The following is a 144,179-nucleotide window of genomic DNA, read 5'->3' as shown; positions in this document are numbered from 1 at the left end:
TGAAAATGTCAGCTATAAAATACAGTTTTAAACCAAAAAACACTGCAATTCACGAGGTATAGCTAATTATAACTTGTGCCGCCACCATGCACTACTTATGACCTCACATATTATGTCACTCATGTCATGCTCAGTTCAATACCATAATTGATGTCATCACTGATGATATTGCAAATGATGCTACTGATGATATTAAATTAAAATTAAAAATAAACTTTTATACTTTCAATAAAAATGCAACATTATGTCAGATTAATTAAACATGCCCTTTACTTTAAACATTAAATGCTTGTGAGGGTGGATTTTTAAAACTTTGTTTAATAAATAACATTCATACATTTAATCAGTACAATATAATTAATAAATGATTTAATAAACATTTCATTTGATGAGCTAATATGCTGTAATTTTTTGTTTTATTTTTCTAGTAATCAGTTTACACTCATAAATTTAGTCATGGATGTCTCAACTTCTTGATATCAGTGGTTGAAGACAACTAAGACTACATTTAGTTTTCTAGTGTAGATTCTACACTACAAAATGGTGAATAACTGTTGCGAGCCATTCACCTGAACTCTAGGTGATTCCGATGGGGCACCAATATTCCCCGGATCCTCCTGAGGAGTGACTGAGGTAGTAATTTCTGAGCGACACCACACCCACAGTAGTCCTCAAGGGGGAGGGGATTTGGGGATAAACGAAGAGTGATACCAGCAGCTTGGGGTATCAGGAATTAAAGAGTTTTCAGGATGAACTTTCTTCTGAGGATGCACAGCAGCTTGGGATATCAAGTATTCATGAGTTTACAAAGATCAATTCCTGCAATGAACAGCTAAGGATTACCAACTGGTCCTGATGTTCTATAAAATAGCATACAACAGTGGTTCCCAACCTGTGGTCCGGGGAACTCTGAGGGTCTGCGAAGCATCCTCAGGGGGTCCACGACTGCTTAAAAAATTAAATAATATTAGCAGATTAGGTCCCCAGCTTTCAGTAATGACTCAGTGAGGAGTCCCTGGATTCCAATAAAGATTCAGGGGGTTCCCCGGGCTCCAGTAATGATAAAGTGGGGGTCCACAGAAGTCAAAAGGTTGGGCACCACTGGCATACAAGATATCAGATGTCGTAGCAGTTATGTTCATACTATGATTTACAAGCTATACTGATTCAGGGACGATCATGAAAACAATATATTACATCATAGGTTGCAAAGACCCCTGGAGATTGTCAACTTTAACATCACTATTCACAATATATAATTGTAAGAGTTTGAAAGTTCAATGGTCACAGAATGTATACTTATTTAAGCATTCATAACCCAAGAAATAGTTTCAATTGCTCTGCTCTGTTTGCACAGTTTGAAAGCACAATACTGAGTTCACAGTATCATCTTTCCAGTATTTAATGAAATACAGTACTTTTGGCAAAGTTCTAATGCAGCGTTGCTCAAGTGCTGGTATTTCTCATAACATGTACTCCTTGGCAAGTCTGATAACGTAGGGAGATAATCAAAAAACGCTGTTACCTTGTATCCATGGCTGTGCTAACGAATGACTCACTCAGAGTCTTTATACCTTTACTGAATGCTTTTTGAGTCCTTTTCTCAGTTTTTCTCTGGATTGTAGGAGAGTACCCTCTTTTTTGGCATAGTTACCGGCTTCTCTGCCTGGTGTCAGTGTGTTTGACTGTGTTTGCTGGGATCCTGCTAACCAGGACTGCAGTGATTATGCTTTCTCTCCCAAAACTCTGTATTTCATCCCACAATTGGCATACTGGTGCCCCCGTGTAAGCCCCTAGTATATGGTACCCAAGTACCCAGCGCATTGGAGTTCCAGGGGATCCCTATGAGTTGGAGCAGTTATTCTGCCACCCATTGGAAGCCCATGCAAAGGGTTCTGTAGACCTGTCATTGCAGTCTGCATGAACTGGGTGCATGCACCTGTTTTCATAATAGGTCACTGCACGAGGTCACTATAAGTCACCCCTATGGTAGGTCCTCTCAGCCTAGAGGGAAGGGTGCAGGTACCTGTGTGTGAGGGGCACCCCTGCACTAGCAGAGGTGCCCCAACAAACTCCACACCCTCTTTACTGGACTTTGTGAGTGCAGGACGCCATTTTACATGTGTACTGGACATAGGTCACCACCTATGTCTAGGTACATAACGGTAACTCCGAACCTAGGTATGTTTGGTATCAAACATGTTGGAATCATACCCCAATACTTTTGCACGTATTGGTTGTATGATTCCATGGTCTCTGGGGGCTCCTTAGAGGACCCCTAGTATTGCTTCCACAGCCTTCTGAGGTTTTTCAGAAGGCCCCAGCTGCTGCCACCTAGCAGCAAGTTTTCTGCCCTCCTGATGCTTGAGCAGCTCAAGCCCAGTAAGGCAGAACAAAGGATTTCCTTTGGGAGAGGGGTGTTACACCCTCTCTCTTTGGAAATAGGTGTTCCATGGCTTGGGAAGGGTAGCCTCCCCGAGCCACTGGTGTTCTTTGAAGGACACGTTGGTGCCCTCCATACATAAACGAGTCTACACCAGTGTAGGGACCCCCAGTCCCCGCTCTGTCATGAAAATTGACAATGGAAAGGGGAGTGACCACTCCCCTGTGTAGGAGGCTGGCCTGGTTTGCAGTGGGTACCTTGGGTACTTATACCTTATACCAGGTCCCGTATCCCTTATTAGTGAAATGTGGCAGTGTTCTAGCAGCTTAGGCTGATAGAAGTAGCTATAGCAGAGCAGCTTAGGCTGAACAAGGAGACATGCAAAGCTCCTGCAATACCACTTATAGTTACACAGTACTTATACACAAGTAAAGACAATACTCGGTGTTACCAGAAATAAAGGTATTTATTTGGGTGACACAGTACCAAAAATATCTTAGAGACAATACTCCTTCTGAAGGTAAGTATTATACACAATATATACACTAGACATAAAAATTAGACAAGTAAATAGTCATAGAACAATACAAACAGTAGGAAATCCTATATAATGCAATGGGAGAAAATAGGTCTACGGGCAACACAAACCACATACTAAGAAAGTGGAATGCGAATCACAAACTCCCCCCTAGACAAGTGTAGTGTGTGCAGAATCACTGGGAGAGTAAGAATACAGTAAAATTAAGTAAATTACCCCACCCCAGAGCCCAGAAAAGCAGGAGTAAAGTACTGCAAGTTTCCTTAGGACAAACTACACCTCGTTTTGGGGATTTTGCAGCAACCAACCAAGTCTGCAAAGAACAACTGCTGGATTATTGGACCTGAAGACCTGCAAAGGAAGGGGACCAAGTCCAGAAGTCGAAAGAAGTTCCAGGAAGGACAGGAGCACCTGCCAACCCAGAAGAGGGTGCAAATCAAGCGTCCTTGGTTAGTAGAAGACTGCAGAAATGCACCCTAGGAAGATGCCAGCGGGTTCCTGCATGATGCAAAAGATGTCCCACGGTGTGAAAATCGTTGCAGATGAGATTTCGTGTTGGAAGTCACCAACAAGCCTTGGCTATGACAAAAGTGCGTTTTGTGTCAAAATGGGGCTGGATGGACCCAGGAGGGACGTGGAGGCCTCAACTCTGTGTGAGGAGGAAGAAGGGTCTCTCAGCACTTTAGAGAGCCCTCAGGATGCCAGCCAGAACCCCCAGGAGCCGCAGAATCTGGGTACAAAGGAGGTGCAAAATGCAGTTGATGCAGCACAACAAAAGAAGGTCCCACGCCGCCGGAGAAAAATTCAGCGAGTTGAGCACCGCAGGATGGAGAGCTGGGGACCTGGGCCAGGCTATGCATGAAGGAATTTTGCAAAGAGTGCAGAGAGGCCTCAGGAGGTGAAGAAGATGCAGTACACAGGGGTACCATCGCTCTTGGGGAAGGCAAGGCCTTACCTCCTCCAAATTGCATCAGCAGGACCTCAGGACAGTCTATGTTGATGATGTCCACCCTCTGTGTCCTTAGGAGCATGCCCGTGGCTGTGAGAGGAGTCCAAGGGTACTGGTCGTCATCTTGTAAGGTGCCTGCTTGGAGCAGGGGAGAGAGTCCGTCACTCCACGGGAGATTTCTTTGGCCTTTCTGGTGCAGGATGAAGACAGGGAGTCCCCAGAGCATGCACACCATGGAAACTGTTGCAGTTGCTGACTTGGAGCTGAGGTTGCTGAAGAAAAGTGTCTCTTGTAGACACTTTGTTGCAGTTACAGCATTTCTTGGAGCAGGCTGAGGTTGATCCGAGGTCAGAGGAGTCTGAAGTTGTTGCAGAGGATTCCTGAAGGAAACATGCAAGCAGAATCTGAAGAGAACCCACAGGAGAGACCCTAAATAGCCCTGAGAGTGGGGATTGGCTACCTTATCAGGTATGGACCTATCAGGAGGGGTCTCTGATGTCACCTGCTAGCACTGGCACTCAGAGCCCTCCAGAGTGCCCCCACACCTTGGAAAGCAAGATGGCTGAAGTCTGGGACACACTGGAGGAGCTCTGGGCACCACCCCTGGGGTGGTGATGAACAGGGGAGTGGTCACTTCTAAAACTAAACTTCGCACTTGTATAGCGCACTTCTCACCCGTTAGGGTCTCAAGGTGCTGTACACATACCGCTGTGGAACCCCTCCTGGCTTTTCCCTGTGAAGTGCCCACACCTGGGCAACCCCCAGGGTGAAGCCAGGCATCCAAGCGCGGTCAGGGCCGTTGTGGAGATTAAGCATGTTATTGCCCAGAGTTACAGAGTGGGACCCATTAATTAGAGTAGGCACCGAGGCAAGAACTATCTGGTCCAAGGGAATTGAGCCCAAAACTCACCAAGGCGGGAATTGAACCCTGGTCCCGGGCCAGATCTCTGCATCAGGGTCTGCCGCTCTAACCATTGTGCCACACTTCTCCACTTTCCTTTCCTCACACTTAGCAACTTTGCACCTAACCTTCAGCAAGTGAAGGTTAGACATATAGGTGACTTAGAAGTTACATAGGTGCAGTGAAAATGGCTGTGAAATAGTGTGTGCACTATTTCACGCAGGATGCAATGGCAGTCCTGTGTAAGGGTTTGTCTGAACTCCCTATGGGTGGCAAAAGAAATGCTGCAGCCCATATGGATCTCCTGGAACCCCAATGCCCTGGGGACTTAGGTACCATATACTACGGACTTATAAGGGGGGTCCAGTGTGCCAAATGAAATTGGTAAATGAAGTCACTGGTCTACAGTGACAGATTTAAAAGCAGAGAGAGCAAAAGCACTGGGGTTCTGATTAGCAGAGCCTCAGTGACACAGTTAGGCACTACATAGGCATACATATTAGGCCACAAATTATGAGCACTGGGGTCCTGACCAGCAGGATCCCAGTGAGACAGGCAAAAACATATTGAAAAACAGGTAAAAATGGGGATAACATGCCAAGAAAGATGGTACTTTCATCCACCCCCTCCACCACCCCAAACGAGGGACTAGAAGGGTAACCTTGACTAGATAAGTCTTCATTGTCTAAGTGGAAATATGTGGAAAGTCTATCTGCATTGGAGTGGGTACTCTCATGTCTATGTTCCACTGTAAAGTCCATACCCTGTAGGGGAATGGACCACCTCCATAATTTAGGGTTTTCACCTTTCATTTGTTTAAGCCATAATAGAGGATTGTGGTCTGTCCGAACAATGAAGTGAGTCCCAAACAAGTAGGGTCTCAGCTTCTTCAGGGCCCAGACCACAGAAAAGGCCTCCCTATCTATGGCAGACCAACCCTTTTCTCTAGGGGTCAACCTCCTGCTGATAAAAGCAACAAGTTGATCCTGGCCCTCTGTGTTAAGTTGTGATAGTACAGCCCCTACCCCTAATTCAGAAGCATCTGTTTGGACAATGAACTGTTTGGAGTAGTTTGGGCTCTTCAAGACAGGTGCAGAGCACATGGCCCGCTTAAGCTCCTCAAAAGCTTTCTGACAGCTAGCTGTCCACAATACCTTTTTAGGCATTTTCTTACTGGTGAGGTCATTAAGAGGGGCAACAATGGAGCCATAGTTCTTAATGAACCTCCTGTAAAACCTAGTGAGACCTAAGAAGGCTCTAACCTGGGTCTGTGTAGTAGGGGGAGCCCAGTCCATAATGATCTGAATCTTTCCCTGTAGTGGTTCAATCTATTCTCCGCCTACCAGGTGGCCCAGATAAACCACTTTCCCCTGCCCTATCTAGCACTTTGAAGCCTTGATAGTTAGGTCTGCCTTTTGCAGGGCCTCCAAAACATTCCAGAGGTGGACCAGGTGGTCATCCCAGGTAGAGCTAAATACAGCAATATCATCTAAGTATGCTGCACTGAAAGCTTCCATACCTTGGGGACTGCATTCACCAGCCTCTGAAAAGTGGCAGGTGCATTGTTCAAACCAAAGGGCATAACAGTGAATTGATAATGTTCTCCTATGGTAGAAAATGCAGTTTTTGCTTTAGCATCCTCTGACAATTTGATCTACCAATACCCTGCAGTCAAATCAAAGGTGCTTAGATACTTGGCAGAAGCCAGTGTATCTATTAGCTCATCTGCCCTGGGTATAGGGTAAGCATCAGTTTTGGTTACAGTATAAAGACCCATATAGTCCACACAAAACCGCATTTCTCTCTTTCCTTCTTTGCTATGCGGTTTGGGGACAGGCACCATTGGGCTGGCCCAGGGGCTATCAGAGGGCTCAATAACTCCTAGATCCAACATATTCTGTACCTCTGTTTTAATGCAATCTCTGACATGGTCAGGCTGCCTGTAAATTTTACTATTAACAGGTAAACTGTCTCCAGTATCAATTGAATGTTCACACCAGGTAGTTGTACCAGGTATGAGAGAGAAGAGGTCAGAAAACTGTCCTAGGAGATTTTTGCAGTCCTCCCTCTGCTCAGCAGTGAGGCAGTCTGCAAGAACCACTCCTTCCACTAAGCCATCAGCTTCAGTATTGGAGAAGAGGTCAGGGAGAGGGTCACTCTCTTTCTCGTGCCCCTCATCTGTGGCCATGAGCAGGGTTAAGTCAGCCCTGTCATAGTAAGGCTTAAGGCGGTTGACAAGAGGCACCCTAGGGGGGCTTTTGGCAGTGTCCAGGTCCACCAGATAGGTGACCTCACCTTTCTTTTCCACAATGAGAAAGGGTCCACTCCATTTGTCCTGAGTGCTCTTGGGGCCACAGGCTCCAATACCCACACCTTCTGCCCTGGTTGGTACTCTGTCAGGACAGCCTTCTGGTCATGCCATTGCATTTGGAGCTTTTGGCTGGCCTGAAGGTTTTTAGTGGCCTTTTTCAAATTTATGTACTTAGCCATTCTAGATCTTAGGCCAAGTACATAGTCCACAATGTCTTGCTTTGGAGGTTTTAAAAGTTGTTCCCAACCCTCCTTAACAAGAGCAAGGGGACCCCTAACAGGGTGACCAAAGAGGAGTTCAAAGGGGCTGTAGACCACTCTTTTTTGGGGTACCTCCCTGTAGGTGAAAAAGGAGGCATGGCAAGAGGACATCCCATCTCCTTCTAAGTTTCTCAGAGAGTCCCATGATCATGTCTTTGAAAGTTTTTTTAAACCTCTCAACCAATCCATTTGTTTGTGGATGATAAGGGGTGGTGAACTTGTAGGTAACACCACACTCCTTTCACATTGCCTTGAGGTATGCAGACATAAAGTTACAACCTCTATCTGATATAACTTCCTTAGGGAAACCGACCCTGGAAAATATTCCCAGGAGGGACTTTGCCACTGCAGGTGCTGTAGTGGTCCTTAAGGGGATTAGCTTCTGGATACCTTGTGGCATGGTCCACTACCACAAGGATTAATCTATTGCCAGAAGCTGTTGGAGGGTCAAGGGGCCAACAATGTAAAACCCTACCCTCTCAAAGGGTACCCCAACCATTGGCAGTGGGATTAAAGGGGCCTTTGGGGTGCCACCAGTCTTGCCACTGGCTTGGCAGGTGACACCGGAGCGACAAAACTCCTTTGTGTCTTCTGACATATGGGGCCAGTGAAAATGTGGAAAAAGTCTGTCCCATATTTTACTCTGGCCTAAATGCCCAGCCAAGGGAATGTCATGAGCTAGAGTTAGGAGGAATTCCCTATACTGGAGGGGGATGACCAGTCTCCTGGTGGCACCAGGTTTAGGGTCCCTTGCTTCAGTATAGAGGAGAGTATTCACCCAGTAAACTCTGTTGCTGTCAATGACATCCCCATTTTGCTGTTTGACAGCTTGCTGTCTGAGACTCTCTAGTGTGGGACAGGTCTGCTGTGCCACATTCAGTTCCTCCCTGGCAGGCCCCCCTGCACCCAAAAGCTCAGCTGTGTCAGCTTCAAGCTCCTCTTGTGTAGGTTCTGCATAGGGAGAAGACTCCTCCTCATCGAAAGGGGAATCATCTGGAGAGGGAGGGATAGTGGACAAGGGTTTGCCCTTTCGATCCCTAGTTTTTGGGAGCACTTGGTCCATTGTTCCAGGATCCAAGTTTCTGTGCCCTCTTCGCTTCTTGGTCTGAGCCCTAGTAAGAGCAAAGATATGCCCAGGAATACCCAGCATTGCTGCATGGGTCTCAACTCCACCTCAGCCCAAGCTGAAGTCTCCAAATCATTTCCTAATAGACATTCTAAGGGTAGGTCAGTGGCTACCACAACTTTCTTTGGACCAGTAACCCCCCCACTTGAGATTCACAACAGCTGTGCGGTGGCTAACAGTGTTGTTATGGGCGTCTGTCACTGATGACCAAGTAGGTGTTGCTCAGGGGCAACCAGTTTCTCCATCACCATAGTGACAGTGGCACCTGTGTCCATGTAGGACTTAACCTGAACAGCATTTATTAGGGGTAGTTGCTTGTACTTACCCATATTAAGGGGGCAAGCAACTAAGGTGGCAAGGTCAATGCCACCATCAGAGACTAAAACAGCCTCAGTTGTCTCCCTAACTAAACCAACCCCCCACTATATTACCAATGGTGAGCCCAGCTACACCCTTTGACTGGCTATTAGTAGTGCTCTTCCCACCACCACTGCTATTACTAGGGCACTAGTGGAAGCAGTGGGGGTTGTGGTGGTGGGAGGTTTGATGTTTCTTTTTGGACAAGTGGAGTCACCTGCCCAATGACTTTTGGCTTTACAGAGATAACACCATGGCTTTTTCTGATTGTGAGAAGAGGATTTGGACCCCCCCCATCCCCAGAGGATGTTTGTGGGCCTGATCAAGACTCAGAAGATTTTTTATCTTTGTCCCCACCCTTGTCATGAGACTTACCATCCTTCTTCTTGCTGCCTTTGTCACCTCCTGGATGAGCTTTTCTGCTCAGCCTTGTTCTGCCCCATTTGTCTGCCTTCTTTCCCAATTCGTGGGGAGAGGTCAGATCTGAGTCCACAAGATACTGATGCAACAAATCAGACACACAATTGTTCAATATATGCTCTCTCAGAATCAAGTTATATAGGCTTTCATAGTTAGTCACCTTACTGACATTTAACCAACCTTCTAGGGCCTTCACTGAACAGTCTACAAAATCTGTCCAGTCCTGTGATGATTCCGTTCTGGTCTCTCTGAACTTTATCCTATATTGTTCAGTGGTTAAGCCCAGACCATCTAAGAGTGCACTTTTGAGAATATGGTAGTTATCTGCATCATCTTCTCTGACAGTTAGGAGTCTACCCCTCCCCTTGCCAGAGAAAGATAGCCACAGGATAGCAGTCCACTGGACTTGAGGGACCCTCTGAACTTTACAGGCCCTCTCAAGTACAGCAAACCACTTGTATATGTCATCTCCATCCTTGTAAGGATGGAGAACTTTATGCAGATTCCTAGAGACAAATGAGGGTTCCCTAACATTTGATTTTCTGAAACTGCTGCTGCCACCATGGGGAACTGACCCCAAACCCTGCTTTCGCTTTCGACAGCCAGGGATTGCCTGTCTAAGGCCAACTGTTGCTGTAATAGCCCCAGTCTGGCCTCCTCTAACCTCAGCTAGGGTTACACAAGTTAGGGAAAGATCAATTTCTACTCACTTCCGTCTCAGAGATGTCCGACACATCCAACCCTGAGGACAACACCCTAGATAGGGAACTCAGAAAGCTGAGGTTGGAGGAGACCAGACTGAGGCTGCAACAGCAACAGCAAAAGTTGCCTTAGATAGGGAATCCCTAGCTGTGAAAAGGGAAAGACAGGGGTTGGGGTTAGTTCCCCATGGTGGCAACAGCATTAACAGTTTCAGAAGTTATGAGGTCAGGGAGGACAGCATTAACTCCAGAAACTTACACAAGATTGTTCCCCCTTACAAAGTGAGGGATGATATCCAAAAGTGGATTGAAATGGCTCAAGAAGAATATGAGAAACATCAACAAGAGGTTGACAACCTTACCTAACGCATAGAAGAAGCTAATTGGGGAGAAATCACCACCAAAAACTATGCCATTCTTAACAGCATAATTGATCGTTATGAGGAAGACATTATTCAAAGAAAGAACCGTAAGTTCGGAAGGGACCTCAATGATTACCAACAAGGGAGAGTCTATACATTTAGCAAAAAGTATGACAACATTATGGATTCTAATCTCTCCTTGGACATACAAAGTTGTCCTGACACCATACCATCTTCAGAAATAAAATCCTCCGATGACTCTGAAAGATGCTCACCAATTAGACCCCAGGTAAATTTTTACGAGGAAGCAAGGCGATATCGCCTTGGAACTTTAAAAGATATTCGCGTAAAACCACCAGATACCTCAACGGAAGCACCGAGCACATCAGGTATACAAACGAGAGCTCGCAGCAAAATTACAAGACCCTGCAACCTGATGACCAATTAATAGTCAATCTCTCTGATCACGAGCTTTCTCAAACAGACCAATATACTCTGAACAGAGGCCTTTCCTTTTGTCCCACTAAGTTTTGGAACATCACTCAAACCGAAATTGACTTCTTTAAATTTATACATCAGCTCAAACTCAAATCTTTCTTTTCTACTACAACCCCCCTTTCCCCTTTACCACCTCCCTCACATAATTCCAGTGACTTTTCTGTTCAAGACTTAGAAGATATCAGCCTATTACGAAACCTGTCCAATACTGATGAACCAGATCTTCCACTTTCCTCAATAGCACAAGATTTAGAATTAGAAATTAACCAGAACCACCCTTCCGACTTACGACCTAAATCTACCTTTACTCCTATTCTTCAGGCTGGAAATTCTATTGATCTATTTTCAACAACCGTATTGAGAGACCTAGACAGAGAGTATAGACGCTACTGTGATAGACAGAAATACTTACCTTCTAACATTAATAGACATCAAGTGACAGCTCTCTCACAACTGAGAAAAAACTGTCAAATCATTATCAAAGAAGCCGACAAAGGTGGGAATATAGTCATACTCAATACCGATGACTATCTACAGGAAGCATATCGACAACTTCAGGATACGAATTGTAACAAAAACTCACTTATAATCCAACAGCTGAAATCCAACAAAGCTTCTCAGACCTTCTTGAGTATTGGCACTCTCGCCAAACCCTCTCAAGTAAAGAAAAAAGTGCTCTTTTTCTTCCGTTCCCCACCTTTCCCACTTTATACCTTCTAACCAAAATACACAAAAAAGGTCACCCACCCAAGGGCAGACCGATTATATCAGGTATTAACTCAATATGTTCTAAACTGAGTACCCTAATTGATCATGAACTACAACCCTTTATGACCAATTTACCATCATTTGTCAGAGATACTAAAGACATTTTACAGAAACTACAAAACATCAATTGGCGACCTGAATACTTTCTAGTCACCATTGACGCAGTCAGCCTTTACACATCTATCAAACATTGTGATGGCTTAGAAGCCATTAGAAAATGTCTTTCAACTAAATCAGTGAAATATATGACACACAGCTCAATGATTCTGGAAATGTTGAAATTTTGCTTAGAAAACAATTATTTTCTTTTTGACGGACATTTCTACTTGCAACTTCAAGGGACAGCAATGGGGGCAAAATTTGCACCTCAATATGCCTGCATCCTGATGGGTGCGGTTGAAAATTTCTGGCTTTGGAACGACAAAAATGAACACCTCTTACAACATATACTTTTTTGGGGACGTTTTATTGACGACATTTTGTTAATTTGGCAAGGTCAGAAAAATCTCCTCAACCAATTTTTACAGTCATCAGTACCTAACAGATGGGGAATCGACATCACGTATCAAATTTCTAACTCGGCAGTTGAATATCTTGACCTCTTGATTTTCATAGAAAATGACAAACTACAGACTAGGTTCTTTAGAAAAACGACAGCAGCAAACTCAATTCTCCATGCTACAAGTTGTCATCCACCTAGTACCATCCGGAACATCCCACAAGGCGAATATAGGAGAGCCAGAATGAATTGTACTAACTTACTAGATTATGAAACTACTTCTACTCAAATGACTGAGAGACTCACAGCCAGGGGATACAATCGGAAATTCCTGAATTTAACATAGGAAAAGCTGAGTAATACGGACCGTAATAAGATGGTTAACAAATCCCACCAGCCTAGAAAGAATTCAGTCATCCATTTCATAACAGAGTTTCACAATGGCCACCATCTTATCCGGAACCATTTGCGAAAACACTGGTATCTACTACAGAACAACTCTTCTATAAACAAATACATAACCAACTACTCTCAAATAGGCTTTTGACGAGCTCCCAACCTATGGGACAAATTATGCTCATCTTTCTTTCAAGCCAACCCCTCCAGGACATTTTTACCTTCAAAACCAAAAGGCTTCTATACTTGCAGTAAATGTTCTATTTGTAAATTGGGTCTCTCAAAATCCAAAATAATCACAATCAATGACCAACGTCACCATATCCATGACTTCATTAACTGTGAAAGTATCAATGTTGTGTACGTAGTATGGTGCCCCTGTCATCAAGCTTACATTGGCAGTACCACTCGCCCACTTAAAATAAGGATCCAAGAACATTACTGTAACATTCAGAAATTGGATGCCAGCGCACCTCTTGTGGAACATTTTAATGAATCTCATCGCCATGAACGCACTTTTACTTTCTGTGGCCTTCGACGTATTACATCATCTCCAAGGGGTGGTAATTTATCACCACGTTTGCGTCAGGAGGAAAGTCGTCTGATAATTCTGCATGACACAGTTAATCACGGACTCAATAAAGAACACGAGTGCCATTATTGGCTGATGTGAAGCCCCAGTTGGGCACTTTTACCAATAAGTTCTAAAATATAAGTGTCATGAAAGAAAATTCACTGTCCGATTCAAAGAACTTTATCAAGACTGATGTAGAACACTAATGTATGCCCATGTTTCTCTCGACTAATAGCTACTACTTGACTTGTGAATTGACCTTTATTTTATATAGACGTTATTCCCCTGCTTAATGTGTTATTTGGTGGTGGGGGGACATGTACCTCCAAGGTGTATATTGGAACACCACAAAGATTGTTTCGAACAAACATGTTCTTTATGGTACCTTTCATTTCAACATAACTTGGTTTCAAGATCTCCCTCTATCTCCATTAGAGGCCATATAGTCATTCTAATATTAGTAGTCTTGTTCCACATATTTATTGCATTTACTCTGCTTGGTGTAAAATATTTACATATTGTTTGCCTATTCCCCTGGATGCCGGTTATACCTTCATAAGATGGCTCCGCCCGCTCATAATATAAGATGGCGCCGTCTATTTCTATTTTTGTCATCGAGTTTTCACGGTGTTTCCAATACTTAGTCCTCTTTCAGTGTCCTCTCCTCACTAACAATATCGAGGTAGGACTAACACCAAATGCGTTACGAATAAAAGATCTCCCTTCGAGTCGCAGCGTCCCCCGAAATAAGGCGATGGACGCGAACGACGATTAACTTAGCTTCTCTGACACCCAAATAGGTGAGAACCTTGCCACTATTTGATAACTGTTTCTCTGCATGCCCTTGATACTTCAAGGACAGCTTTACGATCTTTTGGTTATTTGTACGCTTTTCATGATAAATACCACGCTCATGTCAGCCACTAAAAACGAGCACAGTAATTTCTCTGACTCTCCCAAGTAGACACACAATTCCTTCTACATTATTGCCTCTATATTCTTGATAAGTACATCACGGTGAGTCCTTGGTACTTTCAGGATAACCTTATATTCTAGAGATCACCTGTATTCATGATATAACATGTACTATGTTTTTTAATTAGTCACTGAAAACGAGCTCAGTAATATTTTTGTTTGCCTAATTGTGTTGATTTTTGTCTGTTCTAGACACTCTCAATTCAAAAATGTCATATGCCTATTCCATACACCTATTTACAGATTATCTGTTGAATCAGTGAATTCACAGCAGATAGCTTGAAGCAAAACATTGCTTATATAATATGGTATGTTACAATAACCTGTCATGCCTATGGCTATTATTTTCTTTCACGCTATTTATCCTTTGCACAGTACTAACCAGCACAACTATATAGTTCTCCCATGTTCATTTTAGATTCAGCGCCGGCACCGCTAATGTGAATATCCGCCTAACCTACTCATCCTCTTTCTCTTTTTCTTGGCTACAACCTTATTAATTCCTAGATTTAGAGGTCATGTCTCACATTTCTTAGTTCAATTTTTCTCAGCCTGGAGCATCAGTAATGGATGGACCTATGCCTCACCAATTAGGCTTTATTATCCCTACTCCTATAGATCACCAATCACTTGGGGTATTACTTCTCTTGGAGTTAAGAACAGTGAATGAGGTGCACGGTCCTCCTCATGTATCTTGGGTTCTCACTCTTCGGTGTTCTATCTCCACATTTCTTCTACTATTTTATGAGTACGACTCATGTTGCTTCTCTGTTACAGCCTTGAGAAAGCCCTGGCGTATACGCCATGTGTGGAAAACACGTGTTGGCTGAGTTTCTGCTTTACTTTGTGATCCAGCTATTTGTTTTATCACTTGTAGTTACCTACCTTCCAACAATAAAACTTGAATTGGGAAGAAAACTTTCTTTCTCGCTGCCCTTCTTCATGAACTGTACTGAATTCAATGCAATTGAATGCCCTAAAAAATCTATTCTAATAGTGGGACCTTACCATATACTAGTAGGATATCCAAAAGTGGTTTGCTGCACTTGAGAGGGACTGTAAGGTTCAAATGGTCCCTCAAAAGCAGGGGGCTGCTATACTTTGGTTGTCCTTCTCTGACAAAGGGAGGGACACACTCCTCACTGTTAGGGAGGAGGACTCAGAAAATTACAACATTCTAAAAAATGCACTCATTGATGGTTTTGGGCTCACCACAGAGTAATACAGAATTAAGTTCAGGGAAACCAAGAAATAATCTTCACAAGATTGGGTTGACTTTGTGGACTGTCCTGTTAAGGCTTTAGAAGGTTGGTTACATGGTAGTAAAGTGTCTGATTACCATGGTCTGTATAATCTGATTTTGAGAGAGCATACACTGAATAGTTGTGTGTCTGATTTGTTACACCAGTACCTAGTGGACTCAGGTCTGACCTCTCCCCAAGAATTGGGTAAGAACGCAGACAAATGGGTCAGAACAAGGGTGAGAAGAAAACCTCATACAAGGGGTGACAAAGAAAAGAAGAACGATGGTGACAAATCTCAGGAAAAGCATGGGGATAAAAATAAACATCAAGATCCTTCTTCAGGTCCACTACACTCCTCTGGGGGTAGGGATAAATCATCTTCCTCTTATTCAAACTCTACACACAATAAAAAGCCCTGGTGCTATGTGTGCAGAGATAAAGGCCATAGGCCAGGGGATGAGTCCTGCCTAGGTAAATCCTCTGAGCCTACCACCACTAATACATCCTCTTCAAACTATAGTGCCCCTAGCAGGAGTAGTAATAGTGGTGGGACTACTGGCAATAGTCAAACAAAAGGTGTAGTTGGGTTCATTTTTGGGTCCATTATAGAAACTGGGGTATTGGGCTTGCCACCTTGACTGCTTGTCCCCTTAACATGGACAAGTACAAGCAGCCAATTCTAATAAATGGTGTTGACACCCAGGCCTACAGGGACACAGGTGCCAGTATCACTTTGGTGACTGAAAACCTGGTATCACCAGTACAACACATCCTTTGACAGAAGTACCAGGTTACTGATGTCAATAACTCCACTCAGTCTCTCCCCTTTGCTGTAGTTCAACTTAGTTGGGGTGGAGTTACTGGCCCAAAGCAGGTGGTGGTATCGCCTAGCTTACCTGTAGACTGTCTCTTAGGTAATGACCTAGAGGCCTCAGGTTAGGCTGAGGTAGAGTTTAGGACCCATGCATCCATGCTGGGTATCCTTAAGGAATTGCTTTCTCTCATATCCAGTGAAATGAAAAAGCAAAGAAGAGAAGGAGCCCTGAAGCCTCAGGATCCTCCTCATCCCACAGGTAAAAAGGGTATCAAAGTAGTCCTTCCCCACCCTACCACTAAGGATACCATTCATGTGGTGGGAGAAACCTCTCCTGGGGTGGAACCTGTACCAAGGGAGCCCACAGCTGCCACAGCCAAACACCCAGGGGTAAAAGTCCCTCTCTGTGGAACCACTAAACCAGAAAAGCAAAACTGCACTGTTTTAGTAAATACAGAGCAACCCCCCAGCCCTCCTAGAGAAACTTTAGTGCAACAGCCCTGCACTACCTTTAAACACATAGGACAGCAGCCCAGCCCTTGTATGGAGCCTATAGGACAGCATCCCTGTCCTGCTCCAATCCAAGAGCAACAGCAACCCTGTTCTCTCTTTCAGCCATTTGGACAAACTTTTTGCCCATCTGTGGCCTTGCTGAGACAGCATCACTGTTTAGCATTCTCATCCTTAGGACAGCAGCCCTGCCTTAACATAGGATCAGTGGAACAGTCCCACTGCCCTACTTTAAACCTTACACATAGAGAATCTGAGAATATGACCCAAGGGTAGGTCGCTCCCCCTGCCGCTGCAGCTCCTCCAGGTTCCTGAGTTCCTGAGACCCACCTCAGAGTAAGTACCCCCCCCCTCCCAGCCCCTCGCTCTGCCCCGCGCTACTCACCCTCTCTCCTGCTCCTGCTTCTTTTCTTCTTTTCTTCTTCTCTGTTCTTCTGTTCTTCCTCCTCGCTCCTCGTCTGTAATCTTCTTCTGCACTCTTCTTTCCCCCGTCTTCACTCTTCTTCTCTTCTTCCTCATCTTCTTCTGTGGTCTTCTGCCCTCTGTTCTTCGTTTTCTGTATCTTCTTCTGTGTTCTTCTGTGTTCTTCCGGTCTTCCTTTCTTCTCTCCTTCCGGTCTTCTGATCTTCCTTTCTTCTGTTCTTCTGTTCTTCTGTTCTTCTGTTCTTCTGTTCTTCTTGTCTTCTGCCTTCGGCTCTTCTGCCTCCTCCGTCCTCTTCTCCCCGCGCCTGCCCTCCTGCTCCTGCCTCATCCCCCTCCCCCACTCGCATCCCCCTCTCTATCTCCCCTATCTAACCCGTTCACTATCTACCTCCCTCACTCCTCCTATCTACCTATCTCTCTATCCCACTATCTAACTCCCTCACTCTCCACCTCCTCCTATCTTCCTTTCTCTCTATCTATTTCCCTATCTATCGATTTCCCTATCTATCCATTTTCTCTATCTATTTCTCTATCGCTCCCCCCCCTCACCCCCTCTATTACCTATCTTCCTATCCTCTCACTCTACCTCTCACCCTCACCCACCTCTACAACCCCCCTCCCCTATCTTCCCAACCCTACTCCTATCTTTCTCCCTTATCTCCTAAACCTCCTAACACTCACCCCCTCCACCCTTAAACCCCCCTCCCCCAGCTCTTCTCACTCTACCTGTCCCCCCTCCCTCGCGCTTTCCCGCCGCGACCTCCTGCACGCCCCCGCCCCCCAGCTCCCATTCGCCCCCACCTGACCCCTCCCCCCCCTCCTACCTCATATGGCGGCCGCTGCGCGTCCGCGCCGCTGGTGCGCCGGAGGCGCGCCAGAGGCAAGCCCGTCTGCGCCCGTCCGCGCCTGTCCCGTGCCCAGCACCACGACCCCTGGTCCCAGCTCTCCCAACCCCCGCTGACCCGCTACGACCCCACCACCCTCCACGCCCTCAACCCAGGACGCCCCAACACTTGCTTCCAAGCTCACCCCAAACGCACCCATGGACCCTTCGCCTGCAACTCCTGCAAACGCACCTTCCACCACGCAACAACCACGACCACAAGCCCACGCGCCATCAACCACCTCAAGTGCATCCTAGTCAACGCTCGCTCCGTCCACAAACACGCCGTTGAACTCTGGGACCTCCTGGACTCCATAGCACCGGACGTCGCCTTTATCACGGAGACCTGGATGAACGCCTCCTCGGCCCCTGACATCGCCACTGCCATCCCCGAAGGCTTCAAGATCTCCAGAAAAGACCGCACCAACCAGGTAGGAGGAGGTATCGCCATCGTCTTCAAAGACTCCATCAGCGTCACCACCTCCACCGAAGACACCCCTCTCGCCGCTGAACACCTGCATTTTCAGATTCGCACCGATCCGAGGACCACCCTCAGAGGATCCCTCATCTACCGTCCTCCCGGGCCACGCGCCCCTTTCAGCGACGCCATCGCCGACTTCATCTCCCCGCACGCCCTCGCCTCGCCGGACTACATCCTCCTAGGTGACCTCAACTTCCATCTGGAACAAAACAACGACCCCAACACCACCACCCTGCTCGACAACCTCGCCAACCTCGGCCTCAAACAACTGGTGAACACCGCCACCCACATCGCCGGACACACGCTTGACCCCATCTTCTCCGCCAGCAAACACGTCTTCTTCAGCCACACCTCCGCCCTACACTGGACCGACCACAGCTGCGTCCACTTCACATTCCGACGCGAGACACGCCACCTCCGCACCCAACACATCCCTCGTCGACAGTGGAACAAGATCCCCGAAGAGCAACTCTTCTCAGCACTCGCCGCCAACCAACCCACCCTCACCACCGACCCCAACGATGCAGCCCTCAACCTCACAAACTGGATCTCCAACTGCACAGACATCCTTGCTCCCCTCAAACGCACGCATCGACAGACCAACACCAAAAAACCTTTCTGGTTCTCTGACACCCTCAAAGAATCAAAGAAAACTTGTTGCGCCCTTGAGAAAGCCTGGCGCAAGGACCGCACCGCTGACAACATGACCGCCCTCAAGAACGCTACCCGCGAACACCACCACCTGATCCGCGCTGCCAAAAGGAACTTCTTCACCGACAGACTGGACAAAAACAGCCACAATAGCAGAGAACTCTTCAGCATCGTCAAGGAGTTCTCCAACCCCAGCGCCAACGCCGTCACGCCCTCACAGGATTTGTGCGAATCCCTCGCCACTTTCTTTCATCGCAAGATCAGCGACCTCCACAACAGCTTCGGACACCAGACCCAACCAAACACCACCGAACCCGCATCCCCGCCCATCACCCTCAACAACTGGTCCCACATCAACACGGAAGAAACCAAATCCATCATGAACTCTATCCACTCCGGCGCCCCTTCGGACTCCTGCCCTGGACAAAGCCGACGACATCATCGCCCCGCACCTCCAGACCGTCATCAACTCTTCTTTTTCTTCTGCTACCTTCCCCGAATGCTGGAAACACGCCGAAGTCAACGCCCTACTAAAGAAACCTACGGCTGACCCGAGCGACCTGAAAAACTTCCGCCCCATCTCTCTTCTGCCTTTCCCAGCCAAAGTAATAGAGAAGACCGTCAACAAACAGCTGACCACCTTCCTGGAAGACAACAACCTGCTCGACCCCTCACAAACCGGATTCCGAACCAACCACAGCACTGAAACCGCCCTCATCTCAGTCACTGACGACATCAGAACCCTGATGGACAACGGTGAAACAGTCGCCCTCATGCTGCTCGACCTCTCGGCTGCCTTTGACACCGTCTGTCACCGCACCCTAATCACCCGCCTCCGCTCCACCGGAATCCAAGGCCAGGCCCTGGACTGGATCGCCTCCTTCCTCTCAAACCGTTCCCAAAGAGTTTACCTCCCTCCGTTTTGCTCAGAACCCACCGAGATCATCTGCGGCGTACCCAAAGGCTCATCACTCAGCCCGACACTCTTCAATGTCTACATGAGCCCCCTCGCCAACATCGTACGCAAGCACGACATCATCATCACCTCCTACGCCGACGACACCCAACTTATACTCTCCCTCACCAAGGACCCCGCCAGCGCCAAGACCAACCTACAAGAGGGTATGAAGGACGTCGCAGATTGGATGAGGCTCAGCCGCCTAAAGCTGAACTCTGAAAAAACTGAAGTCCTCATCCTCGGCAACACCCCGTCCGCCTGAGACGACTCCTGGTGGCCCGCGGCCCTCGGCACCGCACCGATCCCCACAGACCACGCCCGCAACCTCGGCTTCATCTTGGACCCTCTTCTCACCATGACCAAGCAAGTCAACGCCGTGTCCTCCGCCTGCTTCCTCACCCTCCGCATGCTCCGCAAGATCTTCCGCTGGATCCCCGCCGACACCAGAAAAACCGTGACCCACGCCCTCGTCACGAGCCGCCTGGACTACGGCAACACCCTCTACGCCGGGACCACAGCCAAACTCCAAAATCGCCTGCAACGCATTCAAAACGCCTCGGCCCGCCTCATCCTCGACATACCCCGCAGCAACCACATCTCCGCACACCTGAGACACCTGCATTGGCTCCCAGTCAGCAAAAGGATCACCTTCCGACTTCTCACCCACGCACACAAAGCCCTCCACGACAAGGGACCGGAATACCTCAACAGACGCCTCAGCTTCTACGTCCCCACCCGCCTCCTCCGCTCCTCTGGCCTCGCACTCGCTGCTGTCCCTCGCATCCGCCGCTCCACGGCGGGTGGGAGATCTTTCTCCTTCCTGGCGGCCAAGACCTGGAACTCCCTCCCCACCAGCCTCAGGACCACCCAGGACCACTCCGCTTTCAGGAGACTCCTAAAGACCTGGCTGTTCGAGCAGCGATAACCCCCCTTTTTCCCCTAGCGCCTTGAGACCCGCACGGGTGAGTAGCGCGCTTTATAAATGTTAATGATTTGATATGCACTTGCACTGTTTTCTAGGTAAAAATCTCCAAACAGGGTGGTTTACATCCCACAGGGTAGTCACTATACAGTGGATGATGAAGGGAGTAACCACTCTATTACATATCTACTCTCCACCTATCACCACTTAGACAATAAAGTCCCAACTGCCCAAGGTTAGCCATATTGCCCTTTGTTTTGGGGGGGGGGGGTTATGTGAGAAAGTAGCCTCCTTCTAGCATCGGTACCCCCATTTTTGGCCTGCTTGTCAGTGTTTGCCAGTGTGTTTTTACTGTCCCACTGGGATTCTGCTAGTCAGGACCCCAGTGCTCATAGTTTGTTGCCTACATGTCAGTATGCTTTACTGTTTTGTCAGTATGCTTGACTGTGTCACTGGAGACCTGCTAACCAGAACTCCAGTGCTTATGCTCTCTCTGATTCCAAATTTGTACTTACATATATATAACCCAGTTTTCCACTCCAAATTGGCATACTGGACCCCCCCTTATAAGTTCCTAGTATATGGTACCAAGGTATCCAGGGCTTTGGGGTTCCAGGAGATCCTTATGGGCTGCAGCATTTCTTTTGCCACCCATAAGGTGCTCACACAAACACTTCTTCATGACTGCCATTGCAGTGAAATAGTGTAAGCACTGTTTCACAGCCATTTTCACTGCACCAGGTCACTTATAAGTCACCTATATATCTAACCTTCAGACCCTGAAGGCTAGGCGCATAGTACCTATGTGTGAGAGAATCCCTGCACTAGCAGAGGTGCACCCACATTGTCCAGGCCCATTTTCGTCGAACTTTGTGAGTGCGAGGACACCATTATAAGAGTGCACTACATGTAGGTCAATACATATATGTAGCTTCACAATGGTAACTCCGAATATGGCCATGTGAGGTGTCTAGGGTTGAGAAATTGTACCCCCAATCTGATTCTGGTATTGGGGGCCAATTCCATGCACCCTGGGGCCTATACCATGGACCCCCAGTACTGCCATACCAGTCTTCTGAGGTTCTCACTGCAGCCCCAGCTGCTGCAACCTCACAAACAGGCTTCTGCCCTCCTGGGGCTTTAGCAACTCAATCCCAAGAAGGCAGAAAAATGCATTTCTTTTAGGAGAAGGGTGTTACACCCTCTCCCTTTGGAAATAGGAGTTACATGCATGGGGGGGGTTTCCTGCCAGAGCCTCTGGAAGTGCTTTGAAGGACACAGATGGTGCCCTCCTTGCATAATCCAGTCTACACCGCTTCAGGGACCCCAAGTCCCTGCTCTGACGTGAAACTGGACAAAGGAAAGGGGAGTGACCACTCCCCTGTCCATCACCACCCCAGGGGTGTTGCCCAGAGCTCCTACAGAGTGTCCCTGGGTTCTGCCATCTTGTTTTCGGGATGTTCAGGGAACTCTGGGAGCATCTGAGTGGCCAGTGCCAGCAGATGACATCAGAGATCCCGCAAAATAGGTCCATACCTGGTTAGGTGACCAATCCCCCTTTGAGGGCTATTTAGGGTCTCTCCTGTGGGTGTTTCCTCAGATTTGGTTTTGCAAGATTCCAGCAGGACTCTTCTGCAACCTCTGCTGTACCTTCTACCGTTGGATCAACCGCAGCACTGCTCCAGGAACTCTACAACTGCAACAAAGTATCCAAGAAGGCTACTGCAACTCTGTAACTTCAGCTCCTGTCAGCAGGTGCAACAGTTTCCAGGTCGTGCACACTCCACAGACTGCCTGTCTTCATCCTGCACCAGAAGGATCAAAGGAATCTCCTGTGGGGTGACGTAGTGACGTCCCTGTTTCAACAGGCACCTCTCTGCAGTGATAACCGGTACTCTGATTCCCCTCTCCTGACGACAAGCGTGGATCCTGGAACACTGGTGGTGAACCGAAGTGACCCAGACTGTCCAAAGGTCCAACTGTCCAAATTTGGTGGGGGTAAGAGCTTTCCTCCCCAGCCAGACAGTACCCCTGTGCACCACGTGTTTTGCAACTCCTAGGGCTTCTGTGCACTTCTCCGAGGACTCCTTTGTGCACAGCATAGTCCAGGTCCCAGCACTCTATCCTGTGATGCTCAGCTCCCTGAGTTGTCCTCCAGTGGTGTGGGATCCCTTTGTGTAGTGCTGCAACAACCCTGATTTGCAACTCCTTTGTCCCCATGTCCTGGGACTCCTGTGTCTGCTGTCTGGTCTTCTGGGGACTCTCTGAAGTGCTGAGAGCCCCCTCTGTCTCCTCAGTCTGAGTTGAGACCCCCAGGTCCCTTCTGGGTCCTGGTAGTGCCTTTTCCCACTAAACACGTCTCTTGCATTAGCCAAGGCTTGTTGGTGGAATCCAATGATGAAAACCAGCCTGAATTCTTCTACTCGACGTGGGACATCTCGTTTGTGCCAAGCAGGAACCCGCAGCTGTCTTCTTTGGTGCATTTCTGACTTTTTCTTCTAACTGGAGAATCCACTTTTGCACCTTCATCCTGGTTAGCAAGGGCTCCTGTTACTTGTGGACTCTTCAGCTGTTCTTGGACTTGGTCTCTTCTCTCTGCAGGTCTTCAGGTCCAGGAATCCATCATTGGTGTCTTGCAGTCTTGCTTGGTTTTTGCATAATTCTTTATCACAACTTCTTGTGTGTTCTGAGAAAACTTGCTGTACTTTACTCCTGCTTTCCTGGGCTCTGGGGTGGGGTACTTTACTTACCTTCTGTGTTTTCGTACACTACCAGCACCCCTCTACACAATACTCTTGCCTAGGTGGGGAACTGACATTCACATTCCACTGTTTTAGCATATGCTTTGTGTTCCTCCTAGGCCCATTGTAACCTGTGGTGATTTTCAATATTTGCACTATTTTATGACTGTTTACTTACCTGATTTTGGTTACTAGGGTATATTTTGTGTATAATACTTACCTCCTAAGGGAGTATAGTCTCTCAGATATTTTTGGCCTAGTGTCACTAAAATAGAGTACCTTTATTTGTGGTAACACTGAGTATTGTCTTTCTTGTGTGTAAGTACTATGTGACTACAGTGGTATTGCAAGAGCTTTGCATGTCTCCTTGTTCAGCCTTGACTGCTCCACCTACAGCTACCTCTAGACAGTCTGGCTTTTAGAAACTACCTACATTTCACTAATAAGGGGTGACTGGACCTGGTATCAGATATAAGTACCATGGGTACCCACCACAAACCAGGTCAGCCTCCTACAACATCAACTAAGAAGTAGTTTTGATTAAACAGTGACTCTCCTTTGGTCCTAGCTCTATCACAGAAAATCAGTACACCTAAGACAGTGTGGCAACACCTACCATAAAAAAAGTTTGGGTCACAAGTGCTCCCCTACACAAGGATGAGCAAGCTCATAATAGAATTATTCCACATGTGTGAAGAAGCAGCAATAGGATAAATCATGCCATCTATGGTGGTTGAGGGCCCTACATCTTTAAAACTGATCAGACCTAGTTTATGACAGCATTTTGACCATGAGGGACAGTATTGGAACACGCCACTTCAATTTCTAACACAGAGAGTGTCCCATTATTTTTGGTTCTACAGAGTTTTCTTTTTCTACTAGTAACATTAGTTAGGAAGGTGTACTCTAGCTGGCTTTTCCTTCTACTCTCCCCTTTGGTGATATACCAGGCTGGACTGCAACAAACCTAGTTAAAATAAAGTTGCATGAAGCAAGAACTAGTTTTCTTACATAACCTTTAAACATGAGTAGGCATACGAGTACCAGATTCGCTGCCACGCGACTAGACTAAGCGGCTCATTTATGAGATGCATGAGCAGACGTTCTGTCACTTTTAGTAACATCTCAACCATATCAATGAAGCTATGCAAAGCCACTTTGTGTGGCTTTGATTGGCCTCATAGATATGGAGTAAGGCTAGGCTGTGCAAATCGCAATCCTTCCTCAGAGCCTGGGAGGCGTTCCATAGGTGTGGCTGTGGGTTTTCCCTTGCAACACCCATAGATTTTGGTGCATCCCCAGATTTACGAAAGCATGTAATCCTGGGGATGCACCAAAACCTTATGCCTCCCCATAGGAGATGCAACAAGAAGAAATATCTTCATTTGTAGCATGCACTGAAACAGGAAAAAGCCTCCCGGGATTGTTTTTGGGCAGGGAGGTCCCACTTTCGGCACAAAAACAATCCTGCTGACAGTGCAGACATCCTTGCACCACGGTGCAAGAGAGCCTGCACCGGTGCTAGGCAGCCAAAATAGCATCAGCGCAGTCCGAAGGGACAAGGATGCGCCATTCTCATAGATACGGGTCATTCGTGCCCTTTCCTTTTGATGCAGGGCAGCATAGCAAGATGACTTGCTGCACTGCCCTGCACCAAAATTTCATAAATTTGGCTCCAAGTGTCTAGACTTCATAACCCTCACCCAACTTTTCCCACATAGGTCATACTACAAACACGTTTCTACAACCAAACATGGAGGTTTGTCTGTTTATGAGACAGGCTGACAGATTGCTATGATGCAACCTTAGTGGCAGTTGTAGGCATGGCTAAGTGGCCTCTGTGAGTGACATTGTGTATCAGAGTAGAACGGGGTCTTATGATTCAACTATGCTCCTATGGCCCTAGTCTAGTCATGGTGTGGAGCTGATTTCACATTTTTGAAAGGCCTAATATTGGTTTGCAATCCAGGCCTTGCTATGTGCTGTAGACCTAAAGCATGACATAGCATAATTTAACATAACCAGTGCTTAATTTGAGCTGGTGGCTGCCGTTAAGGGCCACCAGCAGTTAATTTTCCTCATCAGACATTTCTTGAGAATAAGAGAAAGAAAACGCACAAAGGAAAAAGGAAGAAAACAAAGATGGAAAACCCGTAACACAAGGAGAAAGCAGGGACCTGCAGGGATGAGACAAAGAAGGAGGGAGCCTGTCCTTGGATTAAAGAGCCCCAATTTGCATTCAAGTCTACACAGCCTTGAAATTCGGCAAGATGACATTCAAAAGCGCCGACCACGGTGTTCTCTGCAGAGCTTGTGCGTCAACTCTCATTCTTATACTAATTAAACACTGAACATAACATAATATAACACAACAACATAACAGGTTTCAATCATTGTTATACGGACATGGAAATAGCAAAATATATACGGGTTAACTGCTGTCGCTTGTCTGACGTGGAGTGTGTAAGTGTGAGGTAGACGGATCATGAAGTCATGGAAAGTGTATTATATTGTAGAGTAAGAAATGGCTTTTAATGGTAACAGAGCGTATAAAATAAAAGCACCATGGAGAAGTAGAAAATGAATCCAGAGGTCACGGACAAACAGTTCGTCTTCTCGGTAATGTTCCAGTCTCTGTCTTGCCTTGTGCGCTGTCTGCATCACTTTGGACCATTACAAACCTATATTATATTTTTAGTCATAAGAGGTGCAAGCCAGTTGACCCTGCCGCCAAACAATGGAATGGTGATGGGTTTCGAACGTATTCAAGTGATCTTTGGCACGGTGATCCCGTTATTCGGAGACCTGGCAGGGCAAGGCAGCAGTTGCCGGGAAAAAGCATGATGATGATATATTGAGATCCTTATTAAAGGGGACAAGCACGCTCAGGCAGGAAAGGAAGAGTGAAGGAAGCAGAGCCCTCCTTGCCATGTTAGCACCGTAAATCAAGAGCAGTATAAATATTCCAGTAGCCAAGAGCGGCATCGGGGGCAGCAGGGGCTTACTGAGGGGCTAGATTCATTACCGATCTCATTACACCCCTGAAATTATAGACTCCTCTCTTCAATAGCAAAGTGTCCAAGTGGCAAAGCCGCGCGTATTACCATTCAATGGACGAATGCAGGCAGTTTTAAAATATTCTCTGTCATAAATAACCACAACAGGCTCTTGAACACTTCGACGAACATATGAAGGTCATGCGTCTGTACTCGATCCTTTGTTTTTCATTTTTTAGCAGTAAGGTCATTTTCCCAAAGCACACACATTTGCTCCAAATCACCAATGTTTCACTTTTATTAAATTTACCACTTGTCAAGGAATATCATTCTTCCATTTTCTATATATACATGTCAGTCATTGCCATCAGATGTGAACGTTCGTATGCAAGTGAATGGCATAGTTTGCTCCCGGTGCGTGTCTCAAATGCCACTGATTGGACAATAAAAAAAAATAAAAAAAGCACTTACCTGTTGATGATCTTCTCTCCTCACGTCGTCTCTCCCAGCTCCGACTCGCAACGGTCACAGGAGCCAGGAAACTGTACAAGCCTATCCTGATGCTCGTTTCATGCTGGTAATCAGAATGAAACCAGCATCAGGATTGGTGGGAGCGGGCTCTCTCAGTGCTCACAAGAGCGCTGGAGGCCTGTGCTTTCTCTAACCCAGCTGTCTTGGGACAGCTGGGTTAGAGATGTTTAAAGTGTGCATGTCAAGCTGGCCACTGCTAGGCGGCTGGACAAAGGGACATGCACACTTCGGAAAAGAACAGAATATACATTTTTCCACAAGGAACGTCTTTTACATTTATTCATAGTAAATCACCATTTTATATTTCAGAAGCAGATTACTGATCAATGTTGTGATTTGGGACCAGAAGGATCATAGAAAATTGTGATATTTTTTGAGCATCATGAAACTTGAGGTGGTCAAAGGTACGCACTATGTGAACATTTTGGTCGATAGGACATTTGTCATGGTAATCTCTAATAGCTGCACAATAGAATGCTTAAACTTTCCTCAAAATGGATTGAATATTTTTAATAGGCTTTATTGAGGCCTATATATGCTATCTGCTAGAAAGTTCTAGTCGGCTTATGCTGCTACCTGTTGTGGGTAACCTACTCGTTGAGTACATCTACAAGTTGCAGTTTATTCCAAAAATAAGCTCAGTAGTGGAGACCATCCACCAGCGTCCTTCCAGTTTTACAATCCTGCTAACCGTCTGCCAACTGGCAACCAATATTCTCAGCAGTAACACAGAATGTGGAACAAAGCTTGGAAGATGCACACAGTAGGATACAACTGTTAATGCTGAGTTTAATAATGAATATTCATTTATTCTGAGTGTTGGATTTGTGTAGAAAATGTATTAAGTTAGAGAAAAAGTGAGCAGCTGCCAATGTTCACGAAGTGTTCTTATTAATGGCTGATTAATATGAAATATTGAGCTTATATTTGATTAATGTAGTAATGTGTCATATTAAAGGTTATGCATTATGTATTAGCTTTATTAATTGTAGGCCTTAACTTAGCGAGGTCTTGGCCTAGTTGCACGGCCTCGTGTCAAGCTGCATTTCCTAGGCGTTTTATAAAATGGATGCTTAGGGAATTCAAGTGTGATTTTCCACTGTACTGACCATGTGCTCGTAGCTGAAAGTCTTTCTCATGAGAAACTGCTTGCTAGAAGATGGCTGTACTTGCTAGTGAAACAATGTTTATGTGATGTGTGTAAGACTGACCTTCCCAGGAGAAGACAATGAATGCACTGACTGAAGTATAAGTTGCAACAATATTGATACCTGATGAGCCGAATGGCGAGAGCGGGAGAAGAGGAGCCAATCACTGACATGTGAACCATGTAGTAGTAAAATTGTAGATTTTAGGTTTTAGTTTCATTGGACTAGATGTAAACATGCAATCCCCTGACCAATTAGGATGTGGGAAGTAGTTTTTGGAAATCTAACTTAGCCAGACTGCACAGAGAGGAGAGAAGCCATTCTCCCCATTCTTCTCGAGAGTTTAGGCCATTAGCTATATTCTTTCGAACTGCTTAAAAATACTTTGCTTATTCGTAACTTTGATGCTGAATCCTGATGTCCTGCTGACCAAACTGACGTCCTATTGACAAAGACTGTCACAACTTGCTGAACAATACTGAAGACAGGTATTAAATGACGTTACTGAATGTTATGTCTATTTGCTTTTGTTTATAGGTACCAACCGCTAATTTTGATAGAGCCGAAGTTAGATGTTTTTCCAAATTTGTGTTGACTAAATTGTTTTGCATGAAGCCCAAACATGATATACTAATCTCATGTTAGCTAGGGTTCTCACTGATGAAGTTCACTACATGTAATAACAGTTGATGTCTTTTCCTTCCTGAATCTAAATGTATGTTATTTCATTTGCGCAGTTATTCTTCCCATTAATTTGCACTGTAACTTTAGAATGTGTGGTAGCTCAAGCTCTGATTAGATTGCGATTCTTTCGCCGCTTTGGTCTGTCAGTATTGTTTCTGTATGTTTATCATTTGATTTTGAGATTAAGTTATGTGCCATTAGCATTGTTAATACAGGGAAATATACATTCTAATTTTACATAAAAGTGTGGTTATTCATGACTGCAAGGTCATGGTGTGTGGAAATTACTGACTCCTACTGATTATTGATGTAATTGATCATTAATGATATTGATCTGTATTGGTACGGGATCTACTGTGGGAAAAACTCGAAGTGCAATCAAAATGTCCATTGGCCTAGTTGCGTTTCCCTTGTAAATTTACTTAGTATAGTCTGACGTACTAGAACAACAATGCATGTTGCCTGCTCACAAACATGGTACGAGCATTACCATAATACGAATACAACACATCTTCCCCCCTTTACTACGAACAACCAAAAAAAATGAAACAGAAAAGTCCTGCAAATAACTAGGTTTTTTAGAAATTCTGCCACACCTAGTAATAACACTATCATTACCTTTAGCTTCTTCAACACATTTGCTATGACATTCATCACCAGAATTCATGACATCAGTATTCAACATGGAGTCTGCTCCACAGGTGTTGGCAGCAGGGTAATTATTGGTAGCCAAATGCTGTAACAAAGGAACAGTCTCGCCCTTCAAAACTATACCAAGGGGTGGTAAAAGTAATTTACAAGTTTGCTGCAACTCGCCTTGCACAACAGTACTTTGAAAATCGTTTAGGAGAATTAAATACCTTTTTGCCCACCAGCGACCATCTTGTAATTTTACAGATGAACGCAACACTTTAGCCACTTTATATGGCCTATTAATTTAAAGTCCTGTTAGACTTTTCATCCTTGATGTGGTCTCCCTTAACTTTTTGCCTCCGGTCCCCAGGTTGTTGATGTGTGCTGGACTCTGATTTTAATGTTTTTGTTACTCTGGGCACTTTACCACTGCTAACCAGTGCTAAAGTGCAAGAGCTCCTTTACAAAATGTGTATGTAATTGGCTTATCAATGATTGGCATATTTGATTTATTAGTAAGTCCCTGGTACAGTGCACTAGAGGTGCCGAGGGCCTGTAAATAAAATGCTACTAGTGGGCCTGCAGCACTGGTTGTGCCACCCACATAAGTAGCTCTGTAATCATGTCTCAGACCTGCCACTGCAGTGTCTGTGTGTGCAGATTTAACTGTAAATTCGACTTGGCAAGTGTACCCACTTGCCAGGCCTAAACCTTTCCTTTTCTTACATGTCAGACACACCTAAGGTAGGCCCTAGGTAGCCCCAAGGGCAGGGTTAAGGTAGGACATATAGTAATGTGTTTTATATGTCCTGACAGTGGAATATTGCTAAATTCGTTTTTCACTGTTGCAAGGCCTGTCCCTCTCATAGGTGAACATGGGGGCTACCTTTAAATCTGATTAAAGTGTAGATTCCCTTTGGGAGCGGATAGACATGTGGAGTTTGGGGTCTCTGAGCTCACAATTTAAAAATACATTTTTTAGTAAAGTTGATTTAAAGATTGTGTGTTTGAAAATGCCACTTTTAGAAAGTGAACATTTTCTTGCTTATACCATTTCTGTGACTCTGCCTGTTTGTGGATTCCCTGTCTGGGTCAGTTTGACAGTTTGGCTGTTTTGCACCTCTCCTCTAGACAGTGACACAAAGGGAGCTGGGGTGTAGCCTGGATATCTTGATGGGCCAAATGAGCTGAGGGGAAGGGAGGAGTGGTCACTTACACCTGAAAGGGCTGTGCCTGCCATCACACAATCCAGTCTGCAACCCCTTGGTGTGTGTCTGGGGCATATTTGTCCTAGTACAGTGCACTAGAGGTGCCCAGAGTCTGTAAATCAAATGCCTGCAGCACAGGTTGTGCCACCCACATTAGTAGCCCTGTAAACATTGCTCAGACCTGGCACTGCAGTGTTTGTGAGTACAGTTTTAAGCTAAAAATTCGACTTGGCAAGTGTACCCACTGGCCAGGCCTAAACCTTCCCCTTTTATACATATAAGGCACCCCTAAGGTAGGCCCTAGGTAGCCCCATGGGCAGGGTGCAGTGTATGTAAAAGGTGGGACATGTACTTATGTACTTATCTGGTGTACATAGTCCTAATAGTGAAATACTGCCAAATTCGGTTTTCACTGTTGCAAGGCCTAGCTCTCTCATAGGTGAACATGGGGTCTACCTTTAAATCTGATTAAAGTGTAGATTCCCTTTGGGAGCGGATAGACATGTGGAGTTTGGGGTCTCTGAGCTCACAATTTAAAAATACATCTTTTAGTAAAGTTGATTTAAAGATTGTGTGTTTGAAAATGCCACTTTTAGAAAGTTAGCATTTTCTTGCTTATACCATTTCTGTGACTCTGCCTGTTTGTGGGTTCCCTGTCTGGGTCAGTTTGACAGTTGGGCTGGTTGCACCTCACACTAGACAGTGACACAAAGGCCTGCATATCCTGATGAGCCATCTGTGCTGGGAGGGACGGGAGGAGTGGTCACTCACACCTGAAAGGGCAATGCCTGCCCTCACACAATGAGGTCTCCAACCCCCTGGCGAGTGTCTGGGGCCTGGCCTGGGCAAGGCAGGATTTCACATTCCAAAGAGACTTTATTTTGAAGTAGGCCTACTTCAAAGGAGAAATTGGGTATAAAAAGGGCACCCAGAACCACAGACTTTAGAAACACTTCTGGAACCAAGAGGAACCTCTGCCTGGAGAAGAGCTGAATAGCTGAGGAAGAAGATCTGCCCTGCCTGTGACTGTGCTTTGTGGAGCTATCCTGCAGTTGCTGCTTCTGCCAGAGTAAGAGGGCAAAGACTGGACTTTGTGTGCCTTCCATCTAGAGAAGAAATCTCCAAGGGCTTGATCTAGAGCTTGCCTCCTGTTGTTTGAAGTCTCAGGGACAGCAAAGACTTCTCTCTGCCAGCACCTGGAGTCTCTGGAGAGACTCCTACTCTGCCCTGTGGGGCCCATCCAGTTCCTGGGACCCTGAAAGGAGAAGCTGGCAGCCTAAAGACAGGGAAATCCACGCACAGAGCGCCGTGCGGGGAAAAGATTGACGCGACTCCGATCTGCGGCTGAAAAAACGACGCGCCGCCGGCTCCGCAGCTGAGAAAACGACGCTCGCAGGAAACGCGACTGAAGAATCGACGCATGGAGCAGGACAAATGACACGCAGCTTCACTGACCGAGGCTGGGAGATCACAACCTACGCTGCGGGGATTTCGGATCATCGTGCGGCTGGATTTCTGACTCACGTACCGCCGTGCGTGTTATTTTTGACGCACGCCAGGTACATTTTCACGCTAGCAGCGCTAATGTGTGTTTAAAACTACTTAATGACTCTTTTTGCATTTTTATTGATAGCTTGATTTGTGTATGGTGGATTTTTGTCGTTTTGGGCTTGTTTTGTTTAGATAAATATTTCCTATTTTTCTAAACTGGTGTTGTGTCATTTTGTAGTGTTTTCATTAAGTTACTGTGTGTGTTGTACAAATACTTTACACCTAGCACTCTGAAGTTAAGCCTACTGCTCTGCCAAGCTACCAAGGGGGTAAGTAGGGGTTAGCTGAGGGTGATTCTCTTTTACCCTGACTAGAGTGAGGGTCCTTGCTTGAACAGGGGGTAACCTGACTGTCAACCAAAGACCCCATTTCTAAAAAGTCCATTTTAGATTTCTTTGGTCTCGTGTCTTTTAACAGTTCAAGGAACCCACATGAACTTCACTTTTTCTGACACCTCTCGCACTGTCATGGTATGTCATCATTCTCTTCTGAGCTTTTTTACTTCAGATTCAATCTTCTCCAAGTCCCCAATTTCTTCTAATTTACCTATTTTTCCTGCAACCAAGACAGACACAGCCCCGTTCGTAACTGGCTACCCCTTAACAAGGAAAAGGATGACACCTCAGTCACACCATGAGGGGTATTATGGTATGTCCACACTTTGGGCTTCATTATGAGTTTGGTGATTGGACTGCCAGACCGACATGTTGGTGGTTCTGAAAAGATTGCCATACTGGCAATTTTACAGACTGCCCTATTTCGAGTTACACAGGCAGGACCGCCAAGCAAAAAAGGAAGACCACTAGCGGCGCTTCGGCCTGGAAATAGGCGGTCCGACCACCAGAGCTGCCAGGATATCATTTGCATAGTTTGTGTAGCAGAGAGAGTGATCTGAATGCAAATCCCAGGAGGCGTTGTTTCTCTCACCCCACCCACAAGCCAAGTTTTTAATTGCCCAAATACCCCTGTTCCTCAACTCTCAATTAAAGCGTACTCACCCAGGAAGATACCATTTGTATATTGTGTGTAGTAGAGAGATTGACATGACTGCAACTCCCAGGAGGATCTGTTTCTGTAACTCCAACCATCAGCCCAGTGATTGATTGTCAAAATACCCCTGTTCCCCAACTCTCAATTGAAGTGTACTCACCTGGGAGGATACCATGCATATAGTGTGTGCAGTAGAGAGTATGACATGACTACAACTCACAGGTGGCACTGTTTCTGTAACTCAACCCACCATCCCAGTGTTTAATTGTCCAAATACACCTGTTCCTCAACTCTCAATTGGTGTGTACTCACCTACGAGGCTAACATGTGCATAGTGTGTGCAGTAGAGAGTATGACATGACTTCAGCTCCCAGGAGGCACTGTTTCTGGAACTCCAAACACCAGTCCAGTGGTCATTTATCTAAAGACCCTTGTTGTCATCTCTCAATTAAACTGTTATTACCTGGGAGGATAACATTTGTGTAGTGTGTGTAGAACCGAGAGTGACATGACTGCTAAGGCTGGGAGGTTCGATTTCTGTAATTCCAACCACCAGCCCAGTTTTTAATAGTCCAAATATCCCTGTTCATCAACTCTCAATTGAAGTGTAGCCATCTGGGAGGATACTATTTACCAGGCGTGTGAAGTAGATGCAATGACCTGACTGAAACTCCTTGTGGGCCTTGTGTCTGTTACTGTAAACACCAGACGGGTGTTCACTTGCCCTAATACCCATGTTGCTTAACTTCCAATTGAAGTGTACTCACCTGTGAGGATACCATTTGCTAAGTGTTGGGAAGTGGAGGGACTGACCTGACTGCAACACCCAGGAGGCCTTATTACTTACTCCAACCAGTAGCATAGTGGCCACTTGCCCAAATACCCTTGTTTGTCAACTCTCAAATGAAGCATACTCACCTGGGAGTGATCGAGCACATATGAATCACAACTCAGGGATGTATCTGTCAACATAGCTCTATCTTCAGTTGCTAAACCAAGATTAAATATTTCAGGACAGGAACGACACCTTACCCAGTGTGAATAACAAGTATTCATAAGACCTGAAGATGCATCACCAGATTGGTACTGGCGGCAAACACATTCACACCACAATGTGACTCATACTGAATAAATGAACATATTTACAGGTACAGACCCTCAGACCACGGAAGGAAGGGATTTGCCAGACATTTTCCTGTTAAATAGTTGAATAAATAATCTAAGATACAGACAGATGGCAGTACAACAGTCCCTGATCACAGGGCCATCATAATACAGTTACCATGCATCTAGGGGTATGACACAAACATATGTCAATGTTGTGCCACAGACACGGTGGCCTGCATTTATAAAACACATCTACAGCTATCTACAGGTCATACAAAAATAGTGAGTAGCCAATGTGAAGGAAAAATGACTTAGTCAAAAGCTAGAACTACATATTTTATGACAATATGGTGACACACATGATGCACTAAGCATACCAGAACACGCCAAACAAGTGCAATGGCCACTTCTGTACTTCCACACAAACACTGTTCAAACTGTCTTGGTACAGGTCACATACATCCAACCTCTATACCTACTTTTTCTGGAACAATCCATGTCCACTTTGTATGTAAGAACAGCATAAGATACCTTCCAATGTCTGAAATTCCCACATGAAGATGTTAGGGTGAAGGCACCTGCACAAAGAACAAAATAAGGAGCATGGGCTTAAAAACATACCCATGTCACAAGTCACATATCAAGAAACTGGAAAACAAAGTACATGGCAAATAATCTTCTGCAAACAAAGCAACATCATGAAGGTACGGATGTGTTAAAAGCTTTCTCATCAAACAGCCTTTGGCTGAATATTGCTCCGTAGCTGTTTCCACTACATTCACCTCCACACATTCTCACAACTACCGTTCATTGTTCAGTCACAGTCATTACATAACATTACATAACATGACATACTTACAATCATGCAAAGTAGCTGTTGATGAGATCTTCCTGCAAGTCAGCTCCTTCCTCCTAACCACTGTCATCCTCACTTGGCATTTCAGGAGCCACACCCGTGGCACTGCAGGCCACCCCTCCTCTGGGATGTATGGGATATTCCATTGCAGGGCAATGTTGTGGAGCCTGCGGCATGCCACAGTGATCTGACACACTATCCTGGGTGAGTAGAGAAAGTTCCCCCAGTCTGGTCCAGACAGCGGAATCTGGCCTTCAGGAGCCTAAAAGCCCGCTCCACTGGCTGTTGCGTTCCTCGGGGGAGCTCATTGGATCAGACTTCGCCTGGCATAGTTGGATTCCTCCCCAGCGTCAACAACAAAGGACAGTTTTTATATGCTGAGTCTCCGGTGAAGCACTGGAACATAAGTGCAACAAAGAGTCACTCACTTCATGAAGGTAGCACCTGAAACCATAGAAGTCAGCCTTCACATTGGCTAAATCCTCACGTTGGGGGAACCTGATATAGCTGTCAGTGTGTTCCAATATTGTTGAGAGGAAATCCTTCAGCACCAGACTGAACATAGGTTGGGACATTCCAGCAGATAGGGCCACTGTATGTTGAAAGGACCCTGTGGCCAGGAAGTTCAAAACTGACATGACTTTTACAACGGGTGGTATACTGGTTGGATAACTTATAGCTGGCATCAGATCTGGATCCAACTGACGGCATAAGTCCACTATTCTTTGCCTATGCAGGCAATACAGCGTAATTATGTGGCATTGTTCCATGGTCTGAAGGTCTGGCAGTGGACTGTAGACAGGAGGTTGTCACATCCTCACTCTCTGAGGGTACCTATGTGTGTCAAGGCATGCTTTGTTACATTAGTCAGTGTGTCCACAGCAACATACATGATGTATGCCAACAATATCATGTGACAAAGCATATTTGACTGGATAGGCATGGAACCCAGTACACATCACAGCTGGCAACTACACAAGGGTCACATGTGACCCCCCATAGTTTTCAACACGTGTCCACAACATGGATTTGGACAAAGATCAAAAATGTGTTACACAATTGTACATCGAAATGTGACTGTATGTTCCCACTGCCAAAAAGACCTTTGGAGTGGTGAACCTTGCACCGCTGACAAAGGCCATCTGTGCAGTGCAACACACTACAATGAGGATGTTTGTGATGCAACAAAATATATATATTATAGGTGTGATGCAGTTTATAAAGCCAAATACAGCATTTCAGGCCGCCAAAATGGTAGATGCCTGACCTATTCCACTGGACATTAGAAACCGCCCGCGACCTCTGGTGGACATTGTCAGGGTGATAAGCATTTGCAACAATGTCAGACACAGCTATAAGCTAAAGTTGTTGCCTGTGGAGGTCATGGCCCAATGGCTGTGTCCACAGGCACCTGGCGAACATGACGGCCATATTGTGCGCATTCACTCACTTGACTCCTGACACTGCTGCCAGCAACACCTCCACTATCTGAGCTGCTGTGTGCTGCATCTGGGAGCAATGATGCCATGGCCAGCAGGTAATAGGGCCCCTGCCTTCTCACCAGAGGAGCTAGAGAACCTTGTTGATGAGGTCCTACCCCTGTATGAACAGTTCTATGACTCACCAGAGGAGGAGGTTAGAATCCTATACTTTTCAATGCCATCCTTTCCCTTCTCACATGCTACAATGTGCCACTGTGTGTCAATTAGACTTCTTTTGTGCGTGTTGTTGCAGCCTGTGTGGCATCAATGGTATGCACATTGTGCATGAATTGGTGGCCAGTTCTTTATGTCACATTGTGTTGTGTGAGTTTTTGTGGTCCTAAATCTTCCTTGTGTTGGATGCACATAACTAGGTAAGGATACTTACTGCCATCCACTGACATATCATTCTTTATGATGGTTGTAAATGTTAGACAACATGTTTGTACATGACAGCATGAGCTGTGTCTGCATCTTGTCTGAGTCATTTGAGGATCTTGCAAACAATGTGTACAGTGCCATAGATCTTTCAAACGACATCTGGCCTTGCCAAACTGTAGTCTCGAAGGCATATCCTGATTAACTCTGCCTCTCAGGTTGCCACAAACTCCACAAGCAAAATTTCTGATGGCCACATGATGTACTGTCATGCATGGAAGTGATGGAAATCAAGTCACTGTGGCTAGGCAACCGTGGTACTGTGCCCCCTCCCTGTACACCAGTTGATCCTGGCTGTTAGACTTGGCATCATTCGTATGGTCTCCCCTAACTTTTTGCCTTCACTTCCTACATTGTTTCTGTGTGCTGGCCTCTGTTTTTGCTGTTTTGTTTGCTCTGGACACTTTACCACTGCTAAAGTGCAGGTGCTCCCTGTATAAGTTATATGTGTACATTGGCTTATCCATGATTGGCATATTTGATTTACTAGTAAGTCCCTAGTAAAGGGCACTAGAGAAGCCCAGGGCCTGTAAATTAAATGGAACTAGTGGGCCTGTTGCGCTGGTTGTGCCACTCACATTAGTAGCCCTGTAAACACGGTTCAGACCTGCAACTGCAGTTTCTGTGAGTGAAGTTTTAAACTGCCAATTCACCTTGACAAGTGTACCAACTTGCCAGGCCTAACCCATCCCTTTTTATACATGTGAGGCACCCCTAAGTTAGGCTATAAGTAGCCCTATGGGCAGGGTGCAGTGTATGTTAAAGGTGAGACATGTATTTATGTGTTTTACATGTCCTGACAGGGAAATACAGCCAAATTAGTTTTTTACTGTTGCAAGACCTATCTCTCTCACAGGTTAACAGGAACCGTAAGCTCCGACATACTACGCTTGTTATTTTTACATGTGTTTGACCCATCTTCCATGAGTCACAGGGGAACGCACCTTTCAGTTCTATTTTAGTTTGATATGGTACGAACGTAATGTACACGTTTCTATTTCTACCCTTTTCATTGCTGCAGCCCTTACGGCCCGTTCTCCTCCGTACTTTATACTTTATGATTGAGCTTGATTCCAACATGTTTTTTTGAGTAATCAACACATATTTTCAGAATAGCATTAGATCACGCTTTCCTTGGGTTTCCCCTCGTTGTCCATCTACTCATTACGATAACTTGAGAATTTCGATATATGACACTACTGTCCTTCGAATGCCCCGTGGAATTGCAGAAAGACACTTGTTGCAAAAGATTGCTTTGTTCTTTTGCTTATTTTATGCAAGCCTTGTTTATAACATGTCATTATAGAAACATTGAGTGACTGTAAGTTTACGTTTCCCATGGGAACTTGTCCTAAGTTAAAGATGGTAAGCATCATTTTTTATATACCCATCTTCATTTAGCATATTCTGGTATGGCTATGATCACTAGGGGCCAGATGTACCAAGGGGTTTTATCCATTCTGTGTCTATGGGAAAATGTGTTTGTACATATGGTCCTAGGTCTCTCTAAATCTATAACTCTAATTGTGTATTTCCCTTTAATAGAACTGGGGTAAATGTAGTTTGTGCGTTATTTTGTCTTTCTGTTTGTCTCTACAGGTATGTTTCAGTTTCTCTAATTGATGTGAACTGATGTGAGTATATTCTCACTCTCTTGTCCTTCCATATGTCTTGAACGCAGTGTACTAATACACCTATATCTTCTGGAGAAGATTCAGTCCAGTCCTGATGAAGCGCCAAGTGATCCGGTTGGGTGTTGTAAGGCGCAAAACATGTTGACTTTTCAGAGTGGTAAAAGTAATTGCACTTTTTCCCTTTGTTCTGTAGAGTGAAGGACCATTATTTCCCTAACTCTATATGTGTTTTTAATCTTGAACTGCACCTCCTTGTACTAATAAATTTGGTCCCTTAAGGGAGTGACTGAGTCTATTTTACTATTTTCTTTCTCTCCAGCTGTTTTCTTGTACTTTTTCTTTTTCGACTTTTCTGGCAAAGAGGCCCTTACAAGGGTCCCGTCAGACACTGCAGCGCCAGTCTGACATAGAGCAAGCCCAATGATGAAACATGAGGGCCCTTGCTTCTGAATTAACTCATACCTGAGACACCCTACGTTCTGTACGTTCTCCTGTCTTTTTTGAAACAGTGTACTTTTTGACTGTTATAACATGGGGGCTGCCTTAAAATATGGATTTTGGGGTCTCTGAACTCACAATTTAAAAATGCATCTTTTTGTGAAGTTGGCTTTTGGATTGTGTGTTTGAAAATGCCACTTTTAGGGAGTAGGCATTTTCTTGCTTAAACCATTCTATGACTCTGCTTGTTTGTGAATTCCCTGTCTGGGTCAGTTTGACAGTTGGGCGGTTTGCACCTCTCCTCTAGACAGTGACACAAAGGGAGCTGGGGTGTAGCCTGGATATCTTGATGGGCCATCTGAGGTGAGGGGAAGGGAGGAGTGGTCACTTACACCTGAAAGGGCTGTGCCTGCCCTCACACAATCCAGTCTGCAACCCCTTGGTGTGTGTCTGGAGCCTCGCCTGGGCAAGGCAGGATCTTGAAAACAATAGAGACTTCTCTTTGAAGTAGGCGTACTTCAAAGGCAGCAAGGGGTATAAGAAGAGCACCCAAAACCCCTGAAAATCAGTTTATTTCTGGAACCAAGAGGGACCTCTGCCAAGTAGAAGAGCTGGGAGCTGGAGGATGAGTACTGCCATTTTACCTGTGACTATGCTTTGCTGGGTTGGCCTGTAGTAGCTGCTTCTGCCTGAGAGAGGACAATGACTGACTTTTGTGTTTCTTTCCACTGGTGAAGAATCTCCAAGGACTTGAACTGAGCTTGCCTCCTGTTGTTGAAGTCTCAAGAACATCAAAGACTTCTCTTTTCCAGCACCTGGACTTTCTGCTTAGAGTCCTGCCCTGCCACTGGTGCCCAAACCTGTCTCTGGGTCCTTGGAAGGTGAAGTTGGTGGAAAAGGACAGAAATCCACGCAAACACTGCAGTGCAGGGAACCATTTGATGCACCACCCGCCTTGTGGCTGAAAACGACGTGTCACAGGCCTCGCAGCTAAAATCAACACTCCACCTGCATCGAAGCTGGGAGATCGACGCAACACGACTGGAGAAACGATGCGCAGCACCCGCAGCGGCTGCTGTTAACAACAAAAGCCCCCACGCAGTGTGGTTTCTTGACACTGTGCGACCGGATTTCGAAGCAACATCACTGGGCGCGGGAAATTAACACAAGGTGCCCATCCAGGACCAATTATTGGCTTGTTTGCATTACACTTGTGGTGTGTTACCAATTGAAAATGTCTAGCGTGGTGTTTCTGACATGTGTGTGACTCAAATATTTGTGCCAAAATTTGTGATTGTAATCACTTGATTTGTCTCCTGCATCCATCCAGGTTAACGCCCATCAGAAGAAGGAGATATGGAGAGCCATCACCTGGAGGTCCACAGCTGGCGGAGCATCCATTGTCGCAAGAGGATGGAGGACCTGAGATGCTGGGCCTGGAAGATTTAGAGGTCCATCTGGGGCTGTCTGCCCAACGTGGGCAGGATGCACTTTGGACCATGATTCCCCTAATGTTACGCATCCTGGCGGTGGCATACCCAGACCTTTATGGGTGTTTGAGGGGAGCACAGCAGCCACAAGGGGGTGAGTACAGGGCATATTCCTGTCTGTTTCATTGCCAAGTTAAAGTGTTAGGTTCCGACATCTCCCCCGCGATTAGGTATGAGCCATGTGTGACACAGGCGATGAGTGATTGTTTGTGTGGATGTGTCATGTGGTGCATATTGATATGCGTTGCCTATTGTTCCAGGTACCTAGGACACAACATTGTACAATCCACAAAGAAAATTGCTCTCCAGGTACAAAATATGGATGTGTACATACATCAATCAAACAATCAAGTACTATTTGTTGTTTTAGTGGGTGTCAATTCTATGAAACAGACCACTACTCCTCAATGTAACAAGCCAAATGAAGGGAAGTGATGGATCACTGTCCTCAGTCATGTGTCTGGTCAAATGAATATATTGGCACCTGCCACCCAGAGGCTACTTGTCTTCAGCGTGTGACGAGTGTTTTGTGCCTCACTACTGTCTGTAATGTGAAGATGGCCATTGTTTGAAATTGGGTCTCTAGATGGCAGAGGTAAAAATCCTTGTCCGAGTAGGGACCACAATCCTAGTCAGGGTAAGTCACAACACAACCCAAATTATCCTGTTCTCACCCTCTGGTAGCTTAGCACAGAGCAGGCAGGCTTAACTTAGAAGGCAATGTGTAAAGCATATGTGCAAAACTCATACAGGACCACAGTGAAAACACAACCAAAAGTACTCCACACCAGTTTAGAAAAATAGTTAATATTTATCTGAATAAAATAAGATAAAAACGACAAGAATCCAAGATGCACAAGTCAAGATATCACTTTTTAAATGTTTAAATGAGTCACAATCCTTAAAAAACAGTGGTTATATCCTTGTAGCACACAGTACCTGGGATGCGTCAAAAATAATGAGGCATAGGGGACGCAGAGGAGGTGTTGAAAAATAAGGCACTGCATCAGATTTTTTGGTGTGGCACAGACAATGCACGGATTTTTTCCCACAATGCAAGGTGATGCATTGATTTCCTGGAGCGCAGCTGTGGTTCCTCATTGTGATGTGATGATATTTTGACGGCCAGGGATAATGCGTTGAAAATCCTTGTTGAGTTGGTGAGAAGGAGCAGGGTGCTGCTTCGATCCGGTAGGCAATGTGGCCATTTTTCCACCGTCAGGCAGGCGCTGCATCAGTTTCTACAGACATTGCATCGATTTTTCGATGCACAGGGATTTTATTCTCTGGGGTGAAGTCTTTGTGGCCCTGAGACTTCAGAACATAAGGTAAGCTCAATCCAAGCCCTTGGAGAGCACTTGTGGGGAAGGCAGAGTCCTTGCAGCAGAGTCGGGCGCCAGCAGGCAGCAGGGAAACAAGCATGAATCAGTCCTTCTAAAAAAAGCAGTCCAGTTGAGTTCTTTGGGCAGCCAGGCAGTCCCTCTGACAGTGTCCAGTTGTAGGTCCAGAAGTGTCTGATTTGGTGGGGTCAGCGACCCAGCATATATACCCAAAAATGCCTTTGAAGGAGGGTAAACATCAAAGTGTGGTTTTGAAGTACACAAGATCCCCTTTCAACCCTGCCCTGTCTGCCAGGATCCCAGTGGGGGTCATCAGTCCTTTGAAGGCAGGCCAGTGGCCTTGGAAGTGTAAGAGTGAGCCCCTCATCCTTCCTGCTCAAGGAGAAGCATTCAGTATACAGATGAATGCAGATGTGACTGAGTGTCTGGTGTTTATGGCTGTCTGAGTGGAATGCACAAGAGGAGCTGTCAACCACCACAGACTAGAACTGGTTTGGAGACAGGCTGTAAGGCACAGATGGCAGTAAGTGCAGAGAAATACCCACTTTCTGAAAGTGGCATTTCTAAAATAGTAATATTAAATCCAACTTAACCAGTAAGCAAGATTTTCTTTTACCATTCTGGTCATGCTAAACATGACAGAACTACTCTTGTCAGACCAGAATCTACCACTTAAAAGTAGAGAAGGACAGTTCTAATGCTGGCCTATGGGAGGAGCAGGCCTCACAGTATGTCAGAATACTTCAATTCGATTTCCTCAGAAGCAGAAGATAACTCCTCAGTCCCGACCCGAGCTACTCACAACGAATTTTAATCCTTTGCGCTGAGTGCCCCGGAGCGGGAAAGGGGAATGGGATTGTAGAGAGACTGCCACAGAGATGATGAACGTCAATACTCAGTCTGCTTCTTCACGTCTAAGATTGGATGCAGCACCTGCAAGAGTCACAGTCGCAATTACTAGGGACATACAGCATCAGTTTTACACTTTCTACTCTTAACACTTAATTCTCTTTAATTCTATTATTTCTTCACTCACCCTGGGTTCTCTGTAGCCTTGCTTCTCTCTATGAATGATAAGCTCTTCTTAACAATGCTTATTACTGATTCTGGAAGAACTTCTCAACCTTTGTTAGAGATTGGTTTTATGTTGCTATATATATATATATATATATATATATATATATATATATATATATATAGTTGGTGATAATGCGTTCTCCAAATCAGCTGATGTTAGTTGGTTTCTACTTTACATTAGAGAGTTCAATTATGTTAATTGCATTGGTAATTCTTGCTTATGAAAGTTTGTTTCTCCTGTCTTATTTTGACTTCTGTCAATACTTGTATTTGTAAATGCTTGTTTATTAAAGTTAGTTTCTCCTTTCTTACGTCGACATCTGTCGATAACTTGTATTTGTAAATGCTTGTTTATTAAAGTTTGCTTCTCTTTTAAACTCTACTTTGGTTTATTACCGTTGCATTTGTAAATGCTTACTTGTTAACATTCATTTCTCCGTTAAACTCGGCCTTTGTTTATAACCTTTGTATTTGTAAATACTTGCTTGTTAAAGTTCGTTTTTCTATTGACTTTGGTATCTTAACCCCTTAGCTGCTGGGCCTTTTCCCCCCCAGTGCTGAGCCCTTTTTTGGCTATTTGGGGTAGTTCGCGCTTAGGGCTTCATAACTTTTTGTCCACATAAGCTAACCACGCCAAATTTGCGTCCTTTTTTTCCAACATCCTAGGGATTCTAATGGTACCCAGAGTTTGTGGTTTACCCTGGAGGAGACCAAGAAAATAGCCAAAATACAGTGAAAATTTAGTTTTTTCCAAAAAAATGGGAAAAAAGGGCCGCCGAAGAAGGCTTGTGGTTTTTTCCCTGAAAATGCCATCAACAAAAGGTTTCTGGTGCTGAAATCACTATCTCCCCACCTTTCAGGAACGGGCAGACTTGAATCAGAAAACCACATTTTCCAACACAAATTTGGCATTTTACTGGGACATACCCCATTTTTACTATTTTTGGTGCTTTCAGCCTCCTTCCAGTTAGTGACAGGAATGGGTGTGAAACCAATGCTGGATCCCGGAAAGCTAAACATTTCTGAAAACTAGACAAAATTCTGAATTCAGCAAGGGGTCATTTGTGTAGATCCTACAAGGTTTTCCTACAGAAAATAACAGCTGAAATAAAAAAATATTGAAATTGAGCTGAAAACAACAGCCATTTTTCTTTATGTTTTACTCTGTAACTTTTTCCTGCGATGTCAGATTTCTGAAAGCAATATACCGTTTTGTCTGCTGGACTCTTCTGGTTGCGGGGATATAAAGGGCTTATAGGTTCATCAAGAACCCTAGGTACCCAGAGCCAATAAATGAGGTGCACCCTGCAGTTGGTTTTCATTCTATACTGGGTATACAGCAATTCATTTGCTGAAATATGAGGAGTGAAAAAGAGGTATCAAGAAAACCTTTGCATTTCCAAAATGGGATCAAGATAAGGTTTTGAGGAGCAGTGGTTATTTGCACATCTTTGAATTCCGAGGTGCCCATACTAGCATGTGAATTGCAGGGCATTTCTCAAATAGACGTCTTTTTTACACACTCTCTTATATTTGGAAGGAAAAAATGTAGAGAAAGATAAGGGGCAATAACACTTGTTTTGCTATTCTATGTTCCCCCAAGTCTCCCGAAAAAAATGATACCTCACTTGTGTGGGTAGGCCTAGCGCCCGCGACAGGAAATGCCCCAAAACACAACGTGGACACATCCCATTTTTTCACAAAATACAGAGCTGTTTTTTTGCAAAGTGCCTACCTGTGGATTATGGCCTCTAGCTCAGCCGGCACATAGGGAAACCTACCAAACCTGTACATTTTTGAAAACTAGAGACCTAGGGGAATCCAAGATGGGGTGACTCGCGGGGCTCTGACCAGGTTCTGTTACCCAGAATCCTTTGCAAACCTCAAAAAGTGGCTAAAAAAACAAGTTTTCCTCACATTTCGGTGACAGAAAGTTCTGAAATCTGAGAGGAGCCTCAAATTTCCTTCCACCCAGCGTCCCCCCAAGTCTCCCGATAAAAATGATACCTCACTTGTGTGGGTAGGCCTAGCGCCGCGACAGGAAATGCCCCAAAACACAACGTGGACACATCACAGAAAACAGAGCTGTTTTTTGCAAAGTGCCTACCTGTAGATTTTGGCCTCTAGCTCAGCCGGCACCTAGGGAAACCTACCAAACCTGTACATTTTTGAAAACTAGAGACCTAGGGGAATCCAAGATGGGGTGACTCGCGGGGCTCTGACCAGGTTCTGTTACCCAGAATCCTTTGCAAACCTCAAAAAGTGGCTAAAAAACAAGTTTTCCTCACATTTCGGTGACAGAAAGTTCTGGAATCTGAGAGGAGCCTCAAATTTCCTTCCACCCAGCGTCCCCCCAAGTCTCCCGATAAAAATGATACCTCACTTGTGTGGGTAGGCCTAGCCCCCGCGACAGGAAATGCCCCAAAACACAACGTGGACACATCACAGAAAACAGAGCTGTTTTTTGCAAAGTGCCTACCTGTAGATTTTGGCCTCTAGCTCAGCCGGCACCTAGGGAAACCTACCAAACCTGTACATTTTTGAAAACTAGAGACCTAGGGGAATCCAAGATGGGGTGACTCGCGGGGCTCTGACCAGGTTCTGTTACCCAGAATCCTTTGCAAACCTCAAAAAGTGGCTAAAAAAACAAGTTTTCCTCACATTTCGGTGACAGAAAGTTCTGGAATCGGAGAGGAGCCTCAAATTTCCTTCCACCCAGCGTCCCCCCAAGTCTCCCGATAAAAATGATACCTCACTTGTGTGGGTAGGCCTAGCGCCCGCAACACGAAATGCCCCAAAACACAACGTGGACACATCACAGAAAACAGAGCTGTTTTTTGCAAAGTGCCTACCTGTAGATTTTGGCCTCTAGCTCAGCCGGCACCTAGGGAAACCTACCAAACCTGTACATTTTTGAAAACTAGAGACCTAGGGGAATCCAAGATGGGGTGACTCGCGGGGCTCTGACCAGGTTCTGTTACCCAGAATCCTTTGCAAACCTCAAAAAGTGGCTAAAAAAACAAGTTTTCCTCACATTTCGGTGACAGAAAGTTCTGGAATCGGAGAGGAGCCTCAAATTTCCTTCCACCCAGCGTCCCCCCAAGTCTCCCGATAAAAATGATACCTCACTTGTGTGGGTAGGCCTAGCGCCCGCGACAGGAAATGCCCCAAAACACAACGTGGACACATCACAGAAAACAGAGCTGTTTTTTGCAAAGTGCCTACCTGTAGATTTTGGCCTCTAGCTCAGCCGGCACCTAGGGAAACCTACCAAACCTGTACATTTTTGAAAACTAGAGACCTAGGGGAATCCAAGATGGGGTGACTCGCGGGGCTCTGACCAGGTTCTGTTACCCAGAATCCTTTGCAAACCTCAAAAAGTGGCTAAAAAAACAAGTTTTCCTCACATTTTGGTGACAGAAAGTTCTGGAATCGGAGAGGAGCCTCAAATTTCCTTCCACCCAGCGTCCCCCCAAGTCTCCCGATAAAAATGATACCTCACTTGTGTGGGTAGGCCTAGCGCCCGCGACAGGAAATGCCCCAAAACACAACGTGGACACATCACAGAAAACAGAGCTGTTTTTTGCAAAGTGCCTACCTGTAGATTTTGGCCTCTAGCTCAGCCGGCACCTAAGGAAACCTACCAAACCTGTGCATTTCTGAAAACTAGAGACCTAGGGGAATCCAAGGAGGGGTGACTTGCGGGGCTCGGACCAGGTTCTGTTACCCAGAATCCTTTGCAAACCTCAAAAAGTGGCTAAAAAAACACTTTTTCCTCACATTTCGGTGACAGAAAGTTCTGGAATCTGAGAGGAGCCACAAATTTCCTTCCACCCAGCGTTCCCCCAAGCCTCCCGATAAAAATGATACCTCACTTGTGTGGTTAGGCCTGGTGCCTGCGACAGGAATAGATCACACAACGGTCAATGTTGGTCCTTACGTGAGGCAGCTGTTGACCCTGGGGTGATCCATTCCTGACACAGACACTAGGTGTAGGCACTCAAGTGGGGTAGTGTTTTTATCAGGACAGGTGAGGAGTCACTGGGTGGTAGGAATATTGTGGATCCCAGCATATTCCTGTAGTTTGTGTGACAGAAATGCGAGAAACATTTAGTTTTTTTTCAACATTTCAGCTTTGCAGGGTATTCTGGGTAAGAAAACTTTGGGGAAGCCACACAAGTCACACCTCTGTGGACTCCCCCGAATGTCTAGTTTCCAGAAATGTTTGGGTTTAGTGTGTTTCTCTATATGGCCGCCGAATCCAGGACCAAAAACACAGGTGCCTGCCTTACAAAACCAGTTTGTTTTGCCATGGATAATTTTGATGTCTCCACAATATGATTTGGGTGGTGGAATTTGGGGCTGAACTAAATTGGGGAGCTCCCAAGAGAGCACTCTCTCTCTGCTTGCCGCCACATTCACCTGCTCTCTGGGTTGACCTAACCCACTATTACCCAGTTGCACAAACAGCTTGCGAAGGGACAGCAGGACTGTCCTCATCACCTCCCTCATAATGTACTGGAAGAGGAGTTATCGAATGGGACTCCTCTGACTGAAAAATCACTCCCAGAGTCTGCGCCATTGTCCTATCCCTCAGATGCTGTCTCAGTATCTGATGTCTCAGTCTCTGATCCTATGTCAGAGCGGTCCTCTATAACCCGAGTGTAGGCAGCAGTCATCCATCAAGATGCCATCTCTGCTATTGGCTAAACTGTTGCTCTAAAACACTAGCCTACGTAGACAGTCACAAAATCGATGGTGTGTGAGATACGTGCAACAGTAGAGGCCACCTTACCTGCGCTTCTTCCCTCAATCAGCACGTACTTTCAAGACACTCAAAAAACACCTTGTCACATACCATTCGTCACAGTCTTTAGCACCTCCTGCGCCCAGTCCAACAATCATTATTGGTGCTCCCACTCCCTCCTCCTCGGATTCCCTCATTACCACCCAGCAAAAGTGCCCTTCATCTCTCCATAGACTTTGCTAATGTACTCAGCTATTTACATAAAATACAGATTTGCTCTTTGCAGTAGGCATATAAACCTTCTGCGCTTCTTTATGGCACTAAAACTGCCACTAGACAAGTCGGACCCTTTTCCCCCCAGGGAAACCACACACATATTGACAAAAGTGATATATATATGACAGCCAATCACCTGAAACTCAACTCAAGCAAAACCGAAATAATCCTCTTTGGCCCACACAAAAACACCTGGGACCCCTCATGGTGGCCCACCACGCTAGGCCCTGCACCCACCCCCGCCAACCACGCACGCAACCTCAGCATCATCCTAGACTCCTCCCTCTCGATGACCCAACAAATCAACGCTCTCACCTCCTCATGCTTCAACACACTCCGTATACTGAAAAACATTCAAATGGATCCCCACAGAGACCAGAAAAACTGTCACTCACGCACACAGCAGCAGGCTTGATTACGGAAACGCCCTCTACGCCGGCACCACTCTAAAACTCAAGCGCAAACTACACGCATCTAGAACTCAGCAGCACGACTCATCCTCTACCTCCGCCGACACGAACACATCTCTCCACACCTCAAATCCCTCCACTGGCTCCCCATTGACAAAAGGATCACCTTCAAGATCCTCATCCTCGCACACAAATCACTCCACAACACAGGCCCTGCCTACCTCAACGAGAGTCACCTTCCACACCCCCACACAAAACGTCCGCTCAGCTGACCTCTCTCTCGCCTCTGTCCCCCGCATCAAACACACCACCACCGGGGGCAGATCCTTCTCCTACCTTGCACCCAAAACCTGGAACGCCCTCACAACCCACCTTCGCAAGACCCAAAACCTACTTCTTTTCAGGAAGGGCCTCAAAACCTGGCTTTTCGAACAGTGAACCTCCCAGCCCCTTTCCCTCCCCCCACCCCCCCCCAAGCGCCTTGAGACCCTCACAGGTGAGTAGCACACTTTATAAATCTCTTTGGTATATATAGATCTACCTCTATATATATATATATATATCTATGTACATAGATATATCTATAGATATATCCATGTACATAGATATATCTATCTACATAGATATATAAATATAGATCTATATATAGATCTATTTTTTTTAGTTGTTGTATAGTTTCCTTGGGGGCCAAAATGGCCCCCAGGGAAACCCTACAACATCTAAAAAAAATATTGCCCCCACAGGGGGTCACCCTGCCGACGGGCGACCCCCTGTCATTTTTTATTTTTTTTTCATTATTTAAAAAAAAACAAAAAAACAATCCCCTGGGGGGAGGGGGGCGCGATCGCGCTCCCCCCCCCCCCCCCAGGGGGCACCTACCTTTTTTTATTTTTATTAATTATGCCCCCGGGGGGGGGGGCGGCCCGTTTTCCGAGGGGGCCGCCCCCCCAAAGTGAAATCCCTGGCGTCTAGTGGTGTTTCCTGGCCCCCGATCGCAGCTGTGCTGCGATCGGGGGCCAGAAACAGTTTGAGAAGGCCTCGTAAGAAAGGGGGAGAGTCTCCCCTTTCTTACGAGGCCTTTTCAAAGTGTTTCCTGGCCCCCCGATCGCAGCTGTGCTGCGATCGGGGGGCCAGGAAACCTGAAAGTGTTTCCTGGCCCCCGATCGCAGCACAGCTGCGACCGGGGGGCCAGGAAACACTTTCAGGAAGGCCTCGTAAGAAAGGGGAGTGTCTCCCCTTTCTTACGAGGCCTTCCTGAAAGTGTTTCCTGGCCCCCGATCGCAGCTGTGCTGCGATCGGGGGCCAGGAAACACTTTCAGGAAGGCCTCGTTAGAAAGGGGAGACACTCCCCTTTCTAACGAGGCCTTCCCGAACGTGAGAAAGGCCGTTTTCCCCATCAAAGCAGGAAGCGGCCGCAAGGCTGCTTCCTGCTTTGATGGGGAAAACACCTTTGCAACGTCAGCGCGCCGCGAGGCGCGCTGACGTCACAAAGGGGCGGGTGGGGGGGCGGGGGGAGACACGGAAACTTCCGTGTCTCCCGGGGGGGGTTTAAAAAAAATAAAAAATCCTCGGGTGCGACGCACCCGAGGATTTATTGATACCCTTCCTGGTGTCGGCCACTGGTCGTGACCCGCACCAGGGAGGGTGTGTGGGCGTCGGCCAGTGGCCGACGCCCGCACCTATCAGGTTAAACAGGAACCTTGTAAACATAAGGTTTATTCATACATTAAACTCTGTAGCCTTGCCAAACCTCCACTGGAACGGTCTACTATCAAACTCCTCGAATAAACCTTGACAATATTTATCACGTTTTCTGTAAAATAGTCTTCAAGTGTAATTTTACCTCACAGGAGTTTCTGCTCTGAAGCGCGCTCTCTCTCCACACAGCTGATTCCTGTCAGATCTCAGTTGAAGTGCAAAGCTTCCAGCTGGTGAGCTCGTCACCTAGCAACCAACCGATTGCAAGACTAGAACTGTAACTAACCTTCAGGACTCACGACGGCCATCTTGAATCTTCTCCTCTTGATTCTTCCTTTGAAATAAGCGCAAGATTACTCTGCAAACCTTCTTCCAGTTTGGGCTTTGCTGTCTCCACTGAGGATACATCTTTGCTTTTCTCAAGCATTTCTTTGATTTGATTTGGCAAGTTTGTGTGGTCATGACACATTATTGGAAAATGAATTTGTGAGTTTTTCACTACCAGGACATGTAAAGCACATAAGTGCATGTCCTGCCTTTTACCTACATAGCACCCAGCCCTGTGAGTTACCTAGGGCCTACCTTAGGGGTGACATATATAGAAAAAGAGGAGTTTAAGGCTTGGCAAGTAGTTGTAAATGCCAAGTCGAACTTGCAGTGAAACTGCACCCACAGGCCTTGCAATGGCAGGCCTGGGACATGGGTAAGGGGATACTTATGTGGGTTGCACAACCAGTGCTTAAGGCCCACTAGTAGCATTTAATTTACAGACCCTGGCCCAGTCTAGTGCACTTTACTAGAGACTTACAGGTCAATTAAATATACCAATTGGGTAGAAGCCAATGTTACCATGTTTACGGGAGAGAACTCATGCACATTAGCACTGATCAGCAGTGGTAAAGTGCACAGAGTCTTAAGACCAGCAAAGGCCGAGTCAGAAAAATGGAGGGAGGCAGGCAAATAGCTAGGGGATGACCACCCTAAGGCTGTCAGGTCTAACAGCCGTTATACATTTGACAGAGCATACATTATTCTTTGGGTGCAGCTACAGATCAATACTTTCATTTGCTAAGTGGGGAATGTCCATGGACATGATTTGTGTGCTATCACTGGTACCAAGATTATTTGTGCCTATATGTTGTCATGTGTCCCTTTCGCTTTTGACAAAATACGTATGCTGCTATTTCATGCATTGTCTACCTGTGTTCACGGGCTGATTCCTGTATTCCCTCACATATATGTGCATGCCAAACCTTGTGCATAAAATTACATCTTATGTGGTGCCATAGACAGCAGTGTGTCACCATTGGTTAGTGAGATTGTACAACTTCAGACATGCAATTATAGTTGTCTGAGGTCCTTATTTTCCTGATGGCAACTGTTGACAGTTCAGCTCACCTGCATGCATACACACTGCATACAGTATGGTACATGTAGGGGCCACTTTAGTAGAGTTTGTTGCTGGGGCCTACTTGACATGATAGTAATGCTTGCTAATCACAGCTATTGTTCAAGTGTGATCAGGAACATGTGGTGAACCTTTTTCTCCTTGTATTTTCAGCATCAGCCCAGGCAAGCAAAGGACACAGGGCACAGTCAAGTGGGGAAGCACCTGACCACAGTACCTCTGGTCAAGACACCATCAACACGGATGGGCTCAGTATCTGGGAGGGTGAGAGGAGTGTCATGGAGGAGACCATCCGATTCTACCCCAGTAGCCTCTCCCTAGTGGTGGCGGTCCCACTGGGATGTACTCCTGTACCATCTTTGTCCTCCAACCCCAGTTGGTCCTCCCTGTTGCTCCCCACCCAGTTGGCTGTGCCCGCTCACCCAAGAGGGTGGACATCTCCTTTGCTGCAGATACCTCCACCCATGCTGCCCTGAGTGAGGAGGCTATTGACCTCCTGAGGCACATTTCTGTGGTCAAGCTCCCATTGTGGATGTCATCCAGTGGTTGGCCAGCCAACTTCAGCAGACTGATGCTTTCCTGGAAGGCATTCATAGTGCCATATCAGGTTACACAGATCTTTTCACGCTCTGGTCTCCTCACTGACAGCAGCCAGTCACTTCCCCATTCCACCCCACCACCTCCCTCTTCCCAATCCAAATCCCATTACCCTAACCATCTCAAGCACATACACATACACATCCGCATGCACCCACCCCAACACACACAAGCAATACACATAAACACAAACATCACAAGACACACCGGCAAGCAAGTACTCAACATTCACACACATCAGCCACTAATTCAGTAGATACTCCAGCCACCCCCACTGACCCACACACCACATCAAATATACCCACAAGCACAACAACAGGCAGTGACAAACCCACCATACCCTCAGACACCACCCCAACAGACACACAGACATCCATCACATGCATCATACCTGCAGACACCACCTCTACAGACACACAAACATCCACCACTACCAGCATACCTGCAGACACCAGCCCAACAGACACACACACATCCACCACTCCCACATCACCAAGGACCTCCACCTCCCAGCCACAAGTCACACAAATGCGAATTACCAAACAGGCAACAGACACCACCCAAACTTAAGCATACCTAACACATGCACATACCCAAAACATCAAGACCCACACGCCGGACATCCACTCCCTCAACCTCGAAATCCCCAAACCTTCTGATGACCACCCCTGTGCTCAAAGGAAAGTTTCCTTCTTGATCTTGCTCTTTCCCCTGTTCACTCCACCCTGGTCCCAAAACCAAGAGGCCTCCACCCACATCCCAACCCATTCCTTCCACATCAAAGTACTCCACTGTCACATATGCTCCCCTGCATGCGCCCATACCACTACCCCCAAGAAGCCCACCCCTCCTATGAAACAGTCCACCCCTTCCAAACCCAAACCCACTCAACCCAAATCAGACCCCTTCCCTCCAAGGATGATTCCTGAGGTGCCTGCCTGCCCATTTTGTGCCCCTTCCTGTGGAGATTCCCTGGCAGTAATAGGAATCTAATGTGGGCAAAGCACTGTGCAATGACTATCTGATGGACTGACCAATGACCTTTGCTATCATGCAAATTGTTATTAATAAACCCAATTATTTGTTTTTTGGGTACACATTTGTCCTGCAATTCCTTTTCTACCTTTATGTTGTTGCAGAGTAACTGGTGTTGTCTGCCTATAGTTGTGTGTGTTTCAGCCTGATTGCTGATCCATTTGCTGTTGTGATGAAAGTCTGACTTTGTGTGCAGTGCTGATGTCACCCAAGACAAAGGTAGATGTTGACTGTATGGATCTGTGTTTGTTAATGCAATTGTGGTGTCATTCCATTGTGTTCCATTTGGTATATGGTATTTCATCTTGAGTTGTTCAATGGCAGCATGTGTGGTGTTTGACTTGTCCCCCAATATAGATTGTATATTGGCCACATGTGTGGCAGCTTTAGTTTTGTTTGTGCAGACATTGAGGGTGTTCAATTGTGCTATCTTTGCATTTGACCGTGCATGTGTCCATTTTGCTGTGTGCACATTGCAGCTACTTCATCTAGATGTATGTCCCATGCAGCTGCGGTTGTATTTGTTTTCTTGACTTGTACTCCCACATTCTGCAGATAGTCATGTCACTTGGCTCTCGTATTGTTTGTCCCCGAGATACATGTAGGGCTAGTTCCTGTGCAAATGTTGTTTTAGGGGCATGTACAAAGTGATGTGTGTCCCAGTGCAGCATTCTTCCCTGAGTGCTACTGATGTCCCCATCCCTATTGCGGAGGAATTGTTTGCAAAATGAGCTTGGGATATTTGTCTCTCTGACTATTGTGCACTCCCTTGGCCTTCCATTATGTTCCAATGAGGGTGATCTGTGGGTTCATACCAGGGATGTTTCATGGGAGTGATGTTTGTGTTCCATGACACATTCATACCTATGTGTTTTGAATCTGATGACAGCCAATGGCATGTGTGCAGTATGAGGTGTCAGTTGTATTTGTAAATGTGATGCTGCTATGTTGTTGGTGTTGTGTGACACAATGTTCTGTACATTACACTGTCCCTGTGCCTTAGATGTGCAGGCATGTGTTTTTGTGTAGTTTTGTGGTGCAATGTGAGTGACCTGCTGTTGTATTCATCCTCTCATTCTAGAATGGAGAATGGAGAATCCTGGAGGGCGGCGCAATTGTGGCAGTTGAAGATTGACAAGGGACCGCGGAGGAGATGCTGCCGTGTGGTTGGGCCGCTTTGATAGTTATTTGAAATAAAGGAGCATTATAAAGAAATTGAGACCACCTACTTTTTAACACTGGCGACGAGGATGGGACGCGACTGCTTCGGGGCCAAACACGTTCTTCCACGTTCTTCCTGTCGACGGCTGCATCGTTTCTGCATCGCTTGAGCGGTGTCACGCCCTCCGCATGGGATTTCAGAGAGATTTTGAGCAGGCAGGAATTCTGTGTTTATTTCTTCTTTTTTTTTTTCGGAGAACTAACTTTGTTGGTTCTGGGCATCTTGCGCACCCCTACAGTTCGGAAAGGGTGCACGAGAGCGTGTGTTCAAACCTCACACGCTCTCGCATCAGCACGTGCTTTACCACGCTGGCTGGTTATCGGGGCAACAACCAGCGTCCTGACGTACACCCACGCATCAGGACGCTCTCCTGTTTTGTTGCTTGGTTACTAAGCAACAGTCAGCATCCTGTTTGTACGTCAGAGCGTGCTCCGCCCGCTGGACTTCATCGTTCCACACTACTTATTTCCTACTGAAACGCCGCTGCTTGGGTCCGAGCAACAACTTACGTCCTGCACTGCACTCACACATCGGTACGCACTCTTGCTGTGTTGCCTGGTTTCTCATTAACAGGCAGCGTTCTGTCTCTATGGCAGAGCGTGCCTCACCCGCTGCTGGACTTTTCCTTGGATTTCAAAGCTCACACTTCATTCACAAAAAGAAAAGGAATGCCTCCTTTTGTTTGAGACTACATATCTTTTGTCTACTAAGTTTTGCATTACCTAAAGTGTATCAATTAAATTTTCTCCACGCTGATGCACACAGCTACCAGTCTTCATTTCTTTTATTTAGGAACAGTATTGTGCTTAATACCAAAGCACGGAGTTCACCCTCAATCTTGAACATTTAACTTGTTATAATGCAAAATGTAACTGCACCTCCGTTTTTCCTTTCCTCTCCAGGAGAACCATCCATTAAGTGGTCAAAATGGGAAAGGGTGTTTGAGAGGTACACCAAAGTTTGTGGTACGTCTCTAAGTGCTGAACGACGCACTGCTTTATTACTTCACTGCCTGGGTTCTGAAGGACAAGAAGTATTTGATCACCTCCCAGATATCCCAGACAGCGAAGCGATAAATTTGAACGAATAAGAAATTTGCATAAGGAAGTTGGACATACATTATCTTCCCAAGGTTAGCACTATATTGGAATGTTATTCTTTTTGGAAAAGGTTACAAATAGAGGGTGAATCTGTAGAGAATTACATAACGGATCATGTAAATTTGCTTTGCTTACGGATGAGAGAATAAGGGACCAATTCATGTTGGGTTGTAATATTGATAAGGTTCGAGAATAACTGTGGCTTAAGGATGAACCCTCTTTGGATGATGTCCTGACAGTTGCAAAACAGATTGAACACTCTGTAAAGTGTGTGGATGTAATTAAGAAAGTTGCTTACAATGGAGAGCCGTCAGGGGTGGTTTGTACTGTAGCTGAGAATCGTAGTAAAAAAATCCAATATGCATGAAAAAATGCTAAAATTGTCTTCCACAATGAGAGACAAATGGTGTTTCCGATGTGATAAATTAGTTCATCTTGCTAATGATAAGAAATGCCCGGCTCTCAAATCAATTTGTTCATATTGTAAAAAGCCTGGACATTTCTTTTCTGCCTGTAGGTTACGCAAGGCCAAATCTAATGTAAGTGAGGTTCACACTGATGGTGATGGGGATCTTGGGTCTTTGGGTCTTCAGAAATTGTTCTTCAGGTAGGGAAGAATAGTGGTCCCCTTGAATTGATCACAGTAGAAGGTATGCAGACACAAGTTCTATTCGATTCTGGGGTCAAAATCACCGTTGTCTAGCACTATTGATCTGGCTTCAGCCTACCATCAAATCCGACTCACTGAGGCATCCATGGATCTCACTGCCTTCATAACACCTTATGGCACTTTCAGATACACCAGGCTCCCTTTTGGTCTTATATCGGCAGCGTCCGTGTTCCAAAGGGTTATAGAGAAGATTCTGAGAGGTCTAAAAGGGGTTTGTGTGTATCAAGACGATGTGCTTGTATATGGGAAAGATCTTACAGAACACAATTACAGAGTCAAACAAGTTCTAAAGAGAATAGATGATCACAATTTGACTGTCAAGCTAGAAAAATTTAAATTTGGCACCAAAACTATTGAGTATTTAGGGCACACCATAACAGGTGAAGGGGTTGCTCCAAAGGCTGATCTAGTCAATGCAATTCAGACAATGGTTTCCCCTTCCACGAAAGAAGAACGTTTGAGGTTTCTAGGAATGGTTGAATACTACCATAACTTTATCAAGAATTTTGCTGATATCACTTATAATATGAGAGGCCTCCTCAGAAAGGGAGTTGATTTTGTATGGAATGAGGTGTGTGAAAGGGAATTTAATGTGATCAAAGAAAAATTGTCATTAGCCCCTTGCCTCAAAAACCTTGACCCCCAACAAAAGTTCCATTGTCACAACTGATGCTAGCTTAAAGGGATTGGGTGCTGTATCACAACAGGGAGGATATTGTCCCCAGAACACCATCATGTTTCTTTCGAGAAGTCTAAAAGGGGCTGAGAGCAAGTATTCTGTGATAGAGAGGGAGGCGCTTGCAGTCCACTGGGCCATAAAGAAATTGAGGAATTTGTTGTGGGGATCCACATTCGTGGTTAGGACAGACCATAAACCTTTATGTGAAGTCTTTAATAAGAAAGGGGTTGATGCCATTTCTTCCAGAATATCTAGGTGGGTGATTGATCTTCAAGAATTCAATTTCGAGGTGAGATATATCACTGGAGTTGAAAACGTTATAGCAGACACCATTTCCAGGTTAGTTACAGAAGACACCTCAGATTCACTTAAGGAAGACAAGGAGGGTCTAGATTTGGTGTGTGAGATCAATCAGGTAGCAATCTCAGAGAAGAGACGGCGTCATGAATTAGAAGAAGACGCTACCCTGCAAAAGGTAATGGATCTTATCACGGGTGGGTGGAAACATAAACAGCAAGGTGGGGATATATGCAAGGATATTGGCTTGTGAAAGACCAGTTAGGGATGGGCTGTTATTACGAGGTACTAGACTGATACCCCCAACTAAATTGAGAAAGGAGCTCTTGGAGTTAGCGCATGAAGGACACTCTGGAATTTCCAAGACTAAAGAAAGATTGAGATCTGGTTACTGGTGGCCTGGTTTGGACATCCAAGTTGAACGGATCTTGAGGGAGTGTATACAGTGTTCTGTTAGTGAGAAGAGTATGAAACTGAAAATTCAACCCATGTTGGTAAGAAATCGACTAGAAAATCCATGGAAAGACATTGCGCTAGACATACTTGGTCCTATACATGGTGGTGGTCATCAATTGTTTATTATTGTTGTTATTGATATGTTCTCACAATGGCCAGAAATTTACTTGGCCAGAAATGTACTTCTCTAGAGGTATTGAAACTGCGTCTGTTATACGCTTTCTCAAAGACCTATTCCTAAGGGAGGGCTTACCCAAAATGCTCCTTACAGAGAATGGCGTTCAACTAGTTTCTAGTGAGATGGAAGGTTTTCTCCAGTTTTGTGGGATTAAACACAAAAAATGTGCTTAATACCATCCAGAGGCCAATGGTATGGTTGAGAGATTTAATAGAACGCTGAAAGAAACTATAGCGTTGGCCAAAAACGATAACAAGGATTGGAAGGAGGAAGTGATTAAAAGAGTGGGGATATACAGATTGACACCACACTCGATCACTGGTGTATCCCCTTTTGCTTTATTTCGTGGGAGATGTCCCAACTCTATACTAGATCCTGGCTGGGTAAATCAATTTCTGGGTAATACAGTTTGTAGCAAGAAGGATGGGTATGAAAAAGGGAGAGAGCTGTCCAAGGTGCAGAAAAGCAAAATCCACTTTGATCATAATCACGCTGTCAAGGTGACTAAGGTGAAGGTTGGTGATTTGGTCATGATAAAATGCCCAGGTTTGTCCCTCTCTGGGGGTAAACTGTCCAAACTGTTGAGAGTTATCAAAATTTTCACCAATGCGGTCAAAACCTGTGATCATCGGGTGTGGAATCTTAATAGAGTGGCCTTAAACAAAGGGAGAGCTACACAGGAATACCAAAATGACAATGAAGAATCCTCTGAAAATGTTGGAGACAATGTGGTAACTAGAAACTTAGCCAAAGAAAAAGACTACTGCAGAAACAGAGAGGACATGAACAAAATGTTTCTGAGGAAGTATACCAGGAAGACACAGAGCCCAGCCTTCCTTCAAGAATATGTGTAATTGTTTTTCGCTCTCTTATCTACTGTAAGGTGTTGTTTTTTTTTTTTTTTTTTATAACATTCATTGTTATTGTTGTTATTGTAAAGGGGAAGATGTGTTGTATTCATCCTCTCATTCTAGAATGTAGAATGGAGAATCCTGGAGGGAGGCGCAATTGTGGCAGTTGAAGATTGACAAGGGACCGAGGAGGAGATGCTGCCGTGTGGTTGGGCCGCTTTGATAGTTACTTGAAATAAAGGAGCATTATAAAGAAATTGAGACCACCTACTTTTTAACACCTGCCCAAAGGAGGCGTGTGATAGATTTGAATGTGTCCTTCTTTGTGAATGACTCTGACTGTGCACACAATGACAAATATACTTGGTGCCCATACCGTGACTCTATCTCATGTGGATGACGGCATGATGATCTGTTGTTGAGATTAATGACACAGGTAGGTGTGTGTACTTACAGTCAATTGCGTCCATGGCAGCTTGGAGTTTGGGCTCCATCGATGAGCAGCAGCAACGGCAAGATGTATGTGATGGGCTCCATGGCATCATTGGATGTGTAAGGCTACCTGCAGGTGAGTTGCTCCCTTTGTACTCTCTTTTTCTACCTGCTGAGATGTGGTGGTTGGACCGCCACAACCACATTAGCAGTGTGCAACCTCATAATGTAGCCGGAAGAAACACAGGCTCTGCCGGCCTGTTTGTGCTGCTTAGCCCTGCCTGCTGGACCAAAGCTGTCTTTGCTCCTTAGGTCCTCATGACTCGTAATACAGTGGTCCGACTGCCAAGTTAATGGCAGTCGGACTACTATCGCTGTCATGGTGGAGACCGCCAAACTCATAATGAGGTTTTTTGTTTTTAATGAATTTCTCTACGTCTACCCCATACGTCAAGACTGATTGAACGCCTTCATTAAGAAGGTGGTTAGCCCTCTCAAAGGCACCATTAGCTTGGGGTGTGTACAATGTGGCATTATAGCGTTTAATGCCTTGTCCCCCAAAATTGAACCCATTCTTTCTGACACAAGATATATACCATTATTGGTGACCAACTCTTCAGGATAACCTTCCAAGGAGAAGACTTTGTCCAAGAATTTGATAACCGCTTGAGTGGATGTTTTGTTCACAAAATCATAGTGTATGCATTTTGAGAAATAATCAGTCATTACCATTAAATACTTTGTCTTGTCAGGTAATGCTGAAATGGGTCTTGCTAAATCTATGGCTAATTTACACCACAGCCCTTGAGTCAAAGGTGTAGCAACTGCAAGGGTACCATGTAATTTCTAATGTTTGTTGGATATACTGTAATACATTCCTTGGAAGTGTTGACAAAATCATCCACATCATTATCCATGTATGGCCACCAGAAATAGCATCTGTAGGAAAGTACCCTCTTTTTGGCATGTTACCTCCAATTTCTGCCTGATGTCAGTGTGTTTGTCTGTGTGCACTGGGATACTGCTAACCAGGACCCCAGTGATTATGATCTCTCTCCTTTAAATGTTGTCACTGCATAGTGGTAACCCAGTATTTCACCAAAATTGGCCTACTGGTCCCCCCTTAAAAGTCCCTGGTATATGGTACCTAGGTACCCAGTGCATTGGGGTTCCAGGGGATCCCTTTGGGCTGCAGTATTTCTTTTGTCACACATAGGGAGCCCATGAAAAGGCTTCTACAGGTCTCCCATTGCAGCCTGTGTGAAATGGTGCATGAACCCTTTCACTGCCATTTACACTGCACCAGGTCACTTCTGAGTCACCCCTATTGCAGGCATTCCATCCCTGAAGGCAAGGTGCAGAGTACCTGTGTGTGAGGGCACCCCTGCACTAGCAGAGGTGCCTCCACGACCTCCAGGACATTTTCCTGGACTTTGTGAGTGTGGGGCTGCCATTTTACGCATGCAATGGGCATAGGTCATTACCTATGTCCAGCTTCACAATGGTAACTCCGAATATGGCCATGTTTGGTATCAAACAAGTTGGAATCATACCACAAGGCTTTTAAAAACATTGGTTGTATGATTCCATGCACTCTGGGGGCTCCTTAGAGGAACCCCAGTACTGGCATTACAGCCTTCTAAGGTTTTCCAGGCAGCCCCTGCTGCTGCCACCTCACAGACAGGTTTCTGCCCTTTTGTTGCTCAAGCAGCTCGAGCCCAGGAAGGCAGAACAAAGGATTTCCTTTGGGAGAGGGGTGTTACGTCCTCCCCCTTTGGAAATAGGTGTTACAGGCATGGGAGGGGTAGCCTCCACAAGCCTCTGGAAGTGCTTTGAAGGGCACAGATGGTGCCCTCCTTGCATAATCCAGTCTACATCAGTTCAGGGACCCCCAATCCCTGCTCTGGCACAAAACTGGACAAAGGAAAGGGGTGTGACCACTACCCTGCCCATTACCACCCCAGGGATGGTGCTCAGAGTTCTTCCATAGGGTCCCTGGCTTTGTCATCTTGGATTCCAAGTTGGCAGGGCACTCTGGGAGCATCTCAGTGGCGAGCGCCGTCAGGTGACATCAAAGCCCTCCTCTGATAGGTGCTTACATCTGTAGCTGACTAATCCCCCTTTTAAGGGCTATTTAGGGTCTTTCTCTTGGGTGGTTCTTCAGATTTGGTTTGCAAGACTCCAGCAGGAAATCCTCTGCATCCTATATTTCACCTTCTTACCGAATAAACTGCATCTGAATCCTCCAGGAACTCTACAAACTGCAACAAAGAAGCAAAGACGACTTCTGCAACATTGCATCTTCAGCTCCTGCCAGCAAGTGCAGCTGGTTCCAGGTTGGGCAACCTCTGAATACTGCCTGTCTTCAGTCAGCAGCAGAAGAACGAAGGAATCACCCTTGAAGTGAAGGAGTCACTTCCCTGCTTCAACAGGCACCCCTCTGAAGTGATGAATGGTGGCTTGGGTCCCCTCACCTGAAGAAGTGCATGGATCCAGCAACACTGGTGGGTGACTGAAGTGGTCCCGATGGCCCTGATGTCCAACTGCCCAACTTTGGTGGAGGCTTGCCTCCACACGCAAGACAGTACCCTGTGCACCATGCTTTTTGCAGTTGCCAAGGCTTGTTTGCATCCTTCCACAAAGTACTTCATGCACCATGCAGCTCCGGTCCCCAGCACTCTATCCTGCGACGCACAGCCTCCTGAGTCGTTCTCCAGCGGCGTTGGATCCATTTGTGTAGTGATTCATGGGCCTCCTTTTTATACTTTCTTTGTCCCCATGCTGTGGGACTCCTGTGCATGCTGCCTAGTCTTCTGAGGGCTTTCTGAGTTGCTGAGAGCCCCCTCTGACTCTCGCTTCTGGGTAGAGACCACCAGGTCCCTCCTGGTCCCAGACAGCATCATTTTCCGCTAACCGCATGTTTTGCATGTGTCAAGGCTTGTTGGCAGAATCCAGCAACACAAACCAGACTGTATTCATCCATCCGGCATGGGACATCTTCTGCACCAACCAGGAACCCGCATCTGTCTTCTGGAGTGCAATGCTGACTGTTGTTCTTCACCGGTGGTTCCTCTTTTGCACCTTCATCCGGCTTAGCAGGGGTTCCTGTTCTCCCTGGACTCTTCAGTGCTTCTTGGACTTGGCCTCCTTCTTCTGCAGGTCTTCAGATCCAGGAATCCATTGTTGGTGTCTTGCAGTCTCTTTTGGTTCTTGCATAATCTTCTTTTTCGTGTTCTTGTGTGTCCTAGGAAAGTTACTGTGATTTACTCCTGCTTTCCAGGGCTCTGGCATGGGTTCTATTACTTACCATTGATGTTTTTTTAATGCTCCCAGCGCCCCTGTACACACTACACTTGCCTAGGTGGGAAACCGACTTTAGCATTTAATTTCCTTAGTATAAGTTTTTTTGTTGCCCCTGGGCCCATTTCTAACTATTGTGATTTTCACTATTTGCACTGTTTTCTAATTGTTTTTAGAGCTATTTCTGCATTCTAGCGTATACAATTTGTGTATTACTTACCTCCTAAGGGAGCATAGTCTCCATGGTATTTTTGGCATTTGTGTCACCGATATAAAGTACCTTTATTTTTGTAACACTGAGGGCCTGATTTATACTTTTTTAGTGCTGCATTTGCGTCATTTTTTTTACACAAAAGCAGTGCAAACGTACACAATATTATTGAATTTTGTTTGTCTGCGCCGCTTTTGCATCAAAAAATGACACAAATGCAGTGCTAAAAAAGTGTAAATCAGGCCCTGAGTATTTTCTTTCATGTGCGAGTACTATGTGACCACAGTGATATTGCATGAGCTTTGCATGTTTCCTAGTTAGGTCTTGGCTGCTCATCCATACTTCCGCTAGAGAGCCTGGCTTCTAGACACTGTCTACATTTCACTAATAAGTGATAACTGGACCTGGTATGAGGTGTAAGTACCATAGGTACCCACTACAAAAAAGGCCAGCCTCCTACAGCATTTAAGAGTTTTCTTTATGACTGTAGTACCAAAATGCTCCCTGTGAGCCACTAGTACCAAAATGCCCCCTGTGAGCCAAATATGTTGTCTTATCCCGTTAGGAACAACAAAAGCTTGCAGTAAAATGTCATTTTCAATGTTAAGTTGATCAGTTGAATTGCAGAAACAATATAACTCCCCCTTGAAATGTGCTTCTGGGGGGCCATCTCTGTTGAGTAAACTGACTTTTCCTAAAACAACATCATCTTTACATGCACCGATCCATTCCAATTCAGATAGGGTACCGCAACATCTGTTCAGCACATCCATACTAGCAAGTACAAACTCACTGCCAAACATTTGTTCCTCATACCTCAACTCATGTTCCGCAATAGGAAGTTGGGACAAGCAATCTACTCTAGTATTAGTGCTACCAGGTATTTACCTGGCATCAAAATGATATTCTTGTAATTTTGAAATAATACTGATAAGTCTTGAAGAAGATGATGAAGTACCTTTGTCACCCAATAAATACATTAAGGGCTTGCGATCTGTGCATTAAGTGAAATGTGTACCCCATACATATGTCCTAAACTTCTCGATAGCCCACGCACAGGCCAGACCTTCCCTTCCTATGGTACTGTATTTTCTGTCAATGGCCAATAGGATTCTGGTTGCAAAAGCTACTGTATGTATACTCAGTGTTGTCCACACATTGACATATAACTGCGCCTAGACCCACAGCACTCGCACTGGAGGTTATAATGCTCTTGTGACCACTAATGTAAGTTTTTAACGCAGGGAAGTAGATTAAAATTTATTTAATGTCTAGAAAGACTGTTTGATCTTCTGTGTCCCAACACAATTTTTCTTTCTTAAGTAACATTTTCTTAAGGGGCTCAAAAAGGGTTGCATATCCACACAGAAACCTGGAGTAATAATCACTCAACCCCAAGAAAGATTTTAACCCCTCTCTGTTTCTAGAAGTGGGCACTTCCTTCAGAACTTTAGTCAGTTTGCCCCTGGGAATTGATACAATGCTCAAGATATTCAACATTATTGGTTAAAAACGTACATTTGTCCTTCAGCACCGTCAAACCATGCTTACATAATACGTCAGGAACTTTATCCAAATACAATTGTGCTCCCTCACATTTTTATCAAAAATAAGGATATTGTCCTGGAAAATTAGCACACCAGGTATGTCCTTAAATAATGTAAACATCAGTTTTTAGAGCACATTTACTGCTGATGCAAGACCAAATGGTAAATACCGATAGGTATAAGCTCCAAAAGGAGTACTGAAAGAACAAATGGATTGAGACTCTGCCTTCAACAGTACTTAATGGTAGGCCGCTTTATGATCAGCATTACTGAATACCTTTGCCCCTTTCACACTGGACAAAAGCTCCTTAAGTTTCAGCAGTAGGTGACAGTCCACCACAATATTTTTTATGAAGAGAACGCAAATCTGCACATAGTAAGATTTGTCCATTCTTCTTTTTTAGCTATTGCACTGTCCCACTCTGCTGCATTAACCGGTTCAATAACCTTGTCCAAAAAAGGCTGGTCAAAGTCTTTCTTCAAGTTCTCCCTCACAGATAAGTCACATACCTTTAACTGGCATAGCATCTGATTTTAGAAGTATTGTGAATTCAAATCTCTTGACCATGCCAATTTCGTTAGAGAACATGTGGGAGACTTTGCTAAAATGTGATCAACACTGTTAATTTAACTTTCAGTCAGCATCACCGGAACAGTGGTGCCATACTCAATACTAGGCACAATCTCCCCTGATAAACCCAACCCATAATGTCTTGGCCATTAACCGTTACATATATTTTTGTAAAAGTTGACCTTTCCGAAACTTGCAAAACATCCTCAAAACATCCTGTGGTTATAATTTCTGACTCATCATATGGAATGGCTCTAATATCCGTTATTTTAAGCAGCGATGTACTCCAGCGCAACTTAAAGGACTGTTCAGACAGCATGGTTACTGGTGAGTCAGAGTCTACCATTACTCTTAAATCAACTCCACCAATTGTAACCTTGCAAAAAGGTCAATTTTCCATAGCAATTACTTTCACGTCTTGGCAATGTGTATGCACACAGACCTCGGGTTGATCAACACCAACAGTTCATATTTTCACTGTATTAACGCTTTTATCAACAATTGAATAATGCTGTTCAACATCTGGAAAACAACTGACTTTGACAGTATCCCCATTTTTGCAAACTCGCATAGAGTCCCACTTTCCTGCATTTTGTTTCTTGTGCAGGACAGCTAGAGATATTGTCCATGTGACTGTATGCTCTGCATCTATAACATGCATTAGACTTAGTGACTCTACCACTTTTAATATTTTAGGCATTTTCTTTACAGCACGCGTGCTCATATTATTGGTAATGTTAGATGCATTGCCAGCTGCACCGGCTAACAAAAAAGCGTAGAACCCTCAATGTCCTTAGCTATTTTCACTGTTTCTTCCAAAGTATGGTTAGGTCAACAAAACAGATGCCCCTGAATTTTCTGAGATAACAATTTAACACAAATTGGTCTCTCAACATTTTTGTCGGTATAGTTTTCAAACTTACAAGTACTAGCTAAAATTCTAAGGGCAGAAACGTACTGGTTAACATTTTTCTCTGAAGATTGTTTTCTAAAATAAACATTAAATATTTCTAAAAGAACACTTGGTCCTTCAGCGAAATGGCAGACTAATCTTGTTTCTGACTCTACACACACATTCCAGCTTGCACCATCCCCAGAAGCCTCTGATGGGGTGGATTTCTCTCAAATTGTTGAACATCTTTTGCCCTTCAGTGCCCAAACAATGGTATAGAGTGGCTAATTTTCCAGAAGTACTATAACCAACACCATCGATGGCCACCAAGTATTTCAAACACATAGCCAATGTTTCCACTCCAACTTGGGTTTGCCTGGGTTGTCTAAAAAATGTGGGGTTTGCTGCACATTTCTTCCTCTCAACATGGCCAAAGTTAGACGACAACCAAATTAGCAAAAGTTACAGATTGGGCATAAAGTATATAGTCATTTAAAAATGCCAAGCTTTGAAGAAGGAAAATGCCAAACTTTTAAGGAAAAGTACAATGTTGTTAAAAGAAATACCAGGTACCGATTCTGTTGTGTATCTAACCAGTGAACACCAATATCGCGGCAACATGATGTACGTGTGCTGCATGTAACACAATTCCTCCAGGCAACCACGTCAACAGGAATGAGGATGCTTGCCTGTACACCCCGTTCGAAGGATGATGAAAACAGATAAGCCAATCTTCGAAAAGGTTCTCCAGTGATTGATGTTTACACATGGGTCACTTTCCTAGACTGTCTCGCACTGCCAAATCTCCGATCCTTGACTGCGTACTTCCTAACTGAGCAGGACAAGCCAGAATCCCTCTCCGAGGCCACTGTATTCAACGATGAAGACAGTGTACCATCAGCGCCACCAAATACCCACTGCCAATGGGCTCTGAGGTGCTGAAAATGAAGCCATCACCATCTCGTTGCAAATATGTTGTGGGTAACCTCACAGTAAACCACACCACTTGGTGTGTATACCTTCAAGTTGCAGTTTATTACAAATATAAGATCAATAGGGAAGTCCATTCACCAGTCCCTTCCAGCTCTGCAATCCTACTAACCGCCTGCCAACTGGTAACCGATATTCTTAGCAGAAACACAGAACATGGAACAAAGCTTAGAAGATGCACACAGCAGAATACATCAATACATGTCACCCGCTCACAAACACGGTCGGAGCAATATTACAATAAGAATATAACACTAGCTTTCCAGTATATCACTTCCTGCAATGCCTGAAATAGATTACATTAAAGCATCATAATGGAGATACGTTTTTGGAAAAGAAGTCTACCCCTTTTCAGAGTATTAGGATGGATGCAGCCTTAATTATGGAGCCTTGAAGCTTGTGTTTCCTTTCTTCTGTAAGCTGACCAAGCAACAAATTGAACTGATTAGGAACGACCACCTGTATCATAATACAGACATGTAATCTGTTAGATTGTACTACAGAGGAGCTTGTTAAACAGAGTTTATATAAGAACTTTTCATGTCTAAACAAAATTACGAAATAGGCATTTAAGAGGCTGTCATATCGTTGTATTTAAGAGATCTCCAAGATACATATAATCGATCTTTGATAAAAAAAAAACTAAAAAAAACGAATGCCCAGATTCATGAAGACTTGGTACGAGCTGGTATACCTTACGCTTGTTGTACCCCAGGATCATTTATGAAACCAGGAGTAAGCCATGAGTACACCTGACTTACTACTCCCACACAGTTCTGGTAGGTTATGAACATGTTTTTTTGTTTTTTTTTAAGGTTCAAAAGTTTATTACAAATGAAAAGCCAATCTGATGTAAATGAATTTCTTTTTTTTTTTTAAATTTCAATAAGTTTTATTATACATTTTGCATGTATAAAACATAATCCCATAAAGGAAAAAGAAAAGGCAATACAAAAAGCATACCTACATGAAATGTCTATCCATGTTAAAAAATACACAAATACATTTTTATTGTTTCGATGCGTCCCCGCCATTATATTTATTTGGGGTTCCAGGATTCAAGGAGATTTTGATCTTTTTGCTGCGTTAATTTGTCACTGTGTTGTAGGGTGTCTATTAAGTCTACGCTAAATTCCATATCTAAGTATTTCAAATAACCAGACTGCCATGCCAGGCCAGATTCATCAACAACTTCCTTGGTGCAAATGTTATTTAGATCTTTCCCTTCAGACTTATCTCTGTTAAGACAGTCCTGCAACCCGAGCATAATTCTCAATTTTATATATGAGTGTATTAATCAACAATGTTATCCATCATACTCAAGATATCATCCACATATGCTACCACCTTCACTGTTGTATCTTTGAAACTGACTCCCGAAATGAGGTTAATATTCTGGATCCTTTGGAGGAGTAAGTCTAGTGTAAGAATAACCAGGGATGGGGACAGATGACAATCCTGTCTAGTTCCTTTCTTGAGTTTGAATGATGCTGAGAGAAGGACACCTGATCTCGTTCTAGCTTTGGGATTACTATAGAGGGCCATAACCATTTTGACAACATTTTCACCAAGGTTGAATGTTGTCAACGATTGCTTCTCCAATTTCTCCTCAGCCAGGTTAAGTGCTTAGTGTGGAAATCAAATGCGTGCTCTGATCAACCGCCTCATGAAATCACAAGATTGCCATTAGCTTCAATCAAATGTGTGCTTTGATCAACCATCTCATAAATTCACGAGATAGCCTTTGACTTCAACATGCAGGCACTCTTAAATATCGCAAACCTGCTTCATGGTTAACATGCACACACAGGCCCCTGAGCAGCTTCACCCGCACATAACCTTCACATTTACATATGAAAGTGCTTGAAGTCGCTTAACATAAGTTAACATATGTTGAGGTTACTCACACTTCTTTGATGTATGATGAATGTTGCCCCCTTAATGAGTATTTAGGCTGAGCCACAAGGTGTTTACAAGGGTTCACAAGCTGGTACCAGGTGTCCACACAGGGTCACAGTCTCTGCTAGCCGCCGCTGCAAAGATTTCAATTTCCACACAGATGAGGCACATCATAAACAGTTTTTTTTATGTAGATTCTGTGTAGAGATCAGCCCAAGCAAGGTTCATCGGGTAACTGACTAGGAACATTCCTGCCAATAAAAAGAAGCCCCCTTCTATAATGGAACAACTTCATGGATAAATACAACAAGGAGTACTACAGGAGCACGTCACAGCAAAATCTTTGTGACTAGGGCAAATATATATTTAAAAGCTTTTTCATCAAGGAAGGAAGCATTTTTTTTTAAAAAATACCACTCTTCCTATTTAGATTCGGACATCTGACTGTTTTCAACAGAGTTGATTCTTGGGAGTACTCAAAAAAGAGCAGAATTGATCTATGCCGGACAGAATGTGAAGGTGTGGTCCACATCATGTTATATTGTTGGGCACTCAGAAGTAAACATATTCAGCATCTTTTCCTTTGTCCTTCATTGGGTAATTAATCCCCATTAATTCCATCAAAGTGTTAAAAATATTTTATTCATAATTTTGAAAATGAAGAATGATTTCATAATTTGGAAACATGTAGCAGAGTGTATAGCCATTAATAATCTGCAGCTGCGGCTCCTCTGCTAAAGCAGAGGAGGGTCGCCCTACTGCATTCATTAAAATAAAAAAGAAAATGATAATAAAGCAAAGTTGTTATAATTTTATTTTTCATTTGGAGCCAGGTTAGGGCGGGCCGGGCTGGGCTGTAGGAGGAGTGGTATGTGCACCTATAAGTGTGCATGGCTGTTTGGCTGGCCATGTTTGGCTGGCCAAACACACTTGCACACTTTGCATTTCTCCACCTGGCTGTATTGCACAGCCAAGAGGAGAAAGTGCACAGGGTCCCACTCCCTGTGTGAGTGCCGAAGCAGGCCACTCACCCCAATCACGTTGCTGCTGTCATGCTGGTGACAGCAACGTCATGATTGGCTGAGGGGAGTGTGGAAGCCTGTATGCTGCCGGGAAGAGTAAGGGGATGGAGGAGAGAAGAATGCGTCTCACAAAGGAGCAGGAAAGTTCTTTTTTAAATTATTTTTTTAACCCTTCCCCCGCCCCACCACCCCCATTCAATGGCAGCTGTCACTGATAATCTATGTGTAAATAATGCTGAGTAGTATATTGCCTTCTTCATTTATGTCTAATTTTTAAATGTCGATTATCATTTTTATTTTTTTATTGTTCTATATTTTTGTGTGAATGTGATTGTTTAGTGCAAAGCACCAAACCAAATAAACAGCAATAATAAAAAAAGCTCTGGGATCCCCACCCATCTTTTGAAAGGCTTTGCAATTAATTCATGTGACTTCAAATTAGAGACATGTATGGAAATCGTTTTGAAATACCTCTGTAAATGCTGGGTAATTATCTTTGAATATCTCGGTATAGTTTGCAGAGATATTTGCCAAATTCGTATTGCACAGTTAGATGAGGCCCATTTCATGCAAGCCAAAGTTTTGATCCTCCTCCTGAATACCTCTTTCTCTAACCTCACCAGCACATCAGGTGAAAAATGTGACCATTAGTTGGTCACACACATTTAAACCCCATAGACCCTGGCCTTTGGGCTGCGGACCACCCGGGATTTAGGGTCTTAGGTATGGTTAAAACATAGGTGTATACCCTGTCACATGGTGATGTTGTGAGGCACATAAAAGGCTGCTCTAATCTTGCAGCCCACTTTTAGTGAGTACACTAGCACCTCAGATATGATCAGGACATCTCAAGTATGGCTTAAGGATGCCAAAAAAATTGTGCCCTATAGGATGGCTCAATTGGGTATGTTTGCCCTCTTAGGCATCTTTTTAGGCAATTTGGTTGGAAGTATAAAGGGGATGGAGAGATCCTTGAAGGGCTATACCTAACTTCACCTAAAAAAAACTCCATGCAATACTTGATTGACATTTGGGACTATAAGAATATGCCATACATTATTAGGATGGGAAAAGTTATGATTGAATTGCATTGCCTGCACAGTGCTTAATTTGAGCCATTGTTGGCAGGTGGGGCCCACCAGCATTTATTTTTGGGGACTGGCACTTATTTGTCTTTAACAACTTTGGCCCACACCATGAAAGAAAAAAGCACAAAAGGAAGAAAGAAGAAAGAAGAGAAGAAGAAAATAAAACAGTGACACAGAAAGAAAACAGCGGTTACAACGTCCTTGCGTCAGTGAGCTAAAGGGACAGGGAGAGACTAGTGTGGATGAAAGAAGCATGAGGTGAAATCAAGGCTACACTGTTTTCATATATGACACCCTGACATTTGATAGTGCTGGCCATGGGCTTCTGGGCAAAACTTTGAGCACTAAATCTTATTCTCTTACAAATTAACACTGTGCCTGTGAGATGACCAGTGGGCCATTGAAAAGACCCATTGGCCAGGATATGATTGAAGCCCATATTTTGACATTAGGAAATGTGGTCTGAGAGTGGGCTGTAGGTGAGGAGAGTTCTGTCTCCCAGTAAGCAGCCATGTTTAGGATCACACGTGGAGAGGAAAAGTATCTTGCCTGTGCTTCTTCTCTGGACCTACCAAAGATAGTGATCCTCTGCAAATAGATCCTATCTCTGCTCCTCATGTAATTATTCCTGAAAATGAGGGATGAGATAGAAAATACGTCTACCTACATGGCCAAAATATTGGTTTGGCTGATGTTTATCTTTTTACGAGGCCAGGTTGCATGCAATTGGTTAAAGTGCTGGGTTTCACCTGATGATGGGTGTGGTGGAATTGATTCCTCAGCCACTTGTATTAAGAAGTATGTTCAATGGGAATGTACTCTTTGGGCAACATGTCTAGTCCAATTGTGATTTTATTTATATGCTACTCGTTCTGGAAGTATTGACATGTAGTGGATTGCTGTATTTGGGTTCCAGCATTTATATATTAATTTTTTTCTCCATTTGTGTGGATAGTGGTATTGCCAACTTCCACTTATTTCTGTATATCTGTGAAGTACCAGTAAGTGTCCATGTATGTGTGTGACGTAGAGTAGATTTGAGCCAGCTTGGGCCTTAGTAGTATTGGAGTAGGTATGGGTATAACATTTTTAAATTGTAATTGACCTACACTTTTGTAGATTATTTTTGTATTTGCATGTCTCTTCATGTGCCTCTCCTCATATTCTTCTCCTCCTCCTACTTTGTTGAGCATATTTCCCATTTTTCAGCCCTTTTTTGAACCCCTCCCACTATCCACCCCCGCATTTATGCCTATAATGTGGACCTAAAGTGAACAGTTCTAAGCACTATTTGCAAAGGACAGGCATATGCAGAAATCTCCACCTGTACCTTTGTGAATTGCATTTATGAGTACATTACATAGCACTTCTGTATTATTCCTACTCTTACTTGTAAACAACTCACTGAGTTGGCCCCACTCTATTTTGTCCATATTCTCATTGTATTGGATTTGTATTTGCTCCTGGCCCTTTTTGAAGGGTCATCCCCAATCTTTTTGCCTCCTTCCACTGAATTTTTCTTACTTGTTTTTGTTGGCTTTGGGACTCTGGGCACTTTACCAGTGCTGACCAGTGCACATGCTCTCTGTGTAAATTGTATTGGTAATTGGTTTATCCCTGGTTGGCATATTTGATTTAGTAGTAAGTCCCTAGTAAAGTGCACTATAGTGCCTAGGACCTGTACATCAAATGCTAATATTGGGCCTGCAGCCCTGATTGTGCCACCCACATGAGTAGCCCTGTAAACATGTCTCAGAACTGCCACTTCAGTGTCTGTGTGTGCAGTCACTGTACAAGGCTTATCTCTCTCATAGGTTAACAGTGGGGGGTGCCTTTATTTAACGTTTAAGTGCAGTTTCCCTTTGAGAACAGATAGAAATGTGGAGTTTGGTGTCCCTGCACTCACAATTTAAAAATATATATTTTAGTAAAGTTGTTTTTCAGATTGTTAGTTTGAAAATGCCACTTTTAAAAAGTGGGCATTTTCTTGCTTAAACCATTCTGTGACTCTGCCTATTTGTGGATTCCTTGTCTGGGTCAGTTTGACAGTTGGGCTGTTTGTGAATCTGCTCTAGACAGTGACACAAAGGGAGTTGGGGTATAGCCTGCATATCCTGAAAGGCCATCTGAGCTGGAGTAGAGGGAGGAGTGGTCACCTATACCTGAATGGGCTGTGCCTGCCCTCACACAATGCAGTCTCCAACCCCCTGGTGTGTGTCTGGTGCCTGGCCTGGGCCAGACAGGATCTTGTGAACAACAGAAACTTTCCTTTGAAGTTTGTACACTTCAAAGGCAGAAAGGGGTATAAGTAGGGGACCGAAAACCCCAGACTTTAGATTTCTTCTGGATCACTTCTGGAACCAAGAGGAACCTCTGCCAAGGAGAAGAGCTGAGGAGAAGTGCTACCCCTGCCTTTGACTGTGCTTTGTTGGGCTATCTTGCAGTTGCTGCTTCTGCCTGTGAAAGGGGACAAAGACTGACTGGACTTTGGTGTGCATTCTTGCTTGAAGAAGAATCTCCAAAGGCTTGAACTGAGCTTGCCTCCTGTTATAAAGTCTCAGGGCTATCAAAGACTTCCTTTGCTAGCACCTGGAATGTTTTCTGAGACTCCTGCCCTGCAAAGTGGTGTGCAATCCAGTCCCTGGGCCCTTGAAAGGTGAAGTTGTCAGAACAAGGACTAAAATCGATGCACAGAACGCTGTGTGGGGACATTTTCGATGCACCGTCTGTACCGTGGCTGACAAACAACGCGCCACCCGCTTAAGAGCTGAAATGGTCACTCCACCTGCCTCATGACTGGGAGATCGATGCACTTTTGCTGAAGAAACAATACAACACCTGCTTGTGGCTGCTGAAAACGAAGCAACCCCACATAGCGCAGTCTTCTAACACCCTGTGACTGGATTTTTCACGCATTGTCCCTGGGTGTCAAAGTCATTGTGAACCTGCACAGATCTGCGGTCCCCCGTCCGGAAATCGACACACTGCTGACCCGACCAGAGAAGGAAAGCGACGCACAGCCTCGAAATCAACACATTGCTGACTTTTCCGATGCACACTCGCCTGTGCAGCTTTAGTCACCTATAATGTTGACTGGTTTAACCCCATGCTGCTCATCATAACTTTTTTCATTTCAGCATGCTTCTCCTCTATCCTGTTCTGAACTGAAACCAAAGACCACTGTACTTTATTAGGCTGATGCAACCAATTTAGACTGTATTTGGTCATAGGTTCTGCGCCTCCTCATTATTACAAAAGGTGACAACTCTATTACCTCATTATTCATCACTCTATATGCCCATACTCCCTTGTGTAACTGTACTTCCATCCAATCCATACCACTAGCAAAGGCTGATTGGATAACTCCCTTTATCACCCTCTTGAATCTTTCTACCTTGCCATTGCAACAAGGATTATAAAGGGAAGTAGTTTTATGTTGCACATCAATCCTTTTAAAGTAGTCTTTCTATGCATTGGACAAGAATTGAACTCGAGTGTCACTTAATACTGCCTTGGGTAAACCTTCAGACATGAGCACCTTATCAAAAAATTCCAAAACACATTTTGTGTCTACGTTTTCCACGATTTCTAAAACAGGCCACCTTGAAATAAATCCATCAAAACTATTACATATTTTTGTTCTTCACCGACTGGTCTTACAAAGTCTATTTCCACTAATTGCCACGGTTGTTTCGGTAAAACATACTCACACATTGGTGGTCTGAAAGTTTGCAAAGTTTTGTCAGCACTAGAACACTTAGAACAATTCTTCATGTACCTTTCAATCTCAACATCCACATGTGGCCATCAAAATAAGCTCCTTACCACAACTTTTGTTTTTACTATATCAAAATGTTCTTCATGACATAGCTCCACAATTATTTTCCTTAAACTTTTAGGAGGAACATTCCGCTCACTCTTCATAATTGAACCATTCTCCACAGACAACTGCGGTCTCAATTCCCAGAAAGGCTGTACTTCCTCTTGCAACTTACATTTATCAGGCCAATTTCCTTGCACAAAATTGTTTTTAACTACAGTCAGTACTAAATTCTTATCATATTCAGTCATCCACTCTTCCTTACATAAAGCATGTCTACCATCTCAATGTACAAAAGCTACTTGAAAATGATTCCAACTTGCATCCTCACATTCTTCCAACTTGGTAGGCATTCTAGATAGGAAGTCTGCTATTTGATTGTCTTACCCAGGTAAATATACCAGTTTATGTACGTAATCCTGCATCCTTATTGACAATCTGGCAACCCTTGCTGAATCATTTACTGTACCTTCCATTGTTAACAACTTCACAAATGGTTTATGATCAGAAAAAATTGTCACTAGTTTACTCCATATGAAAACTCTGAAATGATAAAAAAAAACAAGCATATGCCAATGCTTCTCCCTCAATTAAGGGATACTTTTCCTCAGTTTGAAATAGGGCTCTGGAAGCAAAAGATATTATAAGTTTCTTTCCATCCTTATCTTTCTGACTTAGCACCACACCAAACCCCTTACTGCTGGCATCTGTTGTGATACAGTTATCCAAATTTGGGTCAAAACAATGCAAAGCTTGAACTTTATCAATTTCTGAAGTGATGCGGGCAAATTCCTCCTGGCACTCCTTAGACCACTCAAATTTTACTTTGTTTTTCAACAACTGCCTTAAGTAAAAACTTCTGTCAGCAAACTGTGGAATAAATGGAGCGCTGTATTCGACTAATCCCAAGAAGGATCTGACATAATCCTTAGAACCTAGAAATGGAGCTTCCTTAATAGCATTCACAAGAGATGCTTTTGGTCTGTCTATTTGAGCTCCAATGTCATGTCTCAAATAAGTGATGCTGTCCCTAACAATTTGCATTGTGAGAGTTCCACTTTTAATCCACTTTTCTCTAATATGTTCATCACACCCTTCAACCTTGAATCATGTCTATTTTGTTTCCTTCATAGATTAGAATGTCATCCTGGAAAATTGAAACATTTTATACCAGTTTTATTTCCAAAAAACAAAAACATAGGTTTTTGAAAAACTTTGGCAGCAGACGGCAGCCCAAAAGGCATCCCATTAAATTGGAACCATCCGAATGGTGTAATAAACGCTGTATACTTTTTCAGGAGTCAAAGAAATCTGATGATAAGCAGCAGATAAATCTATTGTAGAGAATATTTTTGCATCCTTGAGAAACAACACCATTTCATTAGTCATTGGTTGGGGAAAATGGTCAATAACAATATTATTGTTCAAATGGTGCAAATCCACACATAGTCGAATCTTACCATTACTGCGCCTGTCTACCACCAATGTAGAAATCCATTCCAAAGCGTCAATTGGTTCTATCGCTCCCAACGCTACCAATTTATCCAGCTCCTTTGACACTTCATGTCTAATCATTATAGGAACATTCCTAACCTTGTGTACCTCGGAACAGCATTATTTTCCAGAATTATACGATATTCAAAAACCTTCAAATTACCCAAGGTTGTGTTGAAAACAGATGAATAGTTGCACAACATCTCTTTAGCAAAATCAAACTCCTCATCCACAACTTTCACTTGTTCATCACTGCTGGAATCAAGAACAATGTGCAATTTTCCCTGATCAATCCAACCAAGTACTGGTGGTCCTTTCTTACTTATTTATAATTTAGCCCATGTAGATCTATTTTTAAATCTAAAGATAAACCATCTAAACCCCAACATGTCAATTTTCTCTCCACTATACCCTTGCAGTTGTATATATCGTTTATATAATTCCTCGCCAATTTACTTTACGAATGTATCTCTCCATACTGCTTTTTTTACAATGGTATATGGTAAACCCGAATCTGTAAGCAGTTTCATTTTAATCCCACCAATGCTTATTTGACATTCTGTCTTATTTTTTTTTACCCTTCATTAATATTCAGAATCAAATTATTTGAAGAGTCCATAATGTTATCATGTCCAGTCTCATCACATCCTCCATCCTCTACATCCACCTGTTCGGAGTTTTCAAATATGCATTTCACATTACCTTGTTTTTTCTTGCAAACCTTCACAAAATGACCAATTAAACTACAATTACTACATTTCCTTTGGACTGCTGGACAAGTCTTGCTGTACGCTAGGTGATCCTTACTACCACACCTGTAACATTTATTTTTTTCTGTAGAAGGAAACTTTGATTGAGCATTGAAAGTCTTACTTACAGGTTTGGAGTTCACTTTACAATCTACCTCAGTTCCTTTATCCTTTGATAATAACTCCTTGACACATCTACCTGACATCTCTGCTTTATGGACAATATTCATAACATCCTTAAGGGATGAATCACCATTTACCCGTAAACGTTCTTGAATACTCTGGTTATGAACATGCATTACTAATTGGTCTCTAATTAATTAATTCTGTAATGCCCCAAACTTACAATCAATAGCCAATTTTTTAAGTTCAGCTACATAACTATCCGCTGATTCATTCTCATTTTGCTTACTTAGAAAAATGTTTATCTAGTAATGCCCATACAAACATTTGGTGTAAAGTAAGTGTCAAGATAATTAAATGCTGTCTCAAAGACATTCAAATCTCCTACTACTGGAGCATTAACATTTCATTATAGACCCTTAACCCATAAGAACCCAAGGAATGTAGTAAAATTAGCTTTTTCTGTTCAGCTGACATGTTGTCGGAATCATCCACAGCAACAATGTAATTAGTAAAATACTCCTTCTACCCCATACATTTAATAGATGGTTCAGTACCTGTTGGCCAAAATGCATGTGGTGGACATATGCTGAAATTCTGTGTTGCCATTAGCTGGTATTCCTTATAAACTTATGTTAAAAAATAAAACAATAATGCCAGAATGTGTTTCGTAGGAAAATGATCCTTACGCAATAATGATAATTGTGTGGGCTTGCACGAAACAGAATGGGGCCAAACGAGTACCAAAGCTCCATTGTTTCAATTGTATTCAATAAAAGTTATCCCAAAGAACAAAGATTGCCGCCCAATAATGAGATACATTAATTTCTATGGGAAATAGACCTTGTTACATCAACATGAAGTAAACAGCATTGCTTGTTTCCAAAGGCGTTAGGAGTATTTCAGTTACATGAACACAGCGTGCAATAGTCTCCTTCCAATGCTTGCACGTAGCTGAGTTTCCGGCACACGTTTCCAGAGGACGCCAAAAACACAGCTCCCACAACGGTAAGGATTTCCCTTTCTTCTCTTTAAATGCAAAGATTTCCTTCAGACACCCGCACTCACTGCGCTCCAGCACTCCTGTCACTGCAACAAATGTACCCAAATGTAGTTATGGAATGCTAATCAGGTTGTAAATCGTCTGATCTACGAAATCTCCAGCTTGCGTGGGTTCTTGACTCCAGACGCTCGTCGTCAAATTGTTGTGTAATTAATGCATACAACAATTTGTTAAGTAAACAGCTTTATTGTCTGGAGCTGTGGAAATACGTCCTTTCCAGTCTCTCCCATCCGTTGTTCTTCCAAAGTGTTCCGTAGCATGCATGGCAATGGTGGAACGCATTTAATTATAAACACAACAGGAAGGTTTACTTTTTGATCTCCGGTCATCTCCACTATCTTGCCACACGCCCACCGGACAGAAGCACAGTAGTCCTGACTTGGAACTTTGCAATGTGGGCTTGATGCATCGAGAATAGCACCAGACGTAAAATTAATGTACATAAACACCAGCAAGACAGTGTATAAGTACTTACTCTGTGAGCAGAGGAGTTTCACTGTAACTAGTTGCCCATGCAAACCTGGGAACTTTCCCTAGAACCGAAGATGATCGAACTCTGTCTCCTCTGGGACATGATGAGTGGTGCTGAGGATCCAAAACGAAATGCAGGAGAAAATTTAAGACTAGGCAGAAATTGAAGCAGAAATGGAGGTAAGTACCATTAAAGTCAATGGGAGAATTTAGGACAGAAGGGACCAAAGGGAACCGAGGAGGAGAAAATAAAGATGAGGGAAAAAATTTGGGGCGTGAACTGATACGAAAGCGAGAGAGACTTGTATCAACTGTTGTTGCCAGACACCTCTTCTCACGACTCAAGACTCTTTATAAAGAAATACCTATTGTGACCAGGAAATGTCAGCATTTCCTACTGGCCCTATGGTGATGGGAGCAGAGTGTAGTTAGCAAAGCTCTGGAAGTGTTTGTACTGCATAAGTGTAGTTTCGAATGCCATGTTTTTCATCTTCTCTGTGTATTTTTTGTATACATTTTTATAGGCATATAAAATATGACAAGCTTATCACATCAGTAAACCATTTTCACTGAAAAGAAACAACCCTGCCTTCCTAACCCAACACGCTCTACCATAACACACAAAAGGGCCATATGGGGAACAAAGAAAGTGGCTGTTTGCAAGAGGCGGGTCTTAGAAATTACTTCACATTATTACCCATGGTAATGACTCTTACCAATCACTGACCCCTCCAGACCAGCAATGTATCCCCCCACCTTCTATTCCATTTCACAACTTATGTGGGCAGGGCATCAGGGGGCATGAGAAGCTTGGCAAGCATTGCAGTCCAGGCTGCAGATCATCCGGAAGCCTGCTACTTCTGCATGTTTTTGGCATATGGCTCTCCTCGGCCCCCTCCCTCCTAGCCATATCTCACAGCCCATCAATCACTCACGGGGTGACAGGAGACGCACACCTAATGACAACCCTCCTCTTAGCAAGCACCTAACCCAACAGCAGAAACTTCCTACTAAGCCTTTATTTTTTTCAATTCTGGATCATCCTCAACAGGCACTGCTCCCGACATCTCCATGAATGGCCACCCTTTAGCCACATTTAAGGCGTCCAATATGTTCGGCCAGAAAGCATCTAAGTTGGGATCCCCCCAGAACATATGTAAAAGTTTTCCCTTTTCCTGACACAGCTGGAACGGGAGGACGAATGCCCCAGGTGAATTGCATGCACCATGGTCAGAGTGAGGTATACCTTATAAACTACATCATACTGAAGCAGTTTAAATCTTGCATTTATTGAGGTCCCCTTCAGCCCCTCATGGATGCCCTACCACTCTTTATCGAAAGAGGAGCACTGAGAATCTCAAGCCACCTAGTGTGAACTGGCAATTTGCATAAAAGTAAATCATCCTGCAGTGGCCATAGACATGCAAGGTCAGCCTCAGACCCATCAATGCTCAGCAGTATCCCCAATGTCTGCAAGTCCCGGGGGACATTAGGGAAGGAAGGCCATATGCAGCGGGCCAATGCCGCAATTTTAGCGAATAGTGATAACTGCCCAGAATAGAGAGAAGGGTTGACAACAACAGACATAGATACAAGGAGAGGGAGAATGGGTCAACCCATGAAGTCGGTTACTGGACTGATTTATGCTTCCTTGCTCCTTCAGGATTTAAGCACAGATGAAACATTGTAACTCTTTTCTAAATAGATCACGGTTGTGTTTGAGCAACCCAGCCACTAAGGATTATAGAGATTGAATAAGAAATATGGGGCAAAAGGAACCCCAGCAGACTGTAAATAAGGAAATGAACTTAATCTGTAATAATCTACGGGTGTGCTAGAATATTTATTTTGAAACAGGCTTTACATAGAGCAATCAATACACCTTTGCAAAACTAGCTGGGAAGTACTGGAGGAGCATTTGTGATAATCATCAATCCATTCGCTCACCTGCCTGTTTCTGCTCAATGTTTTTACAAAATGTTTTCAGATCAACATTGACATCAGATCACATTGAGATGTCATGATTTTAATCAGAATTTGTAGGTCCAGGCAGCAGAATTACTACATTTCCACAGTATTGCAACCACGTCTGCAGTGATGAAGCGTGGTATTCCTAGACAGGTATTCACTGAACACAATTTGAGATTTTTCAAGGTCTGCAAACAGCCGTAAGGCCTGTGATAGATGTTTTCATATTTTTAGAGCTCAGGTACTATAGTGTTGTTGGCATGACTGTTGCTGTCTTTAACTTACACAGGTTCAGGTTGCCATTTTAAGTCTCCCATTGCACAGTGCTTTTTGTACACTTAAATGTTGTTCAAAACCAAGCATTTCACTCTTGAAGTGGGCAATGGCAATGTGATGCAAAATACACTCATCATCATGCCAGTAGGCCAGAAGACAGGAGGTAGGTTAATCAGAGAACCTCAGAAATGTAACTTAGTGGTCACGGAGAACAAATGGTGCAATGCAAGGGTTTCAAGTGTTAATGTATCACAAAGGAAAAAACATTCATACTCCATCATCTACCCAATGAAGGATTGCCAAAAGCCAGAAGCAGCAGCACTGATTAAGTCAACAAGGAGTCAGGATGTGAATGAAGTGGGGAAACTGAATCATACATATGTGGAGACAAATGGATGGTACTGATAAATTAAATTAATGCTTCAGGGTCAAATGAATTGATAGGAATGACAAATTCTATTCTATTGAACTGGGCATAAAATTATCACTGCTGGATCACCTTACTAATCCTGGATGTAAGTTAAAAATTACTGCCGAGCTCACACAATGTTGAAGTTTTTTCTGAATGTTTAATTATGGTCGGCAAGTTTTTTGTGAATACTAATGATTTTTCCAATGAATATAGTCATAAACAATGTATTAATAATGGTACACTTAAAACTATTTTATTGAGAGGTTTAAAAGAGTGTGTATTAACATAATTTAGTAGAGACCCTATTTTGTAAATGGATGAGGTTCTGTTCGTCTTGATTCTGCTCATCACCCCTCCCAAACAATTCCCCACTATGAGCCTTCTCTCCCCAAAAGTTTTCACAGAGCACAGAACACTCTGACATGATTGGTCATTTTCCTTCAAGAGCATGTATTGTGAATGAAGCTATATCATTGCATTCCTAATGTAACTTTCTGAAGGGCACTTCTACTTGAAGTTCCAGTGCACGCTTCCTAGTACGCTAGTGCACAAGTCTTTCATTGAAAATGTTTCATATTGTGTTGTGCATCGCAGGAATGCTGTTGCTTTGGAAGCTAATATAAGATTTTTTCTACCTTAGAAATGGGCTAGTGTTATATTTCTATGACAATCACGATTCTGATTTGTCCAATGCATGGTATCATTATTCATGTGATGATGAATTTGCAGTTTTGCTTATTATTAATGCACAAAATGTGTATAAAAACCCCTAGTTTTGGGGGTGAGCCAGATACTTTTCCGTTTTACAGGACTCTGGACTTACAGGACTCTGTATGATTATTTCTAATTACTTTCCTATTCCTCTGAGGATGTTGTCTGCTCCATTTATGATTTTTGTTGCTTATTGGTATTTAGAATAATTTTGATTTCTGACTACGCACTCCGTATACAAGCCTTCATGGCATATATTTTTGCATTTGTCAGTAGTTTTTATTGTGAGAGTTTGTAATAAAACACCTTGTCTTTTAATTGATCTAGAACTCAGTGATTGAATGCTCCAAGTGCTTATTTACTTTGCCTAATTGATTTTTTGAGCTAAAGTACAAAAAAGAGTGGTGACTTTTATCGCTAGATCAAGAGTGCTGCACTGGAGTTGCTGGAGGTACATTTTGGGCTGATTGAAATAATGGGGTAAAAGGAAATATTGGGATTCAGCTCCCACAACAACGGCCAGGGGAAATAAGTGATTGAATTAGTCATAAGCCTAATAAGAAGGAAATGAATCCTGGAAAGCATCAATGATAATGAACAGTTTAGAAAGCTCTTGTTGACATATGAGGGAAAGAAACTATCAGGAGCTCCTTGTGTTTGCTGATGATGAATGAATTGGTCAACCTGAACCCAATGTTCAGGAATCCTTGACTGGAGGGAAATTGATCTTTGGACAAAAAGGTGATGGACCTGGAGAATAAGCTAGCCCATATTCACACCAATGATATACTACTGGCATCAATCAACTCAGATAAATGAAATGCACAAATTGAATTCAAAGGTAATTGTTAAAAATGGGGTCACTAGTTGGCAGAGGTATACACCCTTGTCCTCGTCAGGGCAGATCACACAGACAATCCAAATTACCCTGTGCCCACAATCTGGTAGCTTGGCACTGAGCAATCAGGCTTAATTTAGAAGGCAATGTGTAAAGTTTTTGTGTAATAAATCATGCAATAAAACAGTGAAACACCACAAAAATACACCACCAAGTTTTAGAAAAATATGCAGTATTTATCTGAATACATTAAGGTAAAAAACAATCAAGAATTTGATAATCACAAGTTGAAATATCACTTTTGTAATGATAAGAAGAGTCTTTAGTTCTTAAAAACAACAATTGTCTCTTGCAAGCACAAAGTATCTGGTTTCCATCAAAATTACACTCACGGAGACCGCAGAGGAGGAGATGCGTGAAAAACAAAGGGTGTGTGTCGGATTTCCAGGCGCACACAGACGATGCATCAATTATTTTCCATGTGGCAAGGGTTGTGTGTTAAATTCCAGCATGCAGGCTTGAATCCTCTTTGCACTGTGGAGTCTTTTGACGGCCAGGGACGATGCACAGAAATCAAGGCCGTGCGGGACGAAGTCACAGCTGTTGCGTCGATCTGGTAGGCGATGCGGCGGACTTTCTGCCGCACGTCTGGCGCTGCGTTGATTCTTCTTGCAGGAAGTCAGGCTATGTCATTCCAGTTTGGCGATGCGTCGATCCAATGGGCTGTGCGTCAAAGTTTCAGTTGCAACGTTGGCGCTGCTTCAATCTCCACTCGTGGAGCTGGGCTGCATCGTTCTGGTTCAGCGAAGCAGTGATTTTCTCACCACTGGACAGGCTGTGTGTTGATTCCAGCAGGCTGTGTGTCGACTTTCGCCTCACAAGGAGTTTCTTTGCAGAGATGAAGTCTTTTTGACCCTAAGACTTCAGGAACAGGAGGCAAGCTCAATCCAAGCCCTTCGCCAGCACTTCTAAGCAGAGCCAGAGGCCAGCAAGGCAGCAGGGCAACAGCAAGGCAGCCATTCATTTAAGCAAAGCAGTCCAGGTGAGTCCTTTGGGCAGCCAGGCTGCCTCTCTTGGCAGGTTGCAGGTGCTGGTGCAGAATCTTTCCCAAGAAGTGTGTGAGTTGGTAGGGTCAGGGACCCAGTTGATATACTCCAAAATGCCTTTGAAGTGGGGGAGACTTCAAAGAGTGGTTTTGAAGTGCACAAGGTCCCCTTTCAGGACAACCCTGTCTACCAGGGTCCCAGTAGGGGGTTTGGCAGTTCATTGTGTGAGGACAGGCCACTGTCCTTTGAAATATAAGTCTCAGGCCTTCCACCCTTCGAGCCCAGAAAGACCCATTTAGTATGCAGATGTGTGCAGATGTGACTGAGCATCCTGTGTTTGTGGTTGTCTGGATGAAATGCACAAGGGAGCTGTCAACCAGCAAAGCCCAGATGTGGATGGGAGACAGGCTGTAAGGCGCAGAAGGATTTAAGTGCAGAGAAATGTTCACTTTCTAAAAGTAGCTTTTCTAAAATAGTAATGTAAAATCCAACCTTACCAGTCAGCAAGATGTTGTATTACCATTCTGGCCATACTAAATATGACCTAGTTACACCTATCTAATCGCAATCTACCACTCAAACAGTTTATGAGGGTAGTCTCAATGTTAGCCTATGAAAGGAGCAGGCCTCACAGCAGTAGAAAATGAATTTAGGAGTTCTCCCCTAACAGGACATATACAACACACAGATATATGTCCTGCCTTTTACCTACACAGCACCCTGCCCTCTGGATTACCTAGGGCCTACATTAGGGGTGACATTTGTAGAAAAAGGGGAATTTAAGGCCTGTCAAGTACTTTTAAATGCCAAATCGAAGTGGCAGTGAAACTGCACACACAGGCCTAATCATGGCAGGCCTGAGATATGGTTAAGGGGCTACTTATGTGGGTGGCACAATCAGTGCTGCAGGCCTACTAGTAGCATTTAATTTACAGGCCCTGGGCAAATGTAGTACACTTTACTAGGGACTTACAAGTAAATTCAATATACCAATTAGGTATGCCAATGTTACCAAGTTTTATGGGAGAGAGCATGTGCACTTTAGCACTGGTTAAAAAGTTGGGGGTGACCACCCTAAATTATCTGAAAATTTGAAAAGATGCCAACCTAATATTGGCTCACATAAAGCTTTTTGATTTGAGAGTAGGAGAATCAATATATAAAGAAGGTTGAGGTCCATTATCAACTTGCCTTGCTTCCTTTCTAGGATGGAAAGAAGAATTTAGACACCAATAGCCATACATCTCAAAGGAGGGGTTCCAGAGCAGTCATCTTCCAACTATAGAGAGAAACTAATGATATAATCATATCCAGAGGACGTTTGCATGTATATGTGGCCATAAGGAGTCACAACATGCTCCTAGCAATAGTAACCTGCATTCGGACATGACATCTATAGAAGATGCTGGATTTAAGTCAGCAATGAAGAGGCAGTGAACAAGAGTTTAAACTCATAACAAAATCCATAAAAACAATTTAAACTTACTTTCTGAAAAAAAAAATTAAAACACCTTTCCAAGCTCTTTCTACAACAATATTCTTCTCTCTTGCAGCTTGAATGCTATTATGCTGATTCCTCAGAATACATAGTTGAATTTATACAGATGTTCTGTTGTAAATGCCCCTGTGGTAAGGGCAGTGCTCTATAAAAGCCATAAATTCATATTACAGAAAAGATAATCTGCAAGAAAAGAGGTCAGTTTTTCTTACTGATTACACCTGTAACGGCTCTGAGGCAAGGAGAAGCAATAGATGGTGACCCTAAGGAGACTTCCAGGAAGTATCAGTAAGACAGACTCTCATTGTAAAGGTGGAACGGGTAGATGATAATAGCTCACCTTTCAGATGGCAATTTTCCCTATGAGATGGCAGATACTTCATTAGTGACATTGTGCCATTTAAATTTTATATAATCCTTCAACAAACAGCTAAACCTGCATCCCTTTCGTAGCTCACTGAAGTCTTAGTTTTGATGTCGCTGAAATGATATTGCTACTTTGATGTCACAGTAATCACCTATATGTGACACTCTTTGCATTGTGTTAGTTGAAACTCTAACAAGTTAACTGCAAAGTGGTGCTCTGAAAGCCTGTATGAACATGCACTCACTGTAGACCAGTGATTTTAAGTGATGTGGTATAGCCCTAAAATTTCAAGTATAATTATTTGTTTCGATTTTATGTGTTCCTAATGATGTTAATTAATAGTTTTCACTAACACAAAAATGAATTTCTAAAAGGAAGTGTTTTAAGTGTTAATTGCAAATGTCAAAAATGTAGATCCCAATTATAGTTATGGGAATGTATTAACAGAGTTATTTCATTTTAAATCTGCTGTAACATAAACACTGACAAAGTTTATTAATGATGAATTAACGATCTAAACGTTATATGCGCTCTAACTGATAAAAATGAATGTGCCATCTGATTTGTTTTACTTAGCCTAAGTAAGGCCTGCAAAGCCATGTTTCCTAAATGTGTGGAAAAATGTTTAGTCATTCTTACTAAAGTCACAAATGACATACAATTGTATCAAATCATACAGATAAGCTAAGATAGATGCCTTTCTCATGATGAATTTGGGAATATGTTCCTAGGTTGCAGTTCTATGTCGCATGGAGGACTTTGATTAGACAGTGAAGTCTTTTGATTTATGTCATACTGCTGATAGACAAATCATCATTCATTTTGGACTTTAATATATTGTTCCCCTGGTGGAATAGCAGAATTCTTCTTGCCCATCCCTTTGGGAGAACTTGCCTTATCTCTGAGAGGTACAGACCTCTCTGTCCTTAACCTTTATTTTCAGTATTTTGCTGAGATTTAAAAAGAAGACTCTTGACCAAGTTTCTGAAATGCTGACGCCTTCTCTTTATATCTACTTTTTGCCTACCTTGGTTAGCCACATTCTGCCCCAGGTGTTGTTTTCTCAAGTTCTATTAGTTCTCTATTTTCTTTTTACTTTTTGTCTTCATGTGTGGTAGCTCAGCACATATTAATTTGAAACTTGTCAGTTTGCAGGGTTTTCTTCCTGCCCTAGCTAGCTAACTTAGATGAATGTTAAATTGTCTTTATGCTTAAATGAATTGGACAGTGCTTGTTCTCAGATCATCAAATAATTCTGTTGTGTTGTATTTTGAGTCCTTTGATGTTAGTTTGACTAAACTTCTTTCAACGCCTTGGACAACCCATGGAGAATCTGTATCTTTAGAGTCTCGTTTTAAGAATCCTTTTCATAAATTTGAGCACGAGTCTGTAATAAAATGTCTAACTTTATTCCCAGCTGGAGTTTTATTGTGTGGCCATATAGATCATGCAGTCATTTTGAACGAATGTTTGCGTTTTGATGCCTAACCTTTCTACCTCTTATGCCAGGTGAAAAGACCTACTGATCTCCTTAAAAGCATACTTGGAAAATGCTTTACCAGTTTCAATAACAATGAATCATCCAATGACCAAGCTATTACTCGCCAGTGAATTCTATCTAGATTCAGCAGCTTTGAAAGAAGGGACTGACCTTTAAGCAGAAGCTGATCGATTTAGTAATACACCCAACCAACCAAATTGGAGAGTTTTATCCTCCTACTACGAGGATGTAATTTGAGGAACTAAGTGATTGAGTTCCACATGATATTGTGCCTCAAGTTACCCAGCTTTTTATGTGCCAGGTCAGTGTAGTCGTTTACACTTTCTTTTCAGAATCAGTCTTTGTGACATTGCGTCACGTTTAAAATTGGACACAGTTCAGAAAGCAATCATCTCCCACAGCAAATATATTTAACTCTGGATATTAGACAGTATGTTACAAATAGAGACCCGATTGAAAGGGGGTGGAATAGCAGCAACAAATTGCATGGCTGCAAAGATACTTCCTGTAGGATGAGAAATGTCATCTTTGCAAATAATAAGCAGTGACTTTGTTACAACTAATATGTATCTGAGGTGTTTGGGACAATGATACAGCGTAACGTACTTACTCATAGTTGTAAGAGGGAAAAATAGTATGAATTAATGTTAGTCTATTGCAACATATGCTCGGGTAGAATACAATGATACATGAACAAAAGAGGTTAATAGTTAGTAACGGACTTTGAATGAAATTTGGCCCAGGCTCCAAAATAAAAGTGGCTCTAATTAGCAAATAAAGTAGCTTAAAAGAGTAGTCTTTGCAAATTATCGCCGTTTTGAACTCGTACGGAGAAGCTGGATAGGTATTCTGCAAAGTATGGGAGACACAGTGCAATTGTGCTCGCTGCAGGCACTGTTTGTGGTATTATCAGGAAAACCAACATGAAACCAGCCCACCAGTCCATACAACAGCCCTACAAACACCCACAAATAGCGCACACATAGCCCTGCAAAAAAGCCCTTCTAGTACTGCCAGATTGCCCTATTGACCAGTTCGACCCAGAAAAAAATGCCTGAAGAGAAGCCTACTTGTAAGGGGGGGGGGGGCGATCACGCGTTCCGCGAGACCTAGCAACAACTAAAAAAACAGTAAAACTAGAGAATGTGGGATTAAAAGAGATCAAAGAAAATTCGGAATCTGTGGTAGTATTGGCATTTTTTAGACTAAACATTCCAGAAATGCCTCTTGATTTATGAGGAGATTCGATGAAGGGTTTGTAGCAACAGGTGCTAATATGGCGCAGATTTGCAAATGAGTAAAATATATAAACCATGTGTATGTCACTTCAGAAGTGAGTAATGTGAGTAATACCTATCAGGTTGCGAGGTTAATGAATTGATAACAAAAGCAAGGAATTCTAGGGCACCAGGGCTAAATAGTTTACTAACAAAGGGAGACCCGAAATACTGAGAACATATTATGATTTCCTTTTTGATTCCTTTTTGATATGTGGGTTTTTGAAACAGTATCTCACTCCGTGAGGGGAATCACTTCTGAGTGCTTTATTCAAAACTAACAAGGTTTCAGTTCCTGAAGATACAGGTACAATGTCCTCTGCGACATGGCTGCTAAGATGCTTGCAAAGAAACTACTTAAAATACTTACGACTTGAATTGAAGAAAGGGCATGCTTACTTTTGAGTCAAACCATTTCTTAGCCAAGGTACAGCACCACTGATTATATTGTTGCCTTGCCAAAGGAAGCATACCAGGCAGTTCACCAGCAACACCTGTCAGTATCTTTCCTGTCTCACTACTAACTTCTTGAATTTCGACTGCGTTGACCTGAACATGATATGGAATAACTTATGAACTTATCTCCTCTTTTGGTTTCGCCTAGCATGTCCCTCGAGTGTTTAATGCTGATTTCTTCCAAGAAGAAATTCCTCTACTTTCTCTCCGCCTCTTCTCATCGCGTCTCTTACCTGTATGCAGCGCTCCCCTGTCAGGCTCATCTTTGCTCCTTGGCTAGGATAGGTCTGATGCTCGTTTGTTATTTCAAAATCAGCATCTAAGTACACATTTCTCAAGCATATACTCTGGTGTATGTTTCCCACCATGACTGCATTTCCTGGTAGGTAAAGTTTATGCCCTCACGTGTGACATTTCTGCTTGAACTGTCAAGGCACTCATGCCAAATAAATACAGAAATAAGATAATGAGGTGGGCAATAGACAGACCTCTTCACCGAGTAATTCAAATGCTTTATTAGAACACACGTATAAGAATAAGACTGGTAAAAAGGTCATATATTTAACAGGTTGATGTAAAATATTAGTTTTTGCTGGACCCAATGTTAGTCTGCATATCTGTCACAGTTTATTGGTAAAGAATGTGTTTTTCCACGAAAGCAGGGAGTAGTGAGTGGTGTTGACACATATTCCTGCTTCAATATGCAGATGATGAAGCCAACTTAGATTACACCATAGTTGGCCTCTCGTGGCCATTGAACGAAACTGAGGTTAACAACAAGGAATTCATTTGTGCTTTAATGATTCTCACTCATGGTGGGAAAAGATCCACAACTCAATTGTACCTGGAAGACATCAAAAGGCTGGTGGAAACAGACCTCAGGAGGGAAAGAACTCACCATTGGAGACACAGGGAACAACCATGCTGCCATGGAGCCCGAGCTGCATGTGTTCCCCATGATTTTCTATGTGCTGGTCCACCAAGAACATCAACGCCAGCGAAGACGATGACGGTGAGTACAGCCGCCTAGCACACAAGGGAGGGGGGAGGAAAAAGAGCGTGACACATACACGCACAACACCCCCCCCCCCACCAACATCATACACACAACCAGCTGCATCACTAAAACTTTTTTACACCGCAACTTGGATGAATAATGGAAGGACAAAACGATTTTGAAAAAGTGAATGTAATGAGAGCAACACATCAAGAAAAATAATTTAGGCAAGAGAGTAGATATAAACATATGTGCACAAAAAGCGTCACAGCCCAGTCCACAATGTTCGTAGGCCAAATGGCCACAGGCCAAAGTCCAAGGCAAATAGGCAGGCACCTCAGGGGGATGGGTGGGCACCTCAGCTGGAAGATGAAACAAGACCACTGGTTTTGGAGGGGGCAACATGCCCTGTGCTTGATCCTGTGGAGTGATAGGCCACAGTCTCTCAGGTGGGTGACTTGCCCCTTGCTCTGGAGGGGGCAACATGCCCTGTGCTTGGTCCTGGGGAGGGCAAGGCCACAGTCTCTCAGGTGGGTGACTTGCCCACTAGCTCTGGACGGGGCAACATGCCCTGTGCTTGGTCTTGGGGAGTGCAAGGCCACAGTCTCCCAGGTGGGTGACCTGCCCACTGCTTGGTCCTGGGGAGTGCAAGGCCACAGTCTCTTGAGTAGGTGACTTGCCTACTTGCTCTGGAGGGGGGGGGGCAACATGCCCTGTGCTTGGTCCTGGGGAGTGCAAGGCCACAGTCTCTCAGGTGGGGGACTTGCCCTCTTGCTCTGGAGGAAGCAACATGCCCTGTACTTGGTCCTGGGGAGTGCAAGGCCACAGTCTCTCAGGTGGGTGTCATACCCACTGGTTCTGAAGGGGGCAACCTGCCCTGTGCTTGATCCTGGGGAGTAAAAGGCCACAGTCTCTCAGATGGGTGTCTTACCCACTGGTTCTGGAGGGGGCCTTGTGCCCTGTGCTCTTGATCATGGGGTGTCTTGGCTATGTGGGTGTCTTACCAACTGGTCCTGGAGGGAGTTTTGTGCCCTGTGCTCTTGATCCTGGGGTGTCTTAGCTATGTGGGTGTCTTACCCACTGGTTCTGGAGGGGGCATCATGCCCTGTGCTCTTGATCCTTGGGTGTGCAAGGCCACAGTCTCTCAGGTGGGTGTCATACCCACTGGATTTTCAGGGGGCAGGCTGCACAGCAGCCCATGGAGACAGGATTACATACCGTCTGCCGGTGGTGATGGCTTCTCAGTTGTTGTGCTGCTGCTGGTGGGGAGAGGCTTCTGACCATCCCTTGCAGCCTAGGATGGCTGCCCACTGGAGGTGGTGGTGGTGCTGGTGGGGGGAGGCTCCTGCCCATCCCCTGCAGCCTTGGATGACTGCCCACTGGAGGTGGTGGTGCTGCTGCTGGAGGGGGAGGCTCCTGCCCATCCCCTGCAGTGTCAGACGGCTGCACAACCATGCTTGGTGGTGGGGGAACCATCACAGTTCCTGCCCCAGGCCCCCTGCTCTTCCTGCCTGCTGGTGCCGGCTCCTTGGTCTTTCTGGCAGCTGAGACATGCTCCTTTCCCTTGAGGCTGCTTGGTGCAGGCTCCTTCACCTTCAGGCCTGGATCCATTTCCACCACAAGTGGGTGTGGTGACGACTGGGCCCGTGGACTGGGTGGCTGAGGTGCTTGGCTGGGTTCTTCCTACTCTAGCCATACGTGCAGGACCGGAAAGGGGAGGGGTAGGGAAGAGGTCAATGGTGGATAGGAACAGTTTTTTAGGGATGTTGGGGCAGGAAGAGGGAGAAGGAATGGGAGTGGAGGAAGAGGGAGTGGTTGTTGGAGGTGTCTGTCTGCTGATTTTGGGTAAATGTGCATGGGCTGGATTCTGTTGTGAGGTGGGTGGCTGTTGGGTGTCTGAGTGCTTGCGTTTGTGTACATTAGGGGGGGGGGGACAGACAGGGTGGGAGAGGACACAGGGGACGTGTGCATGGCTGTTGTGGAGGTGACTGCCAGTGAGGTGTGTGTTCTGCTTGGTGTGGTGACTATGCTGGAAGTGAATGATGATATAGTGCAGACAGGTGTGAGTGTAGACGGAACTGGGAGGGAGGGGGAGGAGTAGGAGGAGGAGGAGGGGGAGACAGTGGAAATAGTGGATGTTGGTGTGTCTGCATCTGGAAGGTGTTTGTGTAAGTGCCTGTGGGATGAAATGTGGTGCTTGTGTTTGCCTGTGACACTCTTGTGTGTTGTCTTGTGTGCATGCTCGTCTTCCTGTGTGCTTGGGATGGATATGGGTTGAGGAAAATGGGACTGGGAGGAGGAAGTTGGAGGGTGGAGTGTAGAAACAGGGACAATGGCTGCCATCAGTGAGGAGGCCAGAGCCTGGATCGATCTCTGTGGGACCACCAATCCAGTGTGAATGCCCTCCACAAATGCATTAGTCTGTTGTATTTGGGCTGCCAGCCCCTGGATGGCATTCACAATGGTTGACTGCCCTACAGAGATGGATCTCAGGAGGTCAATAGCATTCTCACTCAGGGCAGCAGGGCTTACTGGGGCAGGGCCTGAGGTGCCTGGTGCAAAGGAGATGCCCACCCTCTTGGGTGAGCGGGCACAGGCTACTTACTGAGGGGCTGCTGGGAAGGCATTGCTGGTACGGGAGTGGCAGCTGTTCCTGTAGCTGGGGTGGTCACAGAGGTGTCCGCCACCACCAGGGAGCTCCCATCGGTGGAGGTATCTGTGTCAGAACTGTCCCCTCCAGTCTCCGCCGTGGTCCTCCCCTCGCCCTCTATCCCACTGGTACCCTCAGCGTCAGTGGATTCTGCCTCTTGGGTCCTGTGAGATTCAGCTCCCTCCGTCGCCGGTGCCTCTACTTCTCTGCTAGATGATGCTAATGCATAGAAGGGCAGGATGACGAAACAAAAAAGGGGAGGAAGAGACAAAGGATACACGTGGTCAATGGCTGCACCAACACCACTTTTGGTGTACACAGCACCCTCACACACAGGGAACAGCCCTACGCAATATGCCATAGCATTATCAGAGAAATAGTTATCAGCCAAGCCATGGGGAGGGGCATACCCCACCAAATGCAGCACAGCTGGGACCCAGCCAGCCCTGACCAGTAGTGGATGCTTACGAGCTAGGTAGCAAGATTTTCCTTACTGAACCTTATCCACCCTGGGACCTATGCTGCAATGTCATGCCCGGCCTAGGGGCACCCACTGTCACACATCCCCCACCCAGATACCACCCTACCATGCGTAAGTTGTAATGATGGGCACTGTACTCACCCCGCTTGTGGCTGCTGTGATGCCCTCAAGCGCCCATCCAGTTCAGGATAGGCCACCACCAGTATGCGGGCCATCAGGGGGTCAGGGTTCAATGGGTACCCCTTCCTCATTGGGAGGCCATCCCCAGCTGGGACTCTGCTGTCTTCCGTGCCCAGCGTCTTAGGTCCTCCCACCGTTTGCGACAGTGGGTGCTCCTCCTGCTGTAGACCCCCAGGGTCCTCACCTCCTTGGCGATGGCACGTCATATACCCTTCTTTTGATGGGCTCTGACCTGCAGAGGAAATACACACAAGAAAATAGAATTAGTCAAACAGTCCTGCCTGTAACGCTTATGGCCCACCATACCCCTTCACATCACTATTTACACAAACATGGCCCAGCATACAACCAATATGCTGCCCAGAGGACATCCACCCACCCCCCTTACACAAGGCCTTCACACACACCACTCCATGCATTCATGCCACATGCATCATGCCCACAGTGTACTCACCTGTTGGTCTGGAGGCCCATACAGCAGTCCATACTGGGGTAGGACCCCATCCACCAGTCTCTCCAACTCCGCAGAAGTGAAGGTTGGGGCCCTTTCCCCAGTCACACGGGCCATGGTAGGTTCCAGACACAGGTCACAGCAGCACATGCAGTGTAGGTCCTCTCCTGTTGAAGATCAGGTAGCAAGTGAGGGATGAGATAGAAAATGACAGTCACGTCGCAGGCGGTGCATACCGTCACCGCCGGCGTAGATCACCATTGGCCACTGTAACCCATAGGGCCCAATGTTTACCAAGGAGGAGTTGCACTGCAGTTCCCGACTGCTTCCTGAACGAAGCACAACATCAGTGGAATTACCTCACTTCCACCTGTCCCTCCACACAGGACAGGCGGACGCCATTTCAGGGGGGGGGGGGCTGGATATTTGCTGCGTCACTGGTGAATTAGGGCATACTGTACAAACCACACTTACCCATTACAAGTAAACAGCATGGAAAGTTCTGTTGTAGCCCCATTCTTCAGTTTGTGACGGCTCCTCACTCTTTTGCCCCATAGATAGGCCACAATCACAGAGCTGTGTGCCCAATTGGAACATGACCTGATATCTGCTGTCCGTCACCCCACTGGGATCCCCCCTCTTGTGCAAGTTCTATCAGTACTCCATTTCTTGGCAACTGGTTCTTTCCAAGTGACATTCGGCTTGGCAACAGGAATGTCACAGCCAATGTTCTCAATAGTGCTGACAAGAGTTTTGTCTGCCCTGATTAAACATATGTGCAGCTACATTGTATTTCCCAATGTTAAAGATTTGGCCACATTGAAGGCAAAGTTCTATGCAATGGGACATAGCCCCAACATCATTGGGGTGATTGATGAAACACATATTGTATTTGTCCCCCAGTCAGAATGGTGGCACAGGGTGTGACTAATAGGTGAGCCCTGGTTCCCATACAGTATATGTTGGTGTATGGATATGATGTGGGCCATATGGACAGTGTGTGGCTAAATGTTGTCCCTCAAAATTTGCAGGTGACTCTGGTTACCCCAACCTATCATGGCTGCTGACTCCTGTGAGGAATGCCAGGACAAGGGCAGAACAATGTTATAAGGGGGCTAATGGACTAACCAGAAGGATAATAGAAAGGACCTTTGGCCTCCTAAAGGCCAGGTTCCGGTGCCTCCATCTAACAGGTGGATCCCTGTGCTACTCACCCAAGAAGGTCTGCCAGATAATAGTGGCATGCTGCATGTTGCACAACCTTGCCCTGAGACGCCATGTGCCTTTTCTGCAGGAGGAGGAGGCTGGAGATGCCCGTGTGCCAGCAGTGGACCCTGTGGACAGTGAGGATGAGGAGGCAGAGGAGGAGGAGGAGGATGTGGACAACAGAACATCAGTGATCAGAGAATACTTCCAATGACACAAAGGTAAGACAGTGTTACTTCACGTTTCTATTGAATTTGTTGGAATTTCTGTGGCACTGGCATTCTGTTATTTCCCACTGCTCTGCCCACTTACTGTACCATTTGGCAATTCATTTTGCAGTTGTTGGTGACCTGACATATGTTCCTGGTGTGATCACTGCAGCCAACTACAGGTCATTAATCTATGCTCATTTTCTGTACAGTTGAATTGCAATATGTGTAGCTTTTTAAATGAATACATACTTGAAAAATCTGACATACTCTAAACGTCTTTTTTTGCAAGGGTGTTTATTGAAGTGCTAAAATATTGAAAAGCAAATGCAAGGGGGTTGGGGTGATGATAGAGGAAAGTCCAGGGTATTGTTCCAGTCTATTTGTAGCACAGATGCATTGTCCAAGGGGACATAGGAAGGGGAGCAATGGCAGTTCAAGGTGGACAGGGTGACTGAGGGGGACACAAGTGTGACAATCAGGAGAGTCTCATTTCCTGGCGGGGGTGTTGGCAAGTGTCTCTGGCTTCTGTCTGGATCGCAGGGAACGTTTGCAGGGTGGTTCTCCTTCTGCAGGGGGAGGGGTGCTGGTGGCTTGCGAGTCCTGTGGCGAGGCCTCCTGTCCACTAGCAGTAGCAGGGGTGGAAGGCTGTTCAGATGTCTGGCTAGTGATAGAGGCCCGCTGTTGTGTGACTGCCTCCCTCATAATATTGGCCATGTTTGCCAGCACACCTGCAATGGAGATCAGGGTGTTGTTGATGGCCTGCAAGTCCTCCCTGATCCCCTGGTACTGTCCCTCCTGCAGCAGCTTGTTCTCCTGCACATTGTCAAGGATCTGCCTCATTGTGTCCTGGGAATGGTGATAGGCTCCCAGGATCTATGCAAGTGCCTCCTGGAGAGTCGGTTCCCTGGGCCTGTCCTCCCCCTGGGGCACAGCACTCCTCCCAGTTTCCCTGTTGGCCTGTACCTCTGTCCCCTGAACAGTGTGCCCATTGCCACTGAACCCAGGTACCTGATTGTCATGGGTTTGAGGTGTAGCCTGGGGTCCCTGTAGAGGTGGAATACTGCTGATTGATGTGTCCTGGGGACAGATGTATGGGTACGCTGGTTGGGTGCTGTGGTGTTGTTTCCTGATCGGGGAGGCTCGTTGGTGGTGTCAGACTGGGCCTGGGTATCCGGCTGTCCAGACGTCCCTGATGGGCCAGGTTGGTCATCCAGAGCCTGAAGACCAGAGTTGCTGTCATCACTGTGGGCCTCTTCTTTTGGGGGACTGGATATTGCTGGCACCTCCTCTCCGCTGACATTGGCTGGGGTACCTGTGGGGATGTAAATGATATGTTATGGTTTCTGTGTCTGACATTTTGTGCATCCGTGACTTGCCCTCTTTGGTTGTATTTGCCCTGGCATCTTTCACTTGTGTACATAGGTATATGGTGGGATAGTTAATTCTCTATAGTGTGCATGCTTTAGTGATGAGTGTCCATGCAGGGCTGTGAGGGGTGTCCATGCATTGGTGAAGCATGCAGGGCTTGGCATTGGGATGAGTAAGATGTGATGGTCAGGTAGTGGTGGAGTGATGGGAGTGAGGGTGAGGGCAAGGGGGAGGGTATGTGATGGCATGCAGGTAAGGGGGTGATAGTAGTAAAGAGTTGACTTACCAGAGTCCAGTCCTCCTCCTACTCTGGCCAGGCCTTCAGGATGCAGGATTGCCAAGACTTGCTCCTCCCATGCTGTTAGTTGTGGGGGAGGAGGTGGAGGTCCGCCGCTAGTCTTCTGTACAGTGAGTTGGTGCCTTGCTGTAATGGAATGTACCATCCCCATAGGTCATTGCACCTCTTCCTGATGTCATCCCTAGTTCTTGGGTGCTGTCCCACGGCATTGACCCTGTCCACTATTCTCCACCATAGCTCGATCCTCCTAGCTATCGATATCTGCTACACCTGTGCTCCAAATAGCTGTGGCTCTACCCTGATGATTTCCTCCACCATGACCCTTAGCTCCTCCTCTGTGAATCAGGGGTGTCTTTGTGGTGCCAGGGTTATTGTGTGAGGTGTGTAGGTGAGGTTGTGTTGGGTAATGTGTTGGGGCATGTGATGTGGGGTGTGTGAATGGTGTATAGGTGTGAGAAGTGTGTGGGTTTGGTTGTGTCTGTGGTCTTGCTGTCTTTCTGGTGGCAATTGTTTGTAATGGTAAAGGGTTGTGGGTAATGTGGGTGTGTGTTTTATAGTGTGTGAGTGGGTGGGTGTGGTGTGGGCATTGATGTCAGGTGGGTGTTGTTTGAACTGTTCAATGTGGTGTTGTTTTGTTTGTGTGTGTCCATTTTGAGCACAGCGGTATGTACCGCCAATGGTTTACTGCCGATAAATGTCCACCATGGTGATTCATGGGTCATAATGTGATGGGCGTTGTTCTGTTGGCGTAACAGTGTGGGTTTTGATACTGCCAGTTTATCACTGACCTTTTGGCTGGCGGAATTGTGTGTGTGGCTGACTACTGACAGATTGGTGTATGTGTGTCATAATATGGTGAACGAATATCCGCGGCGGCGGTAAGTTGGCAGCAATCAGCATGGCGGTAAGTGGGATTTACCGCCAATGTCATAATGAGGTCTTATATGTCTGTACAATCTCAACTCAATGCTGTCACTGATAGTACAATTTTGTATTGTTTTAATGAGGGTATTAGTGTATTGTGTTAGGTTAATGTAGGATAGGCATTGATTAGGTTAAGTATAGTGGAGATGAGTTTTGTCTATATTGTTTATTGTTGGGGCGGTTGGGTGGGGGTTATGTTGGGTTATTTGTGAATAAAAAATAAAAATACAAAAAATTCACAAAAATATGTATTTGTTTAGGCCATAGGTTAGTTAGTACATGTGTGGTCATAGTTTCCGTCATTCTACTTGTTTTTTCGTCTCATAAGGGTGTGTGAGGAGGGGCCAGTGTTTGTTTGTGATGTTACATGTGTGAGATTAGTTTAGTAAAGTTTAGATAGGTGAAGTTTAAAGTTTATGATAGTTTAGGTTAGTTTAGAAGAGGGTAGGTTTTAGATTTTCATATGCTTGAGGGTTTTAAATAAATCCTGTTCATATTTGCCTCATTACGTTTTTTAAATGATTTTGTCTAGGGCTTATCATGACTACAATGGGCAAGCTGGGGGAATGGCTTAGGGTTTGCTTACTGTCATGATTTTCCAGGTTTCCCATATGCATCCTCATGACCAAGGAGCTGTCACAATGGCTGCTACATTATGTCTACTTGTGCACACATTTGAAATCCAGCCAGTCACAATGTGTTTTTAATTTACATCTTGGAGAGGTGAATAAGGGATTTCACCTGCCATTGGTAGGGGCCTGGTAATTCATTGTTGGCAAGTGTGGTACATCTGACAACTCCCAATTTTGGAACTGCTGTGTCCTGCAACACTGACAGGATGCCATAACCGATTAGGTGAGATTTTCCAGTTCCACACATATTAGTTGTACTTGTACTTCCATCTGGGTAATTCAAACTTCATTGGGTAATGAGCATACATTGCCATATACATGCCATATGTCTACTTCAAAGGCTATGTTTTCAGGAGCATTTGATCTATACGGTAAATTGGATGTAGCCGACAACACGATCATTCAGCTTCCTCTTGTTTGGATCCTAGTGTGTGGCTTAGTGTCTGACAGTCATGCACTTATGTACTGATATCCTGTACGCATTGACATCGATGACACAATGGTAACTTATTGCTGAGTAGACAGATCACAGTAAATGCAGACATGCTATATGTGTTTAAAGTGCTTTATTTACAGGTGCAACTGTTATTGTGATTGCTACAAAATGTCCATTTCATTGGTCTCATGAGTGAACGTTTGCCATATATAGGTCATTCGGAGTCCAGGGTTGAGGGACATGTCATCAGACTTGGTTAGGAGTAGTGTGCATAAGTGAGGAGTGCATGACAGTGCCAATTCGAATAGTGGAGACATTGACAGCAAATAGCAGACATTTCCACAGTGGGTAGGTGAAGAGGGCACATTCCCTACTGTCACAACAGTGACATGATCTTAAGCCCAGAACTAAGGAGAAACTGTCCAATTGTCACAGACTGGTGCTAGTCCAGGACAGGCAGGTCGGCAGGAGGTAAGCCATCCTCCTCTGCAATGAGATAGTGTAATATCAATTTTGGATTGCATTGACTGTTGACATGGTACATTACTTATTTGCCACTGGAGACTCAGTGACATGTCACTGACCCAAGGTTGTGGTTGTACTTATGTACAGCATTGTGCAGCTCACATGGGTCAAGCTCACTAGTTATTGGGAATGACGGAGCACAATGCTGCGCTGAGAGTGGCAGCGCCCCGCCTCATCATTTTCACAGCACAGGGAAGCACCATATTCATTTATATATGGGCACCCTTGTGTTGCCCCCTGCCCTGGCATGAATTGGAGGTGCCTAGCGCCAACAAAGGGATCCTTACACCATCCTGCAAGGATGTCTGCATTGATGGGACTGATTGGTAAAGTGTAGAGAGGTGCCCCTTCCTGCACATGTACATACTATGGGCCTGATTACAACTTTGGAGGAGGTGTTAATCCGTCCCAAATGTGACGGATATACCACCAGCCGTATTACGAGTTCCATAGGATATAATGGACTCGTAATACGGCTGGTGGTATATCCGTCACTTTTGGGACCGATTAACACCTTCCTCCAAATTTGTAATCAGACCCTATATTATCAAAGATGGCTTTTCAATGTGTGCTGCATGGTGCAGCACACACGAGTACAGGCATTGCGACATTGAGGAAGGGTAGAATTTTGGCCAGTGGCACCACCCTGACACCACCCCTGGGGTGCTATTGACTTCTGTCCTAGTCTCTGATGTGTATGTTGTGTTGTACTGGAGCTTTGGCTATATGCAACGGGTGTTGTATTGGCTCAGCCACACTATTTGCATGTGCCTACAAGGCAATGTGGTGCTTAGTTACATGGTGAAGTTTAGCCATAGTGAGTGGCCTATGCCAACGTTGTGCTTATGTTGGTGTGCATAGCACAACCAAAGTGTTAGTATATGTGTGGCTTGGCTGAGGATGGTGCAACTTGATTCAGGCCCTATGTGTCCTGATGCAACCCTTTAGCATGCATTGGGTGTGACATTTATACCTCCCCTTCTAACATTGGTGGTGTTCCAGACACCCACCCCTGCAACTTAGCCTGCATTAGTGGTGTTTTCTTGATAGTCTGCTCTATCCGGTCCTGCGACTCCGGTGACCAGCTCCTTTAAGATGACTGCTGCCACCATCTCCTCCAGCTCAGGTCCTCCGGTTCCTGGCAAGTTTCTCCTTTGTTCTCTGCTTGCAATTGTGCCAGCGCTTGTTCCACTCAGTGACAGTCCTCCTCACCTCTGCCACGCTGTTGATTTTGTCCACTATTTGCTGCTATATTTCGACTCTCTTCCCAAATGGCAATTTGGAGGTGACGAATAGCTGATGTTGGTGCTCCCTCACCTCTCTGACCACAATGTCTTGATCCTCCTCAGTGAAGTGACACTTGCGCTTTCTCTTCTGCTTCTCCTGTACTTGTTCTGTACCCTCCTGGCTGGTACTTGGATGTATGGGGTCTCTCTGGGGTCTCTCCTGGACCAATGCTTAAATTTGTATTCGCAATTGCACGCTTTCATGCATTAGGGTTTTAATTTTGATGCTAATGCAGTGTAAATATGGCACTAAACCTTGTGCCACATGTTTATGTGCCGCAAAATGGTGATGCGCCATTTATGCAGCCCTAAAGTCATTTTTACTCATAGCATCACATAACTGTTACCCTATTTTTTATGCTACCCATTCCTTAGCGCTGTCATGCGTCATACCTTAAATATGGTGCCCGGCTGGCAATATGGAATGGCGCTAGCTCGCGCTAAATAAAATGCTGCAAAACTGCGTTAGCGCAGTTTTGCATCATTTAGTATAAATATGGACCTTGGTTTTCTAGAAAATAGCGGAAAAGATGAGAATACGTTGGTATTGGGATACTCCCACTTCCAACAGTAGCTAAATATTATGGAAGTCATGAGCCAATGCTATTCAAGGGAGAACCCCACCCCCTCTTGCCTTCAGCAGCAATTCCATAGCATCATTAGAAGTTTACAGAACAATGACATACTCATAGTTCCTTTCATTTTCAGAGAAACAATATCTCACTTTATTTGCAAAATGTTAACTTTTTGAGATTTTGAGCTTGGTTTGTCCTTTGAGCTTTTTATTAAGCATGTTTTTAGACTCTGGAACATATCGTCATATGTGGATTTTATCTGATCCACTGTAGCAATCAGAGGAGAATTTTATGAAACCTATCCATATGAAAATCACTCGGATATGCAGTGGTTTGTAGAACTCTTACACAGCTTGCATTTAAAAAACTCCCACCCAGGCCATAGATCTTGTAGTATATACCTAATTGGGTCAATACTTTCCCCCCGTAACCCAGCACCATACAAATATCAGTGGACTTATCTTTGTCATGTCTATCAGTCAATGTACAAGATCACGTACCACTATCACAAAGCTGAAAGGTCACGAACACAGCTGATCTTCAGTTCCTGAAAGGAAAAAATGCTCACAATAATAGACCTGACAGTCAAAGGTTATAGAGGGTCTGCAGATAGGCAGAGTATACTTATACATGCATGTATCTGAGTCCAAGAGAGTTAGTGGAGATTGCACTGTAATACATTACAAGAGTTCAGTATTTACGTAAAATTATTGTGATTAGCATGTAGTATATTGAAAGGTTCTGAGAAAATCTTTGTAAAATGAGAAATGAGAGCTATCCTGTTGGCAGCAGTGGCATACCAACAAAATACATTTTAATATACCTTTGTAGATTAGGTGTCAGGTCCTTATAAAAGTGTGAAATCCACAGGGCAATTTTTCTGTGCTTAAAATGTTGATCAACATGAAAGGGTGAACAATGTGTAACTTTCCTGTTTGCATATAACAATAAATACACACTGTGCTTCTAAGCCTCACAATTAACAGGCATTATGATTAGTTTACTGATCTCAGAAGGATCGAAGACTGAGTAGGTTTTACTAGTATTTAAACTCAGGACCCCTACTGCGTTTATTGTGCTCAGTTGGTAGCATCTAGGTTTATAATCTGGCCAATATGGGAAGAGTATTGGTGTTGAGGATCGGCCAGGTGCTTCTTCCATGTCATGGAAAACTTGTACCTACACTTTATTATGGCTTAGTAGCATGTGCATGACTAATTCTTCCTTACCACGAATGCATGTTTTCTTAAATGGTGCAATGGACATTGAGGATGCCCTTCTCAAGTGGAGGCTCCTATTTTGTTTTTATCATCAAAGTTTCACTTGAATGGGGGACTCTCCAGTGACATAGATTTCCCTATGAGTAGAACAGAATGCCTGGAAAATGTGCTTAGCTGTGCATAACAATACAAGTGCTTCCATAAAGTGATTTGGTTGTGTAGATGTAGAAATTGTCTGCCATATTCTAAATGATCAGTTGACTTCCTAACAGGTGGAATAAAGACACAATTTTGCATAATCCAGGTGCAACGGTATCAGTATGATGGTGGCCTGAGCTTTGGAGGAAAACTTAGAAGAATTAAAATGTGGGACAGGGTTAACACAATGAGGCAGGCACTTTTGTTAACTTGTTTTACTTTTGGATTTAGGGCTAACTAAATGGTCACTTGCAGGTCTATCTTTGTCTTTTGAAATGTTGCAAATTCCTGGGACCGATTGTGGCAGGGTGCTAAGTGTCATAACTCCTGGTAGTGAGGAGCTCAGTTTTTGATGTGTTGAGTTTCAGGCAACTGATAAGTATCCATTGGTCCCTGACTCCAAGGCAATAATCTAGGCCAAAGGAGAGCAAATTTGTTAAGTTTCTGTATTTCAAGATGATCTGGCTGTCATATGGATAGCTGTGAAAGATTTTAATTAAGGAGAGTTTGAGTAGTTGGCTGAGGTGTTCATTGCACAAGAGTGGAGAGATAATAGAACATTGTGGGACATGGTGCTAAAAGGATTATAAGTGTACGGTGGGAGAAAGATGTGCTTCATCTGTCGCTGATGTAGGATGCAACTCAGTCTAAAACAGATTCTTAAATTCTGATATATACTAGTCTAATTTGTGGTGTGGGGCAGTGGTCTGCATTAAAGATGGTGGACAGGTCCAGCAGTAATAGGGCAGACCCTGAATTCCAAATCACTGTTGTCATCTGGCTGTCGTGGATGAAACCCAGAGCAAATATAATTCTTCTATCTGGTCAGAAAGGAGTTTGGTGATAGGAGAATATGTGATTTCTTTTGAGAAGACATGGTCCAAAGCTATCCTGTTGATTAGCTTGCCAAGACAGTCTATTGTAAATTGGTTGGTGGTAAACTACATCTGCTGGATTGAGATTTTATTTCTTCCTGATTGGCTTGATCTAGGTGGTCTTGAAGTCTCTGGGAAAAATACCTGATGTTCATGTCTACATTACAATGTGACCCAGCGTTCTGTGGATTCAAGTGGTAGAAACCTAATATGTACATATGAAAAAAGAAAATTTAGCAAAACACAGAATCCAATACAGTGGTTTCTTTTAGAAATTGAATGATAGGGTGTAGTACCAATTAAGCTATTGTTGGAAATGGCCCTTCTGCAGGGTTATCCCCAGACTTTTTGCCTTCCTCCTTCTCTTTTTCTGACCTCATTTTTGCTGGTTGTTAGACTCTGCGCACTTCACCACTGCTAACCAGTGCTAAAGTGCATATGCTCTCTCCCTTTAAACATGGTAACATTGGATCATACCCAATTGGGATATTTAATTTACCTATAAGTCCCTAGTAAGGTGCACTGTATGTGCTCAGGGCCTGTAGATTAAATGCTACCAGTGGGCCTGCAGCACTGGTTGTGCCCCCCACTTTAGTAGCCTCTTTACCTTGTCTCAGGCCTGCCATTGCAAGGCCTGTGTGTGCAGTTTCACTGTCACCTCGACTTGGCATTTAAAAGTACTTGCCAAGCCTAAAACTCCCCTATTTCCACATATAAGTCACCTCTAATGTGTGCCCTAGGTAACCCCTAGAGCAGGGTGCTGTTTTGGCAAAAGGCAGGACATGTACCTGTGTAGTTTACATGTGCTGGTAGTGTAAAACTCCTAAATTCGTTTTTGCACTACTGTGAGGCCTGCTCCCTTCATAGGCTAGCATTGGGGCTGCCCTCATACATTGTTGAAGTGGTAGCTGCTGATCTGAAAGGAGTAAGAAGGTCATATTTAGTATGGCCAGAATGATAATACAAAATCCTGCTGACTGGTGAAGTTGGATTTAATATTACTATTTTAGAAATGCCACTTTTAGAAAGTGAGCATTTCTCTGCACTTAAATCTTTCTGTGCCTTACAATCCACGTCTGGCTGGGTTTAGTTGACAGCTCCTTGGGCATTCACTCAGACACACCCCAAACACAGGGTACTCAGCCTCACTTGCATACATCTGCATTTTGAATGGGTCTTCCTGGGCTGGGAGGGTGGAGGGCCTGCTCTTACACAAAGGACTGCCACACCCCCTACTGGGAACCTGGCAGACAGGATTGAAATGAAAGGGGACCTGGTGCACTTCTAAGCCACTCTTTGAAGTCTCCCCCACTTCAAAGGCACATTTGGGTATAAAACAGGGCCTCTGCCCTACCACCTCAGACACTTCCTGGAGAAGAAACCTGAACCAAAACCTGCACCCTGCCAAGAAGAACTGCCTGGCTGCCTAAAGGACTCACCTGACTGCTTTCTACGGAGGACTGCTGCCTTGCTGTTGCCCTGCTGTCTTGCAACTCTCTTGCTTTGCTGCAGAAGTGCTCTCCAAGGGCTTGGATAGAGCTCCCCTCCTGTTCCCTGAAGTCTCAGGACCAAAAAGACTTCTCTCTTGCAAATGGACTCCTTGTGTGGCGAAAAATTTGACGCACAGCTTGTTCCGTGGTGAAAAATTCACCGCTCGCCGAACCGGAACGACGCCGCTCGACTTCGTGAGGATAAGATCGACACGGCGCCTGCGGTGCGACCGGAACTTTGACGCACGGCCCGCCTGGACATTGCCGCCCGACTTCCAGAGGGAAAATCGACGCAGCGCCTGCCGTGAGGGAGAAAAATCCACGCATCGCCCACCGGAATGACGCACAGCTGGTCAACAAGCCCAGGATTCCACACACAGACCCCGGGTCGTCTGAAAACCCCGCGACCCAAAGAGAGGACCTGTCCGCATGCCGGAAATCGACGCAACGTCTTCCCAGGGTGAAAAATACCGACGCAAGTCCGTGTGTGAAGGGGTGAAACTGACGCACACACCATTTTCCACGCATCTCCTCCTCTGCGGCTCTTTGCTGAGATTTTTCACTCCAATTTGTGCTTGAAAGAGACTTTGATTGCTTTTTAAAGACTTAAGACACTTTGGGGGTCATTCTGACCCCGGCCGGCGGCGGAAGCCGCCGGCCTGGCTGGGACCGCCAGAATACCGCTGCGCGGTCAAAAGACCGCAGCGGGTATTCTGGGTTTCCCGCTGGGCTGGCGGGCGACCGCCAGAAGGCCGCCCGCCAGCCCAGCGGGAAACACCCTTCCATGAGGATGCCGGCTCCGAATGGAGCCGGCGGAGTGGAAGGGGTGCGACGGGTGCATGGCAGACACTGAAAATCTTTGTGGGGCCCTGTTACGGGGGCCCCTGCAGTACCCATGCCATTGGCATGGGCACTGCAGGGGCCCCCAGGGGCCCCACGACACCCCATACCGCCATTCTCTTCCTGGCGGCCAAAACCGCCAGGAACAGGATGGCGGTATGGGGGTCGGAATCCCAATGGCGGCGCAGCAAGCTGCGCCGCCATGGAGGATTCCCCAGGGCAGCGGGAAACCGGCGGTACACCGCCAGTTTTCCGTTTCTGACCGCGGCTGTACCGCCGCGGTCAGAATGGCCATGGGAGCACCCGCCAGCCTGTTGGCGGTGCTCCCGCGGTCGTTGGCCCTGGCGGATTTTACCGCCAGGGTCAGAATGACCCCCTTTATATCACTTTCTAGTGATATCTTTACAATTTCTTATTGCATCTTTTATCGTTTTGACCTGCAAATATCCAGATAAATATTATATATTTTTCTAAACACTGTGTGGTGTATTTTTGTGGTGCTATATTGTGTTATTGTATGACTTATTGCACAAATACTTTAAGCCTGACTGCTCAGTGCCAAGCTACCAGAGGGTGGGCACAGGATAATTTGGATTGTGTGTGACTTACCCTGACTAGAGTGAGGGTCCTTGCTTGGACAGGGGGTAGCCTGACTGCCAACCAAAGACCCCATTTCTAACACCTATATTTAGTGGAGAGCCATTTTTTGTTTTTTTGAATGCTTTTATTTGAAATTGAGTGTGTGCATGGTGTAATAGACTTGCATGTATTTGCAGTTGAAGTCAGGAGACAAAAATGGATTCTCTTCAATTCACACAATGGGTTAGTGAGGCATACAACTGAGATTAAAACCGCACCACTTTAACTTGGTCTTTAAATTGCACTACATTTATGTTTGATGAATGTGCTTTAAAAGGCAATAATTTGCACTCATGTCACCAAAATACCACCAGAGAAATATAATAATAATAAACTCTAAAAATACAATAGTGTCATAAAATACAATACACTAGTGTTAGTATGTATCAAAACGACTTCTCTAGTCACACAGTTTAATTCTTTCATATTGTTATCATCACCAGAGGCCCCGTCCCCACAACCTAGGTTTGTGGCTATGGCCCTGCCGACACACCATCAAATAGTGAGCCATTGGTCAAAGTTCCTCAGACAATCTGCTCTATTAAGGACACACATTCCTGTGCACTTTACCTGTTTGGGACCCCCTAAGAAAAGCAGTCCCCAACAGTAAGGCAAATAAATGAAGCCTCTTTTAACAAACTCCTGCTCTGGGACTTTCTTTTGGAAGAACAAAAAGCTTTGGTGAGTGGCAACGTAGTAAAAAATAACAACTGCTCAGCAAAGTTGCATTGCCTTCAGAGTAGCTGCTTTGACACCGACTCTGCTGAAGGCACCCTTTACAAGAATTTGATGCATCGGGCCCTACTATCCCCTAACAACCTCATGGATGCCCTGTATTTACAATACAGAGCTCCATTATGCATGTTTTAACAGATGTGTCAGAAATTTTGACGAATCTTTTGGCACTAAATCCAAGCATTGCTGGACTAGTGTCAAAAAATGATGCTACTCCAGCAGTACGAGGAGGCCCCCATAGAGAAAAGCCATGCATCAATTTTACACCTGCTCTGAGCAAGTGGTAAAATTCTGAAACAATGAAGGCGCAGAATGACGCAGTGAAGTGTTGTAAATTTCACTGTGTCAGTTCTGCATGACTTTTCCCATGGAACGCCAACAGTGCATACATTATACTGGCACAGGTATAATGTTACTCAAGGATTGACAAACTGATGCATTGGGTCCAATGTTTCAAGTTGTAAATCTGGAGCAATGTAAAGCACTGCTTGCGGCACTGCTGTGTCAAAAAACAATGACTCAAAATTAGCACGAAGGACTTGTAATGAGACCCTGAGTTCTCAACCTAGCTAGGAGAGATCTGCAAATATTGTGGGGTTAGCTCTGCCAGGGCAGAGTACTTCTTCCCTCTGCTGAACTGGCAGAATAGAGTGTAGTCAGGCGTACTCTATACAAGGCCCTTGGGACCATTTGGAATTATTACTGACATTCAAAACGTGCGATTAGACCATACACATATTGATGTGTGCTGTAGAAATGCTAGTGATAGCTTATAGTAGTAGTGTAATAGTACCCTAGGATCCGAGGCAACAGTGCTTAAAAAGCATGCTCTCAATGCATATTGCCTACTAAACAAGAAGTGCTCTGGACAAGTGAAAGATACCTCATTTTGAGCAGTTTAAGAGTATTACGGAATCATATGAAGAATTAAATGCCCGGCCATTTTAGAAGCCATAGTTGTAAGAAAAACTGAAATAGTTTTTCCTCTGCAGGACATGTATAAAAGAAGTTAAAACACCAGGGAAATATGTTTTAAGATTTCAGTGTATGTAAAATATAGAGCTTGTTTGGAATGCAATATGTGACTTCAGTGGAGAACAACTATAATTTAATTATTTTATTTGCTCGTGACCAGATGGCCTGTGTCACTCAACAAATTGGAATTTAATGTTGTTGACAATGATTACAATGAAGGAAGAACAAAAAGGTTTAATCATCAATTATGATGTGTGGAAAAGTTCAAACTTTAATTTGCTTAGTGCATTTTCTAATGGCTGATCCCTATGATTTAGTGTAAAGAAAACTAAAAACCAAATTTTGTCATGAAGCGTGACTACTCCTTTCACTTTGGTGGTTTATCTAAGCACAGTTTGTATTGTTTGCAGATTATTTCTTTTTATTAAACAGCGGTAAGCCAAAGGGTAAATCATGCTTTTTTGACGCATATTATTCATATGTTAATACGGATTTTAATTTTATTATTAACTCCCTTCCTGTATCCACTTTCAAAGTGCCATTAAAACGAGTAGTGGACAAAGAACCAATGTGATTTTTTAAAACTGTAACAATTTTATTTTGAGGAATATTTTAGAATTAGGTTTTCATCCCGATTCACTAATTAACCTCCTTATTTTTCCCGGTGCTCAGAAATTAGACATCAAAGTAGCTACCATTTGAGTGCAATCAGTTTACTATTCTAGATCTACCATTCTCACACTGTGGAGAGTAGGAGTGGGGCTGTGCATATTAGGGCTGCATTTGAGCTCACCAGCCTTATGTAATTAAAAAAATCATAAATATGAATATATACATACATATATACAGCCATACAAGGGCTCTGGGTCAGTCCTCGTCATCTATTGTTCTGCTTAATTGTCTTTCAAAATTTTTTCCGCTCATCACTGTATGTGCTATATCCATTCCCAGTTCAGCTATTGCCGCCCTTGCACTGCGAGGGTTGGCATTTTATCTGCTCAAGTGTGATCATCCATCCAAAAAGAAGGGTAATTTAGTGACTAGTCTCGTGTGATAATGCTTTAATTTGCAAATTACTTTTTTTTACATTTTTAAACAGTTGTAATATGTTTAGTTGTGTGTTCCATCTATTTAGTAGGCCCAGATTTTTTCTTCACCCAGTTTTGGACTTTTTACTGTGGATGAGTGTAGGAGGCTAGTCTGGTTGGCAGTGGGCACCTATGGTACTTACACCTCATACCAGGTCCAGTTATCCCTTATTAGTGATATGTAGGCAGTGTCTAGAAACCAGGCTCTCTAGAGGTAGCTGTAGCTGAACAGCTAAGGCTTATCTAGGAGGCATGCAAAGCTCATGCAATACAACTGTAGTCATACAGTACTCACACACACACATGAAAGAAAATACTCAGTGTTACAAAAATAAAGGTACTTTATTTTAGTGACACATACCAAAAATACCATAGAGACTATACTCCCTTAGGAGATAAGTAATACACAAATTATAAACACTAGTATGCAAAATCAGATTTAAAAACAGTTAGAAAACAGTGCAAATAATGAAAATCACAATAGTTAGAAATGGGCCTGGGGGAACACAAATCATATACTAAGAAAGTCGAATGCGAATGTCGGTTTCCAACCTAGCCAAGTGTATTATGTTGAGGGGCGCTGGGAGTATTAGAAAACACCAAAGGTAATTATTAGAACCCACTTGAGTGCCCAGGAAAGTAGGAGTAAAAAAATCACAGTAACTTTCCTACAACACACAAGAACACGAGAAAGAAGATAATGCAAGAACTAGAAGAGACTGCAAGACACCAACAGTGGATTCCTGGAGCTGAAGACCTGTGGAAGAAAGGTTCCAAGTTCAAGAAGCACAGAAAAGTCCAGGTAGAACAGGAGCCCCAGCTACACCGGATGAAGGTGCAAAAGAAGGACAACAGGTGAGAAACAACAGTCAGTACTGCACCCAAGAAGACGGATGCGGGTAGCTGGTTGGTGCAGAGAATGTCCCTCGCCAGATGGAAGATTTCAGTCTGGTTTGCATTGCTGGATTCCTCCAATAAGCCTTTGCACATGCAAAGCTTGCGGTTAGCAGAAAATGGCGCTGCCTGGGACCAGGAGGGACCTGGTGGACTCTATCCAGAAGGGGGAGTCAGAGGGCACTCTCAGCAACTCAGAGAGCCCTCAGAAGACCAGGCAGCATGACAGGAGTCCCACAGCACAGGGACAAAGAAGGTGCAAAAGGAGGCCCATGCAGAACTACAATAAAGGATCCCACGCCGCTGGAGTACCACTCAGGAAGCTGTGCGTCGCAGGATAGAGTGCTGGGGTCCGGAGTTGCACGGTGCATGAAGAAATTTGTGGAATGATGCCAACAAGCCTTGGCAACTGCAAAACACGGGGCTCATGGGGTACTGTGAAGCTCTTACCTCCACCAAAGTTGGACAGTAGTACGTCAGGACCTTCAGGACCACTTCAGTCCACCACCCGTAAGGCTGGATTCACGCAACTTGTCAGGAGAGGGGACCTACGCCGCTGGTCATCAATGCAGAGTGGTGCCTGCTGAAGAAGGGGAGTGACTCCTTCACTCCAAGGGAGATACCTTCTCTCTTCTGGTGCAGGCGGAAGACAGGCTGTCCTCTGAGGATGCGCGACTGGGAAACATTTGCAGTTGCTGGCAGGAGCTGAAGATACAATGTTGCAGGATTCGTCTTTGCTTCTTTGTCACAGTTTGTATAGTTTCTAGAGGGCCCAGATGCAGTTTCTTCAGTGAGAAGGGTAAAGTAAAGGATGCAGAGGATTCCTGCTGGAGCCTTGCAATCCGAATCTGCAGGGCCACCCAAGAGAGAGACCCTAAGTTGCCCTGAAAGGGGTTTGGTCAGCTACACAGGTAAGTGCCTATCAGGTGAGGGCTCTGACATCAATCCAAGATGGTAAAAACCCAGGGACCCTCTGGAGGAGGGGTGGTGATGGACAAGGGAGTGGTCACTGCCCTTTCATTTGTCTAGTTTTGCACCAGAGCAGGGACTGGGGTCCCTGAACCGGTGTTCACTGGATTATGCAAGGAGGGCACCAAATGTGCCCTTCAAATCATTTCCAGTGGCTTGGGGATGCTACCCCTCCTAAGCCTGTAACACCTATTTCCAAAGGGAGATGGTGTACCACCCCTCTCCCAAAGGAAATTCTTTGTTCTGCATTCCTGGGATTGAGTGTCTCAAGAAACAGGAGGACGGTAACCTGTCTGAGAGGTGGCAGCAGCTAGGGCTGCCTGGAAAACCTCAGAAGGCTGGAATGGCAATACGGGGGTCCTCTAAGGAGCCCCCAGAGTGCATGGAATTATACAAGCAATGCTTGCAAAAGCCTTGAGGTATGATTCCAACATGTTTGATGCCAAACATGTCTATATTCGGAGTTACCGTTATGTAGCTGGACATAGGTAGTGACCTATGTCCAGTACACACGTAAAATGGTGTCCCTGCACTCACAAAGTCCTGGAAAATGGTCCTGGAGGTCGTGGGGGCAACTCTGCTAGTGCAGGGATGCCCTCACATACAGGTACTTTGTACCCTGCCCTCAGAGCTTGAGGACCTGCTATAGGGGTGACCTATAAGTGACCTGGTGCAGTGTAAATGGCAGTGAAAGGGTGTATGCACCTTTTCACACAAGCTGCAATGGCAGACCTGTCAAAGCCTTTGCATGGGGTCCCTATGGGTGGCAAAAGATATGCTGCAGCCTTTAGGGACCCCCTGGAACCTCAATGCCCTGGGTACCTATGTACCATATACTAGGGACTCATAAGGGGGCACCAGTTTGCCAATTTTGGGTGAAATACTGGGTTACCAGTGTGCAAAACCATACTTTAAGGGCAAGAGCATAACTACTGGGGTCCTGATTAGCAGAATCCCAGTAGACACAAGCACACTGGCAAACAGGCCAAAAGTGGGGGTAACCAAGCTAGAAAGAGGCTACTTTCCTACAGTGAGTCTCACTACTTGTTCTCACACACGGATCAAGTGGTAAATGTATAGTGCATGTTTATCACCGGTACCCATCTTTATGATAAGGCAGCTGCAAACCAGCAACTGTCAGGGGCGCATATCTGGTTGTACATGAACATGTGTGCACACACGTGTGCACCTGTATGCAGGCTGCATATGTGGGACTACAGTTGCACTCAGCTCAGTACCTCCGCACAGGTAGTCTGCATAGAGAGGAATTTGCAGAGTGAGATATTGACCTGGGGTAGGACTTATAATATTAGTGGGCATCCATAGGTAAAGTAAGCAGGATTCACTGTTTTGTCTGCAGTGACTCTCTATTATGCACAGGAGGGAAATCTGCCTTAGAGTGCAGTTTTGCTTCCCTTTGGACTACAAAGTCCAGCAAGATATGAAACAAGGATGAAAAGTGTGCACCCATTCAAATATGCAAGACTCAAACAGATATACGTACATCTAATCGGTCATCCAGAGTATTCATATTATTCAGAATCAGAGCCCATACCTTTTGTCAACCTGCTTTCCTCAGCTCCTGAGGAGGAGCCATGGGGAAGAAATTCTGCATCTGTTTATTCGCTGTCATAATGTATTAGGACTGAAGACAGCCCAGGTCCACTGAACAAAGACTGAATTCCACCTTTGATCAGGAGGTGTCTCCTCTTTAAAGTTTTGGTGGTAAAGTCCGTGGAAGTGATGTTAGCGAGGGGCAGAGTTGTGGCTCCCAGAAGAGACGTGACCATTGACCTCTCGGTGGTGCTATCTTAAACTGTCTCAGCATGCTGTGCAAGAGGTTTGGGACAGGTTGGAGAGGTGATTGGCACCCTAGGATTGGCCAGGGTTGCCTGTCTTCCATAACCTTCAACTCCCATTTTAAAACTTTTGGACCTGCAAGAGAGAGTTATTTTTGCATTTGGACTCTGGACCGTGGGACTATGATGGAGACAGCAGCCATGGACAACTGAAAGGGCAAGCCACCTGATACCCTAAAGCACTCAGTATTCTGCCCTGCATTGACCCTAGGATCAATAGATTTCTCCAACGGCCGGGATGGCTGGCTTTTTTACACCCATTGGGGCCCAGTGGAGGGAACATCAGAAATTCTGCACCCAAGCTACAGGAGAGGAGCACCAGAGATAAAGGAAAGGGAGAAAGTTGTCACAGGGAGCCAGAAAAGCCTGCTCCCTGCATATTGGACCACCATGGAGGTGAGGAGGTTACTGAAATTGATCCTAGTGACTAGAAGTCACCACCAGGAGTAAAATGAGTCCAGGATCATACAAATTGTCTCAATGGACATTTTAAGGTTGGTGACCTTTGACCCCACCCCAGCGTGGATTGAATTGCATGGCGCTCAGCCATAAGCCTGAAATGACACTCAGGGTGGGCCAAGTACTGAGGGTCAATGAAAGTCTTATAAATTATTAATACTCTGGGAGGGGTGTGCATGAGCCCCCTCCCCAGTGCTTTCAGGCCCTGGGCCTCCTACTCCTGGCCTGTATATACAGAAAGGGTCCAGGTCCCCAAACAAAAATGTAAGGGGGGTGTGTCATCACGCTTCCCATACCAGGAGGAAAGGGGTCGGGACCCCATCCGTGGCTCCTGATGTGGGACTGCTAAGGGGAGGGGGCTTTGTGTTCCCCACAACAGTGGTGGGCTTGCCCTCCCTCCCCATGCCTATGTCTGGGGGGAGAGGGGCAGCCACCACAAACAATGCACCCTGCCCTCATGGAACAGGTAGGGGAGAACTCAACTGCCAGCTCCTGCACCAGCAGTGAAGAGAGTCGGCTGAGTGGGTAGTAGGCTGGGCAATGCAGAAGTGGGCTCCCCACACTGGACCAACCAAAAGAAATGTTGGTGTGCCGGAGTAAGACTAGGCGCCCCCAACAGAAGAAAAACCATGACATGAGGCTGTTTACTTAGAGGGTGGTTCTCCAGAAAGCACAATGCGCTGCAGGGTTTCCTAATTTCCATATATGTTTCTGGATCTAGTGGCCTCAGGATGGTAGGACCATTACCAACTAATTCAGGAAGTGTGTGGGGGGTTGTAGGAGTTACAGCAGCTCTTCAGTAGTAATGTTTCAGGAAACTGACACTTTCTTTAGGGGTTCAAGGAGCTTATGACCCCTCGGGGATTGTCATCATTATTTCTCCAAGGATGGAGATTTTGTTCTTCACTGGGAGTGCAGCTTCCTCTAGGGCTGGTTCTATGACTGCCCCATTTCCTGTGTCCTGAAAGTGTATAAGGAAGACACAGACACATGTTTTTTTTCATTGCTTTATTGATATTTTTAGAGATTGATTGTTGTGCAATGTTGAAATGCTTTTTTGTCAGTAATTATTACATTTACACATAAATGGGGATGAATTTTATCATGTGGTTTGATTGTATTTTAAGTGGTGCATCTTTGATAAAGCCAATAGGTTTACCTTGTATGTTGTGATGACTCTTGATAAAGCCAATAGGCGTCTTTTATTTGGAGTGACCCCCCTGTGTTGTGATGTCTATCTGGTATAGGTTTAGATCATTTTGAGGGTCATGACCCAGAGGGGTCAAATGTGATTGAAGATGGTCATCTGAGGTATTTTTAATCTCAATTATTGTACAATATTTAATAGTGTGTGTAATATTTGTACTTTTGCTTTTGTAAAAACACAGCACAGACTGCACAATCATTTATTGAGTGTTTTATTGCATGCCAGTGAATGGTGATTACTAGCCCACAACACCTCCCCTGAGTAGGTCTTGGACTGATTTGCTTTGCTGCCCTGCAATAGTCAAGTGTTACAATGGGATGCTTGGTATCCAGTAAGGGGAAATTGTGGCCCTATTACTTGCACAAGCCTCACATCCTGCAGTACTAATTTAATTTCATACGTGTTTAAACTACGTTTTCAGGTAACACTAATTCAAAGCCTCTTTTGGTACTAAGAAGAATCCTGTGATGCCTTACAATCAAATATAGTCTCTATACATGATTCACTTACAAGTACACTTGCCTGCTAGGAAGCATCTGTGCAGTTCTCTTAAACTGATGAACCACAACTATTTTTCTTTTTAATTTCAAATTTTCATTTCGAGCATATGGCTGATAAGTTTAGGTGGGGCATATTTTCTTCTTTTTTTATTTTGTAGCATATGCTTGCAATAAAAAATAAGAAAAACAACCCTTGTGGCAGCTGCCAGTGCCCGACCTATTGCCAATGCTTATTTATTTATTTGTTTGTTTGAGGTGGTTTATATAGCGCAGACATGACCCGAACAAGTATCTGAGCGCCATACAAAAACAGACATGTTAGACAAGCATAGATGCAAATAGTAAATACTGTATATATAACAAGCAGGTTAAGCATGCAAATGAGAAAAGGAACAACAAGAAACATAATAAATATAATGTAGCAAAGTAGATTGTGAGATCAGGGATGTTTACACAGAGTAATGGTCAATTTGAGTGGCTTCAGATCTAATGGTGAAGGTATTTATTCAGCGGCAACAGTTTTACTTCTTTTTTTAAGGAGGTGGTCGAAGGGTTAGATCTAGTTTCAGGAGGAAGTGAGTTCCAGATTCTCAGGGAAAGACCAGAGAAGGAGCGGTTGTAACCTCTCTTCTTTTTGAATTTCTGTGGTTTCAACAGTAGAGAGGTACAGTTTCTTAGGGATAGACTAATACCAGAAAGTTTGAGATTTTTTGCCAGGTAGACAGGAGTGTTATGATGAAGAGCTTCGTGCGCCAATCAGGCTATCTTTAACTGAATCCTTGCTTCAAGAGAGAACCATATGAGTTGTATTAGATCTGGTGTGATGTGATCACGTTTTCTTGATCTTGTGATGAGTCTTGCAGCTGAGTTAAGTATAGTCCTTAAAGGACCCAACTTGTTTTTTGGAAACCCAGCCAGGGTCGCACTCCTGTTAACTAAAAAGGAGAGAAATAAGGATTGGACTGTTAACTGAAAGTCATTCAGAGGCAGGAATGGTTTGATTTTCTTTAGAGTGTTCACTTTGAGATTGGCTTCTCTGGTGGTTGCACTGATGCAAGCTTGCATATTTAGGTATTTGTCAAGAGTTGCACCTAATGATCTTAGGGAGTAAACAACATGTGGGGTGCATTTGAGCACTGTTAGTTGCTTGAGGCAATTTTTAATGGGGGCAGTTTGGTTGTGGGTGGCGCTCAGGAGAAATTCTGTCTTGAGTGTGTTTAGCATAAGGTGATTCAGTGTTAAGCATTGTTGGGTTTTCAGTAGTGCAAAGTTAAGAGTTTTGATATCTTCAGATGAGGAAATGTTCATGTACAATTGAGTATCATCGGCGTACATGTGATAACATACGTTTGAGTGATTCAGAATTTCGTTCAGAGGTTCCATGAACAAGTTGAAAAGTGTGGGTGAGAGTGTGGATCCTTGAGGAACTCCAATTGAGACCGGTGTCACATTAGCAAGGGATTGAATGACTTTGATTCTTGTGTTCCGTTATGAAGGAACAAACCATCCCAACTTAAAACAGGACCAGATAACCCCATCCTTTTCTCAAGTTGATCAATAATGGTGTCATGATTGAACGCTGAGGAGAGATCAAGAAGTATAAGCAGACAAGGTTGGTTCTGGACAAGTAGTCTCAGGATGTCATCCACAATGTGTGTTAGAGCTGTTTCAGTTCTGGGACCTAATCTAAAGCCCAATTGGTATTGGTCAAGGAGCTGAAACTGCTCAATGTGGTTAGAGAGTTGTAGGAGTACACATTTCTTGAGTAGTTTTGCTAGAGTCATGATTTTAGTAATTGGATGGAAATTATTGAGGTCTGACAAGTCTGTCTTCAGTTTTTTTGGGATAAGGGTAACCGGTCCTATCGTTACGCAGTCCAGAAATATGCGCTGCAAAAGGGATTCATCAACAATCTTAGTCCAGAGCTGGAGAATGGAAGATCTAAGCTCTTTGAAGAAGAAATCTTTGAAATTATTTGAGGGTTTTATTGATGTTATTATCTTGAGAAGCTCAGCATCATCAGGAAGTTTGAAGTTATTCTATGTGGCATTATTTTTTGTAGTACAATCAGTAAAGCCAGTATGAGGGAAACTTAACATGGGGAGTGTAGGAAAGTCTTCCTTTTTGCCCTGGTCACCCCCACACTTTTTGGACAGGTACTGGTGGTTACTGACTCTTGGCTGTGCCCTGGGTACTGCTTACCAGTCTCAGGGCCAGTGCTCTGTGTAAAGTGAATATGCAAATAAGGCTAATTATAATTGGCAAAGATAACCTACCTATAAGTACCTAGTATATGGTAGGGCATGGAGGTTTAGGGACCACAGCATAGCTAGTGCCCCCGTAGGTGCACTGCTGAGGTGCCCAGTGTCATTTTAAAGGCAGGACTGCCTTGCTGGCTTCTTTTAAATTTAAAGTTACGTGCAAATTCGACTTTGGAATTAAAAGTAGTTCCAAAGTCTTAAACTACCTTATTTTTACATGTGTCACCCCTAAGGTGTGCCCTATGTGCCCCTACGACTAGGTGCCATGTAACTATAAGCAGGGACCTTATAAAAATAGTTTTATAAGCCCTGGTGAGGTAAAACAGCTACATTTATTTTCCCTCATTGTAGTAAATGGCCTCCATAGGTTAGAATGGGGAGACTTCATTTTAATTTTTAAAGTCCCCTTAAGTAACAGATACCAGAAATTTGGTATCAAGTTAATTGTTATAATAAATCCCACAAATTCCAGTACTTGTTCAGGTAAAGAGTTTTAAACATTACCTGAAAAGTTGCCAACTTCAGCCCTGCAGTGCTTTTGCTGCTGTGTTCTGATTGGCCAGCCTTTGGCAGCCTGGCCAGGCTGCCTTGATGAGGTGTGAAGTGGCCTGGCTTCACACGAAGAGATGTGGCTGTGGGAGGAGATCTCCCCTCAGCAGATGGTGAGGCAGGAAAGGGGATGGCTGCCAAACTGGTCTTCAAAGGCAGAGAAGGACATTTGGAGCAACCCAGCAACTCCCCCACATCCTGCAAACCCAGACAATTAGGTGCCCCCTTGATTAGATTAGGAGAGGGCAGGAGAGGGGCGTGTTTAGGATTTTTAGCCACACCAGTGGGTGGGCTCAGCCAGATGTAACCTCCAAAAATCACTTTCAGCCATGATGGATTTTTGAGGAATGTTGCTCCCTGGGATTGATTTTTGCCACACTTACCAGGAAGTGGTCATCACAGGGGGAAGGACCCTGCCCCTGATTGGAGAACCAGGACCCCCCTGTTTTTCACCCAGGAGCAAGGATAAAACTGGCAGGCCTGCACCCAAACCTCAGTTCCCTATAAGAACTACAGAACAAGAAGGACTGCCCTGCTGGACCCCTGGCCTGCACCTGAACCCTGCACTCTGAAGGACTGCACCAGAAGTACACTTGGGCTTCACCACAAGAAGGGCTTTGCCTGGCTTCAACTGGTTCAAGGAGGGACTCCCTGTTTGCTACAGGTGAAAATTTGCTAACCAGAATCCCCTGCACCAACTCCTGCAGAAACCAACCAGCTGACCACTGTCCAGTGGCCAAAAAGGAGTTTGCGCCAGATGCATTCTGGGAGTTGTAGTCCACACCCCCAAGGAGCATCTCAGAGCTTCTGGAACCTTTGGGTGAGCTGTGGACCCCAAAAGAACCTTAAAGGATCATCTGGAAGAAGATCCAGAAGTTTGGAGAACTTTTGGAAAAAAGCTCCATTGAGGGATCGCCCCGCCGTGGCAACTCTACCCGGCCTGCCTCAACCGCGACCCGGCCGGACTTGCAGGTTCGTCCCGGTGAAGAAAATCTCCAAAAAAGAGACTAAGGGCCTGATTACAACCAAATGTGACGGATGTACCACCAGCCATAATATGAGTTCCATAGCATATAATAGACTCGTAATACGGCTGGTGGTATATCCGTCACTTTTGGGACGGATTAACACCTTCCTCCAAAGTTGTAATCAGGCCCTAAGTCCTAACGTAGGAAGTTGACCGGGACCTCTCAGCCAACGTATCTGAGGAGGGCTCCAAGGACGTTGGATCAAGATCCAGGTTTGCCCCGGTCAAAGGATTTTCACCTCGAAAAAACGACTAAGTCCGAAGGTAAGAATCTCCACGAGGGCTGCCGCGACGCGTATCTGAGGAAGAGTTCCAGGAGTTCGGATTGGACTGTGAGGTTCGTCCTGCTGAAGAAAACCTCCGGCCTCCATCGCAGTCAGCCTTAAACTTTGACTTTGCCCCGGTCGAGGTGCGACCAGATGACCAGAATGGCGCTTTTTGTTTCTATGCGCTAGAAAGCAATAATTCTTTAAAAATTCATATCTCCAGTCCCCCTTATCTGATTTTATTTGTTTTTGTGTTTTTTTAAAGCTAAAAATATTTCCTATTTTTATAAATTGATTTTGGATTTTTAAACTGTTTCCTGTGTTTTATTTAATTACTGTTTTGTGATATTTGAATGCTTTACACTCTGGTGGTCATTACAACCCTGGCGGTCGGTGTTAAAGCGGCTGTAAAACTGCCAACAGGCCGGCGGTAAAAAAAAATTGGAATCATGACCGTGGCGGAAACCGCCAACAAAGACAGCCACTTTAACACTCTGACCGCCACGGCGGTACAGACAAACAGCGCAGCGGTCACCGCCAACAGACAGGCGGAGGACAATGTACCGCCCACAGTATCACAACCTACCAATCCGACACCTTTTCCGGGGCGGATTCACCGCAGATAAAAACACGGCGGAAACAGCTATTTCAAAGGGAAAACGCTCACCTCTACACACTCCACGAGGAACGAAGACACCATGGAGCCGGAACTCCATATTCTGCCAGCGATAGTCTTCCTGCTCCTATACGAGGATCATCAACGCAGGCGGCGAAGACCACGGTGAGTACTGCACCTACGACATAGGGAAGGGGGAGGCAAAAAACAGGGACACACACACGGAACACCCCCACCCCCACCCTCACCCACTACAACACACACACAAATGCATATCCAAACATTACAGTAACAACCCCCAACCCCCCTGGAAGAATGCAAAAACAAAAGGAAATGAGTTGAACCATTGTAATATATCAAAATACAGTAACTAAATATATAGACATATATATATATATATATACACATTAAACAAAATATACACCACGATTAGTAGTGCAGGTAATGCACCATTCATTGTCCGTGGACCACTGGGCCCAAAATGCATGGGCGAGGCCCACACTAGATACCTGATCAAAACGGAAAGAACACTGCAGGGGTATCAGACAGAAATACAACAGGCACCTCAGGGGGAAGGGAAGGGGGGGCACCTCGTGAGTGCACCACGCCAGATCCACGAGGGGGCTCCATGTCCATTGATGTATCCTGGGGAGTGCGAAGCCACAGTCTCTCAAGTCTATACAGTGGGTGGTTTACCCACTGGTCAATCCTGGGGAGTGCAAAGCCACAGTCTCTCAAGTCTCTACAGTGGGTGGCTTGCCCACTGTACCATCCTGGGGAGTGCAAAGCCACAGTCTCTCAAGTCTCTACACTGGGTGGGTTGCCCACTGCTGCATCCTGGGGAGTGCAAAGCCACAGTCTCTCAAGTCTCTACAGTGGGTGGGTTGCCCACTGATCAATCCTGGGGAGTGCAAAGCCACAGTCTCTCAAGCCTCTACAGTGGGTGGGTTGCCCACTGGTCAATCCTGGGGAGTGCAAAGCCACAGTCTCTCAAGTCTCTACAGTGGGTGGTTGGCCCACTGTACCATCCTGGGGAGTGCAAAGCCACAGTCTCTCAAGTCTCTACAGTGGGTGGCTTGCCCACTGTACCATCCTGGGGAGTGCAAAGCCACAGTCTCTCAAGTCTCTACAGTGGGTGGCTTGCCCACTGTACCATTCTGGGGAGTGCAAAGACACAGTCTCTCAAGTCTCTACAGTGGGTGGTTTGCCCACTGTTCAATCCTGGGGAGTGCAAAGCCACAGTCTCTCAAGTGGATGCATCTCTCCACTGGTTCTGGAGGGGACTGATGCCCAGAGTGCGTCATCCTGTGCAGGACAGACGGAGTGGATGCATGTCTCCACTGGTTCTGGAGGGGGACTGGTGCCCAGAGTGCTTCATCCTGCCAAGGACAGATGAAGTGGATGCATGTCTTCACTGGTTCTGGAGGGGGACTGGTGCCCAGAGTGCTTCATCCTGCCAAGGACAGATGAAGTGGATGCATGTCTCCACTGGTTCTGGAGGGGGACTGGTGCCCAGAGTGCTTCATCCTGCCAAGGACAGACGAAGTGGATGCATGTCTCCACTGGCTCTGGAGGGGGACTGGTGCCCAGAGTGCAGCACTCACCCCGTCACGGTCACAGTTGCGTCACTGCCCCTGCCGCTAATTGGCTAGCGGTGCTCGCCTTGGCGATCTTTGCCCTGTTCGGTGGTCCTTGCCCTGTTCAGCGGTGCTTGCCATGGCGGTCTTTGCCCTGTTCAGCAGTGCTTGAGTTGGCAGTTTCTGACCTGTTCAGCGGTGCTTGCCCTATTCAGCCGTGCTTGCCATGGCGGTTTTTGCCCTGTTCAGCGGTGCTTGAGTTGGCAGTTTCTGACCTGTTCAGCGGTGCTTGCCCTGTTCAGCGGTGCTTGCCATGGCGGTCTTTGCCTTGTTCATCTGTGCTTGAGTTGGCAGTTTCTGACCTGTTCAGCGGTGCTTGCCATGGCGGTCTTTGCTGTGTTCAGCGGTGCTTGAGTTGGCATTTTCAGACCTGTTCAACGGTGATTGCCCTGTTCAGCGGTGCATTCCTTGGCAGTCTTTGCCTTGTTCAGCGGTCACTGGCCTGTTCAGCGGTGCTGGCCAAGGCGGTCCTTCATTGCCCAGCAGGCCTGTGGCTGGCGGTCCTTCATGGGTCAGCTGGGCTGTGGCTTGCGGGGCCCTCCTGGCCAGTGACTCTGGGGCTGGCGGTGGCCTCCTGGCCAGTGACGATTGGGCTGGCCTCCTAGGCAGTGACACTGGCAGTGGCCTCCTGTCCAGTGACGATTGGGCTGGCCTCCTGGGCAGTCACTCTGGTGGTGGCCTCCTGGCCAGTGACGATTGGGCTGGCCTCCTGGGCAGTGACTCTGGCCTCCTGGCCAGTGACGATTGGGCTGGCGGTGGCCTCCTGGGCAGCGGGGATGATGGCGGTCTTCTCCGCCGTGCTGCTCCTCCCAGACTTTGGAGATTTCTTCTGCCCCTTCCCCATCTTGGGAGGAGTCACAGCTGAGTCGACACTCCCCCGGGACCCTTGTGAGTGGCTTTGCTGGCTGGAGTCTTCCCCCTCTCCCACCAGGCACTGGCCAACTTCTGGTGCTTCACAGGGGGGGGGACTGGCTGTGCTGTGGCTCCGTGCCACACTGGCTGGCCTGGTGGCCGGGGCACTCCACATACCTGTAACAGGCACCACTGGTCCCGGAGATTTTTTGGCTGAGGTGCTCGTACGGGACCTATGAGTTGGAGGGGCGGGTGGGAAAGAGGTCAAGGTTGGCCAGGAAAAGTTTCTTAGGAACACTAGGACAGGTAGCTGGAGGGGGTTTGGAGTGGAGGAAGAGGTAGTGGTTGTAGGAGGTGTACGTTTGGTGACTTTGGGTGAAGGTGCATGGGCTGGAGGCTGTCGTGAGGTGGATGGCTGTTGGGTGGGTGTTTGCCTGCGTTTGTGTATCTTCGGAGGGGGCGTCACAGACACACTGGGAGAAGACACAGGGGACGTGTAAATGGGAGTGGGGGTGGTGAGTGCACGTGAGCGGGGTTTGCTGGTGGGTGTGCTGGTGCGGGACGTAGTGGCTGTAGTGGTAGTGCATGCAGGTGTGAGCGTAGACGAGACTGGGATGGAGGAGGGAGACGAGGAGGAGGGGGACACAGTGGAGGCAGTGGATGTTGGTGTGTCTGTATGTGTGTGATGCTTGCGTGAGTGCCTGTGGAATGTGTGGTGCTTATGTTTGCTGGAGCTTCCCTTGTGTGGTGAGGTGTGTGCAGACTGGTCTGATGGTGTGCTTGGGATAGGCTGGAGTACAGGGGATTGGGTCTGGGTGGAGGAAGTTGGAGGGGGGAGGCTAGACACAGGGACAATGGCTGCCATCAGTGCTGAGGCCAGAGTTTGCAGGGTTCGATAAAGGGCAGCCTGACCAGAATGAATGCCTTCCAGGAATGCATTTGTGTGTTGCAATTCCCTTTCTACACCCTGGATGGCATTCAAAATGGTAGACTGCCCAACAGTGAGGGACCTGAGGAGGCCAATGGCCTCCTCACTGAGGGCAGCAGAGGTGACAGGGGAAGGGGCTGAGGTTCCTGGGGTGGAGGTGATGCCCACCCTCCTGGGTGAGCGGGCACGGGGCGAAGGCTGAGGGGCTGCTGGGAGGGCGGTGTTGGTAGGGGGGGATGGCGGCTGTACCTGTAGAAGTGGGGGGCACAGATTTTGCCACCACCACAAGGGAGCTCCCATCGGAGGACGAGTCTGTGTCGCTGGTTGCAGATCCTGTGACCGCCGTGGTGCTCCCCTCGCCCTCCGTCCCACTGGTGTATTCTGAGTCCGTGGTGTGGCCCTCCATGGCCATGTGGGATGCAGCTCCCTCGTGCTCTGGGGCCACTGTACCTCCGCCTGATGATGCTGATGCACACAAGAACAGGGAGACGACAAAAAGGGGGGGGGACAGAAGAAAGACAGGTTGAGTGCATGGCTTACAGCTACCGTTGGCGGACAATAGAGACACAGCAGCCCCCTGCACTACGTCTCGCTGTTGGGCTCTACAGATGCAATTCCTGGGATATGTCCTACATGGCTATGGTCCACATCTGCACACATAGATGACACAGGGGCATGTATACCTGTACTTGGCACTCTACAGAGATGGGGTGGGGTGCCACATGGCCTGCATTACGGAGGGGCCTAGCCTACAGAACTCACCCTGGCCTAGGGAAACCAACAGCCCTCGTCCCAAACCCAGACACCTTCACTGCGCGCAAAGTCCGCTGAATGATGTTGTACTCACCCCGTTTTGTGTCTGCTGTGATGCCCTCAAGCGCCCATCCAACTCAGGGTAGGCCACCACCAGGATCCGAAACATCAGGAGGGTCATGGTTCGACGGGCACCCCTCCCACGTTGGGAGGCCATCCCCAGCTGAGCCTCCGCCGTCTTCTTGCTCCAGCGACGAATGTCTTCCCATCTTTTCCGGCAGTGGGTGCTCCGTCTGTGGTGGACCCCCAGGGTCCGGACATCCTTGGCGATGGCACGCCAAATATCCTTCTTCTGGTGGGTGCTGACCTACATGACATGTACAGGGGAAGAAGAGAAGTCATTACCAACTGCACCGTCGAAGTGAGTGGCCCACATCCCTACCCTTGCCATGTGGCACATGCATTCACAGTCCTTCATGCACGCAGAACTGTGCCCCCTTCATTCTTACAACCAGCCCTCTCCACACAGGCATAGCCCATGCAATGTGCTTACTGTGTACTTACCTGTTGGTCTGGAGGACCGTAGAGTAGCGTTTAATAGGGGAGGACCCCGTCGACTAGCTTCTCCAACTCCTCTGCAGTGAAGGCAGGGGGCCTTTCCCCAGACGCACGTGCCATTGTCTCTTCCAGACCGTGGTCACAGCAGCACTTGCAGTGTAGGTCCTCTCCTGTCGAAGATCAGGTATCGAGTGATTGAACAGATAGAAAATGGAGGTCACGTCCGCGGTGGTCAAGTCGGCGGTGGTGCATACCATCACCGCCGGCGTACATCGTCATTGGCTCCTGAGACCCATAGGGTCCAATGTTAACCAATGCAGCATTGTGCCGAGGTCTTCGACCGCCTACCGCAATGGTGTACAACGCCAGCGCAGTTACCTCACATCCCATTGTCCCACTTTAGAGGTCAGGCAGCCGCCATTTCAGGGGCCCACATGGCCTCATTACCAACTGCATCACACAGACCTAGGCCTTGTCGCACAACACAAATACAGGCCAAATTTTGTGTATGAATGGTGTTCTGTGTAGACTGTGGGTACATACCTCTGAGTTGTTTGACTCTGTGGTCGCTGTTGTCATTCCTAGGCACCGTCTGCTGGGACATGTGAGTAGATGGCGGAATCCTCCGGTGTACTGACCGCTGGTGGACCTGTCGACAATGGAGGAAAGACATTTGATCATCACATACAGGTTTGACCGTGCCACAATCCAGTAACTGTGTGCCCAGTTGGAGCCAGACCTGATGTCAGCAATCCGCCATCCCACAGGAATCCCCCCTCAAGTGCAGGTGCTATCAGTTCTCCATTTTCTTGCAAGTGGGTCATTTCAAACAACAGTGGCCATGGCATCAGGGATGTACCAGCCTATGTTTTCCAACGTGTTGTCCAGAGTGTTGTCTGCCCTGCTGAAACACATGAGGAGCTACATCGTTTTCCCTCAGGTGGAGGATTTGCCTACAGTTAAAGGTGACTTCTATGCCCTTGGACATATCCCCAACATCATAGGTGCCATTGATGGGACCCATGTAGCTCTGGTCCCCCCCCCCCCACAGGAGTGAACAGGTGTACAGGAACCAGAAGAGTTATAATTCCATGAATGTACAGATGGTATGTTTGGCAGACCAGAACATCTCCCAGGTAAATGCTATGTTCCCTGGCTCAGTGCATGATGCCTACATCCTGCGGAATAGCAGCATCCCTTATGTGAAGGGTCAACTCCAGAGGCACCGTGTGTGGCTATTAGGGGACTCTGGTTACCCCAACCTGTCATAACTACTGACCCCAGTGAGGAATCCCAGGACTAGGGCAGAGGAACGCTACAATAGGGCCCATGGGCGGACTAGGAGGTTGATTGAACGCACCTTCGGCCTCCTGAAGGCCAGGTTCAGGTGCCTCCATATGACAGGTGGTTCCCTATTCTACTCACCAAAGAAGGTGTGCCAGATCATCGTGGCCTGCTGTATGCTTCATAACTTGGCTTTGCGACGACAGGTGCCTTTTCTGCAGGAGGATGGTCCAGATGACGGTGTTGTGGCAGCTGTGTAGCCTGTGGACAGTGATGAGGAGGAAGTAGAGGAAGAAGACATTGACAACAGGGACTCAGATATCCAGCAATATTTCCAGTGACACACAGGTGAGAACACATTCCTGCCTACTACAAGTACTTTCACACTTCTACCTCTATCCTGTCTGTCGACTTCAACCAGTATATGGTAACTGAGTTGAACATTTCCCTTACGGTTTCACAGGTGTGGTTTCCAACGCGTGTCATCTGCTTAGATTCGTCATGGACTTGAGATGTGTGACATAGGTATGTTGACATTACATTTGACAACGCATTTTGTCACTGTCATTGCTAATACACATTTTCAAAATCACAGACTGACTCCAGATTGTTTTGTGCTTCAAGGGTGTTTATTGAAGTGCTCAATATTGGAGGGGGGTTGTAAAATGGTGAGGGGTGATAGTGGAGGAATGTCCATGGCAGAGTCCAGTCTATTAGTCTCACAGGTGCATTGCCCATATGGGCATAGAAAGTGGAGCTGGGGCAGTTCCAATATGGACAGGGTTACAAAGTGGGACAGTAGGATGACAATCAGGGTGGTCTAATTTCTTGGCGGGGTCTGGGCCCGCTGGGTGGGTGCTGTGCCTGTGTTACTAGAGGATGGAAGCTCTGTGGTGGCCTGTGACTGGGTGTGGGGAACCGACTGTCCGGAGGCCCACGATGGTCCGGGCTGGTCATCTGGATCCAGTTGGACAGAGCTGCTGTCATCACTTTGGACCTCTTCTGTGGGTGGGGTGGAGATGTCTAGACCCTTCTGTCTGGTGACGTTGGGTAGTGGTCCTGCAGGGGGGTAAAAGAATGATTATTGCATCTGTGTGTGTAATGGTGTCCAATGGGTGGGTGACCGTGTACCTCAGTACTAGCATTCCTGTGTGGGGGCTTGTGTGATGATGGTTGAGGGGGGTGCTATGGGTATGTGCAGTGGGCATGCGTTAGTGATGGGTGTCCATGCTTTGTTGTGTCATGCAGGGCTTGGTGTTGGGATGGGTGGTTTGTGTTATTAGTACATTTGTGAGGAGTTGGAGTGATAGGGGAGGGGGCGAGGGTGGGGGTCTGTGATAGCATGCATGTAGGGTGGGGGATATGATAGTTAAGATTTGACTTACCAGAGTCCATTCCTCCACCAACTCCTGCGATGCCCTCAGGATGCAGAATAGTCAAGACTTGCTCCTCCCATGTTGTTAGTTGTGGGGGAGGAGGTGGGGGTCCGCTGCCAGTCTGCTTTTCCGCGATGTGGTGTCTTGAGACCACGGTACGCACCTTCCCCCGTAGGTCGTTCCACCTCTTCCTGATGTCGTCCCTATTTCTTGGATGCTGTCCCACTGTGTTGACCCTGCCCACGATTCTTCGCCATAGCTCCATCTTCCTAGCTATGGAGGTGTGCTACACATGTGATCCGAATAGCTGTGGCTCTACCCGGACGATTTCCTCCACCATGACCCTGAGCTCCTCCTCCGAGAACCTCGGGTGTCTTTGCCGTGCCATGGGGTGGTGTAGGTGATGTGTGGGGTGGTGTATGTGGTGATAAGTGTGGTGATAGGTAGTGGTGTGTGGTGTTTTGTGCATGGACGTAGTGTGGGTGATGGTATTGAGTGCCTGTGGCTGCTAGTTTGTGGATGGTGGTGTCTCCCTCTGGCCTTCTCTCTGTAATGGTGGTCGTAGGGGTTTGTGGGTGATGTGGGTGTGTGTTTTATATTGTATTGGGTGTGTGGGAGTTGTGTGTGTATGTGTATCAGGTGTGTGTATTTTGAATTGTCCTATGTGGTGGTGTTTTGGAGATGTGTGTGTATTTTGAGCGCGGCGATGTGTACTGCCAATGGAATACCGTGGTTGAAAGACCGCCGCATGGATTTGTGGGTCGTGATAGCATGGGCGTATTTCGGTTGGCATGACGGTGGAGGTTTTGTTATCGCCAGTTTATCACTGACCTTTGGTGTGGCGGACTTGTGTGGGTGTCTGAATTTTGTTGGATTTCAAGATGTGGGTCGTAATAGCTGTGGCGGAATTCCGCGGGCGCGGCGGTGTGTTGGCGGTCTTCTGCACGGCAGTAAGCGACTTTTACCGCCAATGTTGTAATGACCCCCTCTGTCTCCTAAGTTAAGCCTTGTCGCTCGTTGCCAAGCTACCAAGGGTTGAGCTGGGTTTAATTTACTGAGACCGAACTGGACCAAAAGTGGAGGATAGTGGCCTATTGCTAAGTGTAGGTACTTACCTGCCCTTACCAATAACCCATTTTCCAGCAGGGAGCCATCAAGGGACTGAGCAGGGTCTGGTATCGGGGATATGGGGAGGTGAATTGCAGAACTGATTTAATCTTCCTTGTTTTATCAATGAAGTGTGCAGAAAAGTCATCACCACTTGGTAGTGATTCATTATTTGTAGATTGGTGGTTAGTTGAGTAGCCAGTTTGTTGTTTGATGATTTCAAATAGTTTGGGGTTTGTTTTTGGCATTGTCCAGTTGTGATCTAAAGTGTTCGGCTTTGGCAAAAATTGTGGACATACTCTAACGTTTAATGTTTGTAGGTTCAAAACCTCAAAAAACCGTATGGAATCTTAAAAATGGTTATTGATATTGATAAGAGGTGGATATGAAATTTAGAAAATATTTGATTCATTCATTTTTCTGTTACTAGCTCTGTTTACATTTTCAAAAACTATAAAACAAACAAACATTTCACTGAAGAAACATTCTGCACGGATGCTTCTAATTGAAATATAAATCATCTAACGTGTCAGGAATGCTACTACATCTGAGCTCTTTCCCAGCAATTTAATAGTAATTCATTAAGCAAAAGTGATCAAGAATGTATTCCTGAATGAGCATAGTGTTATATAAAATGACTTGATCTCTTAATTTCAAAATAGTGATCTCTCAGTGGGTAACCCTTGCCCATTTTGAATGGCAAAGCTACAAAGCATAAGATGTCTTCTCATTTAGGCAATGTCCTGATTCAAAGGTTCCTCTGTTTCTATGTCATCAGCTAAATATAATATTTAATTTACTCCTCTAAGCTCTCATCTTCCTCCATGAGTGTTTTCCTCTTTCCTCAGGCTAGTCCTCTTCTTATAATCTTTCACGTCCTTCTCAGTAGTCAAATAATTGGTGAGAATTAGGGGAACTTAAAATATAAATTAGGGCTGCTAGGCTGGTGACATTTTTTTCAGTTGGCACATCTTTATTTGTCCATTGAATGGAGTGACATTGGGAATGTCGTATATACAATACAAAGCCAGCAAGTTAAATGTGGATGTCCTGAAACTTGGCAACCCCTTGCTGGTGGGGCACCACTCTACCCTGTCTGTGTATGCTGTGTGATTTCAAAGCTGGCTGGTGGATGTCTTGAAAATTGGCAAACTCTTTTTTGGTGAGGAACCACTCTCCCATGTGCAGGCTAAACATATTTGCCTGTTGGCTGGTACCCATGCCTGAAGAGACTGGGTCTTCCAGGCAAGAGTCATGGCTTCACTATCCTCTCATTGGGGATTACTAGAACCATTCAAGTCAAAGACGTGCCAGGCTCCTCCTCCATGCCATCACCACCCTGCCCCAGATGGGGACGGCGGCCCTTCCTCTTGCCTGGAGCCCTGGCAAGTGGGGACCAGAACCCAGGTGAAAACAATTACTTCACATGCCTCTCACTGGGGATTAATGGAATTGTTTTGCTTGGAGGAGCCCGAGAATCCTCTGCTGTCCGACACCACCCTTCCCCGGGTAGGGAAGGTGGTCCTGCCTGGTGCCTGAAGCCCTGGCCTGTGGGGATCAGGCCTCCAGGGTTAAAGCCATTTCATCACCTGATTCTCACTGGGGATTATGGGCACTGTTCGGCCCCGGGAGTTCTAGTCTCCTCCTGGTTTGATGTCACCCTACTCCTGGTATATAAGGTGGCCCTTACTGGTGCCTGGCCTACTGACAGGGCCTCAAAGGTGAAAAACATGGCTTCACTCACATTTCACTGGGAATTACTGGAACTGTTTAACACTGAGGAGTCCCAGACTCTTGCCTGGTTCGATGACACCCTGCACCAGGTAAATAACATAGCCATGCCTGGTGCCTGGCCTTCGAGAGCCAGGCCTCCCAAGCTAAAACCAGACCCAAAGGCTCGAGCCACTGCTTGGGGGACTGGCCCATAGAGATAGGAGCCATGGATTCATCCACCTATCTCATAGGATTACTGCAACTGTTAATCTCAGAAGGAGCTGCAGAATCCACTCTGGTCCAATGCCACCTTTCTTTGGGCAAACTGCATGGGCCAGGCCTCCCAGATGAAAGCCTTGGCTTTCCTAGCCGCTCACTGGGGATTGATGGAAACGTTCACCTTGGAGGAGCCCCAGACTTCTCCCTAGTTTGATGCCACCCTGCCTTAGGAAGGAAAGTCCACTCTTACCTGCTCCTGTGGGTCAAGGACCCTTCAGCTAGGGGCATTGGCTTCTCCCCACCTCTCACTGGTGATTCTTGAAGCTGGTTGGCCTGGAGAAGCTCCATATGCCTCCCTGATCCTCTGCCATCCCTCCCTCAATATAGAAGATCGCACCCTCTCGCTGGCTGGCACTGTCAAACCAGATATTTGGCCCTGGATGTCCAGGGGTGATCCGTCTTCCTGAATCTCATTCCTGGTTGGCTGAGGTGGCTTAAGCCTATCTGCCTTACAGCTCTGGACCTAGATAAAAAATAATATTAATTGACTCTTAAATCCACATGAAGTAGGGGCTGATGGAATCTGTGGGAGTAATAAGTTACATATAGCTCCACAGGCCGGCATTCTGGTCATCTGTCTGCAGCCACCTACAAAATGGTCTACTCCAGCCAGCAACCAGATGGATCAGGCTGAGCGTCACTAGTGTGTCCTGGCTTTTATTAGCCAACAACCAGAGCAGTTACGCAACCTAAAGCCACTGCTCAAGAGGCCCTTCCTAGGGCCTCCTAGAGTCACTCATTGACTTGCCACCATTCAGCAATTGATCAGAATACAGTGCTGGCTGGACCATCCCAGAAGCCCACCCTGCATGGGCATGTTTGTAAATCTACCTCCACTACAAGAGGACAGGCTTGGAGGAAAGACTCATCAAATAGGGCTGAAAACCAGCTGTGGAGCTTTGCCATTGGGGCCCATGGCAAGCTAGCCTGGGCCCTAACAACCCAGCCCTCAATTCACCCAGGGAAAACAACCAGATAAAAGATGTTCACCTTATAACTACTAATCTGCCTTTTTTGTAATCAGTGCTCTCCAAATAATAGAGGGGGCCATATGAGCAAACCCATCCGACCTTCTGCAGCCCTGGTTGGGTTCGGAGAGTCAAATGAGCTTTCCTCAGACCTTCCGGATCTGGCCAGCCATCTGATAAGCAATACATTTCAATGATGTGCATGGCCAGATGACTGGAATCAAAGAAACCTGATTGCTAGGTTTGAAGGATACTCATTTGGTGCACTGTGTCTTATGAAAAAAGTTTCAGATTACCCTTAGAAGGGCTAACCTTGTCTCAACCCCTCTTTCTGCCTCTGGACAGTGGGTCTGGTGCACAGAGCTCATGTAGTAATTCCCCTTGGCACTTCATAGCCTACTGTGACACAAGGCCAGACATTTCCTGGGGCCCATGGTCCAACTGCACTTAACACTGTAGCAGTCCCTCTCCCACAGCACATGAACCCATTGAATACCTCGTACCATTGTTTAATTAGGCTTTTGGTTTGCACAGTTTTTGAAGGAACAAAACGTGTATTCTGGTTTATTGGCTCCAGCTACCATGACTTATTGATTCCACCTGCTAATGTGTATTGGTTCCTCCTGCCATGGTTTATTGGCTCCAACTGTCATTTTGCACCTGCCTTCATTAAAGGTCAACACCAATATGCTGACACATCTTCCTGTCTATCATGTGTGTCACATGCCTATCAGGAACCAGCCACACCTATAAGGCCCCAGAAACATTATTTCAACTGTGCCCGAAACTCAAGTCAGTGTTTGGCCTTGCTGCTGTCCTGAGCAAGCATCATCCATTCACTAACCTACTGAGTCGGCCAGAATCCTGCAGCACTCTAGTCTTCCTCAGCCCAATTCTACCTGCTGTTCATGTGGTTCTCATGCTGTCAATGCCATCTCAGTTTCCTATTTTGTGATTCCGCTTCCTCTTTGGCTCCCTGCACAACAGCTACAAGACTTTCTCTGGATTCCCAGTTTAAGAATGAGAGTAAAGGCTAGGTACTTGAACACAAGTTAGTGTGCACTTGTCAAAAAAAGGAATCAAAAGACTAAAGGCAAGACTGAGTTCTTTAAAAGAAAAGACATGCGTTCTGGGTATTGGACAGTATTTATTTTTTGCGCTTCAATTGTTTTTAGCACTCTGGACACATTTACAGAGTGGGCACTTGAAACTATAATTACATCAGAACCAAAAACCTCACAACAGCATTTCTCGATAATTTGTTGTCTCAAGAGAACACATATTAAAGCGTATGATGGTTGTATGCAAATTTGAACAAAAAACGATATGTAAAGTGATTCTTGGGAGTGCCAGAAACTCCAGCCTTAAACTTGATTTGTACCTGCTCTCATGCTGTACTTGCGATGAGGCCTGTGAATGTATATAGTTGTTAATAACTTCTTAATCATTGCATACAGGACCTCCGGGTAACTATTCTTCTTCTTTCCAGTGCAGATTCTGTTAGGCAATGTCGCAAGGCAGCAGAGCAGACATGGTGCCGCAAGTCTATCTTTTCTTATTTTATCCCAACCCCCTTCCCTTTGGGGACAGTGTGTGAATTGAGGTTTTGATTACTTTTTTCATTTACCACCTCAGGGGGTAAAAGAGGTCCAGCATCGTCTCTGCAGTTGGAACCAGGTGACAAACCTGGTGTGACAAGTCTGGAGTGACTATGCGGGCTGGATTCTTGGAGCCAGGGCTGGATCTCAGGCACTGTGCTGTCCCTCACAGTGCACTGACCTGAGTCCCAGATTCACATTTTCATCCCCACCAGCAGAGGAGCCCACCTGGCACCTGTGGGACCCTATCCTGTGCACTTTGTGACACAGTGGGTCAGAGAATGGAGCCCATGTTATACCCTGATCTGCCTGTGCTGTTTGTTCTCCTTTATCGTCACCTTTTTTCAGTTAGCTAGGGGCCATTTTCCATGCTATGCACTGTTTAAAGATCTTGTTACCTAAGTGATAAAGCAAACATGTGGTGATTGTGGGAAAACAGGGCTGATTGCAGAGGCCCCCTTACTTTTTGCCCCCATTTTCCACTTTATGCTGGTGTTTTCCTGACTCTGAAGGTGCCCTGGGTACTGCTAACCAGTCCCAGGGCCTGTGCTCTGTGTAAAATCAATATGCAAATTAGGCTAATTATAATTGGCTAAGTTAACCTACCTATAAGTCCCTAGTATATGGTAGGGCATGTAGGTTTAGGGACCACAGCATAGGTGGTGCACACCTAGGTGTACTGCTGAGGTGCCCAGTGTCATTTTAAAAGCAGGCCTGCCTTGCTGGCCGCTTTTAAATTAAAGTTATATGCAAATTCGACTTTGGAATTAAAGGTACTTCCAAAGTCTTAAACTACCTTATTTTTACATATAAGTCACCCCTAAGGTGTGCCCTATGTGCCCCTAGGGCTGGGTGCCATGTAACTATAAGCAGGGACTTTATAAAAATAGATTTATAAGCCCTGGTGAGGTAAAAACAGCCAAATTCGTTTTTCCCTCATGGAAGTAAATGGCCTTCATAGGCTAGAATGGGCAGACTTTATTTTAAATTTTAAAGTCTCCTTAAATGTTACATACCAAGAATTTGGTATCAAATTAATTGTTGTATTAAATCCCACAACTTCCAGTTGTTGGATTTAATATAACTTGTTCAGGTAAAAAGTTTAGACTTTACCTAAAAAGTTGCCAATTTCAGCTCTGCATTGTTTTTGCTGCTGTGCTCTGATTGGCCAGCCTGCAGCAGCTTCTGCCAGGCTACCTTGATGAGGTGTATAGTGGCCTGACTTCACACAAAGGAATGTGCTTGGGGGAGAGAAATCTCCCCTCAGCAGATGGTGAGGCAGGAAGGGGGAGGGCGGCCAAACTGGTCTTCAAAGGCAGAGAAGGACATTTGAAGCACCCAGCAACACCCCCACATCCTGCAACCCCAGACAATTAGGTGCCCCCTTGATTAGATTAGGAGAGGGCAGGAGAGGGGTGTGTTTATGATTTTTAGCCACACCAGTGGGTGGGCTCAGCCAGATGTAACCTCCAAAAATCAGATTCATCCATGTTGGATTTTTAGAGACTGTTGCCTTCTGGGATGGATTTTTGCCACACTTCCCAGGAAGTGGTCATCACAGGGGGACGACCCTGTTCCTGATTGGAGAACCAGGGCCCCCCTGCTTTTCACCCAGAAGCAAGGATAAAACTGGCAGACCTGCACCCACACCTCAGATCCCCTCCAGAATTCAACAAGAAAGGAACTAAAGAAGAAGAAGGACTGCCCTGCTGGACCCCTGGCCTGCACCTGGACCCTGCACTCAGAAGGACTGCACCAGCTGCACACTTGGGCTTCACCACAAGAAGGACTTTGCCTGGCTTCAACTGGTTCAAGGAGGGACTCCCTGTTTGCTACAGGTGAAAAATTGCTATCCAGAGTCCCCTGCACCAACTCCTAAAAAAGAGACCAGTTGACCACTGCCCAGTGGCCAAAAAGGAGTTTGCGCCAGGTGCATTCTGAGAGTTGAAGTCCGCACCCCCCAAGGACCATCACAGAACTTCTGGACCCTTGGGGAGAGCTGTGGACCCCAAAAGAACCTTAAAAGAACATCTGGGTGAAGCCCCAGAAGTTTGGAGAAGATTTGACAAATTTAGTAAAAAAGCTCCAGAGAGGGACCGACCCGCCGCGGAAATTCTAGCCGGCTTGCCTCAACCGCGACCCGGCCTGACTTCGTGGTTCGTCCCGGTAAAGAAAAACATCCGAAAAAGAGACTAAGTCCGAACGTAAAAAGTTGACCGGGACCTCCCAGCCATCGTATCCGAGAAGGGCTCCACGGACGTCGGATCAAGATCCAGGTTTACCCCGGTCGAAGGATTTTCATCTCGAAAAAACGACTAAGTCCGAAGGTAAAAGTCTCCACCGAGGAAACCCACATCGCGTATCCGGACAAGGGCTCCAGGAGGTCGGATTCAACTGGCAGGTTCGTCCCGGTGAAGAAAAACTTCAAAATAAAGACTAAGTCAGAAGGTAACTTTTTAACCGAGGCCTCCCGCGACCTGTAGCCGAGCAGGGCTCCATTGCGGTCGGCCTGAAAGTTTGACTTTGCCCCGGTCGAGGTGCAACCAGATGACCCGATTGGCGCTTTTTGTTTCTAAGCGCTAGAAAAGTAATAATTCTTTAAAAATTCATATCTCCGGTTCCCCTGAACTGATTTTAATCGTTTTTGTGTCATTTTAAAGATAAAAATATAAACTATTTTTATAAATTGGTTTTGGATTTTTAAACTGTTTCCTGTGTTTTATTTAATTACTGTTTTGTGATATTTGAATGCTTTACACTTTGTCTCCTAAGTTAAGCCTTGACGCTCGTTGCCAAGCTACCAAGGGTTGAGCTGGGATTAATTTACTGAGACCTAACTGTACCTATGTGGAGGTTAGTGGCTTGTTGCTAGGTGTAGGTACCTACCTGCCCTACCAATAACCCATTTTCCAACATAATTGGAAGCAGCGACGGGATCCTGTACTTGTGTTCAATATCACGTTACAGTTTTAGGTAAAACAAATTAAAAATCCTTTAAATTGTCCTAGTGCAAAAATTGTTTGTAATTTTTAATTTGGATTAATTTCAATTATTGAATTTTTGTAATTTTTCTAAATTCTTATTTCCAATTTTTGCAAAAAGTTTTTGTTAACACAAAACTAGGGAGCCATGGAGCTTGATCTGGCTAGCCTACCCACACTGACAGTAGTCCATCTTAGGGGGTTGTGTATTGAAAGAGGGTTGCCTGCAACCACTGATCTCAGGAAGCAAATCCTGATCAAATCCCTGACAGCATGGGCTGAGGCCCAAGAGGTAGAGTCAGAAGAAGCTCCAGAGGGGGGAGAAAGAAGGGAGGATGCTAGCTCTAACCACTCAGGGGAGGAAAGGCATCTGAGCCTAAGTGAGGATGAGGAAGAACGGTCCTCAGTAGATACAGTCACTAGGGGAAGACCCAAAGCTAGTGGTAGGAAGGGGGTCCTTTCAGGAGGAGAGAACCTATCCATCAGAGAAAGAGAGCTGGAGGCCCAGCTAGCATACATAGCTTTGGAAGCAGACAAGCTGGCCCTAGAAAAGAAAAAGTGGGCATACAAAGAGAAAAGAGATGGAAGCAGCGATAAAGAAGCTGAGGTGTCCATGGGTGGGAGAGTTTGCCCCAGATTACCCAAGGGGGTAGTTCCTGCTTATATAGAGGGGGATGACCTAGATAAGTGGCTGGGGGCCTTTGAGAGGGCACTCCAAATGAGAAGGGTTAGGCCTCAATACTGGGGTTCCCTTTTGTGGGAGTTGGTCCCCAACTCAGGGAGGGATAGGCTTCTGACCTTAAGGGGGGAGGAGGCAGATTCATACCCTAGTATGAAGAGGTGCTTAGCCAAGAAGTTTGGTCTGACCCCAGAGCAATATAGAATGAAGTTCAGGGACACCCAGAAGGTCAGTACCCAGTCTTGGGTTGACTTTGTGGACATTTCACTAAAGGCACTAGAGGGCTGGATTATTGGTAACAAAGTAGATACTTATGAGGGGTTATACAATCTGATCATGAGAGAGCACATCTTGACCAATTGTACCCAAGAAAGGTTACGCCAGCATCTAGTGGACTCTAAGCAGACCAACCCTAGAGAGATAGGGGAGGCAGCTGATGAGTGGTTGAGAACCAGGGTGGTTGTCAAGTCCCAGGGGGGAGACTCCAAGAAGGGGGGGACAGGTCCCCAAAAACCTAAGGAGGGAGGTGGTAAGCCCACCACAGAGACTCCCTCTGTACCCCAGAACCCTAAGAAGGAGGAGAGTAAATCCCACTCTGACCAGCAGAGACAGTTAGACCCAGGGTTAAAAAAGCTCTTGGACAGTAGGGCTTGCTTTGACTGTCAGCAGACAGGTCACTTCAGAGGAGATGCAGCCTGTCCAAAGAAGGTGGTTAGCACTGGGCTGTCCAGTGTAGCCATAGAGGAGGATTCCTCAGATGATGAAGTCCTCCTAGCATTTAGCTGGGAGACAGGACCAGATGGTAAGCTGGTGATCCCTGAGGGTGGGAGTAGGCACTTCCACCACATTCAAGTGAATGGGATCCCTACCACTGGGCTGAGAGACACCTGTGCCAGTCACACTATAGTGAGTGACCGGTTAGTGACCCCAGACATGTATGTCCCAGGAAAGACAAAGAAAGTCAGGATAGCCACAGGGGAGGTCACCTCCAAACCTGTAGCCATAGTGCCCCTAGAGAGGGAGGGTATCCTTGACTGGATTAGGGTGGTAGTCAGTGCTGACCTTCCCCTAGATTGTATCCTGGGCAATGACCTCCCAGAGGTGAGTCTGGTCACAGATGGGGTGGTCGCCCAGGGCGCCCCCCCAACCCAAAGTCCTGGGGAGTCAGTCCCTACAGTTAGGAGACAGGGGTCCCCAAGAAAAGGAAAGAAGAAAAGGAAGGGTAGGCCACTCTTAAAGAGAGTTCCAGGGAGCCAAGGGCCCTCTGCCCCAGTAAGGGGGGAGCCCGGAGTTGGCACTGGTGACGCCTCACCTGACCCCAAGGAAGTCCTGAGTAGTCAGGCAGCTGTCCAGATGCAAGGTGTTGCCCCTGCACTGACAGAAGGGAGAGTGGAAGGAGGGTGTCTGCCACAGGAGGTGGTAGCCCCCCACTCTAGACAGCAAGAGGGGTGCCAGGACCCCAAAGATGCCCCTAAAGCAGCTCAGCCACCTGTCAGTGGAGAGCTTAGGGTGTGGTTCTGGGTACTGACAGCTGTCAGTAGCCTCTGCTGGGTGCTAGCCTTCCTGGCAGCACTGTACTTGGCCTGGGAGGCAGACCCCAGGGCCAATAGCAAAGTAGGCCCCCTGACCCTATTGGTCATGGTGGGGTTGCTCAAGTGTTGGGTGACCTCTTTGGGTAAGCTAGGTGTTGCCCTAGCAAAGTTTGGAGTAGGGGAGGTGGGCACCTCACTACCCAAGTTGGCAGAGAGAGAGGAGGAAGACCCCCCTAGAGGGAAGTTTCAGTTTGAGTTGGGTCCTTTGACTGTTGGGATGGCTTCACTACCCAGAGGGAGTGACCCTGACAGGAGGATGTAAGGCAGAGTAGGCCCTGCAAAGGGACAGCCAGTTTTCTTCACTGTCTTCCTCGCCTAACAAGCCAGGAAGACTCTCCCAGGGTTGGGCTGAGTCTCCTGGGCGTGTGGGCTGGGGGGGGGGTTGTGTGGAAAAACAGGGCTGATTGCAGAGGCCCCCTTACTTTTTGCCCCCATTTTCCACTTTATGCTGGTGTTTTCCTGACTCTGAAGGTGCCCTGGGTACTGCTAACCAGTCCCAGGGCCTGTGCTCTGTGTAAAATCAATATGCAAATTAGGCTAATTATAATTGGCTAAGTTAACCTACCTATAAGTCCCTAGTATATGGTAGGGCATGTAGGTTTAGGGACCACAGCATAGGTGGTGCACACCTAGGTGCACTGCTGAGGTGCCCAGTGTCATTTTAAAAGCAGGCCTGCCTTGCTGGCCGCTTTTAAATTAAAGTTATATGCAAATTCGACTTTGGAATTAAAGGTACTTCCAAAGTCTTAAACTACCTTATTTTTACATATAAGTCACCCCTAAGGTGTGCCCTATGTGCCCCTAGGGCTGGGTGCCATGTAACTATAAGCAGGGACTTTATAAAAATAGATTTATAAGCCCTGGTGAGGTAAAAACAGCCAAATTCGTTTTTCCCTCATGGAAGTAAATGGCCTTCATAGGCTAGAATGGGCAGACTTTATTTTAAATTTTAAAGTCTCCTTAAATGTTACATACCAAGAATTTGGTATCAAATTAATTGTTGTATTAAATCCCACAACTTCCAGTTGTTGGATTTAATATAACTTGTTCAGGTAAAAAGTTTAGACTTTACCTAAAAAGTTGCCAATTTCAGCTCTGCATTGTTTTTGCTGCTGTGCTCTGATAGGCCAGCCTGCAGCAGCTTCTGCCAGGCTACCTTGATGAGGTGTGAAGTGGCCTGACTTCACACAAAGGAATGTGCTTGGGGGAGAGAAATCTCCCCTCAGCAGATGGTGAGGCAGGAAGGGGGAGGGCGGCCAAACTGGTCTTCAAAGGCAGAGAAGGACATTTGAAGCACCCAGCAACACCCCCACATCCTGCAACCCCAGACAATTAGGTGCCCCCTTGATTAGATTAGGAGAGGGCAGGAGAGGGGTGTGTTTATGATTTTTAGCCACACCAGTGGGTGGGCTCAGCCTGATGTAACCTCCAAAAATCAGATTCATCCATGTTGGATTTTTAGAGACTGTTGCCTTCTGGGATGGATTTTTGCCACACTTCCCAGGAAGTGGTCATCACAGGGGGACGACCCTGTTCCTGATTGGAGAACCAGGGCCCCCCTGCTTTTCACCCAGAAGCAAGGATAAAACTGGCAGACCTGCACCCACACCTCAGATCCCCTCCAGAATTCAACAAGAAAGGAACTAAAGAAGAAGAAGGACTGCCCTGCTGGACCCCTGGCCTGCACCTGGACCCTGCACTCAGAAGGACTGCACCAGCTGCACACTTGGGCTTCACCACAAGAAGGACTTTGCCTGGCTTCAACTGGTTCAAGGAGGGACTCCCTGTTTGCTACAGGTGAAAAATTGCTATCCAGAGTCCCCTGCACCAACTCCTAAAAAAGAGACCAGTTGACCACTGCCCAGTGGCCAAAAAGGAGTTTGCGCCAGGTGCATTCTGGGAGTTGAAGTCCGCCCCCCCTAAGGACCATCACAGAACTTCTGGACCCTTGGGGAGAGCTGTGGACCCCAAAAGAACCTTAAAAGAACATCTGGGTGAAGCCCCAGAAGTTTGGAGAAGATTTGACAAATTTTGTAAAAAAGCTCCAGAGAGGGACCGACCCGCCGCGGAAATTCTAGCCGGCTTGCCTCAACCGCGACCCGGCCTGACTTCGTGGTTCGTCCCGGTAAAGAAAAACATCCGAAAAAGAGACTAAGTCCGAACGTAAAAAGTTGACCGGGACCTCCCAGCCATCGTATCCGAGAAGGGCTCCACGGACGTCGGATCAAGATCCAGGTTTACCCCGGTCGAAGGATTTTCATCTCGAAAAAACGACTAAGTCCGAAGGTAAAAGTCTCCACCGAGGAAACCCACATCGCGTATCCGGACAAGGGCTCCAGGAGGTCGGATTCAACTGGCAGGTTCGTCCCGGTGAAGAAAAACTTCAAAATAAAGACTAAGTCAGAAGGTAACTTTTTAACCGAGGCCTCCCGCGACCTGTAGCCGAGCAGGGCTCCATCGCGGTCGGCCTGAAAGTTTGACTTTGCCCCGGTCGAGGTGCAACCAGATGACCCGATTGGCGCTTTTTGTTTCTAAGCACTAGAAAAGTAATAATTCTTTAAAAATTCATATCTCCGGTTCCCCTGAACCGATTTTAATAGTTTTTGTGTCATTTTAAAGATATAAATATAAACTATTTTTATAAATTGGTTTTGGATTTTTAAACTGTTTCCTGTGTTTTATTTAATTACTGTTTTGTGATATTTGAATGCTTTACACTTTGTCTCCTAAGTTAAGCCTTGACGCTCGTTGCCAAGCTACCAAGGGTTGAGCTGGGATTAATTTACTGAGACCTAACTGTACCTATGTGGAGGTTAGTGGCTTGTTGCTAGGTGTAGGTACCTACCTGCCCTACCAATAACCCATTTTCCAACAGTGATGATTAGATGAAAGCTTCTCCTTCCTGCGATCTCAAGATTGCTTGATATGTTTGTTTACAGTTTATTTTCGCAACTGTACTAACTGGTTATTTAAAAAAAAAAACTTTGTTTGCTGCTGACCTCAAAGTCACCTGGTATGCCTGCTTGTTTATTTGTTCAGCTGCCCTGCCATCTAACCAAAGGCCTCCACTCCCTGCTTCACTTTCCTGCCTGCAACAACCTTCTAATTGACAGGAAACACTCAAAAATCTCCCGAAAGGCTCCAGATAAACACCTGCAAGGAATGCTATAAATGCAGCTTTCAAACACACCCCTGCTTAGCTTTCTTGATCTGTCTGAAGAGAGCTGTGTCTCCCATCAGAGCCGTCTTTTGGTTCCAGTCCTCACCGTCTGTGACAAGAGTATCGTGGACACCTTTGCTTGGAAGCTGGAGACTAGTGTCCCCTCTTGCAACCTAGCTCCTTTATGATAGCTTCAAATTATCTTGAACTCTGCAACCTGGTTATTCAGCCGAATTGTCATACCCTCATTGGGTTGACAGTGACCATCATTCTGACATTTTCATTCAGATCTCCAGCAATTCAAGCTCAGTACATGGACCCCAGGTTAGTGCACTAAATAGACACTTCCAGATTTTGGAATACTCTATAACTTTTCTAGACACCCTAGCAATTTGAGTTTGAATAAGAAAGCCTTAGCTAAAAGAAAACAGCTAGTTGTGTGAAGTAAAACAAGGTTAAGGAGTGTTAAAGATTTTGGAATCATTTGAAGACTAAAGAATACATGGTCAGGATTCAGGAGAGGTTGGTCAGCCCTCAAGGACCCTTAACATGGACTTCAATTTCTTATAGTAACTTTTGTTTGGTATGTTTTGGTGAGGACTCACAACTCAGGGTATTGTGAAGTATATTGTATGGTTCTCTGATGTGATTGTGTTATTGTTGCAGAATACTACCCTTGATTGAAAGAAAATGCATAGCCAGTAGAACTTGAGGGGTCCAGTTCATAAGGATCAACATATCTACCTGCTATCCTTTACACAGGAGCATTAGGTACACCAGAACATATAACTCTCTCTTCTTCTCTCTCAAACTGCCCTTCCCCCAGGGTTAGTCACAGGCATCAATCATCTCTTCTGATACTAAGTATTAACATCAAGGGGAAGTGGTGGCATATCTTTGCTTCTGCAGTACCCCTGGGATTTCAGGTGACCGGTCTGTGGTGTGACAGCCAGCACTGGGACCCTTCACCCCAGGGCTAGCTGGATCTCCGAATGAGGCCCCAGTCAGAGCTTCTAACCCCAGTCAAACAAGGGAGTCCTCCATAAGCCTGCATGACTTGTTCTGTGCTCTAAGTGAAAAGATGGGATAGACAATTGAGTCTCAGTCAGAGCTTCTAAATGCAGAGAAGCAGGGGAGACCTCCCTGTACCTGCAGGGCCTTGTCCTGGGCACATTGCAACAAGGTGGGTGGGAGAATGGAGCCCAGGGATGTGTGTCATGGCACACAGGCCTGCTGGATCACTGACTCTGTGGAGTCTCATCCCCTATGTTTTGTGACTTGTAGGCCCTAACGATGGTACCACTGGAGCCTGGTCACAGCTTCTTATCCCAGTGAAGCAGGGGAGTCCATCCTTTGGCCTGCGGAAGTTCATCCTGGACAGTCTGAGCCACAGTGGGTTGCCACATAGACCACAGTTCTCGGAATTCTCTCCGGGGCTTGTCAGAGCTGTGACCTAGGGTCTGGATCAAGAGTTTTCAGCCGATAAAAAAAACAAGGGGAAGCCTCCTTAGCACTCTATGATATAGGAGTCCACCACATGGACCACAGGCAAACCTCACTGAAGCTCTTGCCTGAGGCCCTGTCTGAACTTTCTCCCCAATTGAGATCAGAAACAAATTCTTGTAATGCGAGCAAGGTGAGTGACAGAGGTGAACATTCTAATGTCTCTGACCTCTTGGAGCCCTAATTCAGATCGAAGCTTCAATTGAGCCCTCCTTTGGACTTCCATGGCTGCTTGGAATTCTGAACACCGAGACATGCCCGGAAGGGATGTGTTTTGTTTATTTATTTTAGGAACAATATATCACCAGTACTGTTGATGGTACATTTTGCACCATCCATGACCTATGTGGGCATGATAAATATCTTATAGGTGTAAATTCACACACACCTAGCTATAATTGTGTACACCCCTAATGAGAATATGATAGCATCCCTCATTTGTATGCAGAGTAAGCAGCTTCTACCTCAGTGGCATTGTTAGTTGTAATTTTCCAGAGGTCCACCAGGAACAGTGTTGTATATACTTCTCTTCCTGCATGTTCTGAATAGTGTTCAACTCTTGAAACATTTTACTCACTTGATCCCATGGCGAGAAGGTCACACTTTTCCTGTAGCAGGAGAAATGTTGTCAGGTTGGCATATTTATAGAAGTCAACACAGATGTGTTTTAACATTGAGCTAATAATATATAAGGGTCTATGAAACCCTCGATTTCTCAGGAAATACAAGACACCTGTATCCACATTTTCAAATTAATTACATATTTCTCAAAGTGCATTGCTCTGTCATTCTTTGATCAGTTTTGTCACTGTATAGTTAAATATATCACTGTACTCATGATGCTGAAAAATTGAAGACCTATTTTAGAGTCTGGCGAATGAGTTACTCCATTGGAAAGTGACAGATACCCCATTCACCTTATTGCAAGTGCATTAAATCTAGGCTTATCTGTTTTATATTTTTATTTGTTGTGAATTCCAGTGGGTTTTTTTCATTGCTTTCCAGTGTTTTAAAAATTATGAAAATCAGAATTATCAGTGGCTGCTCATTTTTGGTTTCGTAAAAAATCATGAGAGGGTGTTAATGAAGAATGTGGCTTCTATTTTCATCTTTTCCTCATTCATTCCTATTGTACTTCATTCGTTCCTGCACCTAATTTCCTCTATGCACCTTCTCCTTGAATTTCTTTTAGAAGTAACTTTTCATTATTTGCCTCGCCTACATGTCTGTCTCTTTTCCCAACACTCAAGCTCCTCTTTCCAGCACTCCAGGCCCCCCCACTGTCCAGAAGGTACATGCATGGGGATATGTAATCTCCTCACTAACATAGCAGCACAAGAAAGGTTATTGGTCAACATTTACCACACCAGTCTGTTGGCCTATGTTGTAATCAAATGACACCAGGAACAACGATGTCCTTAAGCAAGTAA

Source organism: Pleurodeles waltl, chromosome 5 (assembly GCF_031143425.1).
Source record: "Pleurodeles waltl isolate 20211129_DDA chromosome 5, aPleWal1.hap1.20221129, whole genome shotgun sequence".
Taxonomy (NCBI): Eukaryota; Metazoa; Chordata; class Amphibia; order Caudata; family Salamandridae; genus Pleurodeles; species Pleurodeles waltl.
The sequence above is the reverse complement of the archived record's forward strand: the minus strand, read 5'-3'. Positions refer to the sequence as shown.